This window comes from Triplophysa dalaica, chromosome 5 (genome assembly GCF_015846415.1).
Source record: "Triplophysa dalaica isolate WHDGS20190420 chromosome 5, ASM1584641v1, whole genome shotgun sequence".
Taxonomy (NCBI): Eukaryota; Metazoa; Chordata; class Actinopteri; order Cypriniformes; family Nemacheilidae; genus Triplophysa; species Triplophysa dalaica.
The window spans coordinates 2,372,657-2,485,860 of NC_079546.1; the positions used below are offsets into that span (position 1 = coordinate 2,372,657).

Here is a 113,204-nt window from a genome sequence, read left to right on the forward strand (position 1 = left end):
AACGCTTATGAATATTTCATAATAATTTTACAGAGGGTCATGATGGACTAAAAAAGCACGTGTAAAGGACGTCACTATTCTATCACAACCGATTCAGTTAATAGAATTACACGCAGCTTAAAGTCAAAGTAACAATTGACATGTAACCTTCAAAGTTGACATACACATAGTTTACATGTGTAGTTGTGCATTCTTGAGCGTCAGTGAATTTTTGCACATGAATTCTTAGCATCATGAACAGCCAGTAGATGGCAGCAAAATGTAGTCAAAAGCTTAATCTTATCTGTATTCTGTCCACATACCACAAATGTACATCCAAACTGTACAGATATACATAAATAGGATTTTTCCAAATTTTTCCCTACGGCCTTCACAATATTTATCCATTAGTTCATCATCTGACCTCTCATGACCCCGGCCCTAAATGTCATTCATGTATTTGCGCTATTGACCTCATCATCTGTGGAATACAGTGCACTTTTTACTAAACACACAATACTACTATGAAAATACTATGAATATGGTTGTAATGCAAGCCAGTTACTGCGGCACAAACTGAAACAACTGAATGTTTTGTAAATTGAACAATAATAGAATTTAATTGATATATGTATACACGGTAAAAGATTGATCCTTATATGAATGCAAAGCAGTAAACAACTAAAAGAAAAAAGAAGCAAGCTAAAGGGAGGTTTAAATAATAATGAATTAATAATAAAAGCAACTAACAATAACTTTTGAAATTATCTGCTTACTAAAAAAATTTGTTTCAATTTTGCAAAATACATTTTTTAGCTAAATTGTATTTTTACTACACTATCCTTCATAAAACTATTTAATATCTGTGTAACATTAAGAGGCCAGTATTATTAGTATTGGGCATATATAGTTTTAAACTTTTCACTAAAGCTAGAATCTAGTATTTCTTCTGTATTTGACTGATGACCTTAGAAACCTATTTGTGACCCTGGACAGCAAACCAGTCTTTTAGGTAAATTTTTCGAAATTTAGATTTTTACATCATCTGAAAGCTAAATAATTAAGCTTTCTAATGATGTAGGAGTTGTTAAGGATAGTACAATATATGGCGGAGATACAGATGTTTTTAACTCTGGAGTCTAATGGTGCACAGAATTTGAAACATTGAGAAAATCGCTTTTAAAGTTGTCCATCAGAGGCGCTGTAGCAGGCCATCCACTACAAAAATAACTTTTTATACATGTAGGGTAGAAAATGTACAAAATATCTTAATAGCACATGATCTTTACTTAATGTCCTACAGAATTTTGGCATAAAAGAAAAATCGATAATTTTGACCCATTCAATGTATTTTTGGCTTTCCCTAAAAAATGGTTTCATGCTACTTAAGACTGATCCAGGGTCACATTTGTGAAAGAATCGTAGGTCACTTCACACTTTGTTTTTTTGCTGAAAGATTTTTCCATCGGACTGAGTTTTCCAGCTGAGTGTAAACGTCCGATCTACTGGTAGCTTTTCCATTATCTGTGAGATTCAAGAGAACAGACATTGACATTAAATGAGAGAGAGAGGGTGAGAGATTGAAGGTATCTGATGCTGTACAGCTCACTGTTACCTTTCTCAGAATGATGTCTCTGATGTCAGGGTCATGTGGGTCAACAGCAGGGTCACCTGTTACCTCCAATCTTAACCTGTATTTATAAGTCACTTCTGCAAAAAAATTATGTAATGTTATTCTATGTAACAGTGCTGTACCAAGTATACAAGTAAAAAAACATAAGGTACAAAATATCCTCCAGCAATCTCAGAAATAACGTACAGTAGGACAAATGTGCGATATTGCTTTTCTATAGATAAAATCCCCTTATTCTAATTTAGTGCATATGCTTTCCTGTAGCTCAGTGGCAAGAGCATGGTTGTGGGTTCGATCCCAGGGGATGAGTTGTAGTAGACGTTTACCTATGTAAAATTTTTATAGGATAAAGCAATGTCAAATGCTTAAATGTAAATGCATAAAAATGTTAAGATGTGTCTGAGAAAATGCACCAAAAAATGTACCCTGTTGTCATCTCACAATAAAGAATTATGTTTTACCTCCACATATGACTCCTGCATGACTTCCTGGACCACAGAGGTTGCTTCCAGAGGTAGAAATACATTTTGTAAATGAGTTTTCGCCTCCTTGGCAATCAACATTTGTCCTCCACGACTGTAGCGCAAGCAGCCCAGAAACAGCCATCTCAACTTCACCGCATCCCAGCTCTCTGCAAACCACCTGTGCGTCTTTTACATCCCAACCAGCATCACACACCGCCCACCACGATCCACTTTGAAGAATCTGTACTGTTCCAGAACATCTGCTGGACCCATTCACTACCTTTATTGCTGGGAAAATGACAATAAAAGAGTAAAAAGCACGGTTTATTTTTGAATGAACGACTCATAGTGAGACATCAGGAGAGTAAAAAAAAACGACTGCACATATTAAGTTACCCTTCATTGTGGAAATAACATACAACAATTTTTGTCTTAAAATCTTTGTAATAGCCTTCTGTTCTTTGAAAAAAAGTAAATAAGACAATATGGTTATTTGTGGTGGAAATTACGCAATTATTGCAGAACGGTTGGATCCTGTGTAAATTTATATATCACACCGACACAATAGATATTGTCCATGTTTATTAAACTTTTTTGTTGGTTTATCACTTTACAGTTATTTTTTATAATTTGATTTTGATATTTTAAGATTGTCAAGTCTAAGGTCAAAGACTTTATGTAACAGACATGTTAAACTGTTCGTTTTTATACAAGAAAACACCTGTTGAACAGCCGAGTTTAATACTCACATCTGCATTTGACTGTAGCATGCAGGTTAGAAGAACAGTTTTGTGCAGACCAGCCACAGCGCATCAGTGTAGATTCACTCCCGTCGCAGTTGACATTATTCATCTTTGCTGGTATTTGTAATGGAGCACTGTTAGTCTCTATAACATCTCCACAGCCCAGTTCTCTACACACCACTGCACCATCTGTTAGATCCCAACCATCATAACACACCGGTCCCCACAGACCACCACGATAAACCTCAACCACACCAGAACAAGTGCTGCCTCCTGTCAGTCTGACGGGGTCTGATAAGCATACCAATAAACAATACACATGAATTACATGTTTTGGTTATAATTAACATCTTCACCTTTTGGTAAAACACAGAGATTAGATCTCACCGGGTGCCCTTAATACCATGCTGTTATTATAAAAATGATGTCCAAAAATTTAAAAGTGCTTTACTTACATTCACAGTTAATCCCAGAATCGTCTTTATGTTCACAAACGTCCCGCTCCCATTCCTTTATACTACAGTATCGCAGCATACTTTCTGAATTTGAACATTCCAAATCTTTCAACCACACCGGCCCTGAGCCCTGGCCACTGTTGGCATCTTTTATTGCTTCTTTAAAATTTCCACAACCCATTTCTCTGCACACTACTATCCCTTCCTTTTCATCCCAGCCACCATCACACACTGTTCCCCATTCTCGAGCAAGGTAAATCTCCACTGTTCCGAAACAAGGTTTGTTACCGTTCACCAACCTTGTAAGGGCTTAATAAACACAAAGAGAGATAGACAGATGTCAACAAATGGAGGCTAAACAATCCATGCTGTTCTCACTATCACATCATCATTGATTTGACAGATATACACAGAAACACAGGTGTGTGGATAGTAACTTACGCTGACAGATGACTCCAGCGGTCTTGGAAATATCACAAACACTCGGATCCACGGCGCCATCCTCAGATACACAACTGCTCAACATTAACTCACTTCCAGCGCAGTTAACTCTGTGTATCTTTATTGGTCCTCCTGATCCTTGTCCGAAATAACCGCCTCTCTTCACTTCTATAGCATCACCACAGCCCACTTCTCTACACACTACTGAAGCATCCGACAGATCCCAGCCATCATCACACACCGTTCCCCACTGACCATCTTTAAACACCTCCACTCGTCCAGAACAAGAGTCGAAGCCGTCCATCAGTCTAACATTGGCTAACGTCCATGTAGTGAGATAAGACACAGTATGATCAGAAAATATTTCAATCTATAAGCATATATAAATACAAAACATGCTGTTCATGGATAAATTGTTTGCACTTACGCGAACAAATGACTCCAGCACCTTTATTATCACACGATATTTGCTCTTTGTCTGATGGACAATAATCAAACTGGATTCAGTGCCGACACATTCAACTTTAGTCATCAATGCCGGTAATGTGCCGTCTCCAAAAAATGAGTCTTTTTTTCCCTCTTTCAACGATCCACAGCCCATCTCTCTACACACCACCACACCCTCCTCCTGATCCCAATTCTCATCACACACCGTTCCCCACTGACCACTGTAGAAAACCTCGACACGTCCAGAACAAGGGTGGAATCCATTCACTAGTCGGACCGAAGCTGATTTATTAGGAGTGGTGTGAATCAAACCTGCGTGTTACAGCAAAAGCAAAAATCAGCAAAATTCACACACCTTTTACATTTTGTACGAAAAATCTTTTTTAATGTAAATTCTTACCCAAAAGTAAAACAAGCCACATGGAGTACAGCATATTCCTTTAAAACAAGACTGGGAAAATTAATATGTTGAATAGTTTCATTTTGTTTATCATTATATCAAAAATATGCAGTTATTAAGACACGGATTTAAAAGCATAGAAAATATTTATTCAAAAAACAAATTGACTCTTACCTACACACTGGAACTATTCCACCTAAAACCGTTTCCATGTATTAAATATAATAATTATTAGGTGTTAAATGTATAATTTAGATATTCATACCTGTTCAGAAAGCACTGTCCAGCCGTGATAATCTTCTAACAGTTGTGTTTGCACATTTGAGTGTTTTTCCACTCAACCCATGGCCACTCCCAAAATCTCCATCCCACCTCCATATTATGGGTACACATGACATATAGTAAACACTTAAAATAAAGTAAAAAGATATCTAAAAAAAATCCAAAAACAATAATGAGTTGAAGCCACTTCCACACAAATAAAACTGTAAAAATTTGCTGTAGTTTTGCAGCAGGTTTGCCAGTCATTTACTATGGATTTAATTTACTATTTTGTTTCAAACATAAACTTATCTAGTTCTTACATTTTCTTTCATCAAACAAGACTAAATATCTTTGGTCACTTTTCTTGTTGGGTAAATGTGTGCTGCAAAACTACAGCCAAGTTTTACAATCTATTTAACGATGAACAAATTTAACACATACTCTGCAGGCTATTTAGATATATATTATATATTATGAAAGGTTTCCAGTTGTTTTCAATTTCTGCTGCCATAGCCTGCTTAGGCATGTTAAAGTCAGATTTGGTAACCAAATTGCAATTTCACTAATGACCACTCAGAAATTAAAATTTTATTTCTATTGTTGTGATAAACATGCAAACAAGTTTCCTAAGCGGTGATCTCACAAGGACACTTGTGTAACTATTATGTGAAGCACATTCTAACACACATGCTTCTCTATACACAGCAAGTATGCCGATGTATTCCTTTCTCCCACTTCAATCTGGAGTCCAGAATCTGGAATATTTATTTCAATTTTTCCAAATTGGACAGTTGAAAGCTCTCTGTCGAACTTACAAAAGTATAATGCAATGCATACACATTAAGAGAGAATGAAGACCCCAAATGAGAGGTGGTTAGGATTGCTGATATCACAAAGCTTCGACAGTAATCTTTATGTATAGAAATATGTGTTTCCATTGAATATCAGTGAAGCTTACAAATGTGGATTCTGTGGGTCTCGCTAATTGACTGCTTTGAATTTTATTCAAAATCCATTGTGGAGGATTCGTTCTACTGACCGAATCACGCAAATACTTTGCCTTGAGTATGACAAATGAATCTGAATCAGTGAAAACTTAAAATGTTTGGCAACAAATGTACTTGTTATGAATTGAATTGAATGTACACACTTGCATATACACCATATCAGAGCAAAAATGCCCAGAGCATGTTGTTAGACGATTCCCACCCATTGTATCATGAGTTTAACCTTCTCCCTTCAGGCATTCGTTCTAGAACCCTGATTGGTAAAACAAATCGATTAAGGTATTAATTTATGCCCTCAGCTGTAAAGTTTCTAAATGTAAGGTAAGAGCTTTTTAGAAAGGAAATGTATTTGTATTGTAATGTATTGTGTTTATGTGAATTCTTGTGTGCTGCAACCAAATTGCCATCAGGAAATTAATAAAGATAAACTGAACTGATATCCTTTTATAGCCCTTAAATTACAAAACAAGTGGTCATGTCCCAATCCCATGCCCCGTTTCTCATCCTTTACTCTGCACCCCACTGTTGTACATCGATAAAGGCAAAAAACAAATTATATTACCCTCAGTTAAAAGTTTAAAAAATTCGTACAGTAAACATTTAGTGAGCATCTACCCTTATGTCCAGGTTAGAAGTCTTGTTGTCATATTAATAAAATAATCTGTGAATATCTGACAGATTTTGACCTTTTAAAGAATGTAACCTTTATAATCCTTTTATGTGCTTTTCTTGAGCCTGACATTCTATTTTGAAATGGAGCTTTGTTTGTCATTTTAAATGACAAGATGAAAAATATACATATATATGTCAACTGCCCATTTAAAGAGATACTTGAAAAATGAAAATTCTGTCATCATTAACTTACCTTCACCAAACAGATTTAGCCCCCATTGAATCCTATAGTAGGAAACATCATGTCTTTTTCCTATAGGGTAGTCAATGGGGTGCAAAATTTGTCTGGTTATAAGCATTTTTCCAAATATCTTTCTCTGTGTTCATCAGAACAAATACATTTATAGAGATTTGGAACAATCTGAAGGTGAGAAAATTATGAAAGAATGTTTATTTTGGGGGGGAGTATCACTTTAATCCATTTACTTCTTAAATATCACTCAAAACTGCAAGGCTGAACATTTGAGTATTCACTTCATTGGAAAATTGCAGAGAGAGAGAAACTGAGAAGTGTACTTAGAGAACAAACAGATTCAAATAAGCAGGAGCAGACTTACAAATTAATGAGAGGGTGAGGCTTGACTGCTCTGCTTGTCACGTTAATGGTGATTTTAAAAAGAAAATATTTGACAGTGCCTTCCGAGGACTTATTAAAGTCACAGTAATAAATGCGAGACGACAGACTAGACAGTTGGTCATCAAGATATCACCAAAGCAATTCTGGTTCATTTAAAACAAAATACACAAATAACTTCATGAATAGTGTAATAAACTCATCTCGTTCTTAAGATGAAATTAGTTTGTTTTACATGGCTATCGATTCACACATTGAGTCAAAAATACCAATGACTGCCACATATCTCAATAGCATATCACATGCTTTTAATTGAGTCGAAATCACGACAAGGAAATACACCTGTTAATACAAAAAATGGTTGAAGATGCAGACAGCTTTCTTTAGAGATATCAATATAAATCAAGTCGGCACAAATTGCCAAGAGGGGTTTAAGTATTGTGTAAATAATAATTTTTTGGATTTGTATGCATGCTTTTGTTCACTACAGTATTTTCATAATAGTGGGAAATTTTTTCAACCAAATATCTTCGGCAGCAAGATGATTCACATGATTCAGTCTCCATGATCCTTCTTAAGCAGTTTATTTCAAAGAACACAACAATTGCATGTTTTTTTCTTTTAATTGTCATAATCATTATACAATAACCTGCTAATGAAGCATTCAAGAGGAAAAAGGCTAGACACACTACAATCACTATTGGTCATATTTCTAATGATAGAAACACATTTTACAGAATGCATGTGGAAACAACAGACAAGTAATATTATAGATGTCTTAAAATTACTACAAATATAACAAAGAATACCACCTTCTGATCTACTCATTACAAAACTGGTATGAAACAGAAACATACATTTGGCATATATAATCAGTGAAGTTTTTTTAACTTTTATTATTAGACTGAAATCATGCAACAATCACATTAAAATATACACAAGACAATTCACAATGTGTTACGTGTCAACGAAATTGGTCTCAATATTTAATAAAATCTGTTTTGACATTATTTGTAAAAAAGACTAAATGCTGATAGAGCTCACAATCCTACCCATGCCGTCTGCAGCAAGATAATGGCAAGCGTTACTACGCTATATAGCACTAAAAGTGGTTCTTGGCTTGCAAACATAGGAGAACCACTTTTAGTACTGTATAGAATTTTGGTGCTTCAGTGGTTCTTCAACGGCTCTGTGGGATGACTGAGGTGCTATATAGATTCATTGAAGAACCATACAGGGGTTCCTCTATGATAACGAGCAAAGAACCACTTTAAGAGCGATATATAGCACCTTTTTTATTGTAGTGACAACTACAGCTCAAATCTACAATTTAAAAACATAAAGTTATAGGGTTTCATGCACAATTAAAAGCTCCTCGGTCCAAGACAGTCCTGAATATTAATGGGCTTGACGTCGCTGTCTGGGTGTAAGACGATTGGCAAGAAGGCATGCAAGAGCGATGCCTCCCACCTGAGTGAAAGCAAGGCTCAAAACTGTTGCAGCAATGTGAAAGACTTTGTCATTTACCAAACTGAAGACTTTGCGAAAACAACCGTGGACGTGAATCCCCTCTGGATCACCGTACCCGTCTCCACTCTCTAGCAACGGTCTGTTTCGACACCCTCTGCGGCGTACACAGCAACTGTCTGGTAGCGAAAGAGCCAGAGAGTCATTTCCTGGAAGTCCCGATGAGTAAATACCATCTTGGGTGGCCCAGTCGGACGAGAGCCAATCACGCCAACCCTCGGCACCGCAGCATTTCAACGCCCTCTGAAGGCTATCCAGCGCATCTGCACGGCCCTCATCTTCTCCGTAGTCCATTACCGCTTTCTGTAGTCCACTATGAAACCCTTCAGCGATATCCTCCCTGTAGAAAAGACCTGAAAGCCCAGCGGCTAGTCCACCTATAAGCGTAGCCAGCTGGAAGACGCCATATGCCCGCAGTAAGTAAGGAAGGTTGGCAGCCACTCCCAAGCACCCTAAAAAGCCCCAGGCCGTCACGGCAGCCCCTGTGCCTAACAAGATTGTGGGGGCATTGGGGTATCGGTTAGCTGACAGGAGCATGTAGTTAGATAATGAAGCTTGCGCCCATACCCCAAGGGTGAAGATCGCAAGCCCTGCCGCCCAAAAAAGAAAGCTGAAAATCAGGAGTGCAAGGCGCAGCAAGGGCATGACTCCCGTCGCCCGGCAGCAAGGTGGGGCAGCACCCACAGCAGGCACAGGGGGTGCCAGCGAGCCCTCCGAACACAATGATAATGAAAGACGTTGCTGTTGGTCAACGTATTCTTGCGATGGAGACAGCAAATATCCTGGAAGTGCGGAGGGCCGGCGGGAGGGAGAGGGTAGGGTTGGGAGAGCTGTCTGTACCGTGGATGTCCGTCTTTTGGCACCGAGCAGCTCCCTTTCCCACTCATTCGCACGGCATGGACTTGGCCGAGCTGGCAGCGAGTCGTAGGGCGGTGCAGAGCTCATGGCCCCCTCTGGCTCTTTATCTACCTCTTGCTGCTTCACTCTCTCTCTTTCACTCCTCCCTTTCCCCTGCTCCTTTTGTTTCTCCCCTCTTGTTTACGTCCTTCCTCATCTCTCCTGCCAGAATTTTATGACCGGTCATCAACTCACCACTGCCTCTTCACACCCTCATTCGACCATAAATCGTTTTGAGAGGATGAACGTGTAGCACGGTTATCTTCGCTTGCAGGTTCCCACCCCCTATTCCGATGGTTGTTTCGAACATTTATTCCGCTCTCTCGATCGCAAATGCTCTATGCTTCTGCAGTGGCTCCCTGACTATACTGCGACTGTGATGACGTGTGGGGAGATTTGTTGGTTATGGGGCCGTGATGCTGTTAAACCCTTACCACCCAGATCTTCCTCTACTGGTGCAGGAGCCACATACCTCTGATCAGATCGATATGTGGTCATTATAGGAGCGTAATAAACGTTACGGCTCAACAACACTGACACTGATTACACTATAGATTGAATTTATATTCAGGATTACACATCCATGTTTGTGCATGAACAATCTTTCATTTTACATTTATGCATTTGGCGGACGCTTTTATCCAAAGCGACTTACATTAAAATACAGTGTTTTTAAACCTTAAATCGTGTATACATTGCATTACATTTAAAACAAATGATAATATTAGTTTTAGCCGTGTCATATCACCCCATTAATATACACACACAAAAAAATCTCAGTTTACCAGCTTTATGGTATAATCCATAATAAATATAAATATAAACAGAGCAGTATCTCCTTCAACAGAAATGTCTCGGGGACTGTAATCTGGCTCTTCCGCCAATTAAATGTTTTTGAATGAGTGCGATTCTAAGAAAATTACATCCATCATTTGGACAGGGATAAATTTGTTTGGTGGTTTCACGAAGTGCACTCCCTTTATACGTTCATCATTGCATACAGCATATGTGACCCTGGATCACAAAACCAGGAACATTTTAGAGAGCTTTTGTAAATTTCCTACCCTAAATATATAATAACTTGAATAAAAAATAGATAAATAAAATAAATACTTTATTTTTGTGAGTGGATGGCTTGTAACAATGCCTCTCATACATCAAAAGAACGATTATTTATTCAGCTTTCAGATGATGTAAAAATCTAAATTTCGAAAAAACTAAACCAGAAACCAAAATGTACACTGCCAGTCTAAGGTTTGGAAAAAAAAATCATATTTTAATATAATGGTAAACTAATATGTTTATTTATATCTTTAAAGTTTGTCACCCTTTGTCTATAATTTCATCATCCAGGTTCTATTGGCTGCTTTTAGTTCACTATTAGGTCCAAGTAATACCTTTATAAATATATATTTTTTAATAAAATGTATATCACAAATCTTGCCGAGAATTGTTTCCTGAATCTCTCTGCAGTACATCCAGTAACATTATATGCAGGTCCGTGTATTTTGAGAACCACAGCTTTACATGTAATATAATGAACCCTTGACTTTTATTTTGACAAAAGTGCTGTACAAAAACTATTGCCACCTGCTATCACATATATACAGTTGTCACATCCTTTACATCATTCCGTCTATTTGTCATTAATGTAAATTTGTTTTGAAACAACTGTGCAAAAGCTTGAGTAATATCTACCTAGTGGGTTTTAGTTAGGTTAAACTAGCATAATTTATAACGTTAGAAGTATGATATAATAGCATTGCCTGTTTTAATGTCACCACATATTAATTTACATAATGTTTAATGTTACTTACACTGTTATTTGGACCTCTTCTTCAGTAACGTTTCGATGACAAAATATATATTTACAAAATTTATTTTACCAAAGGAAACAACACCGCCAAACCTGTTGCGGTAGCAGAGCAGAGACAACAGCTGCACACACAATCTCAAAATGCGCGGAACACTGACGTACTTCCGCCGCGTGTTCCGGTTGAACGTTGTTGTTCGTTGCTTCGGTCAACTTCACGACCACCAGACCCTAATCTATTATAACCGTTTAATTCAGGGATGTGATGAGTTCGCAGTTTGATTAAAACACACGTACAGATTTACTTTAGCCGTCAATAATGGAAATTTTAAACGCAGAGAGTCGCGAGACCGGTAAGTTGTTTAGCATGTGAGCTAAAAGCTAAGAGAGTGAAGCTAGCAAAACCAATCCTGTTAAAGTAGCTTGCACACCACGTAATTCACTTTTTTTAATGATGTTGCTTTAAAAGATCTTTACATTTTTTAATTATATTTTATTATATTAATCTAGAATTTCTCTGTGATAAAACAAGCAAAACAATTACCGGCACAAAAAAAAACGAAAAATACAAAATAGTTAACGTACAGTAATGGCAGTTAAAATTAATTGTGGTTGTAATATAAACTGAGGTTTATATGTAACTTTTTGTATAATATGAATGTATTGTGTTTTTATATATGTTATTATATGATATAATATACATTTGCATTACGATATATAACACAATATAATTGTTTTATCTATTATTGCTATATAATCAAATATTATATATGTATACTCTTATTTGAAGCTTTCAAATTACAAATATAAAATTGTTATCAAGACGATTATAATAATATTATAATTATAGTATGGATGTAGTACACACACACATTTATAAAACAAGAATTTGGCTTCCAGATATTATGTTAATTCACAGGCTTCAGATATTGAGATCTATTGACAGTACATTTTTCTTTCTCTGCCTCTTTATTTATTCTTATTTCATTTATTGTAGTCCCTCCACTCCCTCTCTCTGCACTGCGTCTGGTGGTACCACCCCTGCGGCTGATGTCAGCATTTTTATGGCAGGTGATTCAGCGTCGAAATGTGACACATTACGGAAAGTTGGAGCAGTTCGTGGTGTTGGTAACAGAGACTGTTCCCGACATCATGAATCGAAGTCTGGTTAATAAACTCATCTTTTATCTTCGGAAAAAAGTAAATCCCATTTGAATTGAATTTTGAAGCGTTTCATACTTCTTCATAGGTTAGATACGGTATATGAAATGAATCTGTTTTTGTAGGTGATTCTGGAGCTTTGTCTGAAAGATAAATCGCCAGATCTGTGGATCATTCAGGCACATTTGGATTCTCTTCGAAGGTTCACACATAAAGTAAATGTTGTCATTGTTATTTAAACACCATCCATATAAAGCTATTTCATTTGAACAGTATTAGGCTGAATAAACATTGTCAATGTCTCACTTTTTGTTGCAGTGTAAAGATGTAGAAAGTGAGATCATCAATAACAAATTTATTAGAACGGTGCACAGCATCTTGGAGGATACAGAAAAGAAAGAGAATTTTATCCAGGTAGCTCTCAGATTTACATTTCTTTGTAGTCTTTTCTTTACAAGCCTCTGTCTTCATTCACCTGTTTCTCTTTCTTCAGCATGTCTTCCCTGTTGAATATGGGGCAGGATATGATGCAGTATTACAGAGCCTTGCATGGGACTTCCTGTCTCGAGTGGAGGATCTGCTACCTGTGCCCAATCTTAAAGAGGTAATGAGTTAACTGTAGCATGTAGCTAATGGTTGGTTAGTTTAAGACAGAGACAGGATGGGGAACCTTCTGTCCATTTCTTGCAGAGCTCAGGCTAAACCTTTAAATGTTGATGACCGTGTACTGCGGACACTGTGTGTTTCCTCAGACAGCCTCGCGGTTATGTGGCGGTCTGTCTATGATGGAGGAGATTGTGCAGCCGCTCTCAGATCCAATTGAAATCAAGGATGTTCTCCAACACTTCCAATCCAGAAGACTTCACAACAGAAATAGTGAGCAGCCAAGGAGAATTATTAGTGAAAGTAAGTTTTATTTGTTTGCATGCATTAAAATATGAAAATGTTCTATTAGTTATTGTGATGTTGTTTTTAACATCTGGATGATTCCAATTAGATTATTTTCTTCTTATTTTTCAGTGTCTATTCCTACCACGACTGAAGTGGTTTGTTTACCTCACCCGGTCATACAGGAGACAATCTCCCCTGCCTTAACTTTTGAACAAGAGGCAAGTTTGCCTCCTACATCTATAGCTCAAGAGACGGTTATCATTGATGCAGAAAGCACAGAGAGCCAAACAGAAACCGAACACGCATGCCTTGCAGTAATGAGTCCCTCGCAGAGTTACACTGAGGAGGCTGAACCTTTAACCGACAGCGAGGAATTTACAACAGAAGCCACTGCCGAAGAAGCAGAGAATGGTATACAAGAAGAAGCCCTCTGTGAAGAGAAAGATTCAGAGATCTGTGAAGTCCAGCAGATCTACCTCACTGCAGACGGCTCTACCGTGGTTGTATCGGAGTTTGAGAACGAGGGCGAGGAGACACAATTGCAGTTTCTGGAACAACCGGATATGACAGAGACTGCTGGAGTGAGGCAGGTCAGTTTGGAGCAGTGGATCTCGGAGTTAACAGGAAAGGGCATCTCTCTACCAGTCTTGCCTCCAAATCCGGTTGAGATCGTAAGGGAGGAGATGATCTACGTTCCCGTCGTAGAAAGACCTCCATCCGTGAAGTCTATCATCCACAGAAAGAGCAGTCCGCCTCGAGTCGCAGTGTCCAAAAAGCAAGTCTCTGTACCTTCTGAATCCCAAGCGGCACAGGAAGAAAAAAGACACGCGTGTCCCGAGTGCCACAAGGAGTTTCGTTTCGAGTGTCTTCTGAGGAATCACATGCGCACACACACGGGCGAGCGTCCTTTTCAGTGTTCAGACTGCGGCAAGAGCTTCAGGTGCCTCAGCTTCCTGACCAATCACATCAAAACTCACTCGCTCGCCAGGCCTTTCAAATGCACGCACTGTGTCAAGTCTTTCCGCAAAAAAGCCGACCTCTTCAAGCACATCCGTGTGCACACAGGTGAAAAACCCTACAAGTGCACCATCTGCGGCAAGAGCTTTTCCCAGGGCTCTTACTTAAAGATTCACCGCGAATGCCACACATCAGAAAACCTCCACCAGTGTCCACATTGTGACAAGAGCTTTCCAACAGCATTTAAGCTATCCATCCATGTCCGCCACCATTCCATGGAGCGCTCCTACCAGTGTAACCAGTGTGGGAAAAGTTTCATATACGCCAGCCTCCTCAGAAGACACAAAGGTTATCATGTAGGTGAGAGGCAGTACCTGTGCTCTATCTGCGGCAAGTCTTTTGTCTACATGTTCGACTTGAAAAAGCATCAACGGAACCACGAGAGACCCCGGATGAAGATCCCTTGCACCCTTTGTCACAAGACTTTTGCAGGACCGGAGATGCTGAGGTGCCACCTACGCATACACACAGGAGAGCGTCCGTTCCGCTGCAAGATGTGTGGGAAAGCCTTCTCTCAGATCGGTAATATGAAGAGACATGAACGTGTACACACGGGCGAACGTCCCTTCACCTGCGAGCGATGCGGAAAGACTTACAAGCACTCGTCTCACCTGAAGAACCATATGCTTAGCCACACCGGCGAGCGGCCGTGGCAGTGTTCGCATTGCGGGAAGAGCTTTAAGTTTGCCGGGCCTCTGAAAAAGCATGAGAGAATTCATATGGGTGAACGTGCAGACCATAGAAAGAGCTATGACCAAACCCGTGGCCGCAAGAAACACGAACCTAAAAGCCCTTGATGTTACAGGCCTATGTGCAGTTTGAATATTTATCTGATTAATTTAAATCATTTGTTTCAAAACAGACCAGTTTGTGCTGTTATGTTCCAACCAATATGTAAATTGTACAAAAATTACTTGCAATTTTGTATTTCAGCATAGTAGGTGGTATTTATGTTGGTAAGGGTTATGTTCTTTTATTCCAGTAAGCCTGTTGAAATATATTCATCATTATTTGATATCATGATATCTAAGTCATGCTAAATCAGCAACTTCAACAAACAATCAAATAAATAATCAGTTTATTGACTCAAAACAAAGCTATTATGGTATTTAACTGACATAAACAACAGTGTATCTTTTTGAATTATTAACAATGAAGTGTGTAATGTTCTATTATGCTAAACATTTTTCTCAGTTCCGTACTTACTACTGTTTGCCCTACCCATAGAAAGCTTTGAAAAAATATTTTGCAGTTCTTCTGATTGGGGATGCTGGAGGTCCAGAATTTTGACACCTTTAACAAAAGGTTGTATTTCTAGTTTCTCTTTAGTTCACAGTTTGAAGGTTTTATGATTGCTCATGTTGAAATTATATTGGATATACTTAAATCCAGATTACCTTCTTAAGATAATGTTAAAATTATCACTTAACCAAATTTGCTAATCGTTGTTAAAAAATTTGCCACAGTTGCCTGAAAGAGCAACCCTACTTCTTACTATTCCACAATTACTGAGCAATGCACGTGTTAATAAATACAAAAACAAAAGTAAAAAGTATTTGTTTCAGCCTTTTTGGTCTCGATCTAAAGTTAACACTAAATTTGGCTCAAACTGAAGCATATAAAAACAAATGTATTGATTATATTAAACAAGAACCCGTATTTGTATAATGTACATTTTGCATTTTGTTGTTAAATCTATGAGATATGTACTCCAAGACCAAATACTTTTGTACAATGTAGGAACTATGTTATTTCCCTGGAATGGTTCCAGAATGTTTAATGCAAATCTTAAAGTACAATTACCAAGTCATATGAGCCATTGTTCATGTAACTTTTTAGTGGTTTTGTGAAATACAATAGATGACAAAATCTGTTTTACAATTAATTTAGATTCTAAATACAAAAATACAACTAAAATGGCACAGAGGAAAGGTTTGAGGCAAATCTAATACTGCCTTCCAAGTTTAACACTCTATGGTAGCAGACAAGCAGCTTCAGACTGGTTATACGATCTATGGTTTTGAACCTGTGTGGTCACAACAGCACCATTAGTCCTGCTGTTGCTGCATAGTGGAAGTATTGGATTTTTTTAAGCAACCATTTGATTCCCACATTCATCTGATAAGAGGTTTGTGTGTCCCTGCTCCATAATTCATCCACAGGTCACGTGGCTGAAAATACCTCATTTGTCAGGTCACCTTTGTGCTCCGTAAGATCAGAAATCCTGGAGGCCTCACTTTTACCCCAAAGGAGATTTACTGTAGTCACACTGAAAAAGTCATATAGTGTAATATCACCAATGTGTATAATTTTTTTCTATTCTCATAAACCGATATGATATTTGCTTGATATTAGAATTATGAATACAGACACAAAATTTACCTGAGTTTTGTGCTTTTGAAGACCTGCTAGACGTTTTCCTCCTGACGGTCTCTGGATCTTGGGTGATGTTGCTCTCAGTTTCATCTGAATTTGGATAATACTTGTCGAATGTTTTCTTTAGCTGATTAAAGAATTTCCATTCCACCTGCTCCCCTTCATTTCTTTGAGTTAAGTAAAAAGATAAAAAGCACATTCGTGTCAACATACAGTTATTGTACAAAGAGTAGACAAGATCTATCTATTCACCCATACAACAAACCAGTCTTTAAAACTTTCCTTTTCTACATTGTATGTTTAATTTGCTGTTTAAAATAGTCAGTTTCAGGTTTGTGTGTATACCTTGGACTGTCAAGACACTGACGGTAACTGGCCTTCAGTCTTTTGATCCTGGTCCGACACTGTTCGTCGGTTCGGCTGTAGCCCTTCTCAGTCATTGCTTTAGCAATCTGCTGAAAAACAGGTTTGCGTTTGACACAGCATCTTAGCCTCTCCTGGATCTGGTCGTTTCCCCAAACGGATATGAGAGCCCGAGTCTCACTGTCACCCCACGCCAGCTTCGGCCCGTCTCCGAGGAGAGGTTTCGAGAGCGCCATGGATTCTGGACACGCAAAGAGGTACAAAAATGAATCTTCTGACCTACGTTTCTGTCATGAAGAACGTTATCTAATGATCTCAGGTGAAGATATGAACCATATACCTGAATCGGAATCAGTCAGGGATTCCAGCTCGCTGATGACCAGTTCATCGCCTATTGCGTCCTTTAAAATAATCTTTTCCATTTGATCATAAAATTTACACTCCTCTCTGCTAAAATAAAATAAGGAAATACAAAAAGGTCACATATTTTACATGCAAAATGTTTTTTTTAAATGCGTTTCAAATATTTTTTGTTTTTATACTAAAATAACTGATATATAGATATTCTGACCCACCTATCATAGTAAAACTGAGCTTTGAGCCTTTTCACACGCGAGTGGCACTGCTCGCCCGTTCTGTTGAAACCCCGTGCCAACATTCTCCTGGAAATATATCTGTATATGTGTCTGTTTTTCAGACAGCTCTTGAGACTGTGCTGCACACGGGCCTCACCCCAGATCTCCAGTAGGGCCTGGGTCTCCCGGTCTGACCAGGGCATCTTCCTGCCTGATTCAACTACTGCCACGGACGGCAACTGGGATTCTGAGAAAGAACACATCCCATAATGCACTGTGGCCAAAAAGTTGGTTTCGTGATTTCAAAATATAAATTCATACACACCTGCATCATGATCTTCTTGATCATCAAATATTTCCACAGAAAAGGCCCCATCGACCAGAAGCCTCTTCAATTTATCGTAGAACTTATTGTCGTCTTGCTCTTCGCCACATCTGAGTATAAACATTATTAAACCTCATGTGATAAAAATGGCTGCTTTGCAAGATCATAATTGGAATGAATAGATACTAAACTCACTGTTTTCTTTCACAGCACACTTGGAAATGCTTTCTCATGGTCTTGATCTTCACTCTGCATTGCTCTGGTGTTTTGAGGAACCCATGACTGTTCATCTTCTCTGCTATGTCGGCAAACACGTGGCCTTTGTGGCCGGAGTCTCTCAGGGCTTCCTTCATCTCATCTTCTGCCCAAACCTCTATTAAAGCATCTGTTTCAGAGTCTGACCAGTGCTCTGACACTGCCTGGTCCGAAATACTGCAGGGGTCCGACAATTCTGAAAGAAAACAAAACTTAAAACTCCTCTGTGAAGAATATAATGAAATGAAATAAAGATGAAATAATTCAAATTAAATAAAGAAAATAAATGTTTATCATGACAAATGCCAACAGATATGCAAAGAGCAGATAAATGGCCATTTCAAGAACGATGACTTGAAATTCAAAATGAATTCTGACTGGCTGTTAAACAGAGCAGGTCTTAATACACATTTATATCTAAACACTCTTGAGTTAAGTACCTGGTTTAATGCTGCTGTTGGGTTCTTGATCTGACGCCCCTGAAGCTTCGGAGGAAAATTTCTTCCGAAAAATGTCTTCCATCAAATCATAAAACTTAAATTCGACTCGCTCGGCTTCAGATAAACTGCAAAGAAAACACACATTGAAAACATAGCAGGACCCATTTACAACTTCAAAAGATGACATTTACATGAATTACATTAAGTAGTTTTGACTGTTGTTAAAAATAGTTTTGAGACTGACCCGAGGCTGTCCCTGCATTGCCTGTAGCTTATTTTAAGGCGTTTGATTCTGGTTTGGCACTGCTCGGCTGAGCGCGAGTAACCGTAAGCATTTAACTTCTCTGAGATCTCCGCGTAGATGTGGCCGTTGTGAGGGCAGCGCTGCAGGTTCATCTGGACCTGCTCATCCCCCCATAACTGAAGAAGAATCAAGGTCTCGGCATCAGACCACGCAACCTTCTTTCTGTCATCCATGCAGTTCATTGCTGTTTCTGTGTTAGATGATGATAAGGGGACATGGTGGGGATAAAAAGCAAGTTTCAGACATATATTTATCCATGGATAAACCGTGTTTTAGATTAATCTTCTTTTGGGCTAGAAGATATATTCTTTTTGCAATAGTACATAGGCTACCTATTTCCTGATACTTGTACACTTGGTACTCGATGTCAGTTGACTCCTCCTCTTTGATCTCTGTCGAGCATGGCATCTCAGGCAACGGCGTGTGGTTGGACTCTTCATTACCTAAGATTCTTTCCATTTGTTTATAGAATTTAAATTCGACTGACTCTTTGCCTTCAGTGCTGCTTCTTTGGGACAAAGAAGAATTCATGAATAACACTTTCAGTTATTTAACTAAAAAGTTCACCTAAATGATTTAAAATTCCCTCATGCAGTACGAGATGTGTTTGACTTCTTTTCTTAAGTTAAACACAAAAAAAACAATTTAATACATTTAGATATGGTGGTATATCAATAATGCTAAATGTCAAGACCAAACACACACATGATAACTGGTCACATGGCATGGAAGAAACAATAAGATTCAACAGCGTGCTGCCATATTTTACTTTACAGTGTATGTTGTCGTGGATATGTGACATATTGACATATAAAAAAAGTTTTTTAAGACAAACATATATTTTTATTTCAGAAGATCTTTAAGAGTCATCTGAATTACTTTTATGATGGATATCTGTCATATCGGCTTCCATAGAAAAGAACATGAAAACATTTCAATAAATTGTTTGTGTTAGGAAAAGAAATATGTCCTTCAAAATGTGTCAATAATTCTTTGAGTACATTTAATAATATGTGCTAGATTCACTTGTTTTGCTCTCATATCCTCAAGAAACACATGTTTAATTTTGTAAATTTAGAACAATATTAATTACAAAATGTCTTTTAATTTTTCATAAATTGATACATTTAAACTTCTAAGATTGAGAAGTGCAGCTGTAAAATGAAAATGTGAAATGACTCACAGGTTATTCTCGTAGCACTGTTTGAAACACAGCTTCAGTCGCTTTATTCTGCTCTGACACTGTTCCGCCGTCCGGATGTATCCGTGAGTGGCCATCTTCTTTGAGATAATGGCAAAGATGTGTCCATTTTGAAGAACCCCTCTCAGTTCTCTCTGGGTTCTGTCCTCTCCCCAGATCTTAATCAGAGTTTGAGTCTCCAGATCGGTCCAAAGGACATTCCTCGTACCTTAAAAGGGAATGATATATTTTAACAATACAGGATGTGTTTCTTAGATCTTTAATTCCAAACTGTAAAAGTACCCTCCAATCCAGCGTGACCCTGAATCTCCCAGGCATGTGTGTCCTCGTCCTCCTGCTGTCCAGAGGACTCTTCTGGAATTTTCTCAGAAGGATCGATATTGTCGTCCTGGTCTGTGGTTGAGTCTTTGCCGCACATAATTTTCTCCAACTGATTGTAGTACTTCCACTCTGGTTTCTCTCCACCTTTAACGCTGCCACACAAATACAAAATTCAGACTAGTTATAGTCTATGGTCAGATAGGCTGATTATAATTTAGTTTTGAGCCTTTTTTCGCATGTAAACAGACAAATCCAGCAATAAATTTAGTATTGAGAGAAGCAAAGCCACCAGCGAAATACACACGTAAAACTGCCCTTACCTTGTTTTCAGCGACAAGTTATTAATCTTTCTAAAATGAAGATGATAAAGTACGACACTATAAAATTACAAAAACAGTATGTTTACTCTGAAGGTCATCAACATAGTATTACTGTGGAGAAAAATATAATTTTTACTTTAAATAAACTCTCAAAACTAATAATTTGCATTACAGTCATGATTTTTTTAAAGGCATTATGCTATTAGGAAACCTTTATTAGGGGGAGACTTAATGTGCTAAATTGCAATAAATATTGTATACTTTTTCATTTTTAATAATATTAGAAAAATAGAAATAAATGAATATTAAATAACTATTGTCACAATTCAGAATACTTTTGGACCAATGAAAATTATCTGTGGTTGTGGCTCCTCAGCAGAATATCAAAAAATAAGAGATAAGCTTTAATAAAATGTTTTTGTCAATGTTTGTATGAGTGAACTCACTTTTCGTGGCACTGTCGAAAGGACATTTTCAAGCGTTTTATCCTGGTGTGACACTGCTCTGCTGTTCTGGCAAACCCTGTGTCGTACATCTTCTTGGAGATCAGGTTAAATATGTGTCTGTTGCGGGCACAATCTTTTAGGCTCCTCTGGACGCTGTCTTTCCCCCATATGTCAATGAGGTTGTGCGTTTCTTCGTCTGACCAGGGGACTTTAGAAGCATCCGATGTATGGTAGGAAGCCTCTTCTGTGGAAAGAAATAAATAAAACAAAATAACAATAACTACATGTATTCATTTTCTGTTCATTCAAATTGGTTATAATGAACTCACCTGTGTACGCCCCTAAGTGATTTATAAACGTGAACGCTCCGGACGCTTCAACATTATCATTTCTTTTTCTTTTACAGGATCTCATTGAGGATTTTTTTGTGCGTGTCTGATTCATCTCTTCACCGGGACAGCCTTCGTATATCTTCCTCTTGCCTTTACAATGGGCACGTGTTCCCCTTTCACTCTTAACTGACAAGTTTTGATCATCATCTTCATCAACATCTATGTCCAACTGTTCATCTGTCTCAATCTTGATTTTCCTCTTTTCAGCTTTCCAGTCCGACGTACTGGGATCAGACAGGGTTTTGGAACTGGGGCAGTCATCTTGACTATCCATTCCTGATTCAGATGGGTCGCCAGACTCAGCGTGATCGCTGGGAATGACGACTCGGACGAGTTGAGGGAGAGACAGAGAGGAAAATATTAAATTGTCGTGAGCCGAACGAAGTGTTTCTGCAACAGAGAGAGAAAATGAAGACACGAATCATAACATGTTATTGGCTGAGGAGATTTGCAAATGTATTTCATTTCTTGTAATGCACAACAATAAGCAAGTTACAGAAAGGTACCATTGTATTGCCCACTCCTTGACAAATGTGATAATAACAACAGCTACAATACTGTAAGGGCCTCCCAAATGAGAGCACACATATGGTTTTTCTTGATGAACCTGTCCTTTTGTAATTCAGGTTTCACTGATGAAAACTTTCCCTTTGTAATGCAGACTTTTATAGGGCACCTTTACAAACGCAAATGCAACTTACTGCTCACAGTAAATTGCATCATATATTCACACAATGTTAATGCAAACTTGTTTCCTTTAATGTAATAATACTACAAATGTTACCCTTTTCCAAAATATGTCCATTAGCTCTCTGACGTTCCAGAAGGTTTTTTATGTGCTTCGGGATCGAAATTGACTGAATGCATTCCTCCAGGAGAGAGGGACTGGCCCTGAACCAAGACACCATCTGAGAAATTAAACATTGAAATATGAATTCACCTTTGCCATCAGTCACTATATCTAACTGTACACTAATAGTCAACCGAACACAGAAAACTCTACCTGTGATAGATCCTGCACTGACATCAAGCGATCAAGCTGTAGAAGAAAGTCTTTCATAAGTCTGTGTAGTGCTTTGTCAAACCTGGGACCGTATTCCACCGGGAAAATGTTCTAAGGGCACAGGTTTAGAAACAGTCAAAGTTGCAGTTGCAGTTAAAAAAACATTAAAAGTATATTGTGAGCATGTGTAGGTGTGTAACCTGGAAAAAGTGCTCTCTTTCTACAGGGTTGCTGATAAGGGTCTGGGCGAGGGCCAAGAAACTGGCCTCAGATTCCTCCATATCTTCATCAACAACCTGTAGAATAGAAACCCTGCGTGAAGAACATGTCCATGCATTCTTCAACCCCACCTCCACACTTCTCATACCTCAATGAGCGCGTTGTTTGCACGAGGAGCCCGAATTCGGTCCAGGTGAGACTGAAGATCTTCAGGGTCGAGCTGATGCTCGCTACGACACAACTCTAAAAGAAACTATAAAATAAAAAATCTTAATTTTTTAACTCAAGAGTCTACAAATATGATCTGGTCTTGCACCATGACAGTACTTACCCTTGCTCTTAATCCAAGTATCAGTTGGACTCTTTGACGGAAATTCAAGAGCTCTGGCACAGTCTCCGTCACCATAGTTACAAACTCCTCCAGCATCCCATAATGCTTCACCTGTCTCTGTTCTGTCACCTGCCACATGGCCGCAGAGAGTAGCCGTAGAGGTGGGACTGTAAACCTCATCAATGACAAGGTATCTGAAAAAATGACAACATTAGGGCATGTAGCGAAAAGCAGTTTAATTTAAGTTTATTTGCATTGAAAGCTAATAGTATGGATATAAAACTGTATAACAATATTGTATTAATTTTTTATAGCTTTTATTTTTACAGACAAAGCTTACAGAGCTTCATTAAATATCGAATGCACTATAATTTATGAAAAAAATATGACACCGTTGCCTGTCATTTCCTCACACGTCCATTAAAACCAGATCAGACTGAGTGAGTTCACACGTTGCTGTCGACTTGTTTTGGTCAATTTATCGAGTTGTTTTCGTGTTGGATTTTACAAAAAAATGGAAAACCATAGAAAAATGCACATACACACCTTCGGGTTTCTTCGTCCACGCCGCTTCCATATTTATTAACTTCAACCAAGTTAAAAGAATCTTGAAATTAATATTTTCTCCAGGAATGAAGCAAAATTCAGTGTTATGGGTTATAATTCAGGCCAGTGAAAGATTTCGCTGTGTTTTCCACCTGACCATGTCGTTCATTTAACAACACTGGACTAAACGACTCGGATTCCGGTCTAATCCGCTTTGGTCTGGTCTACAGTGTAAGTTCTCCCTCTGGTGGCGCAAAACCACATAATTCTGGTTTTGCGAGGACACTACACAACCCAAACCCACAAACCATTATTTCATATTTTTTCAGTTTTCATATGTTTTACTTTTATTTTACATGAATGCAGACTGGACCGGGACAGGAGGTTCATAGGCATTATTGAAGAAGTATGCTCAGGTTTAGAAATTTGGTAATATCGGAGAACTTTTATTATGAAAGAATCAGCGGCGTTCCTGTTTAGATCATGAATATTACTGACGTCATAGTCTAACTATATATAAATTGCTTTGAATGTTGATAATACAATTCTAAATGAAATCTGTTTCCTGATGTTACATTTTCCAAGATATAGATGGAATATAATTAATATTATAATATATTGAAAATTCCTATGAAATTGTCCCTTTTTCATAGACAAATGTTAATGGTCCCTAATCTATAAACACAAATTTCACCCCTCTTTCATATTTAATTTGGAATAATAATGTTATACTGTATAAACAAAAATGTTTTTTCGGTTTAAAAACTGTATTTTTGTATCTCAACTTTTTAATCACAATGGTTCAATATGTAATTATTCTGAATTTTTAGCTAAGCATGGAATTCCTGTAACCCCCTAAGGAGTTTGCAATTGTGATGCAATTCCAAAAGGAGTTCTTCTGCTTTTTAAACGTTTTTCTTTTACATCATTATCTTGCCACTCTTCGGACCTATGTTAAACATTTGTAGGTAAACAGTACTTTTCTTCTAATAAATAAAAATAAGAGAACCAGAAGTTTATTTCTGCAAGACTTGTATCTTTGCCATGTGTAATTTCTTACTGGAATGGAATTGTAAATGATATCTCGAGGAAATAAGTTTGGACTTAATCGAACAAATACTTGGTGGAGTTACAAATTGGTTACTTTCAAATTGATTCATATGTTTTATCCAGACAAGTGTTCTCTCAAAAGACTAAAGTTAAACAATTACATTTTGGTGCAATGTTCTTGATTTTATCAAATGCCATGTCAACCCCAATTTTGAATTTACGTATAAAAATGTTATTTTAGGTTTTTATAATTGTGAAAAGATGAAAATTATTTTATTAACCTTTTTTTTACCAAACTACCATATCGACAAATGTACATTTTCGAAAAGCAAACCATTGTTTTAGAAATTCAAAAATGAAATGAAAATGTACTTTGAATCTAAATAATTTAAAACAATATGGTCTATGGATTTGTTAAATGACTTGGCACTCAAACTGGACTGAAAGACCCTGGTTTGTATTTGTTGTTTTATGATTTGTTGATGACATTGATGTATTGTTATGTTCTAAGCAATGTATAAAAAGAAAGTTTGTGTAATGTTCTTTTGGTTTATTAAAATATTAAGTTAAACGTAATTAATATAATAATGTTACTTATATATATACATATATTAATTTATTATATCGGTAGTTTGTATGAGACACAATGTGTCACTTTTATAAATACTATATTGTTGCTTTTGTGTATTTTAAATAATTTTCATGTTTTATAACAGATGTTTAAACAAATAAAAAAATAGGAGTGATATATTGGATTTTTTATAAACTACACTTTATTTCAAAACATGAACAAACAAAGAACATCTCCAAAAGTCATTAAACATTTATTCTTTTAAAACTGATTTTCATCTTGTTTGAATTTGACCAGATGTAACAAGTAACACATCAAATGGTTTTGCCAACTGAAGAGGAAGCATTGTAAAAGCCGAAGGTTAGAATAGCACCAAAAGCAAAACCCTACAAGCTTTGTCACTTATATCTCACAGGTCAGTGTTTTTTACAAGCTTTGAAAACACCGTTAATAACAGTAGTTTTGACAGTGTTTATCGAGTAGATGTAGATCTAAAATACAACAAATAAAACATGGAACAAATGCCTGTAATATTCTGTTTATGGTCAACATCCTCTGTGAGATTTAGTGTCACAATTATCAGCTTAAATTTAGAGCAATAATAACAGATGGAATAAAAAAACGTACTTCTAACTGTATTTGGTTTCAGAAATGAAATGCTAATCTAGGTCTAACAGGGCTAGAGCCTCCTGCACTAAAGAAAACTGATATTACTGAATGGCTGTGCCAGCTGATTAGACTGGGGGTTACCAGATCTATTCGGCCAACAGCAGGGTGATTGGGCAGTGGTCACTTCCCATGGCAGTGTTACGAATCTTGCTGTCACACAGACCTGGCAGCAGGGCAGATGACAGCAAAAAGTAGTCCAAACGCCAGCCCACATTCTTGGACCGCGAGTTCATCATGTATGTCCAGAAGGTGTAGGCATAAGCCTGTTCTGGATACAGCTCTCGGAAACTGTCGGTAAAACCGGCCTCCAGCAGCTTGGTGAAGCCCTCACGTTCCTCCGGGGTGAAGCCGGCATTCTTGCGGTTACCCTTGGGGTTTTTAAGATCGATCTCTTGGTGGGCCACATTGAGATCACCACACAGCACCAGGGGCTTGCGCTTATCCAAGTCACACAGATAAGCCTGAAAATCTACGTCCCAGGTCTTGCGGTAGTCAAGCCTCACTAGACCACGGCTGGCATTGGGAACGTATGCAGTGACCAGGAAAAAAGATGGAAACTCGGCAGTGATTACCCGGCCTTCTTTATCATGTTCCTCCTTACCTATATTAAAGCAAAACAGATAAAGTTTTGCAACAATGGAAATCTAGAACCCCATACACACAAATCAAACTGAACTTACCAATACCGTAGGTGACATTGAGGGGCTCAGTCTTGCATAGCATCGCCACTCCACTGTAACCCTCTTTGTCCTCTGATCCAGCCCAGTACTTGTGTGGATACTCGGGCATGTCAGTGATATCAGCTGGAAGGGATTTCTCAGCACACTTCGTTTCTTGCAGGCACAGCACATCTGGATCCTCCACACGTACCCACTGCATGAAGAAATTAGCAAATGTTGTAAGATTTTGCATAATGCAACGCCAATGTTGCATGCGCCATCTGATATCTTACATCAAGTCCCTTCTTTTTCACCCATGCACGCAGCCCATCCACATTCCAAGAGGTGATCTTCATGTTGGCAGAACGGCCATCCTTACTGGTCGTCTTATCTGGAGGATCTTCATACAGAATTGGGGCTTCGGGTTCTTTCCCCTTCTTCTCTTTCTTTTGAGGTGCTGCAAGAGACCAAAAAAGTAACATTATAGGTTTACATCTGATGTAATCGGTGAAGATACAGATTTTTCTAATACAGATATTCAAACCATGTACCAGTTCCATTGTCTGTCTCCCCTTCCACAGATTCCTCGTTCTTCTTGGCTCTTTTAGGCATGTTCACAGTTGTTCTGAGACCACACACACGTCGCAAGCTGATAGAACACGCAAGTACACCTACAAGAAAGGACATGCGCAATGGAATGTGTAGCTATGCAACACAACGAGGGCTACAACCATATCACAACAAAGGACATTATGTAGTACACACAGGTGATTAAATCACTTACATGCAAAGCGTGAACGGCATAAACCAAAATGCATGTTTGGAGTATGCTGAAATAACGATTTAATACAAATGAGCTTGTTCACTATACAGCCTGAAAAAACAACCTGCGGCCTGAATGAATAAGACAAGCAAAAGCTTGCACGCGCAGCGCAGCTTTAACAATAGATCTGCTTACATCCATAACTTTGAGAACGTTCTTATTTATATGTGAATCTATGTGTGAATAAACGTGATGCAAAAAAAATCTCTTACCGCGCACGTTGTTCCTAGTTTAGAAAAATCTAAACTCAATCTGTGCAGAATTGCGAGGTTCGACGTGCTCTGCACGGACGGGAAGCTAAAGCGCTCTGCTGTGTACTGTGCATGCATGAGGCGCGTGGTCCCTCCATAGAGTTCTGGCCATGTTATCGCCTGACTAAAATACATGTTAATATTATTTTATATAAATGCTGTTTGGTTATCTTTGGTATTTCTTTGAAGAATTAATAAGTGTTTATCTTTAAAATATGCTCAACATTTTTTTATATTTTATGAGCAGTAATTTATCATCAATTTTCGCAGGGGCATTTTGTAAGTTAACTGTTGTTATGGTCCTGGGACCAATAAGTGTTCAAGAGTGGTAAGTACGAAAAGGCTCTGAGAAACATTCGACCTAATAATGCAACGCAATTATTACTAGGATATTCATAATCATTATTTATATAATCAAATACTGTTAAGGCGTGATTTAATAGCAGGAGGGTTCGCATTGTTTTATACAGCACATTTTACAGAACACATCCGTTCACTTCATGCAATACAAGCAGATAAATGGTCTCACTTCAAAACAATTCTGATACATTTAACTACTCCATTTTTTCATTTCTTTAAGCAGGATATCATGACTGTTGTGATTGGATTTGAGGGAAGTGCTAATAAGATTGGTGTAGGTATAATCAGAGATGGGGAAGTCCTGTCAAACCCCAGGCGTACGTACATCACACCACCTGGCCAAGGTGAGCTGATCAAATCTGACACCACTTACAGTCAATTTATCTTTCTTAACATTATTTGTATTTTGTTGAATGACTCACTCACGATTGTTGTAGGGTTCTTGCCTGCTGAGACAGCAAAACACCATCGTAGTGTTATTCTTACTGTTGTTCGGGAGGCACTAGATGAAGCTGGGCTCAAACCTGCAGATATTGACTGTGTGGCTTACACCAAAGGTAAACATAGCTTTACTATGTTTGTTACAGTGCATTGCATGTTTTTTCACACTTATCAAATCTTCCTGTTGGACAGGGCCTGGAATGGGGGCCCCTCTGGTGACGGTTGCGATTGTGGCCAGGACACTTTCCCAATTGTGGGGCAAACCTCTCCTGGGGGTTAACCACTGTATAGGGCACATAGAAATGGGCCGTTTAATCACCCGTGCCCAAAACCCCACTGTGCTGTATGTGAGTGGAGGGAACACACAGGCGAGTATTATAAAATCTTGGTGTAACTTTCTTTCTCACATTTAAAGCAACAGACATGTCAGCATCATGCATCTGATTCAATTTACAGCATCATGTGCAACTTCTGTGCAATATGACATTCATGTGTGTTCTTGAATTGAAATTAATATTTAATGTTTTATGTTTTAACAGGTTATTGCATATTCTGAACGGCGTTACAGGATATTTGGAGAAACAATAGATATAGCTGTGGGAAACTGTCTGGACCGGTTTGCAAGAGTCATCAAGGTAATAAGAAACCCAAAGTACATTAGTTTGCTCACATTCTTATATAATGTATAAAAATACATAAATCTGAATATACAATTCAGATTAATTTTTTTCTACCTGTTTATAGATATCAAATGATCCAAGTCCTGGTTACAACATTGAACAGATGGCAAAGAAGTAAGTTCATTATCCACATACAGCACTAAAATATACAGCACAATTGGACCCTTGCATTCCGTAGCATTGGAGTTACTTGTGCTTAATTATCTAAAATTTATTAAATCAACTGTTTGCTTGCTTTAAAAGCACTTGTAAATGTATTCTTTAGAGGCACCCAGTACATAGAGCTGCCTTATACAGTGAAGGGCATGGATGTTTCATTTTCTGGAATTTTGTCCTATATAGAGGTGAGATGAAAGTTTGCTCTGTATTTTTAAGAAGGTACGTCTGTATTTAAAGGTATTTTTAATCAATGTCTATATTTTGTACTGTATCTTTTGCATTTAAATGCAGGATGCTGCTCACAAAATGTTGCGAGTCGGTCAGTGTACTCCTGAGGATCTGTGTTTCTCTCTACAAGTAAGCTGATGATGAATGCTCACCATATTTCTAGTATGCACATTATTGCAAAGATAATAAAAAAATACAACTGTGATTAACAGGAGACTCTGTTCGCTATGCTTGTGGAGATAACAGAAAGAGCCATGGCTCACTGCGGTTCTCAGGAGGTTCTCATTGTTGGCGGAGTTGGGTGTAAGTGAATCGAACATTATGTTGATATTTGATTTTAAGCTCTCACACTAGACTCATCAAGGGTTCTTTGTAGGTAACCTGCGACTGCAGGAGATGATGGGGGTTATGTGTAAAGAAAGAGGGGCTCGACTATTTGCCACAGATGAGAGGTGAGACAGGTTCAGTGCTTGTATGACAACTCATGCAGACTCCACCACCTATTGCATGATCTAAGAAAAAAAGATTTATCATACATTACTTCTAGATTCATATCATATTGCACAATCTGCAGTTTTTGTATAGATAATGGAGCAATGATTGCACAGGCAGGATGGGAAATGTTCCGCTCGGGTCACGTCACAGATCTGCCAGACTCCTGGATTACACAAAGGTAAACAAATCCACAAGAACACTGATATACCTAAAGTAATATAAAATACGTCTAAAAATAAGACAGTCAAGTTTTTTTTTCCAGGTACAGAACAGATGAGGTGGAAATTACATGGCGAAACTGATTTGTGCAGTAGTTCCAAGACTTAACTCTTGGAACTCGTGGATTTGAATATAACTAAATAAAGTACTAGTAATATGGAAATAAGACCGTTCATTAGAACAAGGAATAAGAATGTTTAATTTAACGTTTCAGGGAAATAAATGCAGAAATTTGTTTGTAAAGAACTTTTGTACAGTAAAAGCATTTTATGAGAATGACTAATTAAATCATTTTGTCTACTACATTTATACCTGAAAATGACCCTTTATCCATGCAGCTATAGCAAAATATAGGTATTTGACAATAATTAACAACTTTTTTATTTCTAATATATGGCTGGATTTTATAAAAACCAAGAGACCATCAATTGTTTTATAAAGTTTATTCATCTTAACTATGCAACACTGTTCGATTAAATCTCTGAACATCTTCCAGTGTAAATTATTTGTATGTTTCTAAAAAAAAGTTAAGTCATACACAGCAACGGATTCCTATCAGGACTTATGACAGACATTCAATCTGGGTGAAATATATATATATTAAAAACAGCATTAAGACCAATAGACATTTGAAGGTGCTACCATCACGTGCCAGCCGCACCTCTGTAAACTTCATGAGAACAACAATTTATGTGGGAAGAGGAGATTAAGAAAGGGAAGACTGATGTGAAAACATTCTGGATTTGGTTCTAAAAATGAGTTCAGTCTTTAAGAGAAGTCAAAAAGTGCTTGATTTAACCCCTCGCATACAAGTAGGAACAGGGAGAAATAAAAGAGGACTTTTACTGTAAAACTGCAGTTCATTGAAATAAAATTGCAGCTTGGTAACAATTTTTCTTAAAAGAGAATTCTCCACCAATAAAATGACAGAGGTGTGCAGAGGGACCCTGCGCCTGAGGCAGACTGTTGTAAGGCAACCGAGAAGTCCAAGACATCCATCTTCAAAGCAGGAAAACTCCAAAGTGTCTCGGTATTAATGTTGTGGGGATGATAACCTGAGTGCAGTGTGTGTGTTATGTGTGTCTGGGTACGAGTGTGTTTTCGTAAAATGTGTTATAGTGTGTGCTAGGCTGGTGATTCCAGGGTCTCCTTGTACCAAACAACTTTTACAGGGTCTGAAAACAGAAAAATAAAACTTAGTTGTGGTCTTACATGCTGTCAATACTCAGTTCTACTGCTCCAAGATAAATTCAGTGAAATAGAAACATACCTTTTTTTTGTCTCCGTAATATTGCGTTCCATTCTGCAGAGAAAAAAAACACAATGAGGTTATCCAGCACAGAGGACATAATTGAATATCACACTGCCAAAACAAACAACAAATGACACAATGCCTAGAATAACCATAACAACTGTATCATTTTACCTTGCGTGTGATACTCCAATGCTTCCTCCAGATGGCGACAGCTAAGCAGAAGCTCCTCTGAACTCTCAGAACCCCTTGGGACCTGACTGGGTAGAGTATCTGAAGACTGGGCAGGTTTTACAATAACCTCTCCAGCAACCGGGTGCACAACTGAACTCTCGGGTAGGTCGGCCTTTGGCTCATCTGCCGCCGGACCATCGCTGATAAAGCTAAGTCCCCACTGGTTCTGCAGTAAAACACAGATACCCAGGGGTTCCTCTGCTGCCCCGAGAGAGCCACCCCCTGCCTTCACTTTAGAGGCGTAGCTAACAGCCGGCTGCAGCTTGGCGGGGCTGTCTTTCACCGGAAAAGCAGGTGGGGGTTTGAGCAAAGACAAGCTGTTTTCAACCCATCTTTCCTTTTGCACCTGGTTCTGACCAGTTTTGAAGAGTCTCTCTTCAGAACGAGGCCCCTGTCTCGCACCATCTCTCCGAAAGCTTCTTCCTTTATTCGGGGCACGCCGCTCTCTGTCCCGGGTGGAAGCAAATGTCTGGGTGTGACCCATCCCGTTGAGAGAACCTTCCGGACTGCTCGGCGAGGCCTGGCGAGACAGTTTATCCATCCTAGAGGAACAGCCTCCTCCTCCCCCACCGCAGCTGCCAGAGCCAGGGGAAAGGCGCCGGTTTCGGATGTGTGGTTCTGGTTTAGGTGACACTAGGACAGCCGGATCACACAAGGTGTCAGACTCACACACTGCATTGCTTGACTCCCAAGTACCTAATAACAAAAATCATTTTAGGTAATCAAATATCATGTCACTGATGGGGAACATCTGATAAGTAAAATGCATAATGTTGTCCTAATAATGCTTTAAATTAATTTAAGTAACATACAAGACACTGAACTCAGACTACTGTTTGTGATTCAAACTCTTAACATACAGCAACCTTTTTCCAGAGATCGCAGCTGTGGGGTTTACTACACAACAAAGTATAACAAATCAGTCATAAAAAACTGCGATCGAATAAAATGCCTCAAGCTAAGCAACGTGTCTAGAGGCAAACAGTCATGGCTGATAACTGGAAAATTCTAGTCGGTCTCGGCGCCTCACTCACTCCTGCAGGCTCATTGCGGCCCAAAGCTTACATACATCCTATTAAACAGCATTTTTATTTCATAATATCGGGTAGTGATTTCAAGAAGTGCTGGAATCGCGTAACGTTAACATTAGTTTACGAAACACCGCCCAACGCAGTATAATAAAGACTCGCGGGCATTATGCAAGAATCGTTATTAAGTTAATCGATAAAAACGGAGCAACCGTGTTTCCTAATCCACTCCGATTTATCGACAGATTTACAAACGTCAGATAATAACAACGACAAAATTTTGATTCAAACGTATGTAGATAACGTTAGCTAACGCTAACACCAGGCCGCTTGTGTTTGGATGATTAGCGCCCATAACAACCGCCTTCAAACGTCTTAGGAAACTAAACACAAACGCTGAAAATCAATGTAACATAACCGAACTTTGCGACCGATTGAAATATATAACTGTCCTATTTGGACTTTGCCACTCCACAGAAAGACACAAAGATATTTACAAGCAAAAGTTTCGTAACACTCGATTCTGTTTGAACCCGATGCGGCACACACCTTAAAACACTTCCAATAAATGACAAAACCGACACGCGAACGTAAAGTGCACGAAATAAACGTTTAAAAATCCGCTTACCTGTTTTGATATGCATTTCACTGTGAAAATACCGGGTTTTATGAGCAGTTTGGACTTAGTGTGTATACGTTTGTGTGTCGACCCACGGCGTGTTGCTTAATACGATCATACGGAAGTGACAGACGCCAGGGGGGAACAGCGCCGCAACAACTTCCGGCGCGAAGAAGAGCGGGAAAGACACGTGACCGAATTTAAAATGATTATGTAATACTTTATGATTGACAACGAGCCCATGTTGATTTGCTGCTTATGTCGCAAATAATCGAGTTCTTTAATAAAAATTGTAATAGTACGTAAAATGGGAATGTATTGTTTGCAGGATTTTCCTTAAAACCGCTTAAGTGAAAAATCTCTCTTGAATAAAGAAGACTACAAGGCAGTACAAAAAAAAAACATTGCAATATCCTAAAATATTGATTTGAAAGCAGATAAGGACACCTCAAAGGACTTTAAACCCTCTCTCACCTTTTCTCTCCATTATGTCCACATCTGTAAGAATAACCGAGACTCTCTATTCATAGACTTCTCTGCAAAGTCATACCTATATCCTCTTTGAGTCTCTCCTCAAGACTGTGTACATCATGTTGCTTCATGGCCTCTTCACAGGAATCTCTCCAAGTGTCTAAATTGCTGTTGCTTGTTGATGTCACAGTTCTGATGAAGCTCCTTATCTGTGTTTTTCTGTTTGTTTGACTGCATTTCGACATTTACTTGAGGTGGAAACTCAGATTTGCTGATTGTTTGTGGTAGTTTGGTCTGTTTAAACCTTAACTGGCCCTCTTCTGGCTTTTGAACATTACCCTTTTGAATCAATCTCCCCTATAAAAATGTAACAGTGATTGAAGAACAATTAGACAAGCAAAGCCTCAGATTTCTAATAATGGTACAATATTGACCTTCATAATTGGTTTCATTTTTTTCTCTTTGAATATTTAAGGACTGGTAGTAAATGTGTCTGTATTTTCATTTGTTTAATGATTTTGTGCATTCCTGGCTCTGTTTCCTGGTTTATTCTTTAGGCATGCTTTCACATAGGTCAGCACTAGATTTTTGTGTCTATTCTGTGCATCTGATTTTCACTTCTGCAGAGGCACAACGTTACGTTTCTCTTTTTCTCACACTCCTCTCTTTCCCTTTCTTTGTTTTGTTCCTGACCGAAATCTTTCTGTGCGAAACAACAACAATTTGCATAAAAACGTGCATGCATGCAGTAAAACAGAATAGTGTGTACAGAGCTGGGTAGATTACGTATGAATTGTAATCACTGATTACAAATTAAATGACAAAATTAGTAGTAATATAATCTACACATTTATGGAAATGTAATCTGACAATTTTTGGAATACCTTTAGATGACATTTTACTTAATTCTTATTTGATGTCACATTTATTGAAGCAGGATGATTTTGTACTATTTTAACAGATACGCAGAGGAATTTTTTTTAAATTGATTATCTTTTTAAAGTAGAGTGAAATGGACAAAATACTAACACTGATATAACTTGCTGTTAGTGTTTACTGATAGTAACACTGAATAGTTAAACGTGTCCTTAAAAATGAAATGGTGTCTATTAGGGGTGTGACAAGGTCTTGTGCCACAAGATCTTGCGAGATCAGAAGGTGACAAGATTTCTAGTCAAAATGAGAAGCTGTCTGGTGACATCAGTATGATAGATTTTGATAGTGAAATTAGTATTGAACATGCCCTTACACCTTTAAATGATATTATAATTAATGAAAAAATAGCTGATAAATAAAATGTACACTGTTTTACAAGCTGTACACTCACTACTTTACACTGTAACAAAGTTTCATTTCTTTAATGTTGTCACATGAAAAGATATAATGCAATATTTACAAAAATGTGATGGGTGTATTCTCTTCTATGAGATACAGTATATATATAACTCTGTGCAATAAAACCTTGCAAACTAATTCGATGACAGAAGATTAGATAACAGAAACAAACATATACATCATCACTAAATAACTGCACGTCTGATTACTTTTCAAATATTCTTCAAAATATACTTCACCGCCAATTAACCCAAATTAATGTGTAATTTCTATTTACAAAATGAACTGTAGCTAAAGTTGTTTAATATATTGTGTTCTCCATTAAATTAACATTATCAAGAAAGAATTGTTTGGCATGAAAGTTGCACATAATAGCAGCCATTGAATGCTAACTTTTTGAATTCTATCATGTCTTTCCACCTTTTGATATTAAATGGCATTTTAAAAACGTGTTGGTCACAGTTAATCTCAAATTTAAGATAAACTTAAAGCTGTTTACTGTAATCCAGGCAGTGCTTGTGTCAGTGAGGAACTGGTATTCATTCACTTTAAGGTTCGGTTTATTACAGTGCAAACTTTAGACTCATGAAACAGGTCGAATAACACATTCCTAAACACACTTAACAATACACCTGACACGCAGTACTGGGCATTAGACAAAAATGCTCTGTGAGAAACATTAGAACTGGGACATCTCATTTGAGAGCTACTATTGAGATCACATTCTTTTGCATTTTAATCATTGGAATAAAACACTGGCATGACTCATCAATCATGGCCTTAAAAAAACATTCTCATAATCAAAGTAAGTGATTTCTCTTTCATGTTGTTTTTAATTTAAAGACATGTACTAACATCTCACTCATGTTTTCTGTATTGTTTATTTATGGGGAGAAAAGAATATTGAAAGACTTTTACTTAAATTGCTGAATTAACATATCAAGTTCTGTGAACTGCACTTTCGTTTTAAGCCCAAGTTTATGAAATGACTCCTTACAATGACTACTTATATAGTTTATAAGTCATGTTTCCCATCTTACAGTACATCAAACACATTTGAAAGTTTAACTGTGGGGTATTTGTTACGATATTTCTTTAAAGCATTATATTTACAAAGCGACTTACAAATGAGATAAACAATAGAAGCAATCGCAGTACATGAGGACAACAAAAAGCATAAGCGCAGTTAAACCGGTCTCATATAGCCTACCACAGTATACAAAGCTATAAGAAGTCAGAACTAATAGGTCAGTTGCTGAAGGAAGAGATTTGTTTTCAGCCTATTCTTAAAGACAGCAACAGAATCTGCTGATCTTGTAGCAGCAGGCGGATCATTCATTAAAATGTGGAACCAATCCAGAGACGGTGTGAATAATTTTTTCAATTTTTGGGATGGCAATGCAAGACGTCGTTCGTTTGCAGTGTGTAGGGATCTGGGAGTACTTAAATCTGTTACACATATACATAGAATATCTGCACATTCAAATCTGTGATTTTAGGTTATATATTTTTTATAATTTGGTGCTTGAATTATTAATCTGCTATTGATTAAGGATAAAAATTATTTCTGTATGTATTTTGGAAAAAAATATATCTGTAAATTAACCTCAGCTGTGCATAATATCATGTCTGAAATCTCCAATATTCGTCCATTATTCAAGAGGACGTGCAGCTCCTGGAGTTGAGGATTGTCCTTCTCGGAGGTCGAAATTCAGGAAAAAGCTTTGTGGGTAGCACAATCCTAAACCAAGAAGAGTTCATCTTCCAGGAGCGGACCACATGTCTGAAAAGAGCAGCTGAGGTAAAAGGAACAAATGTAATTGTGGTGGACACACCAGGTTGGTGGTGTGACTTCTCAGCAAGAGAAACACCAGAGTTGGTCAGGAGAGAAATCAAACGCAGCGTCTCCCTCAGTCTCCCCGGACCTCATGTCTTTCTCCTGGTGGTCAAAACAGACTCAGTGTTTATAGAAAAGCGAAGGAATGCTGTGGAAGAACATTTGAAACTCCTTGGAGAGACAGTATGGGGTCACACTTTGGTTCTGTTTACAAAAGGCAAAAACTCAGGAGACATATCATTGGAGGATTATGTTAAATTGTCAGGTAAACCTCTTCAATGGCTTCTGGAGAAGTGCATTGGGAGGTTTCATGTTCTTGATCTTCAGAGGACGGACAATGCAACCCAGGTAATGAAACTTATGAGGAAAATAGATCAAATGGTGGAAGGAAATGAAAGACGTCATTTTGAAATAGACAAAAGGACTTTACAGGAGATTGAGGACGAAAAGAAAGAAATTGAAGTCAATGCTCACCAGAAACTGATCAGGATACAAAATCAAAGAGCTACTGTAAAAGGTGAGTTCAAGTTCTCAGAAATATAAATATCATATGTGATTTCCATATTTTATAATTTCATAAACAATTCTTTTAAGCGTATCCTGTGAATTATTCATTCTTTCTTACTCTCAGCTCAAGCATGCCGTCTCCAAAACATCAGACTTGTTCTGCTTGGAGCAAAGGGGTCAGGGAAGAGTTCGACTGGAAACAGCATTCTAGCGGCAGGAGGTGACCTCAGGTTTACAACAAAGAAACGGACCACACGATGCAGGATGGAAACAAGCACAGTGGCAGGCAGACAACTGACAGTGGTGGACACACCTGGTTGGTGGATGAACTATTTTACCCAGGACTCTACAGCTTTTGACAAACAGGAAATAGTCAACAGCATGTACTCATGTTCACCCGGTCCCCATGCTTTCGTTTTAGTGGTGCGGGGGGACAGGTCATTCACGGAGATCTACAGAAGAGCCATTGAAGAGCATTTAGAACTTGTTAATAAGGAGATCTGGAGACACACCATACTGCTGTTTACCTTTGGCGACTGGCTCGGGGAGACAACCATCGAGCAGCACATAGAGAGTGAAGGAAAGGTGCTCCAGTGGCTTGTGGAGAGATGTGGAGATCGGTATCATGTTTTGAACAACAAGAGTCCCAGTGATGGGTTCCAGATTGCAGAGCTGCTGGAGAAGATAGAGGACATGATAGCAGGAACTGGCAGGAGCCACTTTAAAATAGATATGAGGATGGCGGAGAAGATTGAGAGGAAAAAGCAGGAAGAGGCAAAGAGGGTAAAAATGAGGTGTGAGAATGTGCTGAGAAAAAGACAAAGGTTGAAAGCTTTTAAAGGTGAGTAAAAGGTGGAGTTCACCCAAAAAAGAAACTTCTATCATAATTTACTCACCCTCAAGTTGTTCCAAATCTCTATAAATGTCTTTGTTCTAATGAACACAGAGAAAGATATTTGGAAGAATGCTTATAACCAAACACTTCTTGGCCACCATTCACTACCATAGTAGGAAAATTGCTGTATTCGTTTTATTGTCTTGTTGAACACAAAAGAAGATATTTGAAGAATAGGAAAGCAAACTGATCTTGGTGACTTTTGACTATCATTGTCATTCTCTCTACTATTAAAGTTTTAAATATGTCTTTCTCCCAACAGAATCTGTACCACTTCCCACCATGATAAGAGTCATTTTATTGGGTGCGAAACACACCGGCAGGACCTCTGCTGCCAGATGCATTTTGGGTAATTGTGAAGAATTAACAGATAATCAAAAACCCTTGAGAGGTTCTGCTACAATCAATGAGAAAAAAGTTGACGTCATGGACACGCCAGGGTGGACGACTGAGTATCCAGATTCAGGGTTTAACAAGGAACTTCTCAATGTTAGTGAGACCTGTGTCCTGCTGCTGGTGGTCAATGCCAGCTCTTCATTTACATTCAGGAAGCTAAGAGCAGCTGACAGCCATTTGCGAGCTCTGGGTGGGAAAGCATGGAGCAGGACCATTGTGTTGTTTACAAATGGCGACTGGCTGGAAGAAGTTAGCGTGGAGCAGTATATAGAGAGCGAGGGAGTTGCGCTTCAAATGCTGGTAGAGAAATGTGGAAACCGATATCATGTTTTCAACAGCAAGCTCAAAGATGATGGCACTCATGTCGCAGAGCTGATGGAGAAGATAGAAGAGATGCTGTTAGAACTGATGCTTAACAGTGAAGTAAATAAAGGAAGTGTCGAACGTCCCTTGGTAGATGATAAAATGCAGTTTGGGAGAAGGGTGGAGATGGGAGCGAGACAAATAAGCTATTCTACAAAGAATAACCCAGCTTGTGGTACGTTTTCAGATCTAATTAATTGATATCTTTGACTGACTATATGTTTAAACTATCTCCAAACTATACTGTTTGTAATTATTTTAAACAGGTGATTCTCATATTCCAGAAGAGATTGGGTTCTCTGAACATTCGCTGCATGATACTTCTCGTGATCTAACAATCCCAAACACGGACTCCAGTCATCTCCAAACCCAAAATCAAGAATTGGCCTGTACAGGCATCCGATTATGTAATAGAAACTTGTCACGCAGAAACATTAATCAAAAACTGAGAGTGGTGCTCAACGCCACTCAATGTCTTTACCAAAATGAACCCTTTATTGGTGTTTACAGAACAGAAAGACGACATGAATTACAAGCATTAAATACCGAATCACAAGAGGGAAGGCTTTCTGAGCGGCCCCGTCTTCTGTATCAGAGGTGCACACCAGGTCAGACTGCAAAAAATAGAGTTTTTCTGGATTTAGTTCAATCAGGGAGTTGGCAAGACCTAATTGACCAATGCGGTGACAGTAACATTGAAGAGTTAGAGGCATTCATAGACTCTTATTTTAAGATGGTTTGGCAGGAGACTAAAGCAGGGGAATCCAGCAACACGTCACCAATAAACTGTGAAATTTCAGGCATCACAGAGAGCTGTCTGGAATATCTGGCCTCGATTGACAGGAAGCTCTCCAAACTCGACATCCTGGAAGACGCTCAGAAAGACTTAAAGGAGCTGAAGCAAAACCTTGAACATTTTGGTCGGATATTACAGGAGATGAAGGGTTGGAGTAAAGAACCATGTCCCTCCAGTCAACCTTCTGAAGCAACTGGGTCATCTGAAAATGGGCAAAGAGATTAAGATTAACGGTCACCGGAGCTGTCGGAGGCAAATAGCAAACTCAGGGTTTATGCTTTTACATTATTTAGTCATTTAGAAGATGCTTTTTTCCTAAGCAACTTATTAACCCACGAGGACGACAATGCATAAGTGCAATAAAACTGTTTGCGGTTCTCCAATCATACAATACCAAGAAAAATTCAAAATAGAAACTTTTTAATCAAAGAATCACAGAAGATCTGTGTTTATCACAGAATACCTACATGTACATTTTTCTAAAATGATCAAATTTTTGTTTCAGATAAAAAAGAATGCAGAATAAAACATTACAATGAAAAAATGACAAATGTGAATGTGGATAAATAATGTTGATAAAAAATGACATTACAAAATGTTGTGTGTATCAAATTGAACCTTTTCGTCACATATGTAGGTAAACAATATAATAAACAAATCACTTTTATAGATTTCAAAGTTGAACGCACATAAACAACAAATTAACTAATATTCAACTCGACAAGCTTTCATTAAAATATTAACATAAGTCTGGAAACAAGACTCTAACTTTCACCAACCTGAACTCCCGATAGAAGTCTACGAGACATTGAATAATGGATATTTACTTTTAAATCAGAGATTACAAATGACCCACGTATCTGCATGACATGTGTTAACATGGACCTACAAACAGTAGGGGTCAGTCTTTCACCACTCTCAAAATGTTTTTTTTCGGGACATACGAGGAAATTAAAAGTACCCTTTTAACAGGGTTTTTATTCCGAACAATCTAGCAAATGTATGTCACATTCACTCAACATTTTCAACACCCCCATGCAAAACAACATCCTTAATATCACGTGTAAGAACACACAACTCATAGTTGTTTGTTGGCTTGTTATTTAAGGTGATTTGATCGCACGTTTATATTAACGTTTAATATTATATAATTCAAAATAAATATAATAAAACACTTTAGATGTATAAATTGTCAGTTTATGTTTCATTGTTAACATTTGCAATATTTCGAAAATTCAAACGTGGGTGAAATCATATTCCATACATTTCGAAGTGATTCCATCTAGTGGTCGAAGCTAATATTTTTGTATTAAATGTGTACATACGTTTATTCCATAACCTATACAATGATAAATAAACATGACAGGATCAACAAAAAATAATTCAAAGGGAAAATGAATATGACTGCCCTCTATTTAACAAATAATACCACTGACAGAGAGGTCTGCCTATCAATGAACAGAATGCAGACAGATGAACCGTGAACGCGCACGGATCCTTAAAGGTGCTTGACGCCGTGACGTGCTTCCCTTTAAGAGCCCGTTACACATCACCTGACTATGTTCACAGACTACCGAGCCAGAACCGTAACCTGTGCTTTTACAAAAAATAAAAAATAACCCAGTTCTACGCAATACAATATTTAATACTGAGATGTTGCTGTCTTTTTAATCCCACCATTTGAAAGGCTCGTAAAAGACATTATCATCATCATCAGTATTTGACCGGAAGAGAAGGACTCGGTGTTTGACCGACGGGATACCCGATAGCTTTATCGTAGGAGATTAATCGACGACAACTTCGAGTTTCGTTTCTAAGCGTTTTAGACGTCTTTCTTCATCAATAATTAGAAACGTTGGTTGTTTATATCCATTTTATTACTTATTTCTCGAGCGAGCTGTAAAATACGCGGCGTAGGGGCGTTACGTAAAAGTGCCGCTATCCAGGGTGCTGAATCAAGACCGCGCACAGAAGCTTGCACTATCTATAAGAATCTATAGACTAAATTGGACGATACATCAAAGTATAATATTGAAGAATTAAAAAAGAATACCAATATTTTGTGATATCTCATTTACTACATCATTTCGTTTTGGTTGGATGAGAGAATAAATCTAAAGTGGCAGTTTTAAAGGGCCAGTTTGTATCCCGTATCTTTTTTTGTCGGCTAATAGCCTATGCATTACGGCTGTCCTTCCCTTTTCCCCGGTGAGGTTGATTCTTGAGGTGGTTGTATAGACACCAGTGGGAGAAAATGTCGGGACAGACTCTGACGGATCGCATCGCTGCGGCGCAGTACCAGCTCACCGGGTCCGATGTGGCTCGTGCGGTTTGCAAAGCCACCACGCACGAGGTGATGGCGCCCAAGAAGAAACATTTGGATTGTAAGTTAAGACGTTTCTGACATCCTTGTTTCCGCTCGACCACTGCAGTGTCACTGCTGGAGCTGTTCGGTTCAGCACCAAACCAACGCGCTTTGCGCACGTGTAGGCCTGCTGTTTTTTGATTAAAAAATGATAATAGTATTTTTGGGTCTGTACTGGCTATGTGGGTCGGATGGTATCTGGCTAATGGTAACCAGCAGAACACCACTACAATCGTGCGGGAATGAGGCCTAAAACACACCTCATAACGGCTATATGGATTTAATCGTAGACCGCTTCATAATGCTATTTGCAATGGAAAGCATTTCAATTTATTTCCTTTTTTAGCAGGGTAGTCTGGCTGTTTTACCCTAAAATAAGCCAAGTGATCCGCATTTTGCATGCATTATATCACATAAGACAACTGTCCCAGTAATGTTGTACGTAAAAATGTATTTTTCTTAGCAGTGCATGTATGCATAATAGAATATATTCTTAAGGGATATTTACAGCAGGGCAGTGGAAGGACAGTGGAAGTGTCATTATGTGGGTGGTGTAGTGTGAAAAAAATGATAGAGGGAACTATCAAAGAACCTGCCCTAGAACAGACAGTAAGTAGTGGTTAAAATGTATCTTCTCATGCTTTGACTGTTAAGCTGTGTGTCCTGCAGGAGAAGGCCTTCTGAATTATAAATTGATCAGCCAAAGCATGCATGTATTATTTACAAAGCCAAAGGTGAGGACGCCGGTATGCAAACACTGGAGGAATCGTAAGACGCGTGTCTTAAAATCAGCATTCCCTTCACCAGTGAGTTACACACAGAGGCGGATGTGTAATAATGTGTTTTGTGCTCCAGTGGTATTTTCCTGATATCAAAGCCCAGTGTGGGTTATTCCATTTAATTTATTTATTGATCAATTAAGCCCAGTTAAGCATGTCAGCCTGCTAATTTGTCCATTCTAATAAAATGGTCTGATTGTACTTGACGGAAAATGTTTTTGCTTTTTCAAAGTTAAATGAAGACGTCTGTCTTTTTGCTCCAGTCATTTGTGGGGTGGCGGTGAGGTTGTCATGGAAACTGAAGAAGATTATTGGGAACGGGGGAGGGGGGAGTGACATCATGATGATGTGGTATCAGTGGGCATGAGGGGGTCTTCATTCCTAGACAGATGGACAGGGTTTGCTTTGAAGAATACTTCAAATATAGGCACAATCAAGATTTAGGTTATTATTAAAGATCAAGATTATACGGTTGTGCGTGATTGATCGTAATGGTTTTTAACATCTTGCTAGAATCCCTTTTATATAGGGATATGTAGATTTAAGATTACAGTTATTATTTTACAGATATACAGTTACGGTTACAGTTATGTGACCTAGCAAATGACAACTGTATGTGTGCTATGTGTCTGTTTTCTGATTTCTTGAAGCATGTTGCTTGAGCAGTTTCTTAATCCTGACGAGTTGCACCTGCTCACATATTCATTGCCTATAGAAGCATATAGCCAACTCAAAAATTAGTGTGTGATATGTTTGACTGTTTAATGTTGTTACGTAGCAACATATTGTGTACTTTATCTGTCAACACACACAGTGTGTTCTAATCTGTGCTATTCTTGGCTTTTTAACTCTGTAGCAGTCTGTTTTCTTGCAGCCATTAGTAACACATTGGCATTTCTGCTGTTAAAGACAACCCCTAGTCAGGTGAATCTAACAAAACAGGTTGTCTAGGTCATATTTCACTTCGAAGGAAAAATAAATCTGGGTAATCTGTTGTTACAATGCAGAGGTCTTACAATTTAACCAGTCAGATCACATCTCATCTCAAAACTTATCTCAGGTATGTTTTATTCTCCTATGTTCCCCTGGTTGTCGGTTGAGGTTGGTAAATGTATGTGTTTCTGTTGTGTTCAGATCTGATCGCAGCCACCAATGAGACTAACGTCAACATCCCTCAGTTGGCTGACACGCTGTTTGAGAGATCCACCAATGCCAGCTGGATTGTCGTGTTTAAAGCCCTCACCACGACCCATCACATCTGCATCTACGGCAATGAGGTGAGCTGTCGCATTCAACTTGTTAAAATATAGCTGTTAAATATACACTCAGCTGTAAAAATGAAATGCTATAATATTACAAATCTGTTCTTACATGCTTCTGTGAGATTTATGATAAAAGCTTACAGTATAAATGTATAAAAACCATACATGCTTCAAGATTTGTCCTTATTATATTTCTACAGAGATTTATCCAGTATTTGGCCTCAAGGACTTCCTTGTTCAACCTCAGTAACTTCATTGACAAAACAGGCTCTCACGGTGAGTTTATGAATTTCTGTGTGTGTGTGTATGACCATATGTGTGTTTCAAATACAACGACTTCCATAATATTTTTCAAAAACCATGTTTTGATTGTGTTTTATTGTGTAGGTTAGCTGTGTTGTTTAGTTATTATGACTTAAATCTAAACAAACCAACTGCAGTTCGATTGATATTAATTGGAATGCCCAATAAAAACATAATTTTTGAACAATTTTAAAAAGAGTTATCTTATTTTGGAAACAAACTCTTCATGTGTTCAATAGTTTCCTGTGTTTCCTTTTTTCTTCCCTCTCTGTCTCTAAGGATATGACATGTCGACATTCATCAGACGATTTGCGCGGTACATGAATGAGAAGGCGTATGCTTACCGCGCCATGGCCTTCGACTTCACCCGGGTTAAAAAGGGGTATGTCGATTGCTTCTGGGCTTAAAAGGCAGATTTAAATCTGACTGATTTCAGTCATGTTTGCCAAAATTGCTTGGGTGGAACAGAAATCTCAGTGCATTATGTAAGAATTCAATATTTTTGAATATTGCTCAGAGCTGAGGGTGTGATGAGGACCATGGCTCCGGACAAGCTCCTGAAGGCCATGCCTGCACTGCAGACTCAGATCGACACACTGCTGGAGTTTGATGTGAGTAAACTCCTCCACATTCTAAAACATTCAGTGAAGTCGTCTCATAATAAGTCTGATTCTGTCTGACCTTCTCAACGTGTTCTTTTGCTGTATTGCATCGCCCCAGGTTCATCCTAAAGATTTGAACAACGGGATCATAAATGCAGCCTTCATGCTTCTCTTTAAGGACCTGATCAAGCTCTTCGCCTCCTATAATGATGGCATCATCAATTTATTAGGCATGTGACGTCATAACAGCATTAGACTGTCTTATTCTCAGAAGTGCAGTGCATCTTTATTTAGAGCAACTGTTTATTTTCTCATGATAATAATTGTGGGTGTGTTTGTGGTTGTACAGAGAAATATTTCAAAATGAAGAGGTCTGAATGCAAGGAGTCACTGGAGATTTACAAGAAGTTTCTGACCCGAGTGACCAAGATCTCAGAGTTTATGAAAATTGCTGAGGTAGGCAAGCAAAGAGTAAACATTACAAGTAAGCGTAATCTATGTTTTTCTAATATTCAGTCTGATTATCATTTCATTGTGTGTTTCTGTTGCAGCAAGTAGGAGTGGACAAGAACGATATTCCTGACATCTCTTATGTAAGCGAGCCACATGTCATCAGCTTTTACAACTCTATTCAGAACATAAACACACTGTCACATGTGCCATTTTACAGCATTTAAACATGAGTGTGTTGGTGTCTCCTGATTAACCTTTGGTTGAGTTCGATGTGTTGACTTCATTATGTCAACCACCGCAAGAAGATTTTTAGCAAGTTTGGAGGGATAATACCTTATAAAATAATGTGTCATAGTTAGTGTAATCTGAAATCTTGACCCATCTCAACTGAGTATTGTTATTGTAACATCCAAATGGGGATTCCCAGTGTCTTCACCCAGGGGTGGTGTCCGACCTGGCGGATTCAGATAATGAAGACTGTCCCTTTAAAGACTGTCCGGACGATGAGCCGGTAACCATGGCGACTAATGTGGGACCCAGTTAGCATCTCAGTGCATTGCTTCTCAGATCATCGCTGTATTTTTTCATTTCCTGCAAGGGTTAGTTAAATACTAACAATTTTGGATGAGGTTGTCTCTCCACTCCAGAATTTTCAATTGTATGTGTTACCTTATAACATGTCTCCAGGATGTTTAGTGTTACTTCAGTCATAAAGATGACCAAAAACTACTTCTTACTTGTTTAATGGCTGAAGAAAGCAATGCACTGAAGTTTTGTCTCATGGGTTCTGTGTTTGCTGTGGTGTGAGGAGGGCTTTGGGGACGGGTTTTTGTGTGCTGTTTTGTTGGCATTTGCTGTGGATTTCTCAGAGATATTACTATACATAAAATGTGATCTGATGGTTTTCTTCTACTCATATGTGCATGATTTATTATTCAGGCTCCCAGCAGTATTCTGGAGTCTCTAGAGACACATATGAACAGCCTAGAGGGGAAAAAAGGGTACGAAACCTCTGAACTCTAATCAACTTAAATGTCAAATGTTGTATGGGCATGAAAAGTGATTGATACAGTTGTATGAACATATTTCTGTTCTCTCTTTATTGGTCTCTTGGATATTCAGGGAAGGGTGAGTTACCTTTTTACAGAAAAAATAATCAGTTGTTTGTATATAAGATAACCTGTTCACTTCTGTTGCACCCTGCGTCCTCTAGGTCACCTACAAAGGTAAGAAGATAAATTTTTTTTGATTTTTTGTATCACAAATACTATTCCCACTCATTCCTTTTTTTTGTTTGTTTTAGGGATCGCCCACCAACAACGTTTCTCCGACCTCTACCCCCTCCAAATCTGCTTCTGCTGTCCCCACTCTAGAGCCGCCGCGCGGCGAGGCCACACCCGCTGAGACCACGCCCGCTGCCGAGGCAGCCACCGAGTCAGTGACTTGTTTTACTTGGTCAATATTCACAACACACTTTATTTCATATTTTGACCAAAATGAAGGTCTCTGTTACTATCTTTTGTGTAGTTCCCTGCTGGATCTAGACCCTTTATCTTCCTCCGGACCTTCTGCTGGAGGCGCGTCGGCTGCTCCCACATCTTGGGGAGGTAAAAGCATGAAAGACACATACAAGATTTTTTACACAGACGTTTGAACTTTCTTCTGGGGAGGGTTTGCCATGAAATAAATGAATTTACGATGTTCACAAATGATGCTTGACCTGGTAACCAGACTTCAAAACCAGTATTAATACCTTTCTTTCCATCTATCTATCTGTCCATCTGTGATGTCACAACAGATCTGCTGGGGTCAGGTAGGTGTCAGTGTTCATTATATTGAGTTCTGATGTGTTAGATGTCTCATCCACATTCGTAAACATTATAAAGACTTGTTATAGTTCATTTTCAGAATCGAGATCGTAGTATATAGCAATTGTGTGCATTGTTTAGCAGACCTAGTTGAAACCCAATAAGAGTATACATCTATTTTCTACTCAGTCTCTCTCTTTCTCTCTTCTGCTCTTTGGTTCTCTCCTTTCCCTGGTTATCTGTTTATTTGCGTCTCGGTTTATATTGTTTCACCGGGGGGCGTGGCTATACAGAAATAGGTTCGCTTACTTCCGAGGCTCTCCTTCCTGACCCAACCCTTGCCGTAGACTCCAACTCCTCAGCCACGCCCACAGAGGCAGCCGCTTCAGTGGCCTCTCCCCCTTCCGCTGCCGGTGGTACCTCCGGCTCAGCGGATCTCCTCGGAGGTCAGTAGTGAGCTTTCTTCCTTAAGAAGATATTTCTGGGGGAATGGCTGTGCGACATTCTGAACCAGAGCTACATTCTAGCAGACTCTTCAAGTTCACAGATTCACAGTTCTGTTTCATTCATGGTGTTTGTGATTGTGTCAGTGAGCACCATTGCTGCATTTTGTCGTGTGGTCATGCTGCGGTAGAAATATAGAGCTTTCCTTCCACATTCCTGCTCTACTGCACTTTTTCCATTTGACATCAATCAAATGACATCGATCCTCACAAGTTCTGATGTCTGTGAATTATTCTTATGTGCTTGCAACCTGCACAGAAAGATTGATCACACTTTATTTATACTTTCAGTGCATGCTAAACAGACTTTAAAGTCAACGGACCCGAATTGACCCTATTCGCATGTTTCCTTTTGCCAAGATTTGAAAACCTGAATGCTTCTTTTTTGGATAACTTAAGGTTGCATTGGAAGCATTGAATATTCAGATATCCAGAATATCCAGAAACATGTAAATTACGTTGTGAATGTAATTTCATGTTGACTTTAAGATGGATTATTTTGAGATTTGGCTGAACTGCAATAAAGTGGGACACCTCTTGTCCTTGATATCAATGACACTTTATTCTAATTATGTATTTTGTTTTAAAGATTGAAATACTTTTTTTTCTTTCAAACTCTTTGCGTGACATTGAAATCTTTCTTTCTCTCACTCTTATCTCCGTTCTCTTCCTCTTTTCATTTTCGATCTGGCCCTCACGTGTGCTCCAGATGTGTTTGCGGCCCCTGCGGCTGAAACAGCTGCTGCTAGAGAGGGTGGGGCCACAGTGACCACTTCCACCCCTGCTGCTGACAGTACATCTGCAACCGGTGGGTGACAGAAGTGTAAATGTGTCTATGTGACAATAGTGTGTGTGCTTTAAGGACTCTTCTCTAAATCCCCTGAGATTTCTTTTTGAGTTGCCATGGTTGTTGCCATAGAGATTGATGTCTGCGTTACTAGGGCAGTGCTCTTTAAAAACTGAAGTTAGTTATCCATGAGGATTCTATCAGCAAGACGTCAAGACAATGTGGGTCTCTAGTCTCGTGTTCTATTCTTCTGTTCTCCTGCTTTTTTCCTCTAAAGTTTCATCCCTGAGGAAGCTGTAAATAATAAAGGATATAATGATTAAGGCCTGGTAGATGTTCTCCAATGTTTATCCTCTTCTCCTGGTAGACCCATTTACTCCAGCAACCGGTACTGCCGAAACCTCCCTTCAGTTGGACCTGTTCTCCATGAAGCCAGTAGATGACAGTAATTCCTTCTTTAGCTCAGTGTCACCCCCTTATGATCATACATCCACTGCTGTCACCACCACCACCACCACCAGTTCCGTAGTCCCTGCTGTCTCCACAGCTCCAACGATAGACCTGTTTGCTGGTAAACCCTTTAGGCCAGTTTTTATTTTGTTCTTTGCAAAGATGTTTTATAACCAATACATTTACAAACTTTGTCACTGCACGTATACCATGATCATCTTTGCCATAGAATAGAGATAGACAGTACATTTTTGTTACAAACTTTATAGTTTGATCAGTTTGGCTAGGTTTGCATTTCCATTTGACTATTTTTTAAACATCGCATGTTTATATGTTGTAAATGTGTTCTTGTTTGTAGGTTTTTTTGATCCCATGCCAGATTCATCTGTTCCCAAAACAGACCCCTCCAGTCTAGATTTGTTTTCAGCAGGTACACACAGCACTGCATGCATCCTTCCATCGATTCCCTTCCTCGCTTGTACATTGTTTTTCCTCGCTTCTGTCCTTGGCTACTCAAGGTGAGCCAAATATGCTTCTGTCCTGGGGCAGCCAAAGGGACAGTGATTTCTTTCCATCCCTGGGGCTTCATTCACTCTCTCTAACACACACACACATCTCTGTCCCATTTTCCCCGATTTCCCAGATCTTCATTTTATTTCATTCTCGATTTTCATTTTGTCTATAAATGGGGATTTACAGCAAGAAAACGTTGAGGCATCTAAACTGAGGGCAGATTTAGTGTGTTTCAAAATGTATGTTCACAGTACAGAGGGTAGATAAACAAAGTTAGTATTCCAAAACATAGTTCTAAACTCGTTCCTGTGCTCCAGATGTGTTTCGTCCACCCGCCCCTGCTCCATCTGCCCCCATGAGCTGGCCAGACAATGGGGCAAATCTGGACCTGTTTGGGGGTTGGTAACTGGTTTGATTTGCTTGCCGTGAGCAGATGGCTGCTGTGGATTGTGTTGTGAAATAAAGCAGTTCTGATGGTAAATGGACATCAGGTGGAGGTTGTGGAAGAGATGTGGATTAAATAGAAAAAAACAAACATGTTAACGAAGTGTGTGTTTGTGTGAATTAATGTGTGAATGTCTAAATGCAATTTGTGCGATCATGCACTCTCTTTTTCTTCCTCTCTCAGCGATTTGGCTTATTATAAACTTTTTTACCCTCATGCTGCGTGGACGTTTTGTCCATTTGTGGATGAAATGGGTTCTTCAGACTCCTCAAGTGCAGGTGAGGCCAAACCGGCCACCCAGACTGCTGCGGCTCCAGGAGGAGATCTGATGTCAGGTACATCACATGTGACCGCATGATTGACTATGTCTCGTGTTTTAACATAGAACATTTTTCCTTTTCGTTTGTTTTATTGTTGTCACAGTTTTGTGGAGTGTTTAAACAAAAGTCACAATTAAAGGCATTTAAACATATATTAAATCATAGTCCGTAGCATGGAACTTGTGGCTTTCGACATATAGAGTGGCCCTAAAAAATATATCACACATCAAAAATTGCATTGACCAACTTTATTCCAGGTGATCCTCAATGGATGTATTCTAAATTGTCCATATACTTTTTGGGGTCACTGTATGACTTCATGTATTTTCCATTCAGTAGTCCTGTGGTTGTGTGTTTGTATGGGTTGTCGATATCTCCAGACACAGTTTAGTGATACCTGCGTGATTCAGTATCTGTGCACATTACCTCTCAGTTTTGTTGAGTTTGTTAGGATGCGATGCGTGTTTCCATCATCGTGTTTCAATCATTTGCTTTCAACTTTGCTGTAAATGGACTGAGAATGGATTCGTCTCACTGCTTAAATCTGCTCTCTCTCTCATTCTCTTCTCTTATACTCATCTTCCTCTGACACTTATTCGGCTGTTCATTTCTATTCCAATGTTTCATTTTCCCTCTCTATATCATTTTCTTCCTTATTTTCCTTCTCTCTCTCTCTCTCTCTCTCTCTGGTCATTGCTTGCTCCCTCCCGTGCTACTGGTGAGTTCTGAGGCTTTTACACCGGCTGCTTTCCCACAATGCATTGCTACATTTAAGAACAGTCCCAGGGCTTCCGTGAATTCAACTGAAAGTCTGTTAGCCAAGCAACTACAAGATTTGAGAATAGGACGATTGATGGCCTGGATATTTTATATGTGATGTTTCATTGACCTTTACGATGATATGCATCAAAATGTGTGATTATATGAATGAACTAATAAACCTGTAAATGAAAACAAATAGTGCAAAACTATATTAAACAGTACTGTACTGTATTGAAACATATTCTAAGCCTGTTTCATACCGCATGCGTTCTGTAAGTGATGAATATTTATTTCATCACCCGTGTTACTGTATTCACCTCATACAACAGATGTTGAGCCTGTTTTTGACTGTAGTATCTCAGAAATCATGTTATTTTATTAGATATCATGCGCTGTGTGAAACAGATTACACTTAAATGTAATGTTGGATGTGTGATTACGGCTTGTTGTAGCTATGTATCTAAAGATGTAATATTGTTCTTGTGGTATAATTTATTTTATTAGATTATAACATACAGCTATCTTTTGTCTTGGTGTTATCTCTGATTTTCTCTTATTTTGGTTGCCATGGCGATATACATCCATGTCTTTTGTTAGCATGTGCTTTAGGCCCTGATATCTTTGATGTCGCTTACCTTTGGGTTACTGTTCAACTCATTGTGTTCCTCTTACTCCCTTGAAGCTTTCGATGGATTGGGGGATATGCTCATGCCAGCCATGGCCCCCAAGGCGATGGGGGCCTCACCCATGACCACCTCGCCAGTCAAGCACATGGGAGGAGACCTAGACTCAGCGATGGCCAACATGGCCAGCAGTACGTTTCCTACATCTTATAAATAATTCACAAAACCAGAAATCATAGACAGGAAATAAGACTATTATGTACTTTTACGTCCTATAGAGATTTTTGAAACTAATGAATGCGTGTTGTAATGTCCCTTTTTTCGCAGATCTAGGAGGAAATCAGAAACCGTAAGACTCACCGTATCTTTCTTCAATGTATTTCCTTGCCTTCTTGCACAGTAAAATATAAATCTTTGTATCCGTCCCTGTTTTAATTTGATCTCTCTCAGGGGTGAGGCAGCCGGAGGGGCAAACTGGCAAGCACAGGTACCCACCCCTAGCTGGGGCGTTGCCATGGTAAATGTTGTGTTGTTCTGTAAACCTGAAGCATGGGGTGGAGTCGCATGGCTACGAGCTTTCTCCGCACTCTTCTATTGAATAAATGCGACTAAAGTGACACAGCTTTTTAGTTGAAGAATTACTTCTTTCCATCAAGCTGCTAAATTCCATCCAGATACAGATCCAACTCCTCTCACTTTATATACTTAGCTGCAGTTTGGAGAGTAATTAGCAACTCGTGGTCTCCAACGTTTGCCCTTATCGATGTCATCATTTGGTGTACGCCTGTAAGTAATGATCATAGATGAATATTTGTTAACCCAAAACCTTACCCCAATCTAATAAAAAACGTTATAAAAATATGTTAATTATTAAAGCAAGTTTGCTTTCTGTCAAACGAATAACTTTAGTGACGACTCAATGCGAAAATGGTAGAGCAACGTATGTCGCAATATGTCGAGCAATCAAAACGCAGTGAAAATAGACAGAATCCAGTGTCGACCAATCACAATGCAATGGGAGGAGACTGGATCTGGATCCAAACTTGCCCCTGGATTTAGCGTTCTGCAGTGAGGACCACTGCTGTTTTCTGCGCTTGTGAACAATAATGCATGAACAATCTCCTATTTTAACACATATTCAAATCACCCCCCTGTGTTAATTTTCCTTCCAAGTCTGTGTGTCGTAGAGTCGATACTGTGCGATGTTGTCATGTTCTGTGTCGTTTGGTGATAATCTCTCCCCCATCCCTCCCACCCGCTTAGAATTCCCCTCGTGGGGTCTCTCCTGTCTTGGGATCCCCGTCACTGTTTGGCATGGTAAGAGTGTGTTTATGTGAAGGTGCGTGTAGGCGTATGTGTTACTGTCTTACTCGCTGTTTCTCTGTCAATCACAGCCTGGAGCGGGAGCCCCGCCCATGATGCCTGGCTCACCGATGATGGCCGGCCAACAACCAATGATGAGGCCACAGTTTCCTGCCACAGGAGCCCCTGGACAACAGGTATGAAACACATACTGATCTGAACACCCCTATGAGGTGTATATTTAAATACATTGTACATCTCCTCCCAATTATTTGCATAGATAAACCCACACTGTTAATTGCCATGTGTGCTTTTCCTTCACAGATGTCTCCAGGAGTGGCCCAGAGTCCCAGGAGGCCCCCTCCTACTAAAGATCCCCTCGCTGACCTCAATATCAAAGACTTTATGTAGATGAAAAGCTTGTGTAAGTTTTGTGACAGGTAGAGCACGTGAGAGTTTTTTTGCCACATAGAAGTGCCTATGAAAAAGATATGTCTTTTCTTTTTAGCAGATGTCACACTTATCGTGCGGCCCTGATGAAAAAGACGGTGTACTCTCTCTCGTCCGTTCATCAGTTTCAAGACCCCAGACTCCTCTCTTTCTCTCCCCTTCTGTCTGTTGTTGTAGCACAAACCGTGAACGTGACTAAGTATGTGTCTGTATGTGTGTATGTATTTCAATGTTCTCAGTTACTTCAGATCTATATATTTAAAAATACTACGAACGTGAAGAGTAACGGCAGATACATTCTTGAATGTGTATCTGCGGGTTGATTGATGTGCATTCTTTTACTCCTGGCTCACTTTCCATGGGAAATCAAATCAAAAGTGTGATGTTTTCTGTGGAAAATGATTTTTTTTGCCGTGGTAAATATGGCTGAGCCGATTTGTGTCATCATCAGTCAAGTGTTACTTATCGTTTTGTCCATAGATCTTCTGTGGGAACACACAAATGAATATCAGTGTATCACAAGTTAAACTAGCGTCTCATGCACTGTTTTTTCAATGCCCTGATTTGACTTTTTTTTTCATATCTATCGATTGTGAGTTACATGCAACATGTGACTATTTAAAGAAACTACATATGCATTTTAGAATATTTTAATGACAGATGGTTTTGATTATCATTAGTCTTTATTTGGAGATAAAAATGTTGACTATATTTTAGTTATGTCAGATGTTTACTTTACTACATGGCTAGTTAGATATCCCATTTGTAAAACATTTGTGAACATCACAAAACATGAAGGCACTCTCTGAGCCGATACTCGGTTGTTAATCCCGCAAGTGAATTATCATAAAACCACTAGTAAATCCTTAGTTGTTCAGATGGAACCGAGACAGATTTGATTCTGTAAGCAGCAGGTTTACATTGGTAGTTTATGCTACTCCAGTCTGAATATCCTTAATTTGAAAATAAGTGACTGTCAAGTGTTTTTTCAAGTGACGTACCGAAAAGTATATTCTAAAAGTAACTAGGAATTCAGATGGACCAACAGACTGATGGGACAGTATTGCGTTTTATTGATAGCTGTTTTTTATTTCAATTGAAGATTTTGTTGATAAATTTTATTTTTGGATGGAATAACACCCTCTGCCCCACCCCACCTTTGTGCATGTTAGTCCTGTTGAAATGCAATAAACAGTGATCCGTGAAGAGAAGTCGCGAGTCATTACTGGGTCAAGCGTTTGACAGTTCACGTGTAAAAATACAACTTCATACATTTACATTGTTCAGCATGACATGGAACTGAGATTACTTAGAATTTACTTATATAGAACAGTAGCAGTTACAAGTGGCACTTTTAAACACAACCTCTTAACGTAACCTATTCTGTTCCCCTCTCAGAAGGGAACAGTACAAGCGTCCCTTAATGTCCACTTGCTTTACAAAAAAAAGCGAGGCATGTTGTATTTATGGTAGAGACAACAATAATGGACCCCTCAACCTCCAAACAATGGTACGGGCTGGAGAATGGCGAGTGGGTGTTTTGGCTAATCTCCCCATATTTCAATCCCTTATAAAGAAAGTGTCTTAATATATGAATGCACAGTAGAAAAGAGCGCTGATGGACAACAAAGCGACAGAGAGTATCATGTTTTTCCTGTTCTCTCCTCTGAGCACCTGCAGCTCCTTTTCTGAAGAAAGAAATAAAAAAGATCACTTTCCTATACCAGGAATGCTAAGAGCGCCACAATTATCATTAAACATTAAAAACTCACCATATTTTTGTATTCTTTCATTCAATATGATCATTTCGTCCTCCATGGCTTGCCTGTCAGGGTATGAAAGGTACTGTTTGTCTTCTAGTCATTACTAGTTGTCTATTATAACGTGGACAAAAAGAGCCTCATACCTGTCTATGTCAGAGAGTTGCTCTTTTCTCTGTCTGAACTCGGCTCTCTCCAGGTGGTTTTTACAATGCAATCTGCGCTCCTCAATGCGGTCAATCTGGAGATAAAACCACACTATCAGCATCATACTTCAGTACATATGACACACAATAATACAGTTAGACAGGATCTAAACATCAATCCTGAATAACACAAGTGCAACCATTACAGAATTTCTAATAGGTTCTATGTGGTGGAATGCTTACTGGAAATGGGTACAAATAAAACATCGTAATCCTACTGGAATAAGACCCGAAACCCACTAACGTTACATAAGGAACTGTAATAGTTATAGTGATATAATGATGGAAATCATTGGAATTTCAACAGGGATGGTATTTAATATAGGTAATGCATATAAAGAAATAATTAATAGTTAAAAATAGTTTAAAGTTTTTTATATTTTATTAGCAATTTGCTCAGTGCATGTGAAGTCACAGTATAGCTTCAGAATCAGTATACAAAACGATCACATTTACCTCGCTTGCAACACTAATTTTTTCTTTCTTGCCGGTTTTTGATTTGCTCATTTTGGAAAATATTAGGCCTTTATTGAAGAGAAATGGTGAGAATGCCAAATTCTTCCGCATATGATTCGTATCCTTACTCGGCGTTTCTATACTATAACGAGATACATACTGCCACCTGCAGTCTGGGAGGAAATATTTACCGTCATTCACATACATCCACAGCACACGTTTGCTGAATTTAGCTTTTATTTAAAATAATCTAGTAAATCTAAAGTAATAACATTTTAAATTATATTTAATTATAAAAAATTAATAATTAATGTAAAGCATTCTATCGACAATCTGTAAGACTATTATAATAGGCCTATAGCTACTTGTCTGTACAAGGTCACTTATCGTATAGCATTTTTTTTTTAACTTTTTATGTATTTCTGTTCATGTTTTGTTTAACTAGCGGTGCTGTCTATATTCTGACTTGTCTATAATTGTGGAGAACCATGGAAATAAATGTCCACGGTGCTTTCAACATTTGTACTTGTACACATGACAATGAATGACGTTGCCTTTCAATTACATTTTTATTAGGGGACAATAAACAAACAATAACAAAATAGGAAACCTAATAGCATTTAAAAACATAGCGTTTCTACCCAAAACTATTTAAAAGAAATACAGTCTATATGGTCCTGCTACTTTCTATTCAATGTAAATGTAAGTACTCCAACTACTGCCATCAAGGCAGCGCCACCAACTAGCAACACAGGAATATCAAAGAAAGAACTGGTGTTGATTCCTGGAGTATCTGTATTTGGAACTACACCCTCTAAAGATGATGATGTATGCTCTTGAGATATGTCAGTAGCATCACTAGACTCAATGGTGTGGGCCTTGTCTAAGAAGTTAAGAGTAGAAGATGGTGTCCAAGGAAGTTCTTGTGGCGATGGGAGATGTTCGAAAACCTGTGAAATGATTTCCGGTATGGGGACAGAGGCAAGGGTAAAATCTGAAGGTTCAGACAGAAGAGCGGAATGAATGAAAACTGTCTGAGAGGTATCGTCCAGCTCGATCTCCTCCACAAGTGGGTCTTCCACACACATCAGAATTTCTACAGTCTCTGGAGGTCTGAGATCAGATTCGGCTTCGATCTCTGCCCTCATTTCACCCAGCTCCTTTTCACTGCCTAGCAGGCTCATCGTGCTGGTCTGAAGGTCCTCTTCATCTGATTCCACCCGACCTGGCTCTAGATGGATGATGTCAGAGGTTGAGGAGTGGTTCTCACTTTGGTCCTCTGAAACCAAGACTATCTCACTGGTTTCTAAATTTCTAACCTCTGGTTCCATATCGCTAACAGACACCCAGGACTCCACCAGACTGTCGATCTGCCAGGGAACGGGGTCTCCTCTATTCTGCTCCAGGCTTGGTTTGGGAGGTTTGGAAACAACAAATTGGTCTCAGCTCAGATAGGGCTAAAGATACTTTACTCCCTTTAAGAAATCTGATTATCTTACCCGGTTCAATTATTCCTGAAAAACGAGATAAATGGTTTAGAATAATACTTCATGTAACAACAAAAAAACAATAAAGTCATGTCATGTTTTATTTTGTAACGTGAATTTGCTAAAGACATCACAAATAAATCTTATGGTCAACATGAAACCTCATGTGCTGATCTATATATAGGCCTGTTCACACATTATACAGTAAATGTGTGAGCTATAAATATCTCCATCTGTTCCCATGATTGAAGAATGTCATATATTTACATCGCATGACAGTGGATCTTGGTTAAGTTCACAGATCCCTTATTATGCGTTGTACAGAATGTACATATCTTTTTTAGGTCAACAACAATACGCTTACGCAATTTCATTTACAGGAACTACCATGATCAAAGTTCTTTCCGTCACTGATACTAAAGGTCAGTAAATGCACATTGTGTGTTTTTCCTTTCCAAACATTTGGTCTCTGTCACAGTATGATAAACTGTGGAGTCAAAGAAAAAGCATGTGCAGTGTAAACATTCAGATTGTCAGAAGATAGCAGATTAAAGCACATCACCAAGGTCAAAGTGCTTAAAGGGAACAGATTTGCAATTCACACCCGCTATAGCATTTGAACTGTGACCTTTGAAACACTCGAATGTCAATCACTGGAAAAAGTTAAAAAACATATCGGACATCGTTTGACAATTATTCTGAAGAAAAGTTGCCAGTGACAACTGGTCTGTTCAACAGGAATATTTGTGAACATCATGTTGTCCGGTGTAACCACACAATCAATATAATATGATAATGGCTTGACAACAGAGCATTGTGGGGATTTAACCATAAACTTTGTTACTAGCTAATCTAATCTAGTTAACATTTTAGCTTTTCAATTGGAATACAGGAAATACCTTGTTCCACAGCCTGCTGTATGTGGACAGTACAACAATACATAAATAGTAGTATAACACCAAAACTAAAAGAATGTGATAGTCTTAAAGGCAGCTATTGAAAACAGAACGTACCTTGTCTGCGCACAGGGCTTAAACAGAAAATGAATGCAGATCCAGGGGCTTGAATAAATACAGAGGAGGGGTCACTGGAATTTCTGTGAAAATAGGCAACAGCAGAAGCACTGCTGCAACAGAATGCAATCCAGCCCCTCTCACCCCTACAGCCCCATTACACCTGATCACATGACAAAGTAAAAAAACTCCAGTAGTCCACTCAGCTTTTCTGTTCCGTATGAAGATGTGGACGAAAAGCTGCTGTTCTACTTTTCAACTTTGACTTTGGGTTGTTTATTTGTTTTCTTTTATTTAACAACAATAGCAATGAGAAAGTTTTTGTTTTATTTAATAATAATAAACAGGAGAATTGTTTATAGACGTGTCTTTCCAAATCCAAACATCTCTTAAAAACACGCTTCTCAAACATTAAACATAACAAAGGACAAATGGAGAATATTTACTTCTCATTTGATATATAATTTCCACCTGCATATGCCGTAATTTTGGAAAAAAAGGCAAATTGTTCTTTTCTCTTTCTAAATTATTTTAATTATTATTTATGTTAATCCGTATCGTAGGTTCGAAATAAGCGTTTAGGTTACCCTCACCGCAAAGAAACAGCGCTGGACGCGCACTGACATCCGATTGGTTCTCGTAGAGGAAACACGCGTCATGTGACCTCTGTGTCATCGTTGACTGAGAATCAGCTGATCCCCTGTCTATTTTCTCCTGCTCTGTCACGATCGACCTCTTTCAATTTATTTTCTGCGTGTTTTTAAAGCTTTAGTTTGTTTCAAGCACATATATAAATCTCCCTGCGACGCAGACCTCTGCCCGGCACGAGCTTTCTTTCTCGGGGGAGTTTGAAATCGTCTTAAAGCAGCAGTCATGGCGCTGAGCGATGCCGACGTCCAGAAGCAGGTGAATAACGCGTTTAAATCCATCCCTTTGCCTTTAACACAGTACTTGCATTACCATTCATTCATAAACGATTTGACAGTTGCATTATTAGATTTAAGGCAGACAGGCGCATTTTGATGTAATTCAATGAGGATGCTGTGGCCCTGAAGGTTATTTATTCATTAGACACGCGCTGAAGTCACGAGATCGGTCTATATAATAATAGTGCATTAAGATCAGCAAATATTATTAGTACTGCATTGTAATTGGTCCGTTTAAAACTGCTTTGAGATCAGTCTATATAATTCATTTCATATTCATTTTATATTTAAAAGGAATTTTGTATTAGATTAATAGAGAACCAATCAGACTCTCTGTTTAGTGAAGCCAGCAGTGACCCAACATAACCCATCAATGACCTTTAAAGCTGACCAAACGTTTAAACAGTAAAATGGATTTCTGGCTTCATAAAAGCCTTTCTTTCAATGATATTGGTTTGTTCTCATATCTCTCCCCAGATCAAGCACATGATGGCTTTCATTGAGCAGGAGGCCAATGAAAAAGCAGAGGAGATTGATGCAAAGGTACTTTTCAACTTTTAAAGTTTCTTTAAAATGTACTGGAAACCTAGTGGGAAGCAAGAGTTGATGGCTCTTGACACTCTCTGCAGGCAGAAGAAGAGTTCAACATTGAAAAGGGTCGGTTAGTTCAGACCCAGCGTCTGAAGATCATGGAGTATTATGAGAAGAAAGAAAAGCAGATCGAACAGCAGAAGAAAATGTGAGTGTGAATTTCAGATGGCCTCACCGTTGCTGTTGAAATTCCATCTCTCCCTAAATTCTGTTTCAATGCTGTAAAACAGGTTCAGGTCATTTAACAATTAAAGTTTGCTTTCTGTTCACAGTCAAATGTCCAATCTCATGAACCAAGCCAGGTTAAAGGTCCTGAAGGCCCGTGACGACATGATCTCGGTTAGTAACTGTTATCATGTATAGCACATCAGTTGTTTAAGTAAACATTGGTAAGACATTTCTGTTGATTTTATAAATCGTTTTAGGATTTACTAAATGATGCACGTCAGCGCCTTGCCAATGTTGCCAGAGATCCTTCCAGATACTCGGCTTTGTTAGACGGACTCATCCTGCAGGTACATAAATTAAATTGATAGATTTTGAGCAAATAAGATCTTTTGTGTGCGACCTGCGAGGTTCATGAATACACATGATGATATTCCCTTAAAATATATTTTAGGGATTCTACCAACTCCTGGAACCCAAGGTGACCATCCGCTGTCGCAAACAAGACATGGGTATAGTGCAGGTCTGTGTGTTCCTTTCCAAACAATAGGCTGCAAACATGTCTTTAGTATGTGGATCAGTTACTAACCGCAAACTTTTCTTTCATTAGGCTGCTGTGCAGAAAAACATCCCGATCTACAAAGCCGCAGTGAAGGACAACCTGGAAGTGCGCATTGACAAGGACAACTTCCTCTCACCTGAAATGTAGGTGTCTCTGGGTTTTGCTTGATGAAACACTGAAGAAATCGATTTCTGTCACTCATGCCTGTGTTTACGTGTTCCCCTGTGTAGATCTGGTGGTATTGAGCTGTTCAATGCCGATGGGAAAATCAAGGTGTCCAACACTCTGGAGAGCAGACTGGATCTTTTGGCACAACAGGTAAACGGCAACTCCAAACATCATACATGATTTCAAACATACCGATATGCTAATATATCATTTTCATTAATTTCTCAGATGATGCCTGAAATCCGAGTTGTCCTGTTTGGCGCAAACCAGAACCGCAAGTTCATGGACTGATTCACAGAAGATACTTTTGGAACCACGGCTAAATCCCGTTATTTGATGTTGTACTTTTTATTTTATTCTGATGTTAAAGATTCCATTCCTGTGTCTCTCGATATTTAAGAAAATACCATGTGTAGGTTTGTGTGAGTATGTATGTGTTGATTCAGTATTGCTGTAAAGAGGACCAATCTAATGTTTTGTTTGGCTGCTGAAAATCTGGTCCTGAACATCTCATTGGCTGCAGCTTTCATATAACAGTTCTGTTTACAGAAGAGCTTATGAGCACAGTCTTGTACGGATAAGAGATAGAAATTCCATTGTTTACTTGTTTCAGGTGAATTTTTTTGTTATCCTTCTGTGGTGCAGAGCATGACCTGTATATCAGAACCATACGTGTCTGTTATCGCTGCAAACACTATATTGATGTGAAAATGTGTGTAATGAAAAACATTATCAATCCCATCTTCTCTCTTGTCCTTATTGTGTGGATGTAGTGTATCTAGTAATTGGGTAAATGGAAGGTATTTGAGGAATCTTTTATAGTATAATTATGGGTTTGTTTGGTTGTTCTTCAATGACTCATTTCAGTTCTTGCAGTCAGTCACATGTGCTATTGCAAGGACATTCTTGACATGCGCTGTAAAATGAGGAACTTTACCGATAATATCAGTAGACACGCAGACACAGCTAAGACTCATGCCTGTGGATTTAAGGCCAGTAAAAAGGAACCGGAGATACTTGGAAAGAATTTTGTAATTGGTAAGTGTTTAGCTTCATGACTCTTTGGGGTCAATCATTACATTTTCAATGCATTTTTTAAAAAGGATTCTATTAACATTTGAATAATTTTGTCAGTATTTAGGGGTTTGTGATCCAAATGTTTTAGATATCGAAGGGTGGAATATATTATCCTTTATTCAGTCTAATGGATATGGGCATGGTTGAATATAAATATTCAATTTATAAATATATATTTTCAAGATAGAGAATTTGACTGCTGTGTAAAGAAAGAGCTGTGCAATATGATACAAGACATTTGTTGATTTATTTATAATACAGTATAATTTATTAGTAAAACTCATATGCAGTGGCTAGCTAAAATTACATTATTTCACATCCTATTCACAGACTACAAAAACCTGATGCTTGACATGACAGAATCTGTAAAGCCACTTTATTATCAACAGAGTAGTCAGATAAAATCACTTTCAAAAATCTCTCCTATAGCATCATTCAAGAACTGTAATATTACTCATTATCTCTCCTCCTAGATCCATCTGGTTATCTCTTTAAATCTTCAAGCATGTCGAGTCTCTCCTGGCAAATCTCTCTTCAGGTTTTCCTGATGTTAGTATGTATTAAAGAGTGCATGTTAATGCCAGACCCCCATCATAGGGACCTGATGCTGAAACAAGAACTCTCCCAGCAAGTAGGAGGCAGAGTGGAGCTCACACCGGCAGAGCGGCTTCTGGACTCTCTTCTACACCAGTTGAAAGTGAAAGAAATGGCTATTCTGCCTTTTCCGCCTGCCAAACACTTCTTTAAAGTGCGACACGTGATCCAAAAAAGCCCTGTCTTCAAACTGCTGCAGAAAATGCCAAAAGGTAAAAAATCCCAAGGCTTTTCTGGTCGCTCCCATCTTTCATTTGACAAAATTATTCTGTACCCTGCAGGTGCCGCCCTTCACATCCACAGCTCCGCCCTGGTAAGTGCTGATTGGCTGGTGCTGAACGCCACATACAGACCTAACTGTTACATCTGCTTCATGAGGGAGGGGTCAGTGCGGTTTATATTCTCCGCATATATGCCCTTCCCACGTTGGGGGTGTTCTTTCTGGAGCCGTCTAGACACGCTGAGGGCCGGACTGAGTGATGTCACTGCTTTTGACAACAGGTGAACAAACTTTTACTATATGATCATGAAAACCATTCCGTATTCTCCAGTAATGAGTTCCAAAACCAAAAGAAAGTAAATAATCTCATTACATTCCTCAGTTTGATGAAGAATTTTACGCTTTTCACGGATGACCCGGAAACAGCTTTCCCCACACAAGATGCAGCCTGGAAGAGGTTCGAGGAGATCTTCGTAGCTCTCTCTGGGCTGGTCACATACGCACCAGTCTTTAAGGACTACATCTACCAGGGTCTGAAGGAGCTCTATGATGACAACATCATGTACCTGGAGCTGAGGGTTGGACAGTCCAGGGTTTGTAAGAATTAGAGAAAATGAATCGTGTGCTTTCAATGCGGTTAAAATGATTTCTTTAAACATCATACACATTTTTTTATTTTATACTAAAAAGGTATTTCTTAAAAAAACATGTTTTAGGCATATGAACTTGATGGCACTGTTCATGATAAAGCATGGTCTCTAGAGGTCTACAGAAACATCACTGAAAAATTCAGAGAGAACCATCCCGACTTTATAGGATCTCGTGTAATTTACTCCATACACAGGTACACATCTACGTAAAGTTATTTCTTTTAGATATATCTTCTAAATGATGGCGCCACAAGGTTACAGCATAAAAGACAATGATCTCTTGAAACATCAACTACAAAATCATGGTCATCAATTACTGCAGAATAATGCAAAGCAACACTTTAGACAACAGAAAAGTAACATTCTCTGTTTTTACACAGATCTCTTAGTGTGTCTACAGTGAAGCAGGTAGTTCAGGAGGCCATCGAAATGCAAAGACAATATCCAGATATCCTTGCTGGATTTGACCTGGTAATATAATTCCTGAGTTTTAGTTCTGTATTCTGCTTATGTTTTCTGTTAGATGACGTGTGCATATTGCTGTAGGTAGGTCGCGAAGACACTGGAGGATCAATCTGGTACTTTAGAGAAGCGTTGTCGCTTCCTTCAGAGCTTAAGAAGAACCTTACTTTCTTTTTCCATGCTGGAGAGACAGGTCAGACTTAAACTTGAGTAATTTTTGGGAACAGCAGCAATGAGAATTGAAGAATGCTTGACACGTGTGTTTTTAGATTTAGATGGCACAGAGGTGGACAGGAATGTTTTAGACGCCCTCCTGTTTAACACCAGCCGCATTGGACACGGTTTTGCACTCGTACACCATCCCCTAGCCAAAGAGCTTGCCAGGACGAGAGGGGTGGCGGTTGAGTTGTGCCCCATTTCCAACCAGGTAACAGCACATGCAACAGTTTCAGATGAAAAAACACAGTTTGTATATTTAAAAATGTTTTCCTTGCCTCCAAAGTGAATAAAAAGTAATTTTGTTGGTTCCAGGTCCTAAATCTGGTCTCAGACCTGCGAAACCACCCTGCTGGAGTCTTGATGTCAGATGGTCATCCTATAGTTGTGAGTTCTGATGATCCAACCCTGTTCGGCACTACAGGTCTCTCCTATGACTTCTATGAAGTCTTCGTGGGAATTGGAGGATTGAGTGCTAATCTGGGAACTCTAAAAGAGCTTGCGATGAATTCAATCAGGTGAGAGATCCATACAATTTCATTTGAAAAATATTTTGACGTGTAGAAAAAGAATTTAAGGTTACGCTTTGCTTTTAGGTATAGTTCCTTGTCATCGCTACTAAAAGATAAAGCTATAATGCTGTGGGAGGAAAAGTGGAACAAATTCATAGCTGATAATTCAAAATCATGACCAAAAGCAGAGGAGAGGACTATACACCACCGATGAACAACTGATAAAATGATGTAGAAAATCTTTGTTAGTCGGTTTCATTTTTAAATAAATTGTAAAAAAAAAAGTGCTTAGAATTGACCAACGTGAACAAAGAAACCTCCCGTATAAATGTACAGACATAAAGACTCCAACTGGTCAGAACTGCGTGCAGTATCACCATGCAAGCATCAGTTGACCTCTTGCATTTTAAAAGTCCTGAATAACATACTGTATCTTCCAGTGCTGGCCGCTGCATTCACCAATAAAGAGATACTCTCCGTTCTGATCAACACTGACCTCCAGACAGCGTTTTGTGTCTCTGTTCTGTATACCCTGTCCCTAAAAAAAAGGCATTATAACCGTGGCATTTTTGCTCATATGTAAAACTTTAAAGGTTTCATGATTTGTTTACCTGTTTGAAGTCCCAATATATGTGCTCTTTAAGCTTTATAGCATCCGAGCACACGTTCAGTTCTGGAGCTTTCCCTGAGCCCGGATCCTTGAGACAACGTGTTCGTCTGTATGAATGAGGCTTAAGGGGGCCGACGTATAACTCACCATTAGCAGTATACTGAAACACCTGTGAGGTGAAACTAAAGATCTTTGAATATTTTACAATAATGAAGTCAACGAGATGAAAAGAGATGAGTGTAATGTAATACATTACCTGTGAATATAAAAAATGGCATATATATAAAATGGGAGTGTTTTTATCCAGCGGCCCCTGATCCAAACATAAACTTGTTTGCAGATCATTTTGCAGCTGTTCGTGAGAGATTATAGGTCAGTTCTAGTAAACTGCATAAAATTGATGTACATTTGATCTCATTCTACTCACCACTCCATAACCAAGTATATCATCAATGAGCTTTAACTGAGGATAGACATTTTCCAGATACCATTTAAATGGTTTGCACTTTAGCCTCTCTCTCAATTTTTTTCGCTCGGATACATCTCCAATGTCTATCCCATGGTCCTGTTAGAAACAGAGAAATAGATTCAGAATCATCTCCCTCCCAACCGTTCTAAATAACAACACCAAATTGAATTTTTTACAGCAGATCTGTTGCGTTCACATACTAGACCTTCATTGGAAGATTCCAGGCGATGTTTACATTTGTCTTATATTCATCCATCCACACTTCTGCCACTCTGAGAGCATTCCTCTTTATTGTATTGAGAATGTCATGCACATAGGGCTTGTGTGCCCTCTCGATGTGGGCGACTTTAGAGCACGGCACAACCTCTATACTTCCTCCACAAAGCCACACCTGTGCCAAACCACACGACAAGTCAAAATAGTGTTGTGAATAAATGTTATTGAAACGTTGTTCACAAATATTCAAAAATTAAAGTTAAAGACAGCTTCTGTCGCGTCCTACGATGAATTTATTATAATCTGTCATTATTTAGAAAATAGAATATTAATTGTGTAATGAAGTGCATGTGGTTTACCCGAATTCCAAATTCAACATTCTCTCCTCCGTACACCTTCATCCCTTCATCCAGAGTTCCAATCTCACCAAAGAACAGACGATCAGCCACCAGAATGCCCATTACGGACGGACTCCTGGACATTTGACCAAGAAAACGGTTCTGAATACACTCTCAACACAGTACAGTGGATTGGAAAATCAATCATTTTATGGTATAATGTCATGGAATATTGTTAATAATCATACAATAACAATAAATATACACACTCACTTTCCTGGTTGAGAAGGGTCATTCTGATCATACCACTTCTGTGGGAACATGTCATATGTGCACCAGAGTGCCCAGTCGAATCCTTGAGCGGAGGCAGGATATTTTGATATTTCCAAATCATCGAAATTCACTTTGTCAAACACAGGGCTCAGGACCACCGTACGGTCAGCCTGGATACGACCGAGCAAAGGCTCCGCCCTGTGAGATCATTAAGAAACCAAACACATCCCACCAGAATCACCACATATTTTTATCTGATTGTTGGTAATATTTGAAAATGGCTAAAGGATGGAGCGTGATAAATAAAACATCTAGAAAGTTCCACACCATTTGACATGGACTTCAATGTGGGCATCCAAAATGGCCACTACATCCGCGGTGGCAGCCTTCCATCCTGAGATTCTCGCCTGAGTGAGACCTCTGTGCTCTGAATGTGTCACCATCCTCAACAAGTTTGGATGCTTCCGGTTATTAGATCTGACAAAATCATTCAGCTGTGACTTCAGATCTTCTGTAAAATAAAATGAATTGCTCAAAACATTCACAGTCCTAAATCCTTCAGAAAATATTAATACAGGGTACCACAGAAAGACGCTTCCACAAATTCAACTGAAAAGTAGGACATGTAAATCAGAAATCAAGAGCAGATTTAACACAAGTGTGAAGCATAAAGGCTTGGTGCGTCTGTTTGGTTTTAAGCGAAACAAACCATTTTGGCTGTGGTCATCCACCAGTATGATCTCTTTCAGTAGGTGGGCTGGAGTTCTGTTGATAATGCTACAAACAGCTCTTTGAATGACAGACAGAGCCTCATCCAGATAAATCAGAATCACACCGATGGTGGGCAGGTTTTGGGGGTATTCACGTTCAATGCATCTTCAAAGCAATGGAAAACACATTTGTATAATTTCCACAAAACAGATATTCAGCTTTGTGATACTCATCGATTTAACACACCTGTGGTCTCGAGTCTCCGGCAGCTCTCTGTCCAGAGGGATCTGATCACTAAGAAAGGCATTATAGCCATATTTCTGAAAAAGATCTTCAGCCTTCCTCTGATCTACTTCTGAAAGTTCCACAGTCCATCGCTGGAACAGACGCGAGTTTGGAAACAGCTTCTTCACCGGTTGCTTCTTTGTTTTCACATTACGGTTTCTCTTTTCTTTAAAGATTTTTTATCATTGTAATTAGTGAAAGTAATTAAAGTTAATGGAACATGGATCCAGGAACATAAGTAACTCACCCAAGGCGTGCACCTGAGCCTCCAGTTTCTCCAGTTTGTTGAGGAGAAGATCATTGTGTAAGGAGAGGTTCTGCTGGGCTTGATAAAGCTGCTTCTCTTGGCTTTGGAGTGTTTGCTTAACAGAGCTCACATAGAGAAACACTGCAGCGACAGCCATAGCTGGAAACAAATTCCTCAAACAGCTTATTCTCATCATGAACTAAAAATTTTGATGGCACGAAGCAGATAGAGCCTCATTCTCCAGCAGTGACCTGATAAAGACGTTTTTCCTGTCCGATAATGATTGTCCTGTTGTCTGTATGCATAGCTTGTGTGAACAAAAAGCTTTATGCATGTAATGTTTGCGCATATTCCATCATGCGTGGTTGACTCTGTATTTACCTATACATACAGTAATCAAGCCCTGAGCTACATTTCCTTATAGCCTACATGCCCTCGTACCTGAACTTTGGCACAGCTTTATGATAGACTTTATATATTAACAAGTTACTCACATTTAGTCTTTAGATTGAAAAAAAGCGGTCCAAATGTATTATAAGGCTAAGATGGAATCTTTTTTTAGAAGATGCCTGAAATCTGAGATGTTCTTTGTGTGGTGATTGTGTATTTGTATGTGGCAGTATTCAGGAGAGAAACCAGGTGCAGACTACAATGAAAACAAAAGATCTTTGTTTGATAAAAAGTCTCAGAACAAAACTAAAACTGCACTAAAACTGAAAAACCCAGACAACCACAAAGCAAACTGGAACAAAACAATAAATCCATGAGAGGGAAAATGAACACTAATTGTCCCCTACACATACATATATTTAGAAAATATGTATTTATTTATATTTACCAATAATTTAAATCTTATATAATATATGTTTGAGTGAGTGCCCAAATTAGTACTCAGTCCTCCACCTAAAAACCTGGTAGAATAAATTATACGTCTTAAATTTTCAATACCACATTAAATTTTTTCTAATACATTTCGTTTTGACGTTCTGGGGATGTGCACAGTCCCAGTACTCGGATTCAAGTATGAGATTGATGAAATGAGGCATGAACTCCACATGGGGTAGGTTACATCTAGTCGTGGAATCGGGCGTGTTGTGTCGTGTCTGTCACTCCCCAACATGGAGCTCCCACCTCTTTTTAAGATCTTCAGGTTCTGCTTGGATGTCATTTTGATGATCATAAAAATGATGATTGTTTTGTTTTTACTAAATTATTTTTCAAATATTTATATTAACTATAAAATCACTTGACCTCCAGTGTTTTCAAAAGTCCTGAACAACATACTGTATCTTCCAGTGCTGGCCGCTGCATTCACCAAGAAAGAGTTCATAGACTCCTTTCTGATTGGCTCTAATCTCCAGACAGCGATTGGTGTCTTTGTTCTGTATAGACTGTCCCTGAAAGACCACAGAAAAGTTTTTTTACTCGATTGTTCCAATTGAAGGCAACATCCTGAACATTTTTACATACTGTGTGTAGAACTTTTAAGGTCCCGTTACCTGTTTAAAGTACCAATGTATGTGTTTTTCAAGGTTTTTGCCGTCTGAGCACAATGCCAGTTCTGGAACTCTCCCTGAGCCCGCATCCTTCACACAACGGTTCCGTTTGTGTGTATGAGACTCAAGGACGCCAATAAATATTTCCCCACCAGCTGTATATTTAAACACCTGCGTAACGTGAAAGTTTTCTTAATATTAAAAAATAAAGCATGTGAGAGAAAAGCAACAAGACCAGAACAGATGAGAAGTGAAATAAAATGCATTACCTGTGACAGAAAGAAATGGCATTTATACATAATGGGAGTGTTTCCTTCAAGCGGCCCCTGATCCAAACATAAACTTGGGTGCAGATCATTTTGCAGCTGTCCGTGAGAGATTCTACGTCAGTTATATTCAATTGTATAACTTTATTTATATTTTGCTGTATATCTGATGTCACTTACCACTCCATAACCAAGTATATGAAACCTAAAATCTAACTGAGGATAGATATTTTCCAGATACCATTTAAATGGTTTGCACTTCAGCTTCTCTCTCAATTCCTTTCGCTCTGATACATCTCCAATGTCTATCCCATGGTCCTTTTAGAAACAGAGATATGGATAACTTGCATCTGTTTAAACCACAGCTATTGTAGATATACATTTTCGTTAGGTTTAGAGGTCTCATTAACAACATGAAGGTGGGCACCGAGTTTTTCTGTTATGTACTATATAGGAATGATGCAATGAATGAAAAACTCTCTGCATAAATTAACATACTCCATTATGTGTATTATGTCTTATTTGTACCTCTATGGGAAGATTCCAGCCGATGTTTACATTAGTCTTGTATTCATCCATCCACACTTCTGCCACTCTGAGGGCATTTCTCTTCATTGTAATCCTAAGGTCACGCATATAGGGTTTGTGTGCCCTTTCAATGTGGGCAATTTTTGAGCATGGTACAACCTCTATACTTCCTCCACAAAGCCACACCTGTGCCAAAACTACAAGTCAAAACAGAGGCCACTAAAATAAAATTAAATGTTCTTAAAAGTTCAAGGAATAGTTTTTTAATAAAAATAATGTTTACAGCAGGATTATTTACCACAAATCTGATAAAAAATTAGCATCATATTTCCACACAATGTTATCTCTCAGTTAAATATGCATAACACCTTTATATTCTTAAGTGTTTAATAGTGTAATTAAAGTGTGTATGCTCAGTTGCATGTGGTTTACCCGTATTCCCAATTCAACATTCTCTCCTCCATACACCTGCATCCCTCCATCCAGAGTTCCAATCTCACCAAAGAACAGACGATCAGCCACCAGAATGCCCATTATGGACAGACTCCTGGACATCAGACAGACCACAAAATGGTTCCGAGTACACTCAATACAATACTGGAATATATTGACTAATCTATTGATATTATCAGATTAAACAAATACACACACTCACTTTCCTGGCTGTGAAGGGTCGTTCGGAACATACCACTCATGTGGGAATGCTACATACATGCACCAGAGAGCCCAGTCGAAGCCATGAGCGCTAGGATGATATTTTATTACTTTCAAGTCATAGAAATTCACTTTGTCAAACACGGGGCTCAGGATCACCGTGCGGTCGGCCTTGATACAAGCAAGCAAAGGCTCCGCCCTATAAGAAGACAAGGATCTATGAACATGTCTACTGTATGATCAGGATGGAGAAGCATGGGGGGATATAAATTAAATAATAACGGGCAATTCCACACCATTTGACATGGACTTCAATGTGGGCATCCAAAATGGCCACTACATCCGCGGTGGCAGCCTTCCATCCTGAGATTCTCGCCTGCGTGAGACCTCTCTGCTCTGAATGTGACACCAGTTTCACCAGGTCTGTATGATTCTGATTAATGGATCGGACATAGGCATGCAGCTGTGTCTTTAGATCTTCTGTAGAGGACATGTACCGAGATTAATTATTCAAAACATCCATCTCACTTTGGTGTATTATAACTGGTCAGCATGACCAAAAGTGATGTCTGGAGCATATTTGTACAATATTTGTGTTTAATGTCTCCAATGGTTAGATAAAAACGTGGAAAACTTGGTCAAGGTTTTTAGTTATTTATTTAATCAGCAAGTATAGCAGGGTGACTTGCTGTGTCTGTTTGGTTTTATGTGAAACAAACCATTTTGGCTGTGGTCATCCACCAGTATGATCTCTTTCAGTAGGTGGGCTGGAGTTCTGTTGATAATGCTACAAACGGCTCTTTGAATGACAGACAGAGCCTCATCCAGATAAATCAGAATCACACCGATGGTGGGCAAGTTCTGGGGATATTCACGTTCGATGCATCTAGAAAGTGACAAATGCAATGCAAAATTGAAAATGCATGGCAGGTAAGTTTTAAGCACTCATATACCCGCTTAAACACACCTGTGATCTCGAGTCTCCGGCAGCTCTCTGTCAAGAGGGATCTGATCACTGAGAAACACATTATAACCATATTTCTGAAAAAGATCTTCAGCCTTCCTCTGATCTTCTTCCGAAAGCTCCACTGTCCATTTCTGGAAAAGAGGTGAGTTTGGAAACAGCTTCTTCGCTGGTTGCTTCTCTGTTTTGACCTTGGGGTTTTCCTCTCCTGCAAATTCATTTGTGGTCAAAATCATTGAATTTATATATTAACATAATACCAGAAACTAACGTATTTCACTTCATTCCTAATGTTCAAAGCTGTTCACTAAATACTAGTGGTAACTTCATTAGTTATTCACCCATGGTGTGTACCAGAACCTCCGTTTTTTCAACTGGTTGCTTCTCTGTTTTCTCTTTACGGTTTCTCTCTCCTGCAAAATTTTTAATTTGTGGTCAAAATCAGAGTATAGCAAGGGGCCAAATGCAAACATTTTTTTGGGTCACCTCCCTGTGTCCGTTCCATATGTTCCGGGGGCAGGGCCCCCTCTCTGACCGTTAGCGATTGCATTTTACATGGTTTCCGCCCCCCCGTCCGTTCGCAATCGCATTCTTCGCCTTCGCTCTGTCTGGTTGCGATAAGCCCCAATATACTTGCGGGCCCCCATCCCCCTTTTCCCATATGCACCTACATACCCAGATGCTACGCCAGTGGTCGGATTCATTAAAAATGGATGAAAGATTAAACAAATTCCAGTAGCTAACATGTTTCACATCATCCATAAGACAACTGGTTTAAATCAACCTTTAAAAGTCCTTATATAAGCAACGATGGATTAAAATTCAAACAGAAATTGACTGTTTGGAGAGTGTGTCACATACAATTATCCAAATTTCTTCACTAAACAATAGTGGTTAATACATTAGTTACCCATGGCGTGTACTGGAGCTTTTGTTTTCACTTCAGGGGTTTTCTCTCCTGTAAACATTGTCATGCACTGGTCAAAATCAATAAAATCGTGTAACTAACACATTTCACATCATCCGTACACCAACTGGTTTAAAGCAATCCTTAAAAAGTTTTTTGGAGAGTATGTCACATAAAAATGTCCAAATTTCTTCACTAAACAATGGTGGTTTGTTACTGACCCATGGTGTATGCTGGAGTCTCCAGTTTTTCCACCGGGAGCTTTTCTGTTTTCACTTTAAGGGTTTTGTCTCCTGCAAAGATTTTCACTTCATGGTCAGAATCATTAAAATGAATGAAAGATTAGTAACTAACAAAATGTCACATCATCAATAAGTCAAATCAATTTATAAAATGTGTTCTTATATGAATTTAAATTCAAAGCAGAATTGTATTGTTTGGAGAGTATATCACATAAAAATGTAAACGTTTCTTCACTAAACAATAGTGGTTTTTCAACTGGCTGTTTCTCCTTAATGGTTTTCTCTCCTGCAAAGAGTTTTACTTCCTGTCAAATACGTCACATCATTACTCCTGGTTTGATTCAGTCTTTAAAAAGTCAATATTTGATCCAACCATAGGTTGAAACAACCCAGCATTTTTAGACTGCACATAACAGTAAAATCAAGAAACAAATAAATCAACAGCTTTAGGTATTTTGTTTACAATGACACAGAGATGAATCAAAACTGAAATATCAAAATTATTTATTATGTCTTGAAAATACAGATAGATATTCAATTGTCAACTTATGACTCATATTATATATTGGGGAATAATATTTCAAATATTATATTTTAATTGCACTTTCAAATTACAATATTCAGACTTTTAAGCAAAAAACGTGAACCAATTAGTGGTTATATTATACCGAAAACAGCATACAAAACAGCCGAGGGCAAACAACACCCTGAAAAAAATGTTGGAGCGTTTTCACCTCTGGTTTTTATATCTTGATTTAAAAGTGCAGTGTGGTTAGTGCATATTAACCAACTTTGGATTGAAACAACTCTACATTTTTAGGTTGTACCTCTTTTATTTATAATAAATATCCAAATTTTCGGACAAAACAATGATACTCACCCACGGCGTGTACCTGAGCCTCCAATTTGTTAATTTTTTTGAGAAGAAGATCATTGTGCAAGGAGAAGTTCTGCTGGGCTTGATAAAGCTGCTTCTCTTGGATTTGTATTTTCTTTTTGACAGTACTCACATAGAGAAACACTGCAATGACAGCCAGTGTTGGAAACAAGGTTCTCAAACGGCTTATTCTCATCATGAACTAAATGTATCCCTCATCTAAAGGTACACGCTAGGTTCCTGTAAATACATTCAGATTAAACCATAGCAGGTGTGGCTTTTGATTGGGACCTCGGCCAGAATAAATCCTGTATTGCTAGTGCAACCTTCTGAAATTCATTGAGATGCTGCTTCTTTCCAAGAAAAACATTGCAAAGGCTTCGAATCATTGTCACGTGACGGGTTGAGATTCTTAGAATTTCTTCTCAGAGAAACAAATGTTTCAGTTTAGTTCCATCAATGTACATTGCAATTAAGGTAATTTCACTATTATCTGTATCCATAATGGAAACGACATATTGATGACGTTTTTCTATTATTGAGTGGTACGGAATCTGAGTTGTTGGAATATCATGGTCTGGAAAATAACAAATGCAACGCTTTAAAATTTAAGATTGAATTTCATCAAGAGAAAATTATTTTTTTCGGATGTGCTTGTTCTCCAAACCGCATCGGGCATTGAAACTACATTATATCGAAAACCTATTGATCACAATACTAGCTGGACAACCTTATCACCCGGTCTCGCTTAAGCGTTCGTTACCAATTCTCAATTTAGTCGTATTCAGTAGAGATGAAGATTTTCAGGATCATTGGGGCCTTTTATCAAAGGGTTTAAAAAACTCGCATTCTCTATTGTCATAAATATATTTATGTTTACCCAAACTAATTGTGTAATTAGAAGAAAATACAAACGCAGAAATAAGTTTTAAGTTAAGAAACTGTTTGCTCTCCCCGTTCATCTCACCTGCGCATTGCGCAACACATTCAAATCAGTAGTTGATGCTGATTCATTAATAAATTAGGTGTTGCAAAAAATGCTGATCACTGATATATTTTTACATGAATCTGCTATGTTATCAATTAAAACGTTACTTAGCTAGTAAACGTTAGCTTGTTGGAGGACGTCACACACTAACACGCTGAAGCCGTTCCCATGCATTGTTTTATTTTTGGCGACCTGGCATGTTGTGAACATTAACGGCCTCGATTAGCCACCGATTCTGCCATTCAGGTCCCGTGGCACACACACCCGCAAACATACCGGTTACAATTTTGTGACGTTGGCACTATATTTAGCCTTCAACAGAAGCTGGACAGCTTTTATTTCCATTGCAGAAGGTCGTTTTCTCAGCATCTATTTTGTGCAGAATGTGCGCGGCGGAAAAAGTGACTCATTGTTAACATGTAGTATCATGGGTAGTGTTTTTATATTTGTTTCCTGTCTTCACAACAAAGACAAAAAATGTAAATGGAAAAAAGCTTTTTTGTTCACTTGTATTACAGTATGTGACAATTCAGTTCTGTTATTATATGTATGCATGATAAACCTATGAACCTAATGCATATTTTCGCTTTGTGTCGTAGTTAGTACAATTTTGACTGTATTTGTGTCCCTTCCAAAAATTGCTCTTGAGAAATGTTATGTGTATTGTCCCCCCTACTGTTAAATGAGATTAAACTCTGATTGGTGAACATCGTTATACAATTACACACCAGGATCAAAAGAGTTCGGTAACGCGGCATTTTGGGACATTTAGTTTCGACTTTAAAATGTATCGGTATTGAGTTAGTTTAGTGTTCACGACGCGGAGGCAATAAGCCTAACAAGCTGCTTTTACTAAGTGAGGTTTACTGGACTTGGACACGTTATCCCCGAAAGGATTAAATGGAGATTTTGACATTCGTCCATTTCTTTAATATTTCTCTAACGTTTTTTTCGTTTTTATTAAGTTTTTGAATACTTTTTCAAAGGTGTGGTTATATATTATTATTATTATTTTATAATAATATATAGCCTATTTTTTTCTGTATGTTTGCGGGTGCATAATTTAGAATTTATGTTTAATTGGATTGCGTGTTTTTATATATTGATGCATTATTATTATTTTACAATTATAATTGTATTTTATTTTTAAACATATTTTTTGGATGTCATGTCATCTTTGTACACCTGGAGGTATAAATTCGGGTTCATTAGTATTGTTGAATTGTCTGATAAATAGCTTGTGTGCTCGAAACGTCAAGCGCAATGCGAAAGTTTTTTAAATAATAAAGTATTTTTTATATTTTTGGAGCTGGTGTGTCGACTTTTGTTACTACTTACTATTATCTTTAACACAAGCAAAATTGTGAAATTGAGAATATATAAACTGAATTCAAAAACTTGTTGGAGAGAAGAAGCATCTTAATGACGTTCCCAACGCTGCACCAGAAATACTGGATTTATTCTGGCTGAGGTCCCTACCACATGACATTAAAAAGCCACACCTGCTGTTGTTTAACTCAATTAAAATAAGATATTTGTCAACACCCATTTATAAAAAAATTAAGGTCTATTTATATTCAAACGATCAATAGAGCTAATAAAAATGTTAAGAATGCCTTCATACACCAGTCTGTTGTCAGGACATGGGTGGTGCTTACCACTTAAGGTGAATACAAAATAACATTTTGTTTGATGAGAAAGTGCAAAACTATTCCAAAAAATGTCCAGAAATATTTGAACAAAGTAAAAGCATTATAATGGTGATGGTTTCATGCAAGTCTTTGGCCAAATACCGTAAAGTGCATGAATACTGTTTTAAATACTGAAAGAGAATATTTTGTCAATGTTATTGTGATTAATTTAACACAACAACAAAACAATAACCAGATGAAAGTTGCATTTTAGTGCCTTTCGTCAAAAAGGATAACATTTTTATAGGAGTTTATCTTAGGATAATTTTCTAAATTTAGTGAAAATGGATGTTGTGAGCACCGAAAACAAAATATCAGTTACATGGGTTAGGGCCCAGAAGGATGGTTTAAAATGTGATGTGGGTCCCGTGCCCAAAAAAATTAAGAACCACTGACAGACAATATTTCTTTTTACCCACTTTAGTGTTTACACAAAGAACTCCGGCTTCATGTCAGTGTCGTTTACATCATTTTAAAAGTCCTGAACAATATACTGTATCCTCCAGTGCTGACCACTGCATTCACCAATAAAGAGTTCATACTCTCCATTCTGATTGGCTCTAATCTCTAGACAGCTTTTGGTGTCTTTGTTCTGTATGGCCTGTCCCTGAAAAAGACAGAAAAAAACATAGATGTACTTGAAAAAGACTGCATTCTTTGCTTTTGTTGGATGCACCATGGGATGGACATATTTTGACTTTTTAAGGTGTCATGATTTGTTTACCTGTTTAAACTCCCAATATGGGTGTTCTTTAAGCTCTTTACCGCCTGAGCACAACTTCAATGCCGGGACTCTCCCTGAGTCTGGATCTATGAGACAACGTGTGTGTTTGTGTGCATGAGACTCAAGGGGACCAATAAATATCTCACCACTACCTGTATATTTAAACATCTGTGTATGGAGAAACTAAAGTTAATTAGATATTTTTCAATAATACAACCAAGTTGAGAAACGTGAAATATAAAAACTGTATTACTTGTGAATATGAGTAATGACATGGATATAAAATAGGAGTGTTTCCATCAAGCGGCCCCTGATCCAAACATAAACTTGTTTGCAGATCATTTTGCAGCTGTCCGTGAAAGATTATAAATCAGTTATAATAAATTATATTATTTAAAAAATCTGTACATTTGATCTCATTCCACTCACCACTCCATAACCAAGTATGTCATCTATGAGCTTTAACTGAGGATAGACATTTTCCAGATACCATTTAAATGGTTTGCACTTCAACCTCTCTCTCAATTTCTTTCGCTCGGATACATCTCCAATGTCTATCCCATGGTCCTGTTAGAAACAGAGATAGGCTATGGGTCATTTGCATCTGTATTAACAAGTTGTGATTCATTCTAGGGGTCTCAAGAACAACACAGTATGTTGTGGCAGGCAGGGAAGGAGCGGATCCAAATGCAGAATCAAGTGATTTAATTATAATCCACAGGGTAACAAGAAGTCCAAGAGTAACATAAAATCCAGAAAACATAAGCAGGTATACAAACAAAACAAGGCCAAACATAATCAAAGATCGATAAAGACAACTGAAGACAAGTGCTATAAAATGCAACAGGGTGTAACAAACACAAGATAGGGTAAAATACAATTTTTAAGTATTATACAGTACAAGCATGATCCAATAAATAAAAACAAGGTAATCTAAATAAAAACGTCATCCTTATAATTTCTCGCTTTATGGTATGATTCATACCTCTATGGGAAGATTCCAGGCGATGTTTACATTTGTCTTGTATTCATCCATCCACACTTCTGCCACTCTGAGGGCATTTCTTTTCATTGTATTGCTAAGGTCACGCATATAGGGTTTGTGTGCCCTTTCAATGTGGGCAATTTTAGAGCACGGCACAATCTCTATACTTCCTCCACAAAGCCACACCTGTGCCAAAACATAAACAAGTCAAAACAATGACAATGATAATAAATCTGTGCTGTTCAAATAGGTCAGGCATATATTTACATTAAGTACAAGTGGAAATCTACAGACAGCATCTTTAGCATGCTATCAATTATCACTACTCACACAATCTCTCATTTAAAACTCCATCATATTTGTATAAGTGTTTTACAGTAAATCGCAGTTTACCCGAATTCCTAATTCAACATTCTCTCCTCCATACACCCGCATTCCTGCATCCAGAGTTCCAATCTCACCGAAGAACAGACGATCAGCCACCAGAATACCCATTACAGACGGACTCCTGGACATAATAACACAGTTTTTAATATAGTTACTCTCTCTATACAGTACAGTAGATGTAAATATTACAACAAATGTGCACACTCACTTTCCTGGTTGTGAAGGGTCATTCTGACTATACCACTTCTGTGGGAACGTTTCATATATGCACCAGAGAGCCCAGTCGAAGCCATGAGCGTTAGCAGCATAATTTGTTATTTGCAAATCATCGAAATTCACTTTGTCAAACACAGGGCTCAGGACCACTGTGCGGTCGCCCTGGATACGAGCGAGCAAAGGCTCTGCCCTGTGTAGAAACCAAACACATTTCATACACCGCATACTCTTTATATGCTGTACCTCTATGAACCCACAGGGTGTTTCTATAATATACAACAATAGAATTTGAAAGGTTGAAGCATAAAGCAAGGTCCACACCATTTGACATGGACTTCAATGTGGGCATCCAAAATGGCAACAACATCCGCAGTGGAAGCCTTCCATCCTGAGATTCTCGCCTGCGTGAGACCCCTCTGCTCTGAATGTGTGACCCGTTTCACCAAGTTTGAATGCTTCTGGTTAATAGATCTCACAAAATCATTCAACTGTGTCTTCAGATCTTCTGTAGAGGACATGAATAAATCAAAATATTCTAAGACCGCTTGAATCCTTTTATTACTGGCTACCCACAGAAAGAAGATTTCACAAATACAACAAACAAGCACCGTACGCAAATCTATCAACTTGGAAGAGCAATTCCCATCACCATCATGCAGCAATCAAGAGCATATTTAAAACAGGTGTGGCTTTTTATTACAAGTGAAACAAACCATTTTGGCTGTGGTCATCCACCAGTATGATCTCTTTCAGTAGGTGGGCTGGAGTTCTGTTGATAATGCTACAAACGGCTCTTTGAATGACAGACAGAGCCTCATCCAGATAAATCAGAATCACACCGATGCTGGGCAGGTTTTGGGGGTATTCACGTTCAATGCATCTACAAAGCAATGGAAAACACATTTGTATAATTTCCACAAGACAGACATTCAGCTTTATGATACACACCTTATGATTTAACACACCTGTGGTCTCGAGTCTCCGGCAGCTCTCTGTCCAGAGGGATCTGATCACTAAGAAAGACATTATAGCCATATTTCTGAAAAAGATCTTCAGCCTTCCTCTGATCTACTTCTGAAAGTTCCACAGTCCATCGCTGGAACAGACGCGAGTTTGGAAACAGCTTCTTCACCGGTTGCTTCTTTGTTTTCACATTACGGTTTCTCTCTTCTATAATTGTGATTATTTTAAATGATTAAAATGGTGATAGATTTACCTAATTACAGTTACCAACATGTTTCTCATCATAACTGTTTACCTAGACTATATACAAACAAAATCGAAACCCTTAAGTCAACAGATTAGTTTGTGTAGGTATTTTTGAATAGCCTACAGCATTGGCCAAAAGTGGAAAATACATTTTTTAAACATATTATTATAAAAAACAAATTAAGATGAATTAAAAATGTTCTATGTGTGTTGTGTAGTTGTGCTTGCAGAAGAATCCATGTAGGTTTGCCAAAAATGCACAAAAAAAAAATGTCTAGGAGTATTGCAATAAAATATTAACAACGTCAATGTAATAAATGTTGGCCATATTCTTCATATTTTGATGGCTTAATCTAACCCGAAGGGGCATTAAAAGCAAACAATGTACAATATTCCCTCTTATTCACCACTACTTAATAGTCTTCTAAGTCCATCTTATCATATTTTTACTTAAAAAATAATATCAATATACTGTTGAGCAGAATTTGACTGTTTGGAAAGTATACAACACTTTAAACGAATTCCAAATGTATTCACCAAACATACATTAGTTACTCACCTATGTTGTGCACCTGAGCCTCCAGTTTCTCCAGTTTGTTGAGGAGAAGATCATTGTGTAAGGAGAGGTTCTGCTGGGCTTGATAAAGCTGCTTCTCTTGGCTTTGGAGTTTTCGTTTGACAGAGCTCACATAGAGAAACACTGCAGCGACAGCAAAAGCTGGAAACAAATTCCTCAAACAGCTTATTCTCATCATGAACTAAACTCTCGTCTTCCAGGATTGACCTTATAAAGATTTTTTCGGCAATGATCGGTCATGCACTACTGTAGTTTTTGTCAATAACTTCACTAATATGCAAATTAAAATATGCAAATCCATGCCGACTAACCCTGTATTTTAATAAATAAATAAAAGGCCTACACAGTTTTATTTCCGTTGTTATAATAACAAATTACTCATGTTAAACTGAAGACCGAGGGAGGAGACCAGGACATTGAATCCTGGTAGGGCTTATGTTAAGCACTGGGTGGGGGCTGTCAATTATCCAACCTTAACAAAACATTCAACTGCTCCATTTGAACTACTCTTAGCACATTTTCAGATTTTTTTTATGTTGTATTATTCAATTAAATTTTTTTAGGACATAATGCTTCAGAATTATTTAACAAAAATGTCTAGGACTTAAAAGCTTGCTAAAACAAATACTCGCTTGTTTTCATCTAAAGTTATTGACACCTCCGTTAATGAAGATTACTGTAAATATAACTACTTACAGGCTGTAAAATCCCTCCTTAGGTAAATTCATATTACACACAATATGCATAGGCGTAACCTTGACAGGGATCTGAATTACATTAATAATGATGGAGTAGCATGTGGCCTGTATTTACACTCTTTAAAAATGTTGGGTTGTTTTAACCCATCATTGGACCGAATATGGACATTTTCTCAGATAATCACAAGTAATGATTGGGTTTGTCCATTATTTACTTAACCTCAGGTTGAAACAACACAGCATTTAATGTTTGTAAATATATACATATATATATATATATAAATATATATATATATATATATATATACATCTGGCCACTAGAGGGACACATCACACAAGCATGACCTATGGCTCTTACTCCCAGCTAATTGTTTCATTTTTAATCTAAACAAAATTAAGTAATTGATGCAAATACTTAATGGAAATTACTTTCATTTTTGCTCATGACAATAACACACATCCAGCAATAAGTGTACACAATGTGTATAAACACAACTCATATTTAAATGAACAGCCAAAGTGAAGTTACAACAAAAAAAGCCATACTCAAAGTTACTCATTTATTACTGAACATACATTATAAAGACATTAAAAAGACACTTAAAGATATTTACTACAGAATAAAACTGTGATACTAAAAATGTTGCGTGATTTTTAATGGTTGTCAAAAAAGTGCATTTTTACAAAGCTGAAAGAACACCAGGCAAAAATAATTGTAAATATTAAAATTTAAAGCAAATAGAAAAAGGAATGAAATTCTTGTTAAAATTCTTGTAGTATTAGAAAAATTCTACGAATTTTTCCCACTAAGTTTTCATGAGATATCCTCACACTTCTGTGCGGTTTTCAAAAATATAGTTTCTTTTAAATGATTATGTTCAATGAGCAGGGGGATTTGAGTGCAAAGGTTTGACTCGGGCCAAACGAGACAGTCCCAAACGCAAGCCTTGCCCTGGAGACATGACAGATGCGTTCTGGGATGCACCGGGACTCCTGCCAACCAGACCTGGAGATGTATTAAAAAATGAATTACCTACTGTACAAAAACAAAGGACACTGGTAACAGAGCTTCAGTCTCACCAGGAGGATTCCACTTTGGCAATCTGCCCCCTGCAGGACTGGAGCTGAGTGCTGGTTTAGACAGAGGTGGAGTTGTGGGTGTCTTTACTCCAGAGATAGAAGAAGCTGGACTCCGACTGATTGTTGAAGTGTAGGCTGTCAGAAAGGGTCAAGTGTTAGAAGACAACAGCAGCTATACTCTTTTGACAGAGTGAAAGACTCAGATGTCCAGAATTGTCTTTGGAAACTAAAGGTACCTGAGTTTTTAACTTTTGAGGCGTTTGCTGGCATTTTCTCTTTCTTCTCCTTCTTCTGCTTTGAAGCCTGTGGGGTCTTTTTTTCTGTTTTTTGTCCCGAGGTCTTCACATTCTTCTTTTTTACTGTAAAAGTCTCATCCTCGCTTTCATCTTCTTCAGTAAAGTTAGCGTCACTTTCGGAATCTAAAACATGAACAACGTACATTAACATACAGTAATATACAATGGTCCAGTCCAGATACTTGGTACTCAGGTTACTTGGTGTGTTTTGCGGCTGATAGTCTTCATCTTCTTCACTGTTCTTCTCATTTAGCGGTTTTCTCTCCCGCTCTGACAACTTCCTCGTTTTAGAAACACTGGGAGGGGAGGTCTTCATATTGATAATCAGATTCAGCCCTTAAAATAAAGACTTAATTTAAATTTTCAATGTTCAGTTTTGAGGTTATACTGTTCCCCAAGATTAAAAGTAAATCTAGCATTACCTAAACTATTGCCATCGACGCTGCAGTTGGACAGCATAGGAGGAGAATCTGGTCGAAGTTGATGCTCATCTGCAAAGTTGTTAAGGTTCAAAAGAACAAACTGAATCTGACAATAACAAATATAGCAACTGGAATGACAAGATTTGTTCAGAATCATCACAAATATGTTAAAAGACACAAACATTAACATCTTGAAATATTTAGTAAATAAAGCAAAAAAATAACTAATCGTCACCTAAACGGCTGTTAGCGTCATTGCAGTGTGTAAGAACAGGAGGTGGAGCTTCAGACCTGTTGTGCGTCTCTACAAAGTACAGAGAAAAACTTAATAACAAACGACAGTTTTTCCACAGAGTTTCTGATGCCCAAGAACTCTATAATAGTGCATATGAGGATTCGAACAGACCTGCTTTGGTGGCAACTTCTCCTCCTGTTACTGGAGAGTCCAGCAATGAAAGCGTTAATGCCGCCTCTATATCTCTTTCATAGAGTTTATCTTCAAGAGACACCCTGTAAAATGATACATCAGTTTTTTATACTGTTCTTATGCATTATGGAAACAACAGGGGAAAACATATTAACTGTGTGAGCAATTTATTTCTGTTTGGTGTAGTTAATAATCCTTAAAAAATCACTTATTAGTAGTAACAAAAATGTATACTCATAGAAAGTAGTTTTTTTGACCTCTGAGTCTTTTGTTGTCCTGAACTGGTAAGATCAACAACTATATTTGAAGTCTTTGGGTTTCTTTCAGAATCAGAGTCTTTGGCAGTCGTTCGAGATCTTTTGCAAGGAGGTTTTACAGCAGCAAAATCCTCATCTGCCACATAAATCGGGAAAATATCTGATTATTAGAAATACTGTCATCGTATAATGTGTAAACTCTAAATTGTACAATAAAGGAATTTCTCATATCTACAGTCATAGTTTTCAGAAAAACATCACTAATGTCAAACTATAAATTTGCATTTTAAAGTAACGTTAATAAGCCATACACAAAGTATATCAGATCTCACCGTCATCGTCTTGGAAGTCTTTGTAGTTTGCCGATTTAACATTTCTGATACAAGTTAAAAAACATAACGAGTCAATTACATATTAAAAACTGTCATATGGAGGACAGTGTTTTGCTTCCTGAAAATATCACATCCAGGTAACTTAACAACATCCTGCAGAAGCACACACCACTAAAACACCACCTAAATCTGTACGTTACGTTGTATTATATATGCATATAGGTTACATTGTAAACATATGTACATTGTATAACCTTATAATACTTACGGACCTGGACGGTCGATCCATTCCGCATATAAGTCAAAAGAAAAACACTTAACGTGCTATGATTACACAAACATGCACGGATTGTCTAAAATGTAATTGTACATTATAAACTTAGACATTAAAGTGGCATGTTTTGCCGCGAGCAGCTACAAATTCATTCAACCCGCCTGAAAACAAAACGAAGGAAATCTGAATTACAGAGGTTTACGGTTCGTCAAAAGAGCAACTGTCATTGTGTCTTTATCTTAAAAGAAAGTGGATTGTCTAAATAAAATGACAAAAATGTTATACTTATATATATATTTATGAAAGGTGAAGCTTCAAGAAAAAACTATGTCACCTATAATTATTTTTATAACCTTCAGTAAAAGATGTCGAATCTGCGGATGGGATTATAATGTACTACTGGGCGCCATGGGAACCGCTATTGGTACGTCACACAACGTTTTCTTTTACTTTCAAATTACAATTTTTTACATTTGTCATATATAAACGAATAACAATAGCAGCAGATTTACGCAACTTAATGAAAGTTTATTTTGAAGATTTTAATAAAATACTATGTTTTTCTCCTCTACGAAAATCAGTTTATTTCACTTTTTAGTATTTTTAGTGTCTCATATTTATGTAAAACGTTAATAACGTTAACTGTTTTCAATATTTCTACTTATATTTTACTATACAATAAATGTTGTTGTGTTAAAATTAAGATACATTTGATTCTTTAGGCTAGTTCTCAGTTCTGCTCTATCATATTTTTACAATGCAACAAATTTCTATAAAGGAATATTGAAAGTTTAAAATTTGGACAATAAAAAGCCGATTTTTATGTTTTTAACATCCTGTTTATAAATAAACTACAAAATGTATAGGCTACGGTTTCTGTTTACTTTAGAGCTTTTATATTAGCAGGTTACAGTGTAACTACTCCAAAAATAACCAGAATGTGGAAAAGTTTAACGAGAACCTAAAGGGTTCATTATTCACCTCTAATGACAGAAAACTTGAGATTAGAGAGTCAATGTCAAACCAAACCTTCAGTTTCCAGTGCATGCACACCAGGCCAAACACTAACAAATCATACAAAAGTGGACATACCAAAAATAATTTATTTAAACAAATTAAAGAACACACATTTTCTTTAATTAATAAACAAACTTTTATTTATTTAAACCATAGTCGAGTAGCCTAATATAACCGTTTTCCTGCACATAACACTTAAAGCAAATACCATAAATAGACATTTATGTCATTAAATAAATAAATACTTTCTGGTTGACAGTTTTTGTCCACAGGTGGTGTCCAGCACCAGACACAAATTCAGGATGGCAGGTGAAAAATAAATAATATTAAAAACTATTACATATATCTATTAATTCTAAGAGTGTGTGTCAATCTGTTCCAATACACCTGGCAGCAATTTAATGTGTCCCTGAAGACGCTGATTACATGTTTCATGTGTGTTGAATTACCGGTTGGCGCAGCGGACCTCTAGGGAAAGAGTTGGACACCTCTAATTTAGAGAATCAATTAGAATCGTTTTTTAATGTAGTCCGTATTTGAAGATAGTCACTCTAAACTGTATGGGTTAAAATTAACTGCGTAAAAACAGCACTTTTGATGCGTATTTCCATGATAGACAGATGACGGATGACTGTTTGAAGTTCTTCGGTTCTTGGAACTAGCTTTCTCTAAACTGACGTAAAAAAATACTTATGTCACACTATATCATTTTGCTCTTCGACTTGCGCAAATCAGCGTCGGGTGCGCAGTCACGCCATGAAGCACTTTCATCCAACAATTCCTGAGATTCGGGGGCTGCTGGGACTCATGTCCTGAACAAGGTCCCAAGGGTCATCATCTGCAGGGGAAACAAGTGTTTCTCTAGAGATGTTGTGACCTTCCGATGCCTCAACGTCAAAGTCTCCATCGTCCTCCTGGACCGCTCTGGAGTCTGAACCCTCGCCGCGCCGGAGCGCATTCAGCGGGTCAGATGGATTCACCTGTCGGTTTCTCCTCTCCCTGTGCTGCAGACGCTCCAGTGAAATGGTGTTCTTCTCTGATAAAAAGAGAGATGATTGAGGGAGATTTTGCCCCGCTATGTACACCTGCTTCGCTCCATCCAAGTTAAGAAGTATACTGTTCTTGGTGGAATAGTAAACGTCGCGGTTGTTTTCCAACAGTTTGTGGTGAAAAAGACAGTCGTCCTTGTTGCAAACTGCCTGTGAAGAAGAAACATCAATTTATTTACGGTAAGACCTAAAGACTTACGACATTACAGTGTCCATTTTACTATGCGTACTCTGCTGCATTATTGACAACTAAATGATTTAAACAATAACAAGTTTCAACCCGAGGTGAGGCTCAAGAAAAACATGACGCTTGTTAAAACCGATACTTACAGATGTGAAAATAGTGCCTCCTGCGTCCATACACAAAAAACGGTTACTTTTCACCCCAAATATTGCCATACGGTCTCTGGTCTCTGCTTTTAGTAAAATGACACCTGTCGAATAAAGAAATAACAATGCATTATTTGATGTAATAAACTGGTGATATTAAATGGAATTAGAATTCAACACATTAGTGTTTTATCTATTATTTCTTTTTATTGTGTCACAGCCTACAAAAACTTGTACTCACTGTAGGAGCCCCGGTGTGTAGTTTTGCGCACGTGTCCGTTTGAGCTGATCTCCAAGTAGAAATTGTTCAAGTCAGAAGTGGTCTGAAGATGGATGAATCTCCGCGGGTTCCCCCAGTTGGACCCGAGGAGAGGAGAAGGATTGGGAGCAGTGTCAGCAGGTCTGAATCCCTGGAGAGCTGTGAGCCACAGAGCAAGGATGGAGGATTGAAGCATGGGAAGGTTAGAAAGTGCGCAACACATCTCCACAGTAGGCAAAGTTACGATGCGTAACTGTTGGGAAACTGATGAAGTTGTGATGCGTAAATGTTTGTGAGCACGGCTTTTTAAACTAACCCTGTGCCACTCCTCGGTTCCATCTTTTACGCAACACTCGGCCCCAGCGCCAGAGGATGTGAGGGGGCGGCCACATCTTCCACCTTCTGTTTATTATGATAAAAATTGACCGGTAAAGCCACAATTTATTTATATCTTTGTCAGTTTTGCACAAGGTGTGAATTTCTGTTTCTAGACATTTGTTATTTCCTAAGAGATGACGAAACGAAAGTTAACAGAAAACCCTCTCTCAGCTCATTATATGCACAGGCTATAAGAAATCTTTTTTTTACTCTCTAAATATGTAGTTACTTAGGAATTCCTGACCTATAAATCGAATTCTCTATATTTTCAATAAAAAACATTGTCGCGTTCAATTAAAGAGATATGGAATAAGTGTGGAATGAACAGAATGAGATTTGGTATAGTCAATTTTAACTTCTTCATCTTGTCCAGCAGAGGGCGCTTAGAGCTTGTTTTATCAAATTAAATAAAGCGCCTGTACACAAGCGCATGTTTGTGCAAAGCACAACATTTAAATGTTTTGGGTAATTTAAATGTATACTGTTTAATGAAACTACACAGACCAATCAACTGACAATAAGTGAAAAAATAATCCTACCTAACCAGTAGAACCTGTAAGACACCGTAAACATAGATGTATTATTTGAAATGAACTCAAATACATTAGAGGTGCTGTCTTAAAAATGTTTTTTTGTTGAGAGAACTGGAACACAGTGTCCACAACGGACTTGACAAAAGACAATAAAACGCATTAGAACCCATTATAATTTACAATTTTGTACACACGGTATGTGGAAAGGTTACCTATAGAGCTTCATCAGAGCTACACATTTCTATTTGTAAAAGGTAGAGATAGACATTAAAGAATTGTATTTGAAAAGCAATTCCTCTAATATTAAAAGGACACATTTTTTAAATAGGTGAGGTGAAATTCTCCCCTACTAAACAAACACTAGTCTGCCAAAACAACATTCCATATTTTAAAAAGAATTGTTTACTTTAGAAAAAAAACATGACAGTGAAAAAGTTTATGAATTAGTTGCAAGTACTTTATTGAACTGATTTAATTTTTATAAATAATAAGTGACATCCTGAATTATTTCAAAGTAATCAGTTCTGGGCACACTGTGACTCCAACCAGTCCTTGTTTTCACTACTTTGAGCAAAATGTTAAAGCGATACACACATGTAAAATATAAGAATAAAATAACAAAAACAAAAAAATAAACTTTTATTAACATCAGGAATAGTAATAAACTGCTGTGCACAGCACATACGTAGAAAAAGAAAAGAAAAAAATCGTCCAAAATAGGTGTTTGTATACATAACTATAACATATGACTTCAGACAAAATCGTTGCCTGTTTCCTACTGTCACAATTTTTGCAAGAACTCATAAATAAGGCAGAGAGTGAGTGAAGTGTTCGTAAAAGAAATGGACAGAACTACTCATCTACATCTACACAACATTTAAACAAAGAGAAAACGCATACATTAGACACAAAAACCCTGGACTGCTGTGCTGCTAATTATGAGAAAGATAATTGTATTCAGCTTATGAGTATATCTAAATTAATAGAATGTACTTATTTTGCTTTTTTATCACATTCATTTCATTTGTTCACCCTTAATCTTTGGTGGAAAAGGAACTATAAATAAATAGACCAGAAAAATCCAGACGTCACACTAAATGATTAATGACCACCCCACAGGCACGGAGGTCTTCCCTCGAACTGCAATGGAATCAGACACACCCCTTAAACACAAAGCCGTAGAAAAACAATGGCTGCAATGGCCTCACTGATTCCGACCATGACAACTAAAGCTGGCCATTTAATGAGCACATACGTTTTTCTCATGAGCTTCTGGGTCCAGCGTGTACCAGGAAACTGGTGTCTATATTCTATGCCCAATAAACATTTTTACAGCTGTTGCAATAAATCCAAGCGACGTGTATCAGTAGTTGAGGTGGCTCAGATTCCCAAATGTTCACGCACATCACTCATTCCTCACAGACTTTGATTGCTATCGCAAACTGGACACGAGGTAATGAAACGGCTTATTTGGCTCTCTCCTCACCTCTGTTTTTCTCCATCATAAGTGCTCGGGATTTTATAACATAATCAGACATTTAAGTTACAGATAGGCCATGCATTATTGCACTTTAAGACTACCTTACCACATCCTTCCATTATGTAAAATGAGTGGTTTAATGATGTTTGCCACTATTCTAAGTGATTGTGGATGGATTTTAACATGTTTGGCACATTGGTATTTTAACATGTTTGGCATGTTTGGCATTGGGTTAATTGCTGACAATTGAAAAGAAATTTGCAAATGTGAAGCAATGACAACCACAATCAGGCAGCATGGCAGGGACGATTAAGTATTGCGTCAGTCCTGCAGTGGTCCCTCCTGATATATTCACTGCGCTAGAGGAAGGACCCAACCAAACAAAAGTTTCATCTTTGCACAGTATAGCTAGCATGCGTGGATACCAAAACGAAACAATAATTTCAACTATCATGGAAATTTTGCGTATGGCTATGACCTTGGACAAATACCGGAAAGATCACGACGCTGCAACTGGAATCTCAAGGCTTCTATGTGCGATGGCTTTTACAGGAGTATCAATGTGAGGGAGATGTCACGAGCGTGGCTCAGGTATTCCACCCCCCAGGAGCCACATACTTCAAACGGATTGAACAAACAAGCAGGCCGTGGTGACCCATAAGTCTTTCTAAAATAGCATCATTCCTTTCCAGTTCCCTTTAAAGAAAAAGTCTCTGGGGGTAAACGTTTGGTGACAGGACTAGCGGTTAAAGTCTGAAATCATAAAAAACAGTGACAGCCCCTCAGTTTGGATAACACACAGCATCTGCCCTGTAATTACATTTGCATAGAGCACCAGCGGATCCGGCAGAGCCGGGTTTCACTGCAGTGTCTCTGCAGCAACAGGACCGAGCCTGGGTACACCAACAGCCTCCTCTGCCAGGATTTATTCAAACACAGCACTAAAATAAATAAATAAATAAATACTACAAGTATTTCCTTGAATCAGACGCCGTTCCATCATCGATGACAGCCTGCAATCTGACATAAGTTTAGCAACAGCTCCGTATTACTGAACTCTTTCAGTGCTCAGAAACTATATATACATTATTTTCATTGCTTTACTTCTCCGTTCGCAGCAAAGCTTTAAGCTTATTTTTCGAGTGCTCCTTTTCTTCAGGCAAACCAGAGATAAGCTATTGTATCTGTGGGCAAAATCTTCTTTTTAGTGTGCGCTTGCATCAATTGCCCTGTAGCTTTTTCCCCCCGCCTTTTCTGTTTTCTTTTCAAAAAACGTATCCATTAAAAAATATGTTTAACATAAAAAACACAAATAAACATAAATAAAACACGAATAAAACAAAGCTCATATAGGAGGGAGAGATCTCCACTAAAAGTTTCACCCAATTTCCCTTTGGAGACAACAAACGATGCTTAACAACAGATCATACTACAGACCTTCCAGGCTTTGGATGTGGCTCAGGATTGGTATCCGTGAGTCACTCCGTAGTCCCGGACGAGCTCGAGGTGACACGGGCCGTTCTCTAATTTGAGAAAAGTAAAATAAAGCAGAGATGCACACCCCTCCCCCTGCCCCTCTTCAGGGCCCTTGTGGGAGAGTCCCCGAGGGGCCGCGGCTAACATATCAGCCCTATTTCTGACACCCCGGGGCGTTCGGAGCATGCGTGTTCAAAACACATGCGGCGTATGGGAATGCCAAGGCACCTCAGCGCAACATGCAGCAAGAGAGATCTGCTTTCCTATAAGTGCTCGCACAACACCACAGCATGAGAAAAACAAGACAAAATATCTGTTTGAGATAAAAAATAAGATGCTTGTGTCGGCTGATAAAAAATAAAAAACAATCTCTGTGTAACTTCATGCATCTTTTCGAACCATCTAGTGGAGCTTGAGGATTTATGAGCCTTTTAGAATTGTCTGTATTTCTGCAAAAAAATGACCTCAGACTTCACAACATTATGAAACGTAGACTAAGAGAACCCAATTAGAAAAAGGATACAAATGTATTAGACTTATCAAAATGTATTATATTTATATTTTGTTGAAATTATCCAACCAATATAGCAAGAAGCGTCAGTAACTCTCCATGTTCAGATTTTATCTTTAAAACTGCAAATCCCAGAGGTTCACAATCCTTTTCCCCTTTTTAGTAAATAAATAAAATATTTTTGTGTCATTGTTCAGTTGGGTTCTACTTCTAATTTAGGATTTTTGTAAATCTATTTATGTTTTGCCTTTGAAAATGAAAACAATTTAAAAGCCTCCACAAATATTCAAGCACCACCGTATCTCTTTGAGGTAATAAAAAACGTAATATCATGGTAAAAAGCCAAACGGGTCTTGCACCATCCACCCAGAGTCCGTTCCATTCTTGGCAAGCACCTGACTACAGACTGGAAGGTGGAGGAACCTCCACATCCGTGATCAAAAAATATTGAAATAAAAGATTGAAGCAGCCCTGAATAGCATACTCAGGGACTCTAAAAAAGCAGACCTATTCAAATATACATATACAAAAGAATGAGTACTCTTATGATGATATTCTTGCAGTTCCACGTATAGTCCGTCATCAGATCTCTCAAGAGATCAGTGCAAAGGAAGAATTATTGCAAGAGTCTGCTCATACTCGAGGGAGGAAGTGAGTGACAGTCATAGCAGTGGTGACTCTGTTTCCTCGCTTCACTCGGCCATGTTTGCTGAAAGCGATGTAGAATCCTTTGTAAACGGAGGACTCGTATACATTGTAGTTATTTGGCAGCAGGGTCTCCTTGAATTTACACTCATCGCTAAAGGCGACCTGAAAAGAAAAGAAGAGATGTATAGATCACGATAAACTGGAAATACGTTCAGATACAGATGCACATTGAGTTTTCCCTTTGAGCCAATTTGCGCTTTTCATATTTGTGTCATTAAGAAAAAACAGAATAAATGCATGAGCTACAACAGAAGTTGCATAACTGCAATAATGTCATAACTTCAGAATAATTAAATACTTTAACCATAAAACAAGAGTTTTCCATGGTCTGTTAATCCTTTGAAACAGCAAACATACAGTACTGGACACATTAACAAGGACATTGTTCAGTCTGTTCAGTTTCATTTAAATAGAAGACTATTAAACCATTAAATGGCCATTTTCTTATGTCTTGGCTAAACAGGTCTGGTCATTATAAGTCTGATTCTTATAATAATAACTTTTTCTGGCCTAAGCATTTAATGCTGTTGTTTCATTTATCATTCCTATTCCAGCAGATGCTCTTGTAACTCACCGCAGTTTTGGAATAAAGCTATTATCCACCCACCGCCCCAAAAGAACAAGTGTTGCACTGCGCTTATAACACCTATGGAAACGTCTGCCAAGACTGCTATTTAACAATTTACCTATAAAACCCACTTTACATATACATTGGACAGACATATTTCTGTCTGTTCACAAGATGCTTTACAACAATGCAAAATTGAAAGCATAACAAATATATTTGAAGTAAATATATATTCACACACACATCATTTTTTTGTTATTTCAGTTAATAATTAATATTGATTCATTATTGTCTCTACCTCTACTAAAAACAATGACACTTATAAACACTGCAAGTATTAATTTGTTTTAATTAACAACAACAAGCAATTTAGTAAAATAATCACCCACAGTAGCACACACAAAGCAATCTTTAAGTCTGGAAAATAAGTTAAGCCTGTTAGCATATCAACTTTTTTGCAGTACAGATGCTATGACGACTTTCTACGTTGAAGACGCAATCGGGACAGCCTTTATTTTACGCACGTGTGACGAATACTTCTGACAAGTAAAATTATGAATATGCTGACCTGGATTATTTAAAAAGAACAATGCTATGTTAATAGGTTTAGTGTGAGTCATAAACCGTTGTACGTCTTTGGCACTGTGCCTGGATCTAATGTACCGTGTAATGCATTTAATAATAATTTGCAATATCATTACAGCTGTGGCAAAATGTCTCGGTTCATCCAACCAAAGCGCGTTTTATTTGTAAGGCATGAATAAAGCAATGCAGCGCACGGTCATGCTCTCTTATGCCTGTGCAACGGTGCCATTGTAACCCTATTATTAGTCGTGCGACAGACACACGCGCTAAATGCATGGATCATCAATTTCTTTAAAATGACTAAAGAACCGTCTATGTTGAGAAACGTCACACACCCAACGCTTGAGTTCGGGGATGCAAACGCTCGGTCATCGCATCGACTTCCGAGGAGGCAATGAAAGCAAAGAGCTGCGCACACGCACTTACCGTTCCGTACAACCTTCCTCTGCTATTCATTGCGACAAACTGCTCGCTTTTCAAACCGTACAGGCTAACCACCCCTCTGGTCACGCTGGAAATCTCTATAAGACCTGATCAAACAAAAGAAGCATGTTACACAGAATAAAGCGGATCCGGATGACTGTGCTCCAAACACCAGGGCATGCGGTGGGTGGGACCTCTGCAGGTGCCAAATGTGGATGCGCATACAGCCTTTGCCTTCAACAATATTTTGCTAACGTTCAGCCAAATGTTGATCATCCCTCACTTTCAGGCGTGCATGTTCTAACGCTTTCTGGGCCGCGTAAGGAGCCGGTGTAAAAATAAGTTGGCGTCTATATCTGTCCCAGCATTCATGTCATGTTTAAGCCCGGGACAGATATTTAGCACTAAGGGATACTATGTTTTTAATAGATTTGTCTTCGCTTCAAAAGACACCTGACTCTCCGCAAGCACACCGCAAGTGTTACTACATTATAAAGAAATAAAGCTCATCGCAGCGGAGCTGTCCACTAGGTTAACGATTCCATGACATGAACTCACTGTACTGATTCTCATTATGTACACCGTTTATCTTGCCGTCTGGGAGGACCTGAAGGTGAAACCCGATGCCTACATTGCAGTACAACCTCCGCACTCTTCTGGTGCCCTGCAAATAGTCATTCTCCCAGTTTCCCTCTGGTTTCTCTCCAGAGATTCCCAGCACGGACCGGGAGAAGAGGGTCTCCCATTGCTTCTCCAATAAAGTTGTACTATTAGTCCTACTTGGAATCGGATTGGAGGACGCAGTCCCAACTAGGAGCAATCCCAAGAGCAGAACGGCAGTCCTTGGCCAGTGTTGCGCATTGGCCTCGCAGGACATAATGATGAGGGACCTTTGCGCAATGGCCATCCGGTTTACCTTCGGGGCACGTGGTCAAAATTAATGGCACTAAAAATACCACTCTTCTAGTTTTTCTTCCTTCGGCATGGTGCTGCAGGCTTATTTTAGCGAGGCAGGTCAGGACTTCGGGCATGCGACCGTGGCCCGAGATGAGAGCGGCAGAAGAGCGTGGAGAGATCACGACACAACTTGGGGTGGCGGTGAATGTGGTGAAGACCATGTTTTGCAGCTCCAAAGCCTCTGGTCGTGGAGAATGCCACTATGTCACCTCAGCTGACACCTTCTTCCCACATGACATCATATTAGGGGAGGGGGAATAAAGAGAGAGAGAAAGAGTGAGAGAGCGCGAAAGTTGCAAGCGGCGAGAGAACTGCCCCGTACTGCAAACGCGACTGTTCTGATGATGGGACGCTGCTGTCACTCCACATGTGAAATGGGGGTCGCATGCTGAGCCTTATTGGACGCCTTGTACGCGATCATGGGATGCGATGGGTACTCTGGCAGCGCCCAAATCGGGACGGTGGTCATATGTCTGACAGCCCTGCTTCCTTATTTAGAAGGATGGTGTAAAAACAGTCCAGTTGTCACCGGAGAGCTATGGCACCCCTGTCTGCCACCTCGCAGTCTGTTTGTGTTGAAAGTTTACACAACGACCCGATTCCAGAATATTGCGCTCTTCCAATGCGTGCCGATCATAACCGTTTGCGTGATCGCGTGGAGGGATGTTCCCATCTTCCGGGAGGCTGCCTCCCTTGATGTCACAGCGATGATGATGCCGCTAAGATAAAACGCATCTTCGCGAGAATGCTCGGACCGCGCGTAATGCCCGTGCGTCAGCAGATGCTGCGCCTCATTACGCGCTTCCTCAGGTGCGCTTAGAACTCACTGAAGCGGGACTGTTGTGACACTTGGGGACAAGACCATAACCTCCTTGATACACATTCTTAATATTTAATTACTTGAAGAGTTTAAAGCCCCATAAAACGTTTTGCTGTCCACAATTCTCCAGGAATAAAGAAGGGTATTGTGGTCAAAGAAATGGAATTATTTGTTGTTGAAAATGCTCATATATTACATTTTACCAAGCAGTGAGGCACACGCAATTTGATTGACAGTCAAAGCAGGATGCTCTAAGGAGAAATGCATTAGTTACCAATAAAACTAAGTCATTAGTAGCTGACTTGAACATTTGTAGCTGAGTAGGATGCAAACGTATTCTGCATCCAGTCACCAGCTGTCTTAAAAATGCTCGCACCTTACGAAACAGCCACAGACTAATTATCAAAACCATCTTAAATCAATACTGAAAATCCCTGAACTGTTCTGACCCTGTCAGAGGCCATTGAATGCAGGTCTGATTTCAACACCTGTAAAATCAGGAAATTGCAGTGAATGACAAAAATCTTTAAGTCAATAAAGTTTGCCTTTGAGATATATAGAGTGCATTAAATTTAAATTAAACTCCATTAAATTAAACCTGACAAACCATACCGTAACAATGGACACACCCAGTGGCACAACTCGCACGGCTTCCGCACGTCTGTGCAATTAACAGAGGAAGACCATATCAAAGCACAAACACGTTTAGCTGTCATTACCTCTTGAGTTCAAACAGATAACAGCACACCCAACATCTGCTGCACATTACTTCAGTTTACCTCGGATTGGATTCAATGACTGGGAATCATTCCTATAAGGAAGAGCAGAAGCAACGATGAACAAATTTTAAAAGGATAATTCACTGCAATGCCACAGAATAAACATCTTTTTGATGCTCCAAAGAACGTTTCCTTTAATGTTTCCTAAGAGACATTTCTTACTTACCTTCTCATAGTCTGAAGAAACATTACAAAACATCAATTACGAAGAATCTTTTTGTGCAAAAATCCACCCGAACAAAGAACAGTTTTGAAACCATTGTTTTTAATGTAGCATACACAGAAAATAATTATAATAAACATGATCAAATTACACAGATCACAGATGTAGAGTCGCTGTCTCAAATACAATATAATTGTTATGAATTACAGTCATTCCATGAGGCTTTGTGCAAGGCGGGGATGTCACAATCCACGTAACAAGATCTGCTGTGGTTTCAAACCCTTTCAATTAGATTTTTATTAACGTGGGTTAAAATGGTATAGACACGACAGCTGAGGAGAGCCACTGAAGTCTGACAGAATTACTCACACATGACATCAGGAGCATCAGTGGACATTTAACACACCGCACAAATGATATTCAGTACGGCCGAGCAGCTGTGCCATGGTACCATTCACATCCTACTGAAGACATCCACTAAATACAGCATATGCTCTATTTTAACTTATATTAAAGGACTGGTGCAATGTGAATGAACCATATGAGAATTAAGCTGGCGGTCGAGGTGTAAAAGTGTGGGGTGGAATGACAGAGATTGATATATCAGTGATCTTGCTGACACAGCTGATCAATAATTCAAGAAGGTAAAGTGGGACTACAGCCTTTTGTTTTATTTTTCCTAAAAAGCACAAAGAAGCCACTCCCAATCCTAACGGGCCTGTGAATTATTGATTATAATAAAATGGACGAAGGGGGTCTTCTCTTGAAGATGTTTATTTGTTCATTCTTTCAAAAACACAAATTTGACTAAACAGATAATAACATAAATACAACAAGACGACATTTACACAAATTTACACAAAGTAATATCCTTAATGTTAAAGGGATAGTTCACTCAAAAAGAGAAGTTAAGTTATTTATACTCTCATGTCCTTCAAAATCTGTTTATGACTCTTTCTTCTGTGAAACAGAAAAGAAGATATTTTGAGAAATGGATTCGTGTTTATACAATGGAAGTCAATGGAACTCAATGATGTTTGGTCAGAAACAGTCTTCAAAATATCTCTTTGTGCTTTACAGAAGAAAGTCATACAGGTTTGAAATGACATGAGAGTGAGTTAATGGGTTACTTGTCTCTGGGTTAAATTGTACTAAGTTCGAAAGCCGGGCCAATGCACACCTTGAATCATTTAATACAAATTTCTCATCTTATAGAAATGATTTTAACATGTTGTGCAGCTTTTTAAGTGAACTACCAAATTGATAATAATAAAAAGATTTTTATAAAAAACATTTTGTTTGAATGTGAATGTATGAGTTTATCTGTAATCGTTTAATTTTTAGAAAGATAATATGAATGAACAGTAAATGTAAAGTATTGCGCTGGGGCAGGTTTCTTGAGTGCCAGGCCAAGTTGCAAGTACAGCACTAAAAGAACTGTGTGTTCATGAGCTGTCAGAAACCCAAAGAGGAGGATGTTTCTGTAGGACAGAGCGTTTGACCCCTGAGGGGAGCAGGAACTCGGTGCACACCACTGATCCTCACAGCACAATGACTCAGGCAAAAATTTGGGGCATGCAAAAAAATCAAGGTCACTTTTTTGTTGAGTATAGGATCAGAATTGTGCCTATTTTCCTGAGTTTTTGTTCTTTTATTTATCTGTGTGAGAACAATCTGATTCTGTGTTTTTAACTGTGACACAAAAAGTGCACAGTCATTTAAGACAAGGTCCCATCCCTCACCACTCGCTATACTGTACTCCGAGTGACATTAAGCTATAAGTATTGCCCTCTGTGTGGTCTGTACTAGTTTGAGGAATGCCTTAACCACTAAGAACTGATGAGATATTCTTTTTAAGAAATTGCTGTAGATACAGTAAGTTATATAAACTTTATCAAACCACAACAAGTACAAGAAAATTCTCTCATCATTTACTCATGAAACAGATCAACACAATTTGTGAAATAATCATTCAGATCACTTTTTATAATATTCAGTTTATAAATCTTATGAATCGCCAATGATAAGTAGAAAAATTTCAAAATTGTCACTATAGTTTGTTTAGTCTATAAATCATATGGTTTTACAAAACTTTTACTATTTCTTATGGTGTTAACAAACATGATATACTTATTTGTTAACAATTATTAGCATGTTGTTTTTATTGTTTAAAAACATTTGTAAATCAAATGTTTTGGTTAACAGTAGTTTTTGCACAATGAACATAGAATATTGAATTGGTAATATTAAGAAATATTAAGAATATGAAGTAATAATATTTAATGCACTAAAAATATGTTTTTAAATGTTAGTTTATGTTGGCTACTAATGTTAACAAAACCAGCCTTGTGTAACCAACTATTCTATCGCTGTGCGATTTTAGATTTAAAGTATGGAGCTATTCTAAAAGACTTGTTTGCATACGAATGGACGAGTAACTATTTACACCAACTATTAGTCCAATTTAGCCAGAGGACATTTTGGATATGGAGTATTTTGGTCTGACGATGAAAGAAAAGCAGAGTGATGTCAGACTAGGATTTCTGCTGACTCAACAATCCACAAGCCCAACAGTCACCCAACATTCTCCCGAACTCTACACCAACACCATCTCCCTCTGCCCAGCCCTGGAATGACAGGCATTTTGTTAGACACCCGTGCGCCACTTTACACATTCTCACTCCCTACAGGCGAGAACGGTGTTATCGGTGCTGATGGGGGCGGGTGTAAGGTGGGCCTATCCACCTCTCTCATTGCTGAAATGACAGAATCAGCTGGATCAGAAGACAAGTGTTCGGGTGCTTTGGTGGGCATGCAGTCCCGTGAATGTATCAGAACGATCTGCCTGATGAAGGATCACACACACAGAGAGTGTGCAGGGCGAGTGACTCATCTCCGACACAGACTTTGTCTCTGTGCCAATAAGCACTGCAGCAACAATCATTTACATATTAAATGTATCATTACTGAGACAGAATCCATTCATTAATCATCATTAAAGCGGGCAGGAAGTCAACATGATGTTCATCTTAAGAAATGAAACTCTACAGGAACATCACACAACCTATCTCCGTGTGTTAAAATAGCACAGGAAGTTATTTTAATGACTTTAGATGGAATGACAGACTTTTGTATTACAGCAACTGTTGCATTAGTTAAAATTGTATAAATCTTTTTGTGTTCAAAATCTGACACAGACTTTTCCACCAAAACTACATATGAAAACAGAAATGATATTTTATGTCATTCAGACCTCACTTTAAAAGCTCAATCTATTTAGTCAATGTCAGGATTTCTATTACGAACATCGCCCTCTTCTGGTGGAAATGTATCCTGTGCAATGGTTATTCATTTACTGCATTGCAGCATTGGGACGTTGTCACTCGTTTTGCAGGATATGTGCACACATCACACCCAAAGAAGATACAAAGTTGGAACAAAAAGTTGTCCTTTCAAGAACTTTATAAATAAACAAGTCTTAATTTATCATTCCTTAAACAACTAACAAACAGGGTTTTTTTGGAGTGTTCTGCGTCACTAAAACAACACATTTATATAGTTTTGTTCCCTGCTGGGAAAAAGAGAGAATGGGAACTTTAGGTAATTAAATTCATGAGGTAGGATGGAAACTTAAACGTTCGATGGATAAAATCTCATTATAAAATTCACTCTGCAGTGCTGAATCCAGTATGTGTAAGATCTATAAGTCTGAGAGTGCCGTGAAAATCCTGATACTGCCATTTTAGTTTACACATGATTGATACAACTGATACAAAACCATTATGACGTAGAATCACTAATGACTGATGCACACAATGCTTTAAGATCCAAGCACAAATTGTGAGCCAAAATCTAGTATTATAATATATTGCTTTATCAAAAAAGCCTCAGTTTCTACAGTTTATTTATAACTTTGTATGAACCTCATAATGTTCCTGTAACTCAGGCTCAGATTTGAGTATTGCATTAGTGGTGTAAAGGTTGTAAAATGGACTCTCAGGCAGGGATGCTGGTAAAATGTTTCTCTTGAGTTAAAAAGGCATAAATGTAAATGCATAAATGATCAGGAGTTATATACAGACCGGCATCAATCCAGGTTAACATCCAGATTTGTTAAAACTAGCTTTCATATTAGTTGCGAACCCAAGTTTAGTTTTCTATGGGGGCTTTGGTGTTCAGTTTGGAAAATAACCAAATGGACTCCGCTTATTTCATTTAATTTGCACTTCACAACTTCACAACTTCACAACAAACACAATATCCAGCTCATTGGCTCACAGCTCTCAGAGGAACCACTTAAATTGTTCCTGCAATACATTAAGATATGCATCACGGAAGTCACATACCCTCATCTATATTCAGAGTTATTACTCTCTTTCTTATCAACAGTGCGTGTTCTGCATAAACAAAGTCTTCGAAAGCAACTGTTTATGTACAGAAGTCAAGGAAAATAAACTCCGGAACATAACGCACCCCAGAGCTTTCGCTACCCACACCAAGGTCTGTGGCACGATCCCGTGTGGTTAAGCTCGGAGGAAAACTGACCTCAGGCCATTTCTGAGAGGGAAGCGGACGTCCGAATGTCCCGGTCCCGCCCTCTGCTCCTTTTATAGAGAGTACAGGAAGTGCAATCAGTACCCACAAATGAAACACCTGTAATTATGTGCTGGAAACGTTGAGGAGATTGGCATTAGCACTCTCGCTTCCAAAGTCTCTAAAAATACTCCATCTCGGCCATCATGCGCCCAAGCAGGACATGTCAGCCCCCTTCAACATGTCTTATTTATAAACACAGCTTTTGGAAAAAAAAATATCTTCTATAGTTCATTTGTTAATCCAATGAGATCCAAAATCAATATTTCAAAACAAATAGCTATACAAATTTAATTCTGCTATCATTAGCAGAGGGATGATGTGGTTTCTTGACGCTACATTAGTTCTGCGTGTGATTAATGAATCTTCTAACCGCCTTGAATCGATCGTTTATCTTACGAGGCCCATGAGAGCTTTGCTGTGTCATCAAAGTGTGTCCCTCGAGACTCTCGGATCCCCGGCCCGAGCACGCTTTAGACTGTACGGCTGTCTGGAGCATAAATAACAGGTATTAAGAACTATTAACTTGAGCTTCATCGTGTCGGAGGTGATAATGGACTGGGTTTACACACAGATCACAAGATTAAGTGTAAGAATGCAATTACAACTTCTCAGCTGAAAAGACCCGGAAAGGCCTTACCTGTAGAACCTCCCGGAGGGTTACTCTGACTACCTGAAGTGTTTGTCTGTGTTTTAAAGATACAGATTTTCTGTAGTGGTTTCTCATCTGGTCAGTTTGGGAAACTGGTCTGGCCAGACTAGACGACCCATTAAACCAGAATAAACCAGTTGAAACCAGCCAACAAACTAGGCCAGCTCCGAGTTTTTTTAAGAGCAATAGGACTAGAGCAGAACAAAATATTGTGAGCATGTGACTTTGTTTTGGTGTCTGTACAAGTAAACTAAATATAATGGAAATTTGCAAGGAACTAAATTAAACCGCTGTGGCTTTTTACTGTTCAATAGAAACAATTATAACAGCTGTAACGCCACAGACGTCCATCGGTCACAGTTAAACATAAACAAACATGACCAGATGCTTCTGCAATGCACCGAAGGATGCTTGCAGCTCATTGGCACGTGAGTGTGTGTGCGAGAAAATGTGAATGTGATTTTTCTGGCCAGATATTTTAGGAGCTCCTGTAGGAGTTAAAGAATGCGCGGTCACAGACTGAAGTCAATCGTCTGCTTGGATTGCGGCACGTTAGAACGTTTAGCCATCCATCCAGGTCCCCTGCGTGACCAACCCAGCCAAACTGCCGCCTACTTACCGGCAGGAAAATGACAACCTTTAGAAGATCACCACGTTTCCACGGCCGTCCGGCAGGGAGAAAATGAGGGACCATAGATGGTGATAGTTTCCTGTGAGAGTGGGCGGCAGCAAACACGTGTCACTAGGTTGGCCCCTGTATTCCTCTAGGGGCCAGTAGCACAGCTACATCTGGTGGGTGAGATTCTACATGACAGCCAGCCTTAAACAACAAAATCATTCATGTGAATCACCCTTAACATTTCCAGAGCTCAACAAACACTATTTCTAAGAAGAATATGACTAAGATTTTGTTCTCCGGTAGCTATTTCACATTTTATCTATTTGAAATATAAACCTTACAATCTGAAACTGCACCGAAACAAGAGCATTGACCTTATAAAAAATTTATAATGGTAAAATAAACGTTTTAGTCGTTTAAAATTCAATAAGTATTTTATTACATATACATCAATATACATATATGTGAATACTATAGTGTTGAAAAGGCAAAACAACCTAAAAAAAATGCATCGGTAAGCTTAGTGTGCATCAACCAGACACATTCAGTCATGTGACAGAATGAATAAAATAATTGTGTGCCATGCAGACTACAGACACTTTCAGTCATTTGACAGAATCGATAAAATAATTTTGTGTCATGCAGACTACAGACACTTTCAGTCATGTGACATAATCGATACAATAATTGTGTGCCATGCAGACTACAGACACTTTCAGTAATGTGACAGAACGAATAAAATAATTTTGTGCCATACAGATTAGTACAAACATCATCAACACACTGCATTTAAATAAATCACACCAAGACAAATGTGCTTTCTTCACAAGAAGTACTTCAGTATGTAAGGAGAAATATACACTGGCCACGTTAAAGCTGGGGGCAATACCGATAAACCAGGTTCACCAGGTAGTTACTTTGGATAGTTACAAATCAAATTCAGTGTTATTTGGCATCATCGAGGTGATCTTTTCTGTTGATAAAGACACAGTGGATGTGTGTGGCTCGTGGGCCGCTCTCTGCTCTGCGGAGGATGAAGATAAACCTGCTGATGCCGGTGTTTGGGCACGGGGAGAACACCTGGTTCATCTTCAGGCCTGGGGGTACACAGCACTGCAGTTCATCCACTAGGTGGCGCACAGAGATGCGGATAAAGGCGCCGTGACTGACGATCAGAGCGTGGACAGGCACGCCGTGGACGCCGTCATTAGCCAGTCCAGCAATCACAGGCCGCTCGGGTTCTGATGACCCAGGACAAGACGCAGAACATTGGTTGGGTGGAGCATGTTCATCTAACATGCGCTGATAGAACGATTTGAGGAACTTCTTAAATCGCATCTTTACCTGGATATACAAAAATCCCCGAAAGACAGAAGTTAAAGAATGATAAATGGGTCAATGACGTGACATGTATTTTTTGTGTCCAAATTCATTATTTTCCTAAAAAGAATTTGAATAAATACATGTCATATATCAAATGGATCTACAATATGTCCTTTATAAGAAACCCTTTTCATTTTATTGAATTTCAATAGATTTTTTGAGTTTTGGTGTTTGAAAGACCAAAAATGTCAGGTGGTGCGACCGTCCGAACATACAAACAGAGAACAAAACTGAGAAATAAATGTTAATTTTCTCAATAAAATTCTTAATAAAATATTTTGGCATGATTTTATGTTAAATTTCTTATATATGAGGGGAAAAATACTCAGTCCTAAATACATTAAATGTATATTATTTTAAATTAATATATGGTCGCACCACCTGACATTTTCTGGGTGGTAAAATCAGAAATCTTGTTTAATAATGAATTAATGCTCCCTAAAATGCTGTAAAACCAATATAAATCAACACAATACATTTTTTTGGACATAAAAATACATTTTCAAACTGTTTTGCTTAAAATATTTTTTTTTCTTCTTGAAAATCTTATTTGTCATTGACCCAAATATTATCAAGGTAATAAAAAGTGTCTCTTGATTTCATGGCATCATACTCCCGAACGTTTTGCTTTGAAGATGTAAGACCTACCTGATCCAGCGTCTCGCCTCCAGGTGGGGTGTAGTCCCGGCAGGCCAGACCTGCAGCATTAGCCATGTTCTTCAGATCTTCTTTTGGTCGTCCTTCTGCAACTCCAAAACCCTGCACAGTGCATCACACACACTATCAAAGAGGGACCTCAATAAATCCTTGACAATTTAGTGAGCTCATAGTTAGGCAGACCCTCACCCTCTCTCTCAGTAACGGATCCAACACCATCTCAATTTTAGAAGAATGAAGGTTGTGCGTTAAAATGATTTCAGCCGTCTTGACAGGACAAACGAGAGATTTCAATAAATAGCTTACCCAAAAATGAATATATTTGTAGGTGTGACGTCAATAGGTTTAAGCATACGTCTCTAAACAACGTTTTTGAGATTAACATGATGTTCACACACCTGAATGGCTCTCTGCAGGTTACTGGCGAAGACATTAGTGAAATGTAGATCTTTGAGGTATAAGCCAGCAGCAGCCGCCTGCTGATGTCCTGTATCTGACAGTGGTGTGTCAATGCCGTGACCTGCACACACGCAATTATGTCAAAGCTTTCATCCACGCGTATGCAACGGGATCAGCTGACATCTTGTTTTTACTTACCTTGGAGCAACTTATCTCTGTTGTATTGCGTTTCGCCACTGAGAAACAGATCACACAAGTCACTTTGAAGCTTATTTAGGTCAAACATTTTGGATTTATTTAACATTACTTTTCGCCATCAAATAACATTTCAAACTTAAAACTCATTTTGCATAGAAGCAAACAATATTGCACTCACTTACTGTCGTACGATTGTTAACGCAAACGTAAGCATTACAGAAACCAGTAGCAGCGGTTTAATGTATAACGGTGTCTTCCTGGTTCACGCGTACGCACGTCCAGCGGCAAAAAGTACGTCAGTAAATGGCAAAGCCCCTTTAAGCAAAGTCTCCGCACTCGGCGGCCATATTTGCAACGCCTCCGGGCAGCTAGTTAATTCGCTCCAGTACAGTAGGTGGCGGATATGCAACTTAAACGTAGGTTCCAAACGCCATTTAAAATGAACAGAAGAAAAATTACGTCACATGATCACGTCAAAATGAGCCATTGCGGATTCAGTCAGTCTTTAGCTACGAACGAATGGCTCTTTTTTAATGATAGGCGGGACTTCGCTGATCGGCCGTATTGAGCATTGCACTTTTCCCAATTTATTGAAATACTTCTGCGGCGGCTTGATAATATATATAGTCTTTGTAAATGTAATTCTGGCGCCCTCCTGTGCCGAACTGTGCAAACTACAACACCGCGACTGTAATCCACAATATCTGAGGTGGTAAGTGTTACTGAATTACTTTTGTTGGAGGAAATTTGTACTTCTTTTCTCAGTTTTGCAGTTTGTAACTCGAATTTTCATCCAAAGCGCATTTTTATCTTTACTTTGTCTCATTGGATATATTTGTCCCATCAGTTAAACGTAGCAAATAACAATGTCGTATTTTTTTCCGCAGCGATCCGAATAATAACTGAATACAGTACTGATTTATTGTGAAAAGCAAATTATTAGTATTGTACCTGATAAAAGCGTACATACCTCTAAACCCTGCCTACGTTTACGTTTTGTGATTCTACCCTTCTATTATGGTTTTATGTAGTGTAATTAACATGAATGGCCACTAGATGGCTCTAAGTGTTAGACGAACACAGCGGCGCAACACGCACAAATCACCACAAGAGGGCGCCTGCGCCATTCTTTTTTATTATTTTTAGAGGTGTATATGAAATTCTTTTTTGGGGGGATTATACTTCTGTAATCAGTATTTTAGTTTGTAACTGAGTCGAATTTTCATTACAAGAGCAATTTTATATTTACGTTGTCTCATTGGATGTATAATGTCCAATAAAAACCCATCAGTGAAACTAAGCAAATAACTATGTCGTATTTTGTTCTGCAGCGGTCTGAATAATAACTAAATAGATTGTGAAAAGCAAATTATTGATATTGTACCTGACTAAAGCGTCCATTCCTCTAACCTCTGCCTACGTTTGCGTTTAAGTGTAGTGAAAGTATGTAGTGTAATTGACATAAACGGCCACTAGATGGCAATATTGGGTTATTTTTGTTAGCCGAATACAATCGGCGTAACACGCACAAACCACCACAAGAGGGCTCTGGCACTACTCATTTACAGTATGTTATTTATAAGGTGTTGAATAAATAGAGCATTTAATTAGAATTTTAAATTAAATCTATTTATTCTAATACTGTATGTTTTTAAAAGAATGTTGAAAGATATTTTTATAAATTTCACGTTTTAATAAAAAAAAGAGAGAAAACTGTTTTATTTAAACAAATTTTATTTAATTTAATAGGCCAAAATGAGGACATCTTTACTTATATTTAAACGGTGGAAATACAATTTTGCCAACGAAAATTTATTTGGGTCTTTTAGATACAGAGTATAAACTTTAGACACAGTGAACATGGTGCTGTTTCAACATAATCTGAAATAACGTTTTGTTTCTACAGTAAATAATGTCCCAGTCTTACATTAAACATCAGATAAAACTGTTTATTTTTTCATTTGGTCATTTAATTTTGACAAAGCAACAAAAGAACAAACCAGTAGGGTCTCAAATTAATCTTTCTATTCTACACCTGAAGTATTGTGAGGTATTGTGATGGGGGCAAGTACGTGCTTGAAGACAATAAAGGCGTTTCATAACACCAATATAATAGTAAAAGAAGTCAGGCAACAGCTAGAGATAAGACTATCTGCATGTAACCATGAAGTTCTGTTAGACTCACCTCACCAGGAAAAAAAGCAAAACAAAAAATATGAAAACATCTACCATGAAACACATTTAACAATTAAGGATATAGCAGCAACAAGGTACACAATAGCTCTTTTTTTGTCCATTTTTCTTTTAGCAGCACTGGAACACAAGTAAAAAAAAATGTTTACACAGAAAGAAAAGAACGAAATAAAATAAAATGAATGTAAAGCTATGATAGCACACAAACTCAATAATTGAAAAGCTAAATGTGTGAAAATACATGAACATGTTAACATAAAAATGAACAGTTAAATATTGAAACTTTGTGCACAAACCTGAAGTTAATTTGCATATTTGTGTTTGAATGGCACGAGTGTGTCACAACAAAACATTTAAATGTTCAGTTAATAAAACTTTCTTGGAGTCTCTAAAGAATTTACAGAGTTCAATTTCCAACAATCCATTTACAAAAAAGTGCAAGAATCAAATTATAAAGACAGAAAGAAAATTGGCATATGTTTTTAAAATATTATTTAAAATATGAAAAATATTCAAGTTGATGATGTTCATCCTAACAAAGGAAAATAAAGTAATGACAAAATAAAGTGATATAAATTTGATAATGTCTATCTATGAATTCAACACAACTACAGAAAACAACTAATCTTTAATGTCAACTTTCATCATTTCTGTAATAGCTGACAGTCAGATCAGTTTTTGGACTAAATGTATCACTATAACCCACAAGTAAACCTAATATGGGAAACCAGCCCCAAACAAGAATAACTTATTAAGAAATAAAAATAATAATAAAACCCCAAGAAATAATTTGTCCTCCTCTTGAATGTCGCGGTAAACCGTCGGGAGGCATGTTCTGAAAGTGCATCTGTGTCGTGTTTTTACTAAAGATTTTCAAAACTCCCAAACTATTAAACTGCCAGAAATCCCTCCAGCATATCTCTGTTGCACGTGTTATAATGTCAAAACATGAGCAAACCCCACTTTTCTTCAGCACAGTCTGTTTAAATCAATATAAACTAACCTCTCAGAAACTTGTTAATCACACACTTCTCAAACTAAACTTTCTAACACGTACACAATCTTTCTATCCACTCTTTTCAATGCACCGCTTCTCTATCTCACATCAATCTTTATTTCCGTCACTACATACTTTATCCATCTGACATTTTCCTGTGCTTGTGAAACTGGAATGGACATGCGGGAACTGAAAATGATCAATTTGTTAAATAATAATATGCAGTATGTTTATAATAACATTCATTAGTATTTGAGCATGTTATTTACTATGAGTTATTATTTCATTTGCGATCATTTGCTGCTTTGAAATGTTTTAATGTTCATACAGTGTGATAGGAATATACAACCTTTGTCCTTTATAGCTTTAAACTAGCATCTAAGTGCACCCCATATTTCCCAGTATAGAAAATAAACCGCCACTTGAAATAAAATATTATGTATGCCAAAATTATTATTATTTTTGTATAATATTCATATTAGGAGATTATATTATATAGTATAGCCAATACAAATGTATACTTAATATATAATATAATGGGTTATTTAGTTATATTTCATGGCCGTTTAATTGAAATTCAAGTATGTTTAACAGCATCCCCTGCGGAATTGAGGCGACTGCAGCAGCTCCTTTATAAACATCAAGCTTTACGTGGCCTACGATAAAATCCTGAATACACAAAGGACAAAATAAATGTTATCTGTAGGTTGAGGAGTTGTGGTAGACAGAAACGGACATCATAAGTTGACATCACGCACATCTATGGGGGTGCAGGACAGGTTCTGAGAGTCTGGCGTTTTGCTGGTGGCTCCACCCTCTTGTTTTTGTGGATGTTGACTCTCTTTAAGGCTATTGACCAGCAGCTGCTCGATCTGCTCTTGACATGACTTCAGATAGTCCTGAATGAGAGAGAGAGGATAACACTGGATTAAAATGGATGAAATCACTTTGTATGACATGCTTAGCATCAAGTAAACCAACAACTATATATTCTTCTGTACAGCGGTGGACCAACACTGCTGTTGGTTTTTTTACACCAGTTTATTATTGTGGTATTTGAGATTTCTAATTAATGACCCTAATAGGCGCGTAAAAACAATACATGCAGTAATTGGTTGGTTTCAGTTTTTGCCTTCCATCATTTACTCATCATGTCATTCCAAACCTGTTTGACTTTCTTTCTCATGCAGAACACAGAAGAAGATATTTTGAAGAATGTTGGTAACCGAGCAACATTGGCCCTTATTGACTACCATTGTTTGAACAATATATATAGATATACAGGTTTTAAATGACATGAGGGTGAATGAATAAAGACAGAATTTTTATTTGTGAGTGAGTGAATTATCCCTTTAAACTCTCCACGGTCTCTAGATCACTAAAACTGGACAGGCAGTTATCTCATTGAGACGACAACAAATCTTGTTATCCCAACAACCACAGTCCCAGGATGAAATGGTTGCTAACATAGACATATGGGGGTATTTTCCAGAACATGAGATGTAAGAGTGAACACATCACATTGACAAAAGACAAAGAATGTGTGTAGCGTTACAAGTGTGGTTGGGTGTGTGCAAGCTGGTGTGTTAAGACTTTAAATGGGGCGTTCGCTCTCTGGGTCTAAATCGAAAAAGTTTAAGAGCGAGACTTTCAAAACAGCCTTAGGCAATATGTGTATGTGCAGTAGTGAGCTTTAATCCACAGATGTGCTTGAGAAGCCTGTGTCTCGCCACAAGAATGCAGTTCTGAAAACACACCGCCGTCGTGGCGTGAACACACACACACACAATGACACATCACTCTCCATTACCAACCAGTTATGTGTGAATATCCTGCACATGGAATTTCTGCCACTCTTCCAAGTTCGCAATGTCCTGAATAAGTTTGTTGGGGTATGCGAGACCGCTGACACTTACCACCTCAGTGTTGGTGATTTTAGCCAACATCTCCATCAGACTGTAACCCCACATGTTGTGTTCCTTCTCCTGAAGCTGAAGACCACATACTGCTGCCCCCACACTTCCTGTGGCGATCGTGGACGGAGGGTACATGGTAAAGCTGTGATCTGAGGAACACACAAACACATTCCAAAACATCTGTGACCCGATCACACATTCCCTGGAACATTACTCACCTGTGAAAAAACGTCAAATCTGACCCACAAAGGAGGTCTCTAACATCTGTTTTGAATTCCACACACACCTCAACCTGACTTTCACACGCGCTCTCTGGTTTCAGTCAGGAGAGCTGTTTTAACATCGCTGCCTTCCTTAAATCCTCCTGCAGCTGTGAATGGAAAGAGGGAAGAGCTTTCTCTTCTCCCCATCTGCCTTCCGCCCTTCATATCTCAGAGGGCTTTGAGCTTCCAGGAACTACTCCCTTCTGTCTCGAAAGCCTGAGAACAGTCCCTCGGTCTGAGAGGAAACCCATTGCTATTTTGTGATGGAAGATCATGATCTAATTTTTGCTGTTGTGTGTTTGCTTTCTCACATGCAGAGGATGCAAGTCAAGAACTTATGTAGATACATATAAAATATATAGATATATCAGGGAGGAAACCGATCATTCAAACATGCCTCGTACTGTCACTCATGTGTGCAATCCACTCCCACCTGTCGCACAGAGGGCGATGAAGGTCTGCGCGTGTTTACGGATGACCGTCAGTCTGTCTTCAGGAATGGGCAGTTTGTGCAGGATGTGTTCGATGAAGTCGAGAGGGGTGACTGCAGCCATGTTCCACTTCAATTTACTCAGCACCACCAATTCCCACTCCAGCAGAGAGAAATGGAGAGAGAGAGAGAGAGAGAGAGCGAGAGAGGGGGAAAAATATGAAAAAAAGAATAACAACTACAAAGGATTCTAAATGGTTACTTTGATTTCTTAGTAGGTGTTATTTGTTAACTTATTTAATTGTATTTATTTTATTTACATAGAGAAGGTTTAATTAAAGGTACATTTAGTGATATCTAGTGGTGAGGTTGCGAATTGCAACCAATGGCTCACCCCAACCCTCTCCTCTCCCTTTCGAAGGCTGACACAGAACTTAGATGTTGTCAAGTTTTCACTTCTTTACCGAAGCACATAACGTATTTATGAAACAATGTTTGTCCATTTAGGGCTACCATAGAAACAACATAGTGAACTCCATGTAAGGGGACCTGTGCTGCATGTAGATATAAATAGCTCATTCTAAGGTAAGAATAACATAACGGTTTATTAAATAAGGTCTTTATACACCTCTGAAGGAATAGTTATGTATGTGATATTGCATTTCTGTCAATAAATCCTCCAAAAAATGGAGTTTAAAATTGATCAGTTCTGTAACAAGTTCTATGTGTTGTGCAACAAAAATATTATTCAAAATTGTTTATGTTTTGGAAATAAATCTGTTAGCACTGTAGTAAAATCACGCATTCACACATCCTACTATGTACTATACATGCAGGTAAATATTGATCACTTGTCAATTCTTAAAACTGCTTTTTAATCTATCTATTATACATATACTCTCTTATACACTAAAAAACTGTACCACTAGATCAACAAGTCTTACACTTGAATGAAGAACAAATAAGGTACATTTTTAATCAATCTGGCGTTACCAAATTAAGCAATATGTATCTTTAAATGTTGACCACGTGACATCATTGCTGTATAATGGAATCAGGCTATCATGCTAAGCCCCTCCCTTGTCTTTGATCTCCACCAACCAGATTCTGCATTCCCTGCACTGACTCAACTTCCTTCCTCGCACGTGCCCGGTTCACTTTGTTTTTGCCTGCTGTAAGCTGCTTTCTGAGAAACTCGCAAGAACACAGACACAAGTGAAAAAAACAAGCCAAAGACAGAAGCTCAGCAGTGTGTAGGTGGATGAAGAGCTTTACGGTAACTACACCTGAAGGGACAGTTCTGACAAAATGACACTAAATCAGAACTAAGGTCAAGACTTTCAAAGAGTTGTATCTCTACCTTAGATGTCTTAGAGTGTGTAATTAATAATATAAAAGTCTTTATAAAAGTCTTTAGTCTGGTCCAAGTCTAGACTGTCTTTCTGTCCCTTCTCCATCTCTTTCAAACACACTTTAACTCTAAAGGCTAAATGGTGAGAAATCATACCAAAATTTCATTTAAGGGATATTTCACCCAAAAATGACAATTCTGTTTTCATTTGCTCTCCTTCGAGTTTTTCCAAATCTGTATACATTTCTTTGTTCTGATGAACAGAATGATATTTGGAAGAATACTTAAAACTAAACAGATCTCGACTCCCATAGTAGGAAATAAAATGATTTTGTTTTGTTGAACACAAAAGACATTTTAAAGAATGTAGGACAGCAGTTCTGGGGCACTTTTGACACTTTTCTCCTAATATGTCTGGTTATAGGCATTCTTACAAATATCTTTCTCTGTGTTCATCAGAACAAAGAAATGTATACGGATTTGAAACAACTCAAAGGTGAGTAAATGATGACAGAAATTTCATTTTTGGGTGAAGCATCCCTTTAAGTATCCTTAATGCATCTAAATATCCACAGTCATAGAATAGTTATAAGTAGGTTAGAAGGTAATAGTTATATAGGTATTAAGACTCTATAGTTTAAAGTCATCCTTTCTTACCAGCAGTTGTTGACACGTGATGGAGTTGTCTGTGTATATGCAGAGCTTCTTGGGCGACAGCGGCTGGCAAGTTTTTAATTTCGATGCAAGTAAAAGACACACGGCTCCTAACAGCTGCAGGTAACATTTTCTCGTTGGAACCGCGGCTAAATATCTGTCCAGGTAGTTCATAGCCAAGGGAAAGACGTCCTCTTCACACTTCTCCTCCTCACACACCTAAAAGGGCATGAATCAAAGTTTTCATTATGTTTTCATTCATATGGTCTTTACAGATAAATGTTT

General features: G+C 38.3%; 19 protein-coding genes and 2 pseudogenes across 28 annotated transcripts in view; 6 read left to right on the plus strand and 15 right to left on the minus strand.

Annotated features, from left to right (window-relative positions):
- Positions 1-404: 404 nt before the first annotated feature.
- On the minus strand, positions 405-11,462 carry LOC130420643 (scavenger receptor cysteine-rich domain-containing group B protein-like). Of its 2 annotated transcripts, XM_056748092.1 has the most exons (10): positions 11,321-11,462; positions 4,828-4,993; positions 4,563-4,600; positions 4,143-4,474; positions 3,716-4,033; positions 3,275-3,583; positions 2,826-3,110; positions 2,074-2,364; positions 1,595-1,689; positions 405-1,503 (listed from the first exon to the last, which is right to left on the minus strand). In XM_056748092.1, the coding sequence occupies exons 5-10, from the start codon at positions 4,017-4,019 to the stop codon at positions 1,411-1,413; spliced, it is 1,377 nt and encodes a 458-aa protein (XP_056604070.1). In that variant the 5' UTR covers positions 4,020-4,033; positions 4,143-4,474; positions 4,563-4,600; positions 4,828-4,993; positions 11,321-11,462; the 3' UTR covers positions 405-1,410. The 2 variants fall into 2 exon arrangements, with proteins under 2 accessions (XP_056604070.1, XP_056604071.1); XM_056748093.1 differs by lacking the exon at positions 11,321-11,462 and having other exon boundaries at positions 4,828-5,000.
- Positions 7,448-9,981, minus strand: LOC130420644 (tetraspanin-7-like). The gene has a single exon (XM_056748094.1). The coding sequence runs from the start codon at positions 9,549-9,551 to the stop codon at positions 8,478-8,480; it is 1,074 nt and encodes a 357-aa protein (XP_056604072.1). The 5' UTR covers positions 9,552-9,981; the 3' UTR covers positions 7,448-8,477.
- Positions 11,463-11,493: 31 nt separating the features above from the next.
- Positions 11,494-16,636, plus strand: si:dkey-14d8.1 (zinc finger and SCAN domain-containing protein 21). The gene is made up of 7 exons (XM_056748089.1): positions 11,494-11,669; positions 12,314-12,516; positions 12,603-12,692; positions 12,796-12,891; positions 12,971-13,081; positions 13,230-13,383; positions 13,498-16,636. The coding sequence occupies exons 1-7, from the start codon at positions 11,636-11,638 to the stop codon at positions 15,180-15,182; spliced, it is 2,373 nt and encodes a 790-aa protein (XP_056604067.1). The 5' UTR covers positions 11,494-11,635; the 3' UTR covers positions 15,183-16,636.
- On the minus strand, positions 16,130-24,085 carry zgc:113263 (uncharacterized protein LOC503753 homolog). 3 transcript variants are annotated; one of them, XM_056748087.1, is made up of 20 exons: positions 23,803-24,085; positions 23,257-23,450; positions 23,074-23,178; positions 22,907-23,002; positions 22,707-22,817; positions 22,488-22,611; positions 21,641-22,093; positions 21,312-21,555; positions 20,507-20,697; positions 20,207-20,432; positions 19,356-19,528; positions 18,964-19,213; positions 18,720-18,844; positions 18,220-18,475; positions 18,025-18,134; positions 17,700-17,946; positions 17,465-17,574; positions 17,107-17,365; positions 16,768-16,928; positions 16,130-16,654 (listed from the first exon to the last, which is right to left on the minus strand). In XM_056748087.1, the coding sequence occupies exons 1-20, from the start codon at positions 23,831-23,833 to the stop codon at positions 16,650-16,652; spliced, it is 3,471 nt and encodes a 1,156-aa protein (XP_056604065.1). In that variant the 5' UTR covers positions 23,834-24,085; the 3' UTR covers positions 16,130-16,649. The 3 variants fall into 3 exon arrangements, with proteins under 3 accessions (XP_056604065.1, XP_056604066.1, XP_056604064.1); XM_056748088.1 differs by having other exon boundaries at positions 17,465-17,571; positions 19,356-19,531; XM_056748086.1 differs by having other exon boundaries at positions 19,356-19,531; positions 23,803-24,084.
- Positions 24,086-25,602: 1,517 nt separating this feature from the next.
- Positions 25,603-27,910, minus strand: apex1 (APEX nuclease (multifunctional DNA repair enzyme) 1). 2 transcript variants are annotated; one of them, XM_056748756.1, is made up of 6 exons: positions 27,787-27,882; positions 27,536-27,581; positions 27,303-27,422; positions 27,045-27,208; positions 26,773-26,965; positions 25,603-26,693 (listed from the first exon to the last, which is right to left on the minus strand). In XM_056748756.1, the coding sequence occupies exons 2-6, from the start codon at positions 27,567-27,569 to the stop codon at positions 26,179-26,181; spliced, it is 1,026 nt and encodes a 341-aa protein (XP_056604734.1). In that variant the 5' UTR covers positions 27,570-27,581; positions 27,787-27,882; the 3' UTR covers positions 25,603-26,178. The 2 variants fall into 2 exon arrangements, with proteins under 2 accessions (XP_056604734.1, XP_056604735.1); XM_056748757.1 differs by lacking the exon at positions 27,536-27,581 and having other exon boundaries at positions 27,787-27,910.
- A 223-nt stretch (positions 27,911-28,133) lies between these two features.
- Positions 28,134-30,712, plus strand: osgep (O-sialoglycoprotein endopeptidase). 3 transcript variants are annotated; one of them, XM_056748758.1, is made up of 12 exons: positions 28,134-28,153; positions 28,409-28,529; positions 28,623-28,742; positions 28,819-28,994; positions 29,166-29,261; positions 29,371-29,420; positions 29,572-29,650; positions 29,757-29,822; positions 29,906-29,996; positions 30,070-30,145; positions 30,268-30,366; positions 30,451-30,712. In XM_056748758.1, exons 2-12 carry the CDS (start codon positions 28,415-28,417, stop codon positions 30,488-30,490), a joined length of 1,008 nt encoding a protein of 335 aa, XP_056604736.1. In that variant the 5' UTR covers positions 28,134-28,153; positions 28,409-28,414; the 3' UTR covers positions 30,491-30,712. The 3 variants fall into 3 exon arrangements, with proteins under 3 accessions (XP_056604736.1, XP_056604737.1, XP_056604738.1); XM_056748759.1 differs by having other exon boundaries at positions 28,141-28,153; positions 28,406-28,529; XM_056748760.1 differs by lacking the exon at positions 28,134-28,153 and having other exon boundaries at positions 28,179-28,529; positions 30,302-30,366.
- Positions 30,713-30,835: 123 nt separating this feature from the next.
- Positions 30,836-33,761, minus strand: si:ch211-214j24.10 (uncharacterized protein LOC558894 homolog). The gene is made up of 4 exons (XM_056748761.1): positions 33,550-33,761; positions 31,834-32,589; positions 31,678-31,710; positions 30,836-31,582 (listed from the first exon to the last, which is right to left on the minus strand). The coding sequence occupies exons 1-4, from the start codon at positions 33,563-33,565 to the stop codon at positions 31,533-31,535; spliced, it is 855 nt and encodes a 284-aa protein (XP_056604739.1). The 5' UTR covers positions 33,566-33,761; the 3' UTR covers positions 30,836-31,532.
- A 2,928-nt stretch (positions 33,762-36,689) lies between these two features.
- On the plus strand, positions 36,690-40,481 carry si:ch211-214j24.15 (uncharacterized). Its single transcript, XM_056749007.1, has 5 exons — positions 36,690-36,711; positions 37,008-37,700; positions 37,815-38,531; positions 38,848-39,519; positions 39,611-40,481. The coding sequence occupies exons 1-5, from the start codon at positions 36,690-36,692 to the stop codon at positions 40,363-40,365; spliced, it is 2,859 nt and encodes a 952-aa protein (XP_056604985.1). The 3' UTR covers positions 40,366-40,481.
- A 1,208-nt stretch (positions 40,482-41,689) lies between these two features.
- LOC130420532 (clathrin coat assembly protein AP180-like) lies at positions 41,690-54,578 on the plus strand. The gene is made up of 26 exons (XM_056747851.1): positions 41,690-42,524; positions 44,419-44,561; positions 44,747-44,822; positions 45,129-45,231; positions 45,367-45,460; positions 45,570-45,681; positions 45,801-45,907; positions 46,003-46,044; positions 46,844-46,905; positions 47,027-47,032; positions 47,118-47,130; positions 47,208-47,338; positions 47,432-47,511; positions 47,703-47,717; positions 48,925-49,023; positions 49,370-49,573; positions 49,811-49,882; positions 50,283-50,363; positions 50,674-50,745; positions 52,175-52,306; positions 52,443-52,464; positions 52,566-52,632; positions 53,379-53,432; positions 53,510-53,614; positions 53,742-53,841; positions 53,926-54,578. Exons 1-25 carry the CDS (start codon positions 42,395-42,397, stop codon positions 53,826-53,828), a joined length of 2,109 nt encoding a protein of 702 aa, XP_056603829.1. The 5' UTR covers positions 41,690-42,394; the 3' UTR covers positions 53,829-53,841; positions 53,926-54,578.
- Positions 54,579-54,917: 339 nt separating this feature from the next.
- Positions 54,918-56,417, minus strand: ccdc167 (coiled-coil domain containing 167). The gene is made up of 4 exons (XM_056747850.1): positions 56,290-56,417; positions 55,774-55,868; positions 55,640-55,692; positions 54,918-55,555 (listed from the first exon to the last, which is right to left on the minus strand). Exons 1-4 carry the CDS (start codon positions 56,398-56,400, stop codon positions 55,452-55,454), a joined length of 363 nt encoding a protein of 120 aa, XP_056603828.1. The 5' UTR covers positions 56,401-56,417; the 3' UTR covers positions 54,918-55,451.
- A 422-nt stretch (positions 56,418-56,839) lies between these two features.
- si:ch211-214j24.14 (uncharacterized protein LOC559160 homolog) lies at positions 56,840-58,940 on the minus strand. 2 transcript variants are annotated; one of them, XM_056747849.1, is made up of 3 exons: positions 58,790-58,926; positions 57,789-57,803; positions 56,840-57,696 (listed from the first exon to the last, which is right to left on the minus strand). In XM_056747849.1, exon 3 carries the CDS (start codon positions 57,618-57,620, stop codon positions 56,970-56,972), a length of 651 nt encoding a protein of 216 aa, XP_056603827.1. In that variant the 5' UTR covers positions 57,621-57,696; positions 57,789-57,803; positions 58,790-58,926; the 3' UTR covers positions 56,840-56,969. The 2 variants fall into 2 exon arrangements, with proteins under 2 accessions (XP_056603827.1, XP_056603826.1); XM_056747848.1 differs by having other exon boundaries at positions 56,840-57,803; positions 58,790-58,940.
- Positions 58,941-59,451: 511 nt separating this feature from the next.
- On the plus strand, positions 59,452-61,942 carry atp6v1e1b (ATPase H+ transporting V1 subunit E1b). The gene is made up of 9 exons (XM_056747847.1): positions 59,452-59,695; positions 60,193-60,258; positions 60,345-60,454; positions 60,579-60,645; positions 60,732-60,821; positions 60,926-60,994; positions 61,082-61,176; positions 61,264-61,351; positions 61,430-61,942. Exons 1-9 carry the CDS (start codon positions 59,663-59,665, stop codon positions 61,490-61,492), a joined length of 681 nt encoding a protein of 226 aa, XP_056603825.1. The 5' UTR covers positions 59,452-59,662; the 3' UTR covers positions 61,493-61,942.
- A 231-nt stretch (positions 61,943-62,173) lies between these two features.
- ada2b (adenosine deaminase 2b) lies at positions 62,174-65,137 on the plus strand. Of its 2 annotated transcripts, XM_056748590.1 has the most exons (10): positions 62,174-62,239; positions 62,752-63,084; positions 63,154-63,373; positions 63,475-63,685; positions 63,809-63,936; positions 64,123-64,213; positions 64,289-64,397; positions 64,474-64,631; positions 64,736-64,938; positions 65,017-65,137. In XM_056748590.1, exons 2-10 carry the CDS (start codon positions 62,784-62,786, stop codon positions 65,108-65,110), a joined length of 1,515 nt encoding a protein of 504 aa, XP_056604568.1. In that variant the 5' UTR covers positions 62,174-62,239; positions 62,752-62,783; the 3' UTR covers positions 65,111-65,137. The 2 variants fall into 2 exon arrangements, with proteins under 2 accessions (XP_056604568.1, XP_056604567.1); XM_056748589.1 differs by lacking the exon at positions 62,174-62,239 and having other exon boundaries at positions 62,847-63,373.
- A 201-nt stretch (positions 65,138-65,338) lies between these two features.
- On the minus strand, positions 65,339-68,274 carry LOC130420979 (probable polypeptide N-acetylgalactosaminyltransferase 8). The gene is given in 11 exon segments (XM_056748587.1): positions 65,339-65,470; positions 65,544-65,711; positions 65,799-65,894; positions 65,970-66,107; positions 66,217-66,434; positions 66,517-66,701; positions 66,839-67,036; positions 67,166-67,349; positions 67,548-67,714; positions 67,796-68,000; positions 68,082-68,274. Coding segments are annotated over 11 exon segments (1,884 nt in total).
- Positions 68,275-69,343: 1,069 nt separating this feature from the next.
- On the minus strand, positions 69,344-74,211 carry LOC130421093 (probable polypeptide N-acetylgalactosaminyltransferase 8; annotated as a pseudogene).
- Positions 74,212-77,166: 2,955 nt separating this feature from the next.
- Positions 77,167-80,967, minus strand: LOC130421072 (probable polypeptide N-acetylgalactosaminyltransferase 8; annotated as a pseudogene).
- Positions 80,968-82,036: 1,069 nt separating this feature from the next.
- On the minus strand, positions 82,037-84,741 carry rad51ap1 (RAD51 associated protein 1). Its single transcript, XM_056748835.1, has 10 exons — positions 84,577-84,741; positions 84,305-84,348; positions 83,973-84,108; positions 83,695-83,798; positions 83,524-83,592; positions 83,289-83,357; positions 83,065-83,202; positions 82,807-82,989; positions 82,571-82,705; positions 82,037-82,496 (listed from the first exon to the last, which is right to left on the minus strand). Exons 1-10 carry the CDS (start codon positions 84,591-84,593, stop codon positions 82,369-82,371), a joined length of 1,023 nt encoding a protein of 340 aa, XP_056604813.1. The 5' UTR covers positions 84,594-84,741; the 3' UTR covers positions 82,037-82,368.
- A 1,139-nt stretch (positions 84,742-85,880) lies between these two features.
- On the minus strand, positions 85,881-87,489 carry fgf23 (fibroblast growth factor 23). The gene is made up of 3 exons (XM_056748937.1): positions 87,216-87,489; positions 86,975-87,078; positions 85,881-86,794 (listed from the first exon to the last, which is right to left on the minus strand). Exons 1-3 carry the CDS (start codon positions 87,454-87,456, stop codon positions 86,363-86,365), a joined length of 777 nt encoding a protein of 258 aa, XP_056604915.1. The 5' UTR covers positions 87,457-87,489; the 3' UTR covers positions 85,881-86,362.
- A 1,188-nt stretch (positions 87,490-88,677) lies between these two features.
- On the minus strand, positions 88,678-95,014 carry fgf6b (fibroblast growth factor 6b). The gene is made up of 3 exons (XM_056747517.1): positions 94,454-95,014; positions 93,899-94,002; positions 88,678-92,421 (listed from the first exon to the last, which is right to left on the minus strand). The coding sequence occupies exons 1-3, from the start codon at positions 94,800-94,802 to the stop codon at positions 92,245-92,247; spliced, it is 630 nt and encodes a 209-aa protein (XP_056603495.1). The 5' UTR covers positions 94,803-95,014; the 3' UTR covers positions 88,678-92,244.
- A 7,879-nt stretch (positions 95,015-102,893) lies between these two features.
- Positions 102,894-105,492, minus strand: tigarb (TP53 induced glycolysis regulatory phosphatase b). 2 transcript variants are annotated; one of them, XM_056748619.1, is made up of 6 exons: positions 105,298-105,490; positions 105,116-105,153; positions 104,917-105,038; positions 104,708-104,785; positions 104,510-104,620; positions 102,894-103,822 (listed from the first exon to the last, which is right to left on the minus strand). In XM_056748619.1, exons 1-6 carry the CDS (start codon positions 105,327-105,329, stop codon positions 103,424-103,426), a joined length of 780 nt encoding a protein of 259 aa, XP_056604597.1. In that variant the 5' UTR covers positions 105,330-105,490; the 3' UTR covers positions 102,894-103,423. The 2 variants fall into 2 exon arrangements, with proteins under 2 accessions (XP_056604597.1, XP_056604598.1); XM_056748620.1 differs by lacking the exon at positions 104,708-104,785 and having other exon boundaries at positions 105,298-105,492.
- A 1,558-nt stretch (positions 105,493-107,050) lies between these two features.
- Positions 107,051-113,204, minus strand: part of ccnd2b (cyclin D2, b) — a 7,958-nt gene continuing 1,804 nt past the window's right edge. Inside the window, exons 2-5 of the mRNA XM_056748618.1 lie at positions 112,923-113,138; positions 110,918-111,074; positions 110,222-110,370; positions 107,051-109,204 (exon numbers count right to left, since the gene is read on the minus strand). Of these exons, the coding sequence (XP_056604596.1) occupies positions 109,043-109,204; positions 110,222-110,370; positions 110,918-111,074; positions 112,923-113,138 (684 nt within the window). The 3' untranslated portion in view covers positions 107,051-109,042. The remainder of the gene's footprint in view (positions 109,205-110,221; positions 110,371-110,917; positions 111,075-112,922; positions 113,139-113,204) is intronic.

Excerpts from the sequence above, each read along its gene's own strand:
- LOC130420643 (XM_056748092.1), bottom strand. The coding sequence starts at position 4,019 with ATGGACGGCTTCGACTCTTGTTCTGGACGAGTGGAGGTGTTTAAAGAT. Across the intron at positions 3,111-3,274 it reads TTCTGGGATTAACTGTGAAT|ACCCCGTCAGACTGACAGGA; the intron begins GTAAGTAAAGCA and ends TATGCTTATCAG. Across the intron at positions 1,690-2,073 it reads TGCAGGAGTCATATGTGGAG|AAGTGACTTATAAATACAGG; the intron begins GTAAAACATAAT and ends ATTTTTTTGCAG.
- LOC130420644 (XM_056748094.1), bottom strand. The coding sequence starts at position 9,551 with ATGAGCTCTGCACCGCCCTACGACTCGCTGCCAGCTCGGCCAAGTCCA.
- si:dkey-14d8.1 (XM_056748089.1), top strand. The coding sequence starts at position 11,636 with ATGGAAATTTTAAACGCAGAGAGTCGCGAGACCG. Across the intron at positions 11,670-12,313 it reads CGCAGAGAGTCGCGAGACCG|TCCCTCCACTCCCTCTCTCT; the intron begins GTAAGTTGTTTA and ends CATTTATTGTAG. Across the intron at positions 13,082-13,229 it reads CTGTGCCCAATCTTAAAGAG|ACAGCCTCGCGGTTATGTGG; the intron begins GTAATGAGTTAA and ends GTGTTTCCTCAG.
- zgc:113263 (XM_056748086.1), bottom strand. The coding sequence starts at position 23,833 with ATGGAAGCGGCGTGGACGAAGAAACCCGAAG. Across the intron at positions 22,094-22,487 it reads TGGACATATTTTGGAAAAGG|AAACACTTCGTTCGGCTCAC; the intron begins GTAACATTTGTA and ends TCTCTGTTGCAG. Across the intron at positions 19,214-19,355 it reads GTACAAGTATCAGGAAATAG|AAACAGCAATGAACTGCATG; the intron begins GTAGCCTATGTA and ends CATCTAACACAG.
- apex1 (XM_056748756.1), bottom strand. The coding sequence starts at position 27,569 with ATGCATTTTGGTTTATGCCGTTCACGCTTTGCAT. Across the intron at positions 27,209-27,302 it reads GGAGACAGACAATGGAACTG|CACCTCAAAAGAAAGAGAAG; the intron begins GTACATGGTTTG and ends GGTCTCTTGCAG. Across the intron at positions 26,694-26,772 it reads CAATGTCACCTACGGTATTG|GTAAGGAGGAACATGATAAA; the intron begins GTAAGTTCAGTT and ends GCTTTAATATAG.
- osgep (XM_056748758.1), top strand. The coding sequence starts at position 28,415 with ATGACTGTTGTGATTGGATTTGAGGGAAGTGCTAATAAGATTGGTGTA. Across the intron at positions 28,995-29,165 it reads TGAGTGGAGGGAACACACAG|GTTATTGCATATTCTGAACG; the intron begins GCGAGTATTATA and ends ATGTTTTAACAG. Across the intron at positions 29,421-29,571 it reads ATTGAACAGATGGCAAAGAA|AGGCACCCAGTACATAGAGC; the intron begins GTAAGTTCATTA and ends TGTATTCTTTAG.
- si:ch211-214j24.10 (XM_056748761.1), bottom strand. Across the intron at positions 31,711-31,833 it reads ATTGGAGTATCACACGCAAG|AATGGAACGCAATATTACGG; the intron begins GTAAAATGATAC and ends TTTTCTCTGCAG. Across the intron at positions 31,583-31,677 it reads ATTACGGAGACAAAAAAAAG|ACCCTGTAAAAGTTGTTTGG; the intron begins GTATGTTTCTAT and ends TTCTGTTTTCAG.
- si:ch211-214j24.15 (XM_056749007.1), top strand. The coding sequence starts at position 36,690 with ATGTGGAACCAATCCAGAGACG. Across the intron at positions 37,701-37,814 it reads TCAAAGAGCTACTGTAAAAG|CTCAAGCATGCCGTCTCCAA; the intron begins GTGAGTTCAAGT and ends TCTTACTCTCAG. Across the intron at positions 38,532-38,847 it reads AAGGTTGAAAGCTTTTAAAG|AATCTGTACCACTTCCCACC; the intron begins GTGAGTAAAAGG and ends TTCTCCCAACAG.
- LOC130420532 (XM_056747851.1), top strand. The coding sequence starts at position 42,395 with ATGTCGGGACAGACTCTGACGGATCGCATCGCTGCGGCGCAGTACCAG. Across the intron at positions 44,823-45,128 it reads TGACAAAACAGGCTCTCACG|GATATGACATGTCGACATTC; the intron begins GTGAGTTTATGA and ends TCTGTCTCTAAG. Across the intron at positions 52,307-52,442 it reads GATGGCCAACATGGCCAGCA|ATCTAGGAGGAAATCAGAAA; the intron begins GTACGTTTCCTA and ends CTTTTTTCGCAG.
- ccdc167 (XM_056747850.1), bottom strand. The coding sequence starts at position 56,400 with ATGCGGAAGAATTTGGCATTCTCACCATTTCTCTTCAATAAAGGCCTA. Across the intron at positions 55,693-55,773 it reads CAACTCTCTGACATAGACAG|GCAAGCCATGGAGGACGAAA; the intron begins GTATGAGGCTCT and ends ATACCCTGACAG. Across the intron at positions 55,556-55,639 it reads TGAAAGAATACAAAAATATG|AAAAGGAGCTGCAGGTGCTC; the intron begins GTGAGTTTTTAA and ends TTCTTTCTTCAG.
- si:ch211-214j24.14 (XM_056747848.1), bottom strand. The coding sequence starts at position 57,620 with ATGGAACCAGAGGTTAGAAATTTAGAAACCAGTGAGATAGTCTTGGTT.
- atp6v1e1b (XM_056747847.1), top strand. The coding sequence starts at position 59,663 with ATGGCGCTGAGCGATGCCGACGTCCAGAAGCAG. Across the intron at positions 60,259-60,344 it reads CAGAGGAGATTGATGCAAAG|GCAGAAGAAGAGTTCAACAT; the intron begins GTACTTTTCAAC and ends CACTCTCTGCAG. Across the intron at positions 60,995-61,081 it reads AAGACATGGGTATAGTGCAG|GCTGCTGTGCAGAAAAACAT; the intron begins GTCTGTGTGTTC and ends TTCTTTCATTAG.
- ada2b (XM_056748589.1), top strand. The coding sequence starts at position 62,850 with ATGTTAATGCCAGACCCCCATCATAGGGACCTGATGCTGAAACAAGAA. Across the intron at positions 64,214-64,288 it reads TCCTTGCTGGATTTGACCTG|GTAGGTCGCGAAGACACTGG; the intron begins GTAATATAATTC and ends ATATTGCTGTAG. Across the intron at positions 64,398-64,473 it reads TTTCCATGCTGGAGAGACAG|ATTTAGATGGCACAGAGGTG; the intron begins GTCAGACTTAAA and ends GTGTGTTTTTAG.
- rad51ap1 (XM_056748835.1), bottom strand. Across the intron at positions 84,109-84,304 it reads AGACTTCCAAGACGATGACG|ATGAGGATTTTGCTGCTGTA; the intron begins GTGAGATCTGAT and ends TTTATGTGGCAG. Across the intron at positions 83,799-83,972 it reads GGACAACAAAAGACTCAGAG|GGTGTCTCTTGAAGATAAAC; the intron begins GTCAAAAAAACT and ends ATCATTTTACAG.
- fgf23 (XM_056748937.1), bottom strand. The coding sequence starts at position 87,456 with ATGTGTTGCGCACTTTCTAACCTTCCCATGCTTCAATCCTCCATCCTT. Across the intron at positions 87,079-87,215 it reads TACACACCGGGGCTCCTACA|GTGTCATTTTACTAAAAGCA; the intron begins GTGAGTACAAGT and ends TTTATTCGACAG. Across the intron at positions 86,795-86,974 it reads GAGGCACTATTTTCACATCT|GCAGTTTGCAACAAGGACGA; the intron begins GTAAGTATCGGT and ends TCTTCTTCACAG.
- fgf6b (XM_056747517.1), bottom strand. The coding sequence starts at position 94,802 with ATGGCCATTGCGCAAAGGTCCCTCATCATTATGTCCTGCGAGGCCAAT. Across the intron at positions 94,003-94,453 it reads ACATAATGAGAATCAGTACA|GTCTTATAGAGATTTCCAGC; the intron begins GTGAGTTCATGT and ends TTGTTTGATCAG. Across the intron at positions 92,422-93,898 it reads GAGGAAGGTTGTACGGAACG|GTCGCCTTTAGCGATGAGTG; the intron begins GTAAGTGCGTGT and ends TTTTCTTTTCAG.
- tigarb (XM_056748619.1), bottom strand. The coding sequence starts at position 105,329 with ATGCTTACGTTTGCGTTAACAATCGTACGACA. Across the intron at positions 105,154-105,297 it reads GCGTTAACAATCGTACGACA|TGGCGAAACGCAATACAACA; the intron begins GTAAGTGAGTGC and ends TCTGTTTCTCAG. Across the intron at positions 104,786-104,916 it reads ACCTGCAGAGAGCCATTCAG|ACGGCTGAAATCATTTTAAC; the intron begins GTGTGTGAACAT and ends TGTCCTGTCAAG.